At 38.7% G+C, this 144,179-nt stretch overlaps 1 protein-coding gene and 2 long non-coding RNA genes across 4 annotated transcripts in view; 1 reads left to right on the forward strand and 2 right to left on the reverse strand.

Moving 5' to 3' along the window:
- Positions 1-31,150: 31,150 nt before the first annotated feature.
- LOC118561804 lies at positions 31,151-113,765 on the reverse strand. 2 transcript variants are annotated; one of them, XR_004930276.1, is made up of 5 exons: positions 113,670-113,763; positions 60,523-60,587; positions 35,055-35,118; positions 31,384-31,482; positions 31,151-31,268 (listed from the first exon to the last, which is right to left on the reverse strand). It is a non-coding gene; the product is annotated as an uncharacterized LOC118561804 (long non-coding RNA). The 2 variants fall into 2 exon arrangements; XR_004930277.1 differs by lacking the exon at positions 60,523-60,587 and having other exon boundaries at positions 113,670-113,765.
- Positions 79,684-79,903, forward strand: LOC110368837. Its single transcript, XR_004930278.1, has 2 exons — positions 79,684-79,751; positions 79,823-79,903. It is a non-coding gene; the product is annotated as an uncharacterized LOC110368837 (long non-coding RNA).
- Positions 113,766-143,365: 29,600 nt separating the features above from the next.
- The window catches only part of LOC105939384 (keratinocyte-associated transmembrane protein 2), a gene marked incomplete at its 5' end in the record, with an annotated part of 2,737 nt that continues 1,923 nt past the window's right edge, over positions 143,366-144,179 (reverse strand). The window contains 1 exon segment of the mRNA XM_036134037.1: positions 143,366-143,572. Coding sequence (XP_035989930.1) covers positions 143,438-143,572 — 135 coding nt within the window.

Raw genomic sequence — 144,179 nt, forward strand, 5'->3', positions numbered from 1 at the left:
AGAGATATAAATCTAGAAGCTTATGCACCAATGTTCTAACAACCGCTTGAAGTCTAAGAATGGCTGAACTTCAGTGCTTTCAAGGTTTTCCAAGTGCTTTGGGAAATATGTTCCCAATTAGACAGGAGAAAAAGCAAGCTTAGTCTTAAATCTTCAAACTGGAAACAGGCCTAAGAAAAGAAACAAATTCAGCTCTACAGTGATCAAGCAAATCAAAAGGGGTGGAGACTTCCAGCACCCAAGGCCTAGACAGCCAGATAAAAATCAACCTTATCACAATGCAACGCCAAAAGGTAACATTTGTAAAAGGTGGAGCCATTCCCAAGGAATGATCGCAAAGAAAAACTTTGCAGAGATTTTCTCACTGAGGTTCTCGTACGTTTAACAAAATGAAACAGCGAGCCGATCTAATCCAAAAGCGATGCCGAAACGTATCATGCACCAGCGCATGCTAATGTGGATAATAATTTCTAACACAGCTTATTCTTGTTTTAACCCTTTATTGTTTTGGGACGTGAGAAATGATAATGGTTAAACAACAGCTTAATGATTGTGTTTAGAAATTTTGGATATTAAATTGTATGTGTATGTCCGTCCGTCCGTCTTCTTCCGCTTATCCGGGGTCGGGTCGCGGGGGTAGCAGCTTCAGTAGGGAGGCCCAGATGTCTCTCTCCCCAGCCACTTGGGCCAGCTCCTCAGGAGGAATCCCAAGGCATTCCCAGGCCAGCCGGGAGACATAGTCCCTCCAGCGTGTCCTGGGTCTTCCCCTGGGCCTCCTCCCGGTGGGACGTGCCCGGAACACCTCACCAGGGAGGCGTCCAGGAGGCATCCTGACCAGATGCCCGAGCCACCTCAACTGGCTCCTCTCGACATTTTATTTTGTCCTTTTGTGTCTTTTGTGCGTATATAGTTCCTCAGCTTCTTTTTATCTTAATTCTGCTTAGTTTTAGTTATGTTTCACTAGCCTAGTCGGGAGGATTTGGTGGTTGAAATATATGGTTAATTTAGGTAAACAACATTCTTTAGTGGTGTATAGTGGTATTTCTTTTAATAAATTCTTATACTTGAAGAAAAGTTGTCACTCATTTATTTGATGTGTGCAGAGTTCGCTGTTAAAAGAATGCCAGTGCTCAAATTACACTATCAACTATTGTCCTAATATCAGCTGTTGGACTTATTAAAGGCAGACAATACCTTTAATAAACATTAAATAACTTAAAAACATGTGTAATGGCACAACAGGGGTCACTGCCTGAGCTACTGCTGCCATCAACTTCATCTTGCCCTTCTATAGATTAAACACTTGGCCCTGTCTTTCAGTATCTTATACAGTTTCTCTTCTAGAAATAGATACTTTGTGTTTTTACTGAAACTAACAGTATGTCCTCTCTTTTATCTTCTAGACTTGAAAACTGCCTCAGCGCTCATCTCCTTAGCTGTGTTTCTCTCCTAGATGAAGCCTGTAAAGGAGCTACTGCTGCCATTGCCCTTTTCCTTTTCCCTCACAAAGAAAGTACTCCTAGATAAGTGCTTCTGTGTTCTTTTTGTCTTCATGCTCCGTCTTCTCAGACCCCCAGTCAGTCATGGCAGATGGTTGTTCACATATTTATTAATTTTCTAACCTCCAGTAGTTCTGTTTAGGGTTGCGACGGGGCTGGTGCCAATCTCCATCAGTCAACATTGTGACAGGTGGAATAAAACAAGAGCTGGTTGCCAGGACATCACTGGCAATCAAAGAGAACATTGTTTAGACTCCCACCATCCTAAGTGATTGTTCTGTTGGGACACAAGTCACTGCAGCTGATTTTGGTTTCTTCCTTTTCCGACACTGAATCTTACTCTCCGACTAGTTGTTGTTCATGTCCAGAAGGTTTCTGTGTGTATGTATGTATAAACATACTCCTCTTAAACATACTCCTATTTCATCTAGGCATTTTTTTTTATTTTTTACCAGCTCTCGCCTATGCTTTTCTCTGTTTCATTCTTAGGGATTTTAAAATTGTGGATAATGTTTAAACAGCAGTTTTTTCACACTGGATTTTAATGCAATATGTATGAAAATGTCACTTTGTAATAAACCACAGGATTCGAATAGCCATGTGTTTGGGACATTGAACAAGATGGAGAACAAACAAGGCTGTTGATATTGTATGAATAAATGCAAGACATGTATGTAAAATCATCTTAATGGTTTAATTTGACACACTTGAGCCTAGAGTGGGTTTGGATTCTTTCCCCTACGCTGTTCAGCCGACAGCTTCCTCTCATCCCCATTGATTAACTTGTCAGAGTGGCCAGCTGTGTTTCGCTGGAGATAATGTTTTAATTAACAGACTTCAATATCTAATTAAGATTAGATGTAGATGGTTTATAGAGGTTATTCAAATGAAGGCAGACAGGCCTGTAGGGGAAGGTCTGGACTGATGACAGGATCAATATGTTGCTGTTGGAGTACCAACTTGTGGTCCTGAGGTACTTTTGGAGGGAGAGGTTCTGTGCCACATTTAACCAAGGTCTCCATATTACAGGAGACACCACTTTCAAACCAGTGTTAAAAGCTACCGCACCCTGTCGGCGGTGAAACACCCTCCGTGGACCCAGCTCTTTTGTACCCTTCAGGCGACCCCCACTTACATATTACTTTGGATGCAAGACGCATGAAACAGAAAAGTATACTTTAAGTTACTTTATCTACTTAAAGACAGAGAAATGGTTACAGACACATCAGCGCTAATGGGCTCTTGATCGGCAAGAAGCCCCGATTGCTCATCACACAAATATTATATAGGGATCTATGAATCTATGAACGTTAACGCCAGGTTCATAGATTCTGGAAGCATTATCAGATGTACAACCTGAAAGGCTTTCATGTGTGGTTTTCAGCAAATTGAAAACTTCTTTAAACTTTACCCGGCACATAATATTCTTATTCTTGATAAATTCACAATAATAAGCCAGGGAATGAGATTTGCTTTTTTAAATACACAAGGATTTTTCAATGTTGAAAAGCTGGAAACATGGGGTCAGAACATTTTCAAGTGAAAACTTGAATTAATACCTGAAACACAAACTTTGTGCCAAGTCAGTGATCCTCAATAAGCCGGTTGCAGATTTTGGGTTGTTAACATCCTCTAAAACCCATTTACCCTGAATAGTGTTGTCTTAGCTACATTAACGTGGGTGAAGTGATATGACGGAATATGGTACCGCTGATATAGACACGGAGCGTTCATTTACTATATTTATCAACTTTTCTCCATTATTCCTGGATGTATTTGAATTATTTAAAAAGTGAGAGTGGGCAAAATAACATTTCTTTCAAGCTGATTCCATGTTCTGTCTCTGTACTTTCTTCATCAGTCGACTAGGGCCTACAGGGCAGCTGCCCTGAGCCTGACAGCCGCCTCGGTTTAAAGAGTAGATAGCCTACATAAAGATGAAGATTAGACATAATAAATATGTGCAAAAAAAGTTGCCATATTTGTCCATCTTTTACATCTGTCTGGATCTTTCTTTTCTGTTGGGAAATTGTAAAGAGTGAACAGAGGTTTACAACTGCTTTTCTTCTCTGTCTGTCTTTGGGTGAACTCATGTTTTGTCCACCACTGTTAAAGCCTATGAAGTCAATATTAGAGCAACTGAATATGGCAAAAAATGCACCGGTCATTGTACAGCACACATATTAAGGCTTTTAAAGACTTAAAGCCAACCTCCACTACCTTAATGCCACAGAAAAAACAATGACAGCGGGGTTGGTTTGGTAGCCAAAATATTCGAACTCTGATTGTGCAAATGCAATGCGCATTCTCTTGTTGAAACACCGAGGTTTTGAAACACAGGCGTTCTGTATTTTAATAAGGTTCTTTGTAATCATGTTTAGGGTATTCATATTTAAAATTGCATATTTACAGTATTAAAATATAAACCAAACCAACCCATCGTAGACTTGATTCAGCATAGCAGTTCACACTGGCTGGGTCCGCTGTAGTCGTTTACTGGAAAAATGTACGTGACACCAACTGTCAATCAATCCTGGACGCTCATCGCCAACTGACCAATTACCAATTGCAATTTCTCCCAAAGTGAAATGCCCTAACCTGAGGGAGCTGCAGACCCTTTAATTCCAACAACATCAGATTTTGCATTATGAACCCATTGTGGTCAGAGATTCCATTAAAAAACATTGGTAAAAATAGTTAAACAACGTCCGTGGGGAAGGTGCAATTCATAGATGCATCATCCCAAATGTTTAGAGGGTGCAATACAGTGCATTCCTTTGCCAAAACCTAAAAGTAGTCTAGAAAAATGTAAAACGGTGGATAAAGGCATGCAGCCGACCTCATGAGCAGCTGAACACAACACTTATCGGCGGAACTACCACATATTCCTCTGTATAAATGTAAGTGCAAGCAAAGGTTTAATTTTGTTCATAATTACTTTGTATGGTCAGTGGTTAAATTTAAGGGTAATGGTTGATGCTTTGGCTGTGTTTCATGTGTTTTTGGATACGTGTTTGTTGCAACTTCTGGATGCATAAGTTTAGTCTTTGTCAGCTATGATCAGCCAACAGGTCTCCAATTTTTGCACAAAGCAACTTGGGTTTTAAAAGTTGTCCGTGGTTACCTTGAAATAACTTCACTGACTTGATTTACGACTCAAGCATTTTTTCCCCTGTCTTCTTTGCTTTAATGTTTGGTGGACAAAGCAGTGAGCTTCACCATCACCATCATTACAACATCTTTGTTTGTCTGAGGTTAGATCAACCTGGGGTACACTTCCACATGGGCGGAGCGATCTTACAGATGGCATCACATCAGTTGAGTCAACAAGAATTTCAAAGAAGACTTAATTTTAGCAATACAGTTCAGAAACTAAGAATTTGATATCAACTCTTGATTATGGCTAACAGCTATTAAAATGCAAAAATGTTGTTTCTCTGAATTTATTAATTTTGGATTGCAAAGAATCAATAATTTTAAAAAAGCGATTATGTTAGGGTCTGTATAATCATGAAGAAAACTGCTGACAGTAGTTATAGATGTCATCCTCCACAAGGAGAGCAAGCCCAAAAGGTCATTGCTACAGAAACTGGCCATTCAGAGTGCTGTACAGAACAATGCTGGTGGAAAGTTGACTAGAAAAAGTGCGGTAGAAAAAGCACACATATTACAGTGATAATCACAGCCTTGAGAGCATTATAAAGTCCAGTCAACAGTTTGGGTAAAATTAATAAGGCGTGGATTCTGGCTGGAGTCAGCGCTTTAAGTGCCACCACACACTGGCTACATCCGCTGCATTGTGTTCTTACAAAATGGATTTGACTGTTTCAAAGTCCTCTTTTCAGCCGATCCCTACTTCTACTGAGGTGAAAATTCAGTTTTCCAGCAGGAAAACTTTGTTGCCTGCAACAATGGCATCACCGTTGTGACACAAACCCCACAGAGAGAATCTGGGGAAGACTGTCGAGAAAAAGATTAGAGACACCAATGTCAACAAGGCAGATCAGCTTAAGGGTCCAGTTAAAGTTACATGGGCTTTTTTAACACCTCAATAGAACCACAGACTGTTCTCCTCCATGCAACTCTGCGTTGATGCAATAATTCATGCAAAGGGAGCCCCAACCATGTATTAAGTGTATATATTACATAGTACATGGACATACGTTTCATCTTACTTCCACTTCACAAATAAATTGCAAGTGTTTTAGTCTGTCAAACAAAATAAAACTGATGAACACTGAAATGTGTAGTTGTAACATGACAAAGTGTAAAAAAGTCTACTGTTTGAACATATTTGTATCCTGTATCTTACCAGACTGTCCTTAAGAGATTCATATAAATTTTGTGAATGCTTAAAAAAAAAAATTAAACTACACATTAGCAGGGTGTTAAAATCTTCTACCTTACAGCACTAAATAGAAAACAATGTCTGTGATTCTGTTAAGATGTTCAAGTTTGACTCATTACTTACAAGAACTCAAGGTTAAGAAAACAGGTTGTTTAAAACGGTTTAATTAACTATGCCACAGTTCTTCTCTTTATTACAGTTTCATTCTTTTAATTGTATACTTTTGTTGCCATAATGTTAAAACCTGAAACCCGATAAGCCGGTTCATTACTTGAGGCACTTGGACAAATATGCATTAGAGACGAAAGGGTAATGGCAAACGTATTATGTTCTTTCAGTCCAATGAGTGGTCAGACCTCCCCAAGGTCACTTTGATCCATCACCGTCAGACTTCCTTCCACTTTTTCCCCTCTTAAATCTCTCCATCATGTCCTCTGTGCCTTTCATAGACCAGATAGCTGCAGTCGTACCAACACACAAATCATTAAAGGCAGTGCTCTAATTAAAGCCAACGTTTAAATACCTTTGCTAATCCATGCACTATTGTAGTGTATTTAGTATCCCATCATTGATTTGGACTGGGTGATTTAAAGGAAAGGCAAGCTCATTAGAGCAGATTTGAAAGATGCCCTTTGTTGATGGTTCCAGATGGATCTTTACCCTGTTTACTTGACTGCAAGTACAATTTTCTAAATGGCTGATAAATGTAGAAGCTGTTACAGATGGCGGACCATCGGACAGAGAGGCCAGCAGGATTCCCAGAGCATGTTCTGATCAGTGACTGAAATTCTGAAAAACAACATCTTTCAAATGAAGGAGACAAATGATATTTGTGCGAGAACAATAAGAATGAGCATGAATATTGATGAACAGGCAGAACAGAAAAAGTAGAAAAGTTGCTAACATGCCATCTGACTGAAAGATTATCGCTTGAAGAAAGCAGTCTTGCTTATCATCTTAATTCATGCAAACAGATGTAAATATATATTTTTTAAGTAAACATGTTTGGGTGCCTTTGGATGTACTAGTGTTCTTGGCTTTTATTTTTGCTTGACCTTTGTCAGATCAGCAACAGGTCCAGCATATATTTCAATTTTACATCCTCTAAGCAGAACTTGCATTTAATGATTAACAACAAGGTTTTGAACAGCTAATCTTTTTTGGTAAGGACATGAATGTCGTGCTTATTTTTTTAAACCACCGAATAAGATATTGGGAAACAGAAATAACCTTGCCTAAGGTTACCAACAGGGTGCAGTGTATTTGGAGGAAGAGAGCAATGGCTTTCTGCTAAAAAGACAGCAATGATGAGGACTACAGTCAGAATACTATAGGATTTACTTTGCAGAAAGATCATAAGGGGTAAAGATTATAAAATATTAACATGCTTTGTCGTACATCATAGGAACACTGAATGAAGTGATTATAAACAAATCTATTAAACAACATGGCATGTAGCCAGCCAGTTAAAGAGTACTGTACTACCTTTTCTTTTCACCAACTGAACTCGTACCTTCCTATTTAAGGTGTAACCAACCCCACTGTAAAGGTAGAACCCTGCCCCCAGATACATGTTGAAAAGTGCCACTAAAGTCAGTGGTTCCAAGAGACACTCCAAGTGTGGGGATGCGGTGTGGGTTAAACAGGGTTGCGTTTAGGACAAGGGAAAGTAAAGTGTTGAAACATGGAGAGACCAGGGCAACATCTGGTGGTTTTGCCACGGATCTATCTTCGGAAGTGGTGGATTTTAAACCCCCCTCATCACCAGAGGTGGAGGAAGGCTTTGTGGAGCTGACTGTTATCAGTTCAAGCCGCTCGCTCAAGTCAGTGATGCCAAGGCAGTGGAGGACACAACGGGTACAGCTTCTGAGTGGTACAGTGACGTTAGCAACATCATTGCTAACATGGGCTCATGTTCAAAATAGTAACACTAAACACCGTTTATCAATACTCCAACTGCTCACACTCCTGAGTGTCCTGCTGCAGAGGCGACAGGGTATATGTCTTTGACTGAGATGCTTTATAGCCGAACATGGGGCTATAATGTTGAACCAATAGGAAAATGCAACTGCATTAGTCACCGTTCAACCCTAAGAGGGCAGCACTAAGATGGTTTTAAGAAAAATATTGCATTACTAAATAAGTAAAACAATAAATTAATTAAAAACTGCACAGTAAAAGTAGTAAAGATTTTGGGGTGTTACGTTTTAATGTGCATGCCGATAACAGAACAGATTGTTTACATTTCCAAGTCAGGTCACAGCACGTTTATTGGCTTAACATGGATTTAACAGATAATTATCGATGTATATTAACTCACACTATTATTTATTGTTCCCACAAAAATCAGCAGCACAATATTGACAAATTTTCCAACACAATGAACAACAACAAAACAAGCTAAAGAAAAGTTCACCAACCCCCTTGAATTAAAAAAAAACATGCATTTGATATACTCATCTTTGTCGAAACTCACGAAAGGTTCAGATATCTGTTCATTTATTTTTTTCCTGTTCATTCATATTGCTGTTGTCACAAAAATTATTCATTCAAAGGAGAAATTAAGAATAAAAACCTTGAACTACTCCACTTTGATTCGAAAAATTAAAAAATTCACATTTGTTTAACCCAGAGGTCAGCAAGTGGCTCTTTGGACCATTTGCCATGTCTCTTCATAACTTTGGCTAAAAAGAGTGATGTTTTGTGGCCAAAGCAAAAAACAATTCGCTCTACACACCTGATATAGCCAGAAGGTGAACGCTTCCTGGGGCTGGCTTTAAGCCCCACCTCCAGTCATCAGTGCACTCTGCTGCTGTTAAGCATTTTTATGTGACATTAACGCTTTAATGAAATCTACGAAAAATGGTGAAGAATAAAAAGCTAAATAAATCACAAATAAAAACAAGACAAAAAATACAAATAATGTCTATTAATTGTATATGCAAGAAAGTCTTGTATATTTTTTAAGGATGAAATAGTCCACCGGGATAAATATCTGGATCACAGATCAGCCTTAACCAACAATAACTATATTGCTTGAATCCGTGTGTCTTGCAGGATTTTATCGGAGGGTGCGGACAAACCATCACCGCACCTAACCCATACAGACACCACTCCAACGAGCACCACTCGTGTGACACGTAAAAACAGCAACATCGCACCACAAACTTGCCGGTCAGGTCCTCCACCAAATATATATGCTGCAAGAGAGCGATGTGCATGGTGCACGGAAACCGTGCATCTGACCCACACAATGGCCTAATAGCGATGTGATTCATGCTCACACGTGTGCCTATTTCCTATTTCTACATGGCCTATTTCTCACTAATAAGGACAATAAAGACTTTAAATTGCAAAACAGTGGATTTTTGACTACAGTGAAATTACTTTTATAGGTTGGATATTTGCACTGCACTGATTCAGTGCCATGTTCTTTGGGTTAGATCCAGAGAGCAGCTGCCGCTGTAGACAGTCTGCTACAGTCTGCCTTCCCCCACATGCACACGGTGGTTCAATCAGCGACTAATAATTTAACCAAATAGTCTTTAGAGACAAAATTTAATAGCTTTCAGTGTGTTTAAAGTGAGACAAAGCCTGCTCTATCCACAGATCTGATTTAGGTCATTGGTAAAATTCTGAGGACCCCAAAGCGCTTTGGACTACATTCAATCATTCACTCACATTCACACGCTGATAGTGGTTCCCACCATCAGCGTCACCATCAGAATGTCGCTCGATAAAATCATAAGTAAGAAATTGTGTAACCAGTAGAGTTACAACCAGTAAAGACGGAAATAGCCGTTTTGGTCTCCATTTATTTTATGGGGTTGATCTTGAGACTTAGATTCAAACTCAGTATTATATAAAACTAAGTTCTGGTGACAACTTGTTCTCCTTGCTCCTTTGTTCAGACCCAGACCAATGATAATAAAAACCTTTTTTCACCAGGGGCGCCATGGGGCCCCAATCTTGCCTTTTACTTTTATACTGCTTTTCCTCTCACTTTTTCTCTTACCCTTTCTTGACCTTTCTTTCTCTTTGGCTTTTTCTCCCTTAAATCTTGATCTTCTTCCCTCGGTGCATTGTAAACGGATCTTTTGTGTAGCACTGATGGAAGGACCACTTTCAAACAAAGACAGCTCACATTGTGGAACAGGGACAACAAATAGGATGTTTTGTGGGCAGGCTGAAGCTGCTCTTTCACCACCAACAGGCAGAGTAATAGAAAATGGAAAGGGAAGTGAAAAAATGCGAGTGTTTTATCCATCTGGAAATCCATTGCTTTGGAAGGACAGTTGGTCATGTGTTTAAAAAGTCTGTTCTACAACATTAAAATTCATATGCTGGCTCAGGATATAGACCATGAGCACAGTGACTGTTCTTATGATTAATCTTATCTGCTCTTTAAGATCATGTCATTCAGTTAGACGGGCATTGTGTTCAAGTTTTTCAGCGGCTGGAAGGAAGAGACATCTTGACTCTCATGAAGTACCTGTCAGTCCCACTGAGGCTTAGAGATTTGCCACCGCATTTAGAACTTCTTCGGGACATAATACAATGAATTAGTTTATATTAATTCTTAATAATTGTTTTTGAAACTGTTTAACAGTAGACATTTTCTCGTTATTATAGGCATCCATATAGTATAAACAAATTTACAAAGCTACACTTTTAGCTCATCTTTTGGACACACCAATAGCTCCATCTTACTGGAAACAATCTATTCTTTGTAATCAGAGGCTGGATTCTTTTCTAGGTTTCCAGTTGGAAATGCCACCAGGACCTCAAGAATGAATTGCAACAGGGAAAGTATGAGGTTGTCAGTGGTGTTCAGCATTCAATATGGCTGTCGCACATAAAAGGAAATGGAAGTAGCATTTATAAACCATTAGCACTTCTGAAAAATTGTATCTCATTAACATAGGGATGCACATAGTACTGTAAAATGCCAGTTTGTCAACATTTTCCTTTAAAGATCTGAAAACACAAAGTTGAGATTAATTTGCTTTTATTACTCATTGTAGTTAGCACCACAATAACAAAAAACAGTTCTGACTTCTGGGACAAATCAAATCCACCATTCAAGTAGATTGCTCTAGCTACATGTTGACACATGTAGTTTTGAGGTCATACTTGTCCTCCCTTCATTAGCAGGTGCTAAAGTGATAAAAGACACAGGAAAACAGTTCTTGATTAAAAAAGCATCTAGGCCTGACAAGATTTAGCTGCAGCTCAAATCTGAAAGAAATATCTCACTGTATTGGGAAGGAATCAACTGTGGGATAGAATTTTTAAATCAGTAAGGTCATGTAGCTGTTAAGTAACGCATCACTGCAGATGGAATGTCTTAACCATTTATTTGATTAACTAGAAGACACAGAGCACTGGCTGGTTAAAAATTCAGGTAACTATATATATATATATATATATATATATATATATAAATATATATATATATATATATATATATATATATATATATATATATATATATATATATATTTATTATTATATATATTATATATATTATTGTTATTATTATTATTATTATTATTATTATTATTATTCACTATATATTAATACTAATTTATGTCATTGCCAGAATACAAAACATATGTATATTTTAAATTGGGAATTACATTCAATCATTTTCATTTGACAAATGAAAAGACGAGGTTCAATCAAGGGGTTGCTGCCAATGCTCAAACACAGCCGGTACAAGTCTGGTCTCAGTGTAACAGCAGAACTGGACAGTCTGTCCTCAGTGGAAACAACAGTGTTTGATTTAAGCATTTGTCTTGTTTAGGGAGTCATTTATTGAAGTTATGTTAGCAATTTTTTAAATTAAAACTTTGGATTTCAAGTAAATCTTAAACATAAATGTTCCACATATTTTTTGACAATTTGTATGTGATAAATTGTTTGCAATAATATCCCTCACACTGGGCTAATACATAATTTCTTTGTCAGCAGTGCAAGAGGTAATTTCTTTTATGTTTCCTCTGTGTCTCTAGTAATTATTTAACACAATAATGGTATTTGAGAGTTAAACACTTTTGCTCCGGCTGTAACTGAATTTCTTTACTGAAATATGCAAACATTAAGGCAGGGTTTCCTCTAAAATGAATGGCTCATATATATATATATAGTGTTCAGACTGTGCCAGAGACCAACTACTGAGCAGCAAAGGTTTAAGTGTAGATCATTCTTTGTATGTTGTTTTATAGCCTAATGAACATTAAGAAAAACTGTGACACAAGCCTTTAGCTTTACATAAAAAGGTTTTAATTAATTACTTCTCAAAGCATCTAGATTTACAAAAGCTATGTTTTTGTGTTTGTACATCTTTAACTTGAGGTAAAACTGCTCTCTTGCCTTCATTAATAACCTCATATAACAACAAATAAGAAATAAAAATAAGTCAGAAAACATTGGGGTGAGCCACTGGATCAAAGTTGGCTTCAAGAAATTAGAAGAGTTTTCAAAAAGTTTCAGTTTTACTGTTGCCTGGAAAACCCCTCAGCAGGAAACCCTGATGTACGTACAAGTCTGGCAAAATGCAGAATGAGATGCACAATTATTTCAAATTACAAAACCTTTACACTTAGTAAAAACACTGTGTGTTTTTAGATACTCCCAGTCTCTAAAATTGATGTGGTTAAAAGTTCAACATCTGGGGCAGATACTCTTAACAATATTAGAAAGTGTTAAACCAAATTAGCTCCTTAAGTTAAAAACCTGCTAATAGGGCGATATGAAAATTATTCTTCCATTGTACTGGATAAAGAGAAATCCACTTATCAGGTTTTAACTTATTTTGACCTCTACGAGCCAGTTAGCGAGATCAACAATTAAAGAGGAGTTGAAGACATTTGAAAAAGACTAACTCCAGGGTCACATAAAGTTATAGCTCCAGTTTAAATGTAATGCCTGAAATATCGCTTCTCAGCTAGAGAACAAAGTTTTTTCAATGTCAAACTGATATTTCTATGTGGCTTTGTGGGTCTCTGTTTGGCTATTTGTGGTCAAGGTTCACACACATCTCAGTGCAAAATTTAAACCTCAACTCCTAACAGCAGAGCGTCATAAATCATGTCGACAAGTTTGTTGGTGATAATTGCAGCTTTTCCTTACTGTGCCCCTTGGTTTGTGAACCTTTAGCTGACCAGGCGCTTCCCGTATCTCCAGGTTGTGTTCCACTTGGGAAATTTTTTCTCAAAATATACGTTAGTTCAAGTTCTGCTACTAACCAGGTACAACAGGATCCTGTTAGACTGAATGTCCTTTTCTTAAAGACTGAGGTAAAATACACCCAGGAGAGTGCTTTTCTGTGAAGGACTGGGTAAGAATCAAAATCTTACTTTATCCTCCAGCTCAAGTCATTCCAAAAATATATTTGTTAAAGTAAGCTTGTTGTATTTCAATAATCTGCGTTGCTTCCTGCAATTCTTGTCGCAAACAGATTTGTTGACTTTCAATCTTGGTCCAGCATCAGCGTTGCGTAGCTACTTTGAAAAGGTCAAGGCAGGTAAAAGTTCTTTAGTGCAAACATGCATACAGTTCAAAGCAGACAGTACTGGACATCTTCTTGTCCTGTAGGGCGTTTCAACCATATCCAAACAATTTTAAAGTGGCTGGTTTGGCAAAACCAAATTTTTACCTATAGTATGGGAATTTCTTTACAGTTAAACATGTATTATTTAAACAGAAATACAACCATTCAAAATGAGATTTCTTCATGGAGGGCAAAGTCAGCCTCAGAAACAAGCACAGTGGTTCAAGACTCACTGCATACAGGCAGCTTTCTGATTCCTTGTGTTAATTTACCACCTAACCAGAAAAAACAAAAGTGCCTTACCTAGGCCCTGGTGAAAAATGAAAGAACTGCTGCTTTTTTCACATGGCATGTTTTGCATTTCATTTGGATATCAAGGTCCCAGAATCAAGAGAGAAAGTAAAAGTCACAGAATCCACGTTGCTTAAAGTCCAGTGTGATGTTTCCTCACTGAGTGGTGATTTGGGGGTTCCATGTAATCTGCTGGTGTTGGTATATTTTGTCTCATTGAGTCTAGAGTAATTTCAGCCATCTACCAGGATATCTTTATGTTTCCCTCTGCTGATAGGTTTTATGGAGATGCTGATATTGTTTTCATCAGGTCTCGGCCCCTGGCCACAGTGTCAAAGGCACCAATGCCTGCTTAAATGACTATGGTATCACTGTGCTTAACAGGCCACCAAAATGCCCTGAATTTAATCCCCCAGAAGACCAAGTATTGAGTGCATACACTGTATAGGGCATAAACAAATCATGCTGACATTTCCATAATAATTTTTTTTTTTAAATTAACGTATTTAATATAATTTGCAGCCAACCTGAATGTGGGTTCTTTTCATCTGTAACCGATGATCTTTATTAAAAGAAATAGAAATAAATCAGTGTCATCAGCGCAATGCGACTTTCACTTTCTGAACTGAAGAAATGCAGCAATTTACCTTTTGGATGATAAACTAATATATGATGCACCTGAAATTTCTCTCTCGCAGTTACTTCTGCGCAGATTTTTAACAAGATGCACTTTTATTTATAGATCTATAATTTCCCCCTTCACAAGCATCGCTGCATTTCTGTGTGGTTATGAAAACACAGATCGAATAACAAAATAAGACTGACAGAAACAACTGTCTCAGTAGCCCAGGGGTTTCATGTTTTTGTCTGTGACTGATGGCCTTTGTTTCAGTAAAAGAGACAATCGAGCAGATCATAGTTTGTATATTGAAGCATACACTTTTATAGCCAGCAAGAACACGGTACGGCATACCGAAAAACACATTTAGATGTTTAAAACATTTGAAATTTCTCGGCAATAGCATTGTTGAACAAACCTGAATCTGTATTCAAAAAGGACTAATAATTACCGCAAATCCTTGTAAGAATACCCTGAATAACGATCGATAATCAGCACTTTTACTCGTTTAGTACATGAAGTACTAACTTGATGGGAAGCTATACAAGTGACTGTTCCCAGTGAGGGACCAAATATTAAAACATCTTAGTTTAAAACTCTCCTGACTGAAGCATAAAAGGTTGAAGTGCTTTTGTCGCAGCTTGGCCCCCCAATCCCCGCCTACATTAAGTGATAGTCACATCAACTTTTGACAGACCACCAAAGCAATAATAATGTCCTGAAAGTGAAAAAAGCAGCAGGAGTGAGGAAGACAATGAAAGAAAGAATACTGGAAGTAAGGTTTTATTTTTGAGCAAAAGGATAACACAAAAAAGGACCAAAGAGTCTAAAAGTTTTAGGCACAAAATAAAATTTAACAATTAATGAGAGAACAGGTAAACGTTATGGAGGGAGGCTAAACAACACAGATGGGAGAGAAAGAAAAAGGTCAGTGTGTGGACCATGTCATCTGAAAAAATTCTGAGTACCGTTCAAACCGATCTCAAGCAACTGAGCTGCAGAAACATGGTTCCTGACCCAAAAAAAACAAAAAAACTTTTAAAACAATTGTCATGCAAATTTTGAGCGAACTCAAATATGTTTTGTCAAAAGTTGATGTTAGGAATGGCTAATAAAAAGAAAGTAGAGGTAGCAAACTAGCATGGACCACAGATAAAAAAAAGACTGTCAAGTCAACTAGCACTGGCGATGTTACATGCTATCCTCAGAAGTTAAGAAAGAAATGCAATTGTATATGCGTTATGGGAATATCCAGGAAGATGCCAATAGAAGGAACAGCTGATCAGTCATGTGAGTTAATGTTAGCTATGTCAGAGCTTACTCAGCAAATGTGTTTCTGGCTCCCATTTTGCACATTAACTTTATTTTGCGAAATCCACCTCAAGCGAGCATAAAAACTTTTCAAGAAAGTGACAGCCATTGTTCACAAATAAGAAGAATATGGAACAGTGGAGAACCTTCCCAGGAAGATTACTCCGAGAGCGCAATGATGAACCCTAAAGATTTTCTTAAACACTGCAGATGTCTTTTTTACTGTTTGTGTGTGTTCATAAAGCAATAAGAAATAAACCTGAACAAAAAATAGAATCTATTAGAGCGTAGTAAATAGACCAAATTTCTATAGCATTTGTCTGCTAGTTACACTGACAACTCAAACCACTTTACAACACAGCTATAAAAACAGGGCTCTCAACTCTCACGCATTGGCCGTGTGACACACGCACTTCACTGACTTCACATGCTCACACGCAGCACATGGCATTTCTCACACATAAAAATAACAAAGCCCATATGGGCTGCGGATGATCCGTTCACAGCTCTGTCCATCCAGAGCCAGATAAAGCCTTCATTCAGAACCAGTCATGGCTGCACGCTGGATCAGAAAACAGATATGCTAACCAGATGTAGTCTAAAATGGTGCTTAGTCTGTTTATAAATTTGTTTTTATTAATTCTGCATTTTTTAACTACATGCGCCATGTTTCTGTGCCCCAACGCTCTTACTGCGCCTCTCCCCTCCCTTCCTTCGGACCCAGGTGCTTTTATCAGTGGTCACCATTCAAAACGTGAATCACTACGTTTAATGTCCTCACACCCGTAGTAAAATGTCCCAAATAAAGTCAAGAGGGGAGTCAGTAGCTGTGTTTCATGCTCTTTTGTTTTTAACAACACAGAACCAGTGGTGCTTCGGTGGGCGTGCTGCCTTTTGCTTTAGTTAAGGTGCGCATAATTATGTTACATATAATTTAGGTGCGCACTTTTAAGTGTCATTTTAAGGGACTTGTAACATCAGCGGTTTAAGCTCAGACCCATCGTTCCTACTCTTCCCTACAAAGGAGCCCTTTACAGTTTTTATTTATGCATTTTTCCCACTGTTTATCCCTCGCGTGCAGCGCACCAATGGGGGTAAAATCCGTCTACCTCAGAGACTAAAACCGATATTAAGAATAAATTATGCTGATATCAGACGTTACCAAAAACGTTTTTTTTCTACCGTCACTTAGGAACTAGTGAGACGCAGAGCTTGAAAAGCTGCGCCTATACTCATCAATTCTGGGGTTGCATATGTGGGAAGGTGGATTTTTTTATGTGCATGTCTTTTTGTTTCATCTTTGTTTGGTTGCATGGTTGTATGTATGTTTCTTTGCATGCTTTTTGGAGACACCAAATCCTACCCCTTTCCTCTGGCCACTGACTGATTACACAGGTGTATCTCATCCAGAGTGATGAAGCAGGAAGAAAAGGGGCGGCCACACCCAGCCAGAAAAGCAGGAGAGAGGGCAGAGACTGACAGAGCAGGCTGTGGAGGGCTGCCAGCGCCCGGCCAGCGCCCGGCCAGCGGTTGACCTACGAGCTGTGATAGGAAGGAACCGGGAGAGGCATCTTGAGAGAAGCGCTGTCCAGCAATACTGCGACACGAAAGATGTGCGGCAGATCCAGATCGAGTCCAAGCAGAAGTGAACCCCAGGACCGAGAGCAGCGAGACCGCAGTGGGGCAATGGTGAGGCGTACCTGGGCCGAGAACTGCCGCTCAAGTTGCTATGCACAATGGCCGGACGGGGAGGAACCCATCCGAGCCAGGGACGAGGGCAGGATGGAGGAGAGGCTCAGGGGAGACGCTGGCCCCCTCGGCTCAACCGCTGGGTCAATAACTTGGGGGGTGGACTGCAGAAGGACGCTGAGCATAAGTAGCTGACCCACTCTACTTACAGGATTGCAGGATTGTTTGGTGCTGGACTTTTTATTTTTTAGGGTGTTTGCATTTTTAAGTAAAGCTTTTAGGGTTATTTCCTGTACAGTTTTTAGGCTTTACTTTTATTGTAATAAAGTGTTTAGAATTTTAATCTTGTTGGTTTTAAATGCACTGCTCACCCCTGCGATATCAAACCCGTTTTATTCTTAGTTTAATTTGTTTGGACTCATTAGTTTTTTTATTGATAATAATCTTAAGTTTACCACTCGGGTCCCACACATATAGGATTCCCCATTTAAGACTATTAGTGGGCTAAAAGCGAAACAGAAGTCATCATTCCGTCCTCTCCATCCACAAACAAAACGCGCTCAGAGAACAACTTCAAACTCAGCCTTCGGCTTGCGTAATTACGCACCAGAGCGCCCTGCGCCATAGGGGAGATTTGTCTGGTCAGCGCAGAGACTGAGATGAGAAACCTGTCACTGTGAAAGGTGATGATAGTTATAAACTGTAACAGTCTAGAAGTGCATGGAGCTGAAAAGAGGGACACATCAGCAGCTGGATCGTGCTTAAAGACGCAGCGCAAACCTCTGTGTGCTTCAGTGGTGCTGCTGAGGGGTAAATGTTAACCATAAAGGCTTGATGAAACTCAGCCTGAATCACCAATCAGGTTATAGATTTACAATGATAAACAACCCATACATGAATGTGTAACAGTGTAATATTTCGGTCAATAACTTAAAACTACTTAATTTTATTCAGTATTATTTGAACAATTGTGTATTTTTTATGTTTTAATCCATTAACTGAACAATCAAGTATTAATACTTCTCTTTCTCTTTTTAACAAAAGTAATACATGTCTACTTCATTGTCTGGTGGGATGAAAGATGGAGTTGATTCCACCGGCTCTTCCAGGGTCTGGTTAGCCCCGCCCCCAAACAAGCCCCGCTCCCCAAATTAGCATAATCTCACTCTTAACTTTTGATAAAAGTTGAGAGGTCTGGATAATAATGAGACTGAGTAGACTGGACCGCTCTTCCAGGGTCCAGTCAGCTCCGCCCACCCCCCGAAAATGAGCATAATCTCAATAACCAATCAATGCCCCTCGCTCTGAAGGGCATGGATTTGACAGTTTTGTTCCTGCTTTCATCCTCCTCTGTCCCTCAAATGCCAGGGTTATCGCCTTATCTATTGGTTGTCCCACATGCCAATCAATCTGACGCGCTCATGTAACACCGGTGTTTGCTCGTTCCTTCATAGTTTCTGCTTGCTGGCTATACATGCACACTTGTAGTGTTTATGTATCCAGTTAGGTTTGAGACTAGGTTAGCTTAGCAGTTAGCCGTTCATCCTAGCGCTAGCTGCTCTCACCGTAGAATTTGAACATGGATGATAGTCGCATTAAGCGAACTGTGTTCCTTCTAATGAGAAGCAGAGGAAGGCTTCAGTAGAAAGAAATAAGACCAGAGTGCATTTAGGAGATTTTTAAGACCCGAGCCCCCTGAAGAGTGGAAGAGCTAGTTAAACTGGGGAAACTTCTGGTAAAAAAAAAAAAAAAATGCCGACCCTAGCTTTAAGTTGAGGTGCCATTGGTGTATGTGGCGGGACAAGGATCCAGTGCACACAACTTAAGCCAACTCAGAATGGATAAAAAAAAAAAGGTTTTGGAGGGGCCCATTTAAAGTCCAGACGTAAGTTTGATTATTATGCTATGATTTCAAACAGATCATTCATGCTCAAAAACCCTGTGCCTAAATTAAAACAGCTCTGAAAAGTAAAGCGGGCCAAAATACTTCTGCAGTGATATTATACAACACATTGTCAAGTAAGAAACACGCCATGGCAGGTGCCACCAAAAGGGGACAGACACAGTAATAACATTTAGTTACTTTATCCCAACTTTTGTGGCATAATTATGACAGTTACAGCAAAGAAAAGAAATATGTAGCAGGACAAGGGGGCAACACTAGTTCAGCACATCCCAAAATTTCTCTTTACACTTGCCAAAAGTGATCAATAGTTCAAACCAACAATTTGTTAAAATTTTTCAAAATGAGAAAGTCTGTAATGAGGTAAACTTTCACATCCAAGACACATCCAAGACATCCAAGACATCTAAGCTTTCACCTTATTAGCAAGAAGAAAGTTAACCAAGAAACATGTTGGAACGGAGTAGTTTTTAAATATAAATTAGATTTTGTTCCAATGGGAGTCTCAGTTGACTTTCACCTGAGAACAAGGAATGAGCAGAGCTCCTCTATGCAGGCAGTATTAAACCGCCTTTCCATTAACTTCATTGATGTTTTGTATCTTTTAGGATGACTGCGTCCATTGACTCACAGCTGGCACCAGGTTAAAATTTTTTTTCATGGTTAGTAAAATGTATGTCCCCTTAGATCAAAATGAGATAAAAGCTAAACCAGACAGCACTGTGACAGTAGACCTACAACAAAGACCATTTATAGAGAAAGATCATTAATGTAAATAATTATATTTATAGGCACCTTTTAAAGACTCAAGATCACTGTACAGTATAAACACACCATTCATACACAGACACCGTAAAAGGCACGTTACCGTCAAGGTGCCTAAACTCATTCATACCATGCATTATACAACCGTTTGATTTTTTTTTTTTTTTTTTTTTTTTAGTTGAACAAGAGGTGTGAACAGATTGGACAGATGAAGCAAACCCCTGAGCAGGTGTACGCCATTTAATCTTTCCAGAGAACAGGCTGTGAAAGCTTCAAGACAGTCGAATAAAAAGCTGGTAACTAAAAGCGTGTTGCGCCTAAAGAAGCTGGAGTCTCCTAAACCAATTAACACATTGCTGCTTTCACTGGAGCTGTGACAACCTCCTGATGGCCTCAAGACAGAAACAGAAACAACATGAACAGGTATTACAACTTTCAAAGAGGCTGAATTATTCTTCTATATGAAAAGTTTTTTCCCCTTTTCTAATTTGAGGGACATGCATGCTTCTGATGTCATATCCTGTGAAAGAGATAATGATTTATCACTTTGTTTCTCGACAAAAGTGGGATTTAACGTAAAAATGAGGCGCATAACTTGCAAGTTTCACACATGCTATGATCCTGAAATAATTACTCCTGAGAGAAAATGCAAAGATTGATTAGTTTAGCAACTTTAAATTACTCATGGTTAGAGTGTTGCACTTGTGTCTTGGAGGTTCTGGGTTCATCTCCCACGGACTGCCACTCTGGGTCCTGAAGCAAGACCCTTAGCCCCAGAATACTCCCCCGAAGCCGCACAGTGTCAGCCCACTGCTCCCCAAGGGGACGGGTTAAATGCAGAGAACAACTTTCATTGGAATGTAGGTTGCAATGACAAAGATGATTACTATAATTAAACAATAAATAAAAATTACATAGAAAACCTAATTATAAGCTATACTTCTTTCCCTTAGTGGTCTGGGGAGAAACGGGGGACATACCGGGCCTTGTACTAGTTATTCCCCCACTTGACATTTTCATGGAAATTTTTTCATTAAAATATATTGAGAGGCTGCACTATTTACTTGACAGAATGTGTCTACAATCTTAAAGATGTATTATTATTATTTATTGCGAAGAAAACCACAAATAGGACAAAATAAAACTTCAATGTGCATAATTGGTCATTCCTCCTAAAGTCAGTACTTTGTAGGGTCACCATTTGAAGCACATCACCACGTTGGATCAGTCCATAAGCTCACCACATCTCTCCACAGAGATTTGTGCCCCTAAGGAAAAACTGCTCCAGCTACTCCATGTTGGTTGATTTTGCTAGTGAGCAGCAGTCTTTAAGTCTAACCGCAGATTCTCAATTGGATTGATTTCTGGACATTGACTAGGCCATTCCAACACATTTAAAAGGTTTCCTCTTAAACCACTCAACTGTTGCTTTAGCAGTATGCTTCAGGTTATTGTCCTGTTGGAAAGTGTACCTCTGTTCCAGTCTTAAATCACAAGTTTATTATTATAGCACATTTCACCAGCAAGGCAGTTCAAAGTGCTTTACATCAGGAAAACACATCATAAAGACATTGAAACAGTCACTGGTGTGAGAACAGTAACAAACTTGAAATTGTATCAAGTGAAAACATCAATACACATAAAATATGTTGGTCAATGCCCCACTTATGGGCCAAAAGCAACTCCAAACTCCAAAAAGGTGGGTTTTCAGTCTTGATTTAAAGGAACTCAGTGTTTCGGCTGTTTTGCAGATCCAGATTTCTGGAGTATAGGAACTAAATGCTGCTCTCTCTTCCTGGTTTTAGTGAAAACACGAGCAGCGGCGTTCTGTATCAGCTGCAGTTGTCTGATTTTATTTGGCATACCTGCGAAGTTACTGTTGCAGTAATCAATGCGACTAAATATAAACGCATGGATGAGTTTTTCAAGATCTCGTTGGGACATCAGTCCTTTAATCCTGGAAATGTTCTTCAGGTGGTAGAAGGCTGACTTTGTAACTGTCTTTATGTCCCTATAAAAGGTTCAGGTATGAGTCACAACACCCAGATTTTGGGCCTGATCACTAGTTTGTAGTTGTAATAACTGATAATGACTCGTTAGTTCTTTAGGTACAAAGGTAATAACTTCAGCTTTGTTTCTGTTCAGCTGGAGAAAGTGTTGGCACTTCCATGCACTTATTTGTTATAAGCATCCGTTTAGTGTATGAATGGGTTCAGAGTCACCTGGTAACATCGTAATGTAGAGCTGTGCATCATCTGCGTAGTTATGGTAACTAATCTTGTTTCTTGCTATAACCTCAGCTAATGGGATCATATATTGAATAGAAGGGGTCCCAAGATTGAACCTTGGGGTACCCCACATATGACCTTTGTCCACTCTGATGAGAAGTTACCCATTTACACAATGAAGTCCCTGTTCTTTAGGTAGGATTTGAACAAATTGAATGCTGTACCAGAGAGTCCGACCCAGCTCTCCAGTCGCTTTAATAATATATCATGGTCAGCAAGTCCAACAGAACTAGCACTGTGGTTCTTCCACAGTCTGTACTTATGTGTAAGTCATTGAAGACTTTGATGAGGGCGGTCTCAGTACTGTGGTGCGCAGAAACCTGACTGAAAATCATCAAAGCGGTTGGTCATTGTAAGGTAGCTATTTAACTGTTGAAACACAGCCTTTTCAATAATTTTACTGAAATGGCAGGTTGAAGATTGGACAGTAATTGTGCAGATGTGCCTTGTCCAGATTGCTCTTTTTTTATCAGTGGTTTAATAACTGCTATTTTTGAAACCTGGGGGAAAACCTCATGAGAAGGATGAATTTATCATTTATATCAGGTCAGATGCAATGACAGGCTGGACTTTAAGGAAGGTTGTAGATAGGATATCAAGACAGCAGGAGGAGGAGGAAATTAACTGATTTATAATTTCTTCTAAGCTTTTACAGTTGAGTAGTTGATATGTAGTCATTTCCTGAGAATTTATGTTTGAGCAAATATTGGTACGAGATTTGGCGTGGGTGTGCAGATTAACCCTCTTTTTTTTCTCTGCAAAGAATTTGGCAAATTCATTGTTGGCCCTGACTGAGTGGAGCTCCGGTGGTACAATAACAGGAGGGTTTATGAGTTGTTCAACTGTGGTGAATAAAGCGCAAGCATTGTTGATGTTTTTGTTTATGATTTCCGCAAAGAATGTTTCTCTTACATATTTTAGTGATAATAGCTTTGCAGCCTCTTTGTAGATTTCATAATAAACATGAAGTCGAGTTTTACGGCATTTACGTTCAGCCCTACGACAAAGTTTACTTTCACATCTTACTAATGGGGCATTTCTCCCTGGAGATTTCTTCCTCCCAGAGACAACCTTCTCTTTAATGGGAGCCATGGAATCGATGTCGGAAATCTTAGAATGGAAATTGTCTACTAACTCCTCTATTGTGTTGTGCAGAGATTTAAAAGTAAACAGATTTAAAATACACTATAAAAACAACTGAAATGTAAACAATGCAGGAGAAGATCACAGTATACAAACCATTGAATGTGCAGAATTGGGTTGTGCAAGGGCATTTGTGCAAGGATGCTTTTAAGGACTAAGAGTTCGGTAGCATTTATAACACTAGATGGAGATGCAATGATGCAAAGTGTGCAAATATGCAAATGTTGTGCAGAGTTTATGGGTTGTAGTTCAGCCGTTCAACAGCAATTCAACAGTCTGATGGCAGCAGGGAAAAAGCTTCTGCAGAACTTAGTGGACCTGCAGCGGATGCTGCGGAACCTCTTCCCAAAAGGCAGCAGGGAGAACAGTCCATGGTGGGGGTGTAAGGGGTCCCTGATGATGTTACGGGCTCGGGACACGCAGCGCTGAGATGAAATGTCTTTTATGGAGGGAAGAGGAGCTCTGATGATCCCTTCTGCTGTCCTCACCACTCTCCTCACGTTCTTCCAGTCAGAGGCACTGCAGCCTCCACACCACACAGAGAGACAGCTGGACAGAATGCTCTCTATGGTGCTTCTGTAGAATGTCATGAGGATGGGCGGGGGCAGGTGGGCTCTCCTCATCCTCAGCAGGAAGTACAAGCGTTTCTGTGCCCTCTTCACCAGTGATGTGGTGTTCTCAGACCAGCTGAGGTTGTCCGTGATGTGCACCCTAAGGAACTTGGTGCTGCTGACCACCTCCACAGCTGAGCTGTTGATGAGCAGTGGAGCGTGGTGAGGCCGGTTCTTTCTGAAGTCGACGATAATCTCCTATGTCTTCTCCACGTTCAGGATCAGGCTGTTGTCTCTGCACCGGTCCACCAGGTGCTCCACCTCCTCTCTGTAGTCCTGGTCGTTGTCGTCTCTGATCAGGCCCACCACCGTTGTGTCGTCTGCAAACTTCACGATGTGATTTGTGGTGAACCTGGGGACACAGTCGTGTGTCATCAGGGTGAACAGCAGGGGGCTCAGGACGCAGCCCTGAGGGGAGCCCGTGCTGAGGATGATGACATCAGAGGTGTTCTGTCCGACCCGGATTGACTGACTTAGCAAAGAATATAACACTGGTGGTGATACAAGATATAACCAAGTTCCCAAAAGCATCTTGTTGGTTCCCTGAAAGCAAGTAAAGCCTGGAAAAGTACCTTACAAGTTTGAGAAAATATCTAGAAGTTTCAGAGAAACTAGGCTGTAAAATCCTGGAAAGAAACATATAAGTTTCAGAAAGTTACTGACAGTAGACCTGTATCTTCCAGGTTCCAATAAAGTAACCACCAAATTTCAAAAAGTACCAAGTTCCAGGAAATGACCTCAGAGTAAGTTTGGGTGAACCACCAATGAAATTAAAGAAAATGTCCTGCATGTTCCAAAGGTTCCAGGAACACAAGTTTCACAAAACTACCCAGCAAGTTCTAAAACAGTATGTCATTAACCCCTGAAATTAGCTTGTAAGCTTCAGGAAAAGTACTCTTGCAAGTTATGCATCTGACATAGTTCTTAGTAAACAGCCCAAATGTACACACTTTTCTGAAACTTGTGGAGTACTTTCTAGGACATTATTGAAAGTACGCTATAAGTGATGTGTGGAAATCAGGTTTATTGCTACAATAAAATTTGAACAATATTCAAACATTTCACATTTATATAATGTGGTTGATGCATTATCACATGATTAGAATTTTTTTTGTTAGAAAAAATTATTATACTGATGTCACATCTTACACCTAATTCAGATTATTCACAGACAAAGGAGATTGAATAAAAGTTTAAAAGCTTTATGATTTTACTCCTGTTCCAAATATCGGGAAAGGATACAAACAGTAATTGGCCTGAAAATCCCCATCCAAAAAAAAAAAAAAAGTCACGTAATTATTTTGTTGTGGCAGCTTCATTAATTACTCTAGTGACCTTTAGGACATTTTAAAGTCAAATTAAAGACATTAAAGATTGATATTGCACTTCACCGTTCAGAGATTTGCACAAAACTCAGTTGTCAAAAGATTACTTTCATTTAAACAAGAGTAAATCATAAGTATGAAAATTAACGATCAGAAATGTTCCATAGTGTTAAGAAACATTGTTCAGTATTAAACCTTGCATATAAACCTATCCTTGATTCAATACAATTATATGTTTCAGAAAAATATTAAAATCAGGTAAACTGTCCCATTCACTCAGTTCTAAAGAATAATAAATAAACACTGTTATTGGATGTCTCTTGCTTTATCCAAAGTCTGCCTCTGATTGGTTAAGAAGTCCCACATGACTTCTGGTCGCCTCAGACTGAACTTTAGGATTCATCAAGAGTGCTTTGTGTTTGGACTGTGCCCTCGACTAATCTATTTTTATTAGATTTTGTTCTGTTTTTCTTAACAGCTTTAATTCTGCTCAGTGTCATTTAGTGACTTTGTTTAAATGCTTCTCCTTTCCTATTCACCAAGTTCCTTAAGTGATCCAAAGCATGGAAACTTCCAGACATCCAAAGCCAGAATAGACAGTGTGCCAAGCTCTGAGTGACCTTTGGCAGAAAGAAACCCTTGCCAGAGGAGCCGACTATCCCTCCAGCTGAGAGAACCGTGTGAGTCGACATGTAAGAGGTGACATTAGAGAGGGGACAGAACAGCATATCTGACTCAGAAAGGCTCTCCTTTTCTAGTTCTGCTGTAAAAGGTTCTGGAGCTGAAAGCTGGCATAGATGTGAATCTTGGTTTTACTTTTTCTTCCCCCTTTTCCATTAGATTAACATGGGTGCTAGAGCTCCAAAATAGAGCATAAAACCTCTTTTCTTTGGCTTTTGGGATAACCTAATACGCTACATAATCACAATTCCTTTGAATTTCCCCCTTTTGATTGAGTTTATCAACTAGCAGTCTACCATTGTTAGACATTTGTATGTTTCTTTTGCTTACTCAGTGAGTGTATTAATAAAACTGATTCTTGATTTTAGTTACTGGCTGTAGAGTTTGTGTTGATTCTTAAGTCATAAAAATTTCCAGAAACCTCCAGCTTTGTTTTATGTGCTAGAGATCGCTCAAAGAAAAGGATAAACACATGATGTAGCTTAATATCACTAGTATTAAAAAGAAAAGAAAAAACACTGATAAATAGTAAGAGAGTTTATTAATTTTAATGTATACCAGGGAGTATTGCTTAGCTGCATTTGGCATAGCATACCCATGAGTATGTGGGTCAGGTTTAGGAGTAAAACTAAAATGCTGGGTTTTGGCAGAAACTAACTTGTCTCTGTTGACAGGCAAAAGATGAACAAAGGCATTCAGGGGAAAACCAATTTTACCTCCTCATGATTCAGAGAGTGGTGCAAACAACAAAAAGGATTCAGATGGGTAAGATTTCTTTATTTTTACCAAAAGTAAAATCAGAAACTTCCCTAAACTATGTTATGTAGTTTCAAAGGCACCTCACTAAAGACAGAAAACCAAGCACGCAGAACAGGAAGCAAAATATTTTATGCAGACGTACAAAACAATGCGCCTGTTTTGTCTCCGTGTCCCTGAGTCAAACAGGTATGTATACACAGACTTGCTACCTCTGTGACACGAGGACACACAAAAACACATACCAGGCTATTCCAGGATGCCAGAGAAGTGTGTGAGAAACGCAGAACCACTCTCAGATCCGTCTCTGCCAAAGAAAAGCTGTTGGCTGCTGCCAAGGTGGGGCATGCACATTGCCTCGCAACGGAAAAGGAATAAAGATGCGGACACTTCACATTGTCTGAAAGTCTATCACATTAATGCATTGTTTTCCCTGCATGGCGGGTCTGACGGTGTCTGACAACAGCATGTCCTTTTCTCTGCTCTTGTAGCAGAACGCCAGATAGAGGCTGGAACAGCTGTCGATTACTGATAAAGTGATGGCTTATTTAGCAAAAACAGAAACTGCATGAGAACATTCTATCCCTCTAATAGAATAATCTGAACACACAACTCTTTGTTTAACACGTATCTGCTGAGAGATAAAGTTACTAATTTCATACCAGCTCCTTTTTTTCATATCCTGGATGGTTTTTATCTTCGTTACAAAAAGATTCCTGACAAGTTTGAGATGTCATGACTGACAGAGTTAATGGTACGTTGAGGTATTATCAGTCTATATTCACTGATCTATTCATTGTGAAACTGTTTAATGAAGCGTTTTATCAGTTTGCCTTGCAGAGACGTTCACATGAAACACTGCCGCCGGACTGCAATTACTGAGCGAGGCTATGTGAATGCTTCACAGGCATTAGGGCTGGTCTGGCTGGAAAATAGAGCTTTTAAAGAAGAAGATTTTAGAGTGTTTGCACCTCTTAAAAATTTTAAAATTTTCCATTTCTAGCTGGTAGAATTTGCTGTACGCAAAGACAAAGTAGCATATTAAAACAAACTTAGTTAGAAAAGTATTTTTCAAGGAGTAATACTGATACAGTTTATCATCCCTAATCCATAATATTAAGCATCCAGCAGCTACACTGCTGGCGTCTTCCCCAAAACATTGGTGTTGGGGGAAAAAAAAAAAAAAAAAAAAAAAAAGCTAAATCAGCATTCCTTAGCCCTGGTCCAAAAGACCCACTGCCCTGCATGCTGTAGATGTTCTGCTGCGTAACTCACAAGATTTAAATTGATGAGTCATTAATCAGCTTCTGCTGAACTTAATGACTCACTAAGGAGGATATTCAATCATCTGATGGAAGCGTGTGGAGAAGTTAAGCATCTAAAACATGCAACGTAATCAATGTGTCTTAAAGACCAGGACTGATAAACAAGAATGAATCGGGGTTACATTTGGTACAGTTTACAGTGTGTTTCCTAGTTTGCTTTGAGTTGCCTGAGGTGGACATGAAGTTCCATAAGATGGCAAACTGGAGAATCTGAAAAAAGTGCAGTCATGTTGACTAGATTTCAACAAGGGCTGGATTTCCATTTATTTTTACTATAATACACACACAAACACACACAGAAATTAAAGCGTTGGTACTTTTTCTTTTAGAGAGACAACCATTGTCCCATGAGTCAGCAAACGCTTCTGCATTGCTACAGAGGTTGAAGACGCCATTTACGACAGCCTATTTTATTAATACTTCAGCCGCTATGAAATTGGCGAGAATCTTATGCAGCTAAAACATCTAATTCACATTCTCCAATGACATATGTGCCATGGTCAGAGCCACCGCACACACAGCGGTAGGCAATGTCCTGGTGTGGACCAAGACTCCCAATAGGCGAAAATCAAATCCACCTCCAAACTGCATGTACTGGGCTGGTTGTAAAGACAATAGGATGATGCATGTTTTTTTTTGTTTTTTTTCGGGCAACTGTATAATTTTGAATTAATCATGATGCCATAGAGAAGCTTTTGCATAATTTTTAGTGATGAGAACTGATGGGGAAGAGGAAAAAGTACAAGCTCTTTAAATAAAGGCTTAAAATTATTTCACAGCGTTTACAGCAGTGCATCATCAAGGGAAAGCTGGGTGACCAATTCATGCAACGTCTCAGTAATTCATAACGTTCACAAAGGGACTGCTATCAGTCCTTCTGGACTTGGACAGGGTCTTATCAGACCCTAAAAAATATTTGCACATTTTGCACACAAAAAAAAAAAAAAACTGAAAATATGTCTTTTGTCTGCATGTTACAATCTATATGCATCCTGAGCCTGTTTCTGTTCCAAAGGGATTTCACTATGGTAACGCATGGCGGCAATAAAGATTCTTGACATTGTTTTTAACCAGCTGTGCTTCCATCACTGATCTTTAGCATCATAGGAAAACAACTACAGATAAACTCTTAACATGACACTTAAAATATAGAAGCCAACAAATCTCGCATTTCAAAAATGTTCATAATATAAGTGTTGCATTTCAAATAATTTGTCAATTAAATATAAGGCAGGCACAGCCATTGTAAGGCCAATTTATTTTCAACACATGCTGTTCTAGTGTCACAGTGCCATGGTGAAATCTTGGTAAGCATTGTGACTGGATGGACAAAGCAGCCAGGGAAAAAAATTATCTGAATAAAAATTATTGCACACTGAGCGCACAACGTGCCTGCTTTGATAATTTGCAAACATTTAGGGGAAACCTTTTGATGATCCTGATATATAAATCTCTACTTGGACTAACTTGGACTAAGTGTTTTTGCAGATTTCTGCCCAGGTCCCCCTTGAAAATGAGATCCAGATCTCAACGGGGTTTACCTGGTTAAATAAAGAAAATAATAAAAAACTAGTCTAATACAAAGAGACAGCATCTATCGGACCTCGGCTGGAGCAGTTCTTCTTAAGAAACTGGGCAAATCTATTAGCTCTTCAGAACCCAGGGTCCAGACCAGGAAGTGGAGTCTTAACACCTATGTGTCATCTGTACTGTAACCCACACATTACCCCTTGAGACATGTGTCTTGCCTGCAGCAAAATAGATTCAAATAGGTTAAATAAAAAAAGAAATTTCAAAAAGGAGCAAATCATGAAAATCTCATTAAAATTGATTCAATTCTGACTAAACAGAAAAAGAAAAAACAATTAAATGTGGTTGATTAAACAGAAGATCAAAGACTGTTAGTTAATAACTTGATTTGAGATCAAATTGTAGTTTTTTGTCTCAGAATCCTGGCTGCAGCAGGAGGATTATGTTAGCATTAAAGAGAAAACTTTAACCAGTCTGTCATCTCAAGGCACTCTAAAAAGCAAATTCATGCAATGTGTTGCAAACTGCCAGCAAATAAATGAAATTAATTGAGTACTCGAAGCACAAGAATATCTGGGTTGCCTTTATTTAAACAGTTTTAAAAATGTTTCCACAATTTAGCAGCATACTTTACTAATTTAGACCCCAAGTGCTCCAGGATTTTCATTTTGCTGACCGCAGCCGTTCTGTCCTAATATTGTGTCCGTTTCAGGAGAGGTGAGCGAGGCGGAAGCGCTCGCTTTCCACACTGCTGACAACCCTGGGTTCTTGCTTCGGTTATGATTTTGCTTTAATCCGGGTCTGGTTTAGGTTTTATGTTACAGCTTGTTGGTGTGTTTTACACCATACAGTCCTGCATATTCACTCATTCATGAACACATTAAACTACTTATCTACTGATGCCATTCTTTTATAATCATCTTTTCTAAAGGTTTTAACTTAATGAAAATAATATAATCTGCTGCTGTAATCAGTGCGTCTCCCTTTTTGTCATGACCTCACCAGCTGACTTGTTACAATACCAGCTCAGGTAATGAAACATTATATCTGATGGTCTGATCTGGAACCTAAGCAAACAGATATCAGATAAATCTGATGTTAGGTTATGAAGGTCTATTTATTACTGGAGTAACCTCAAACTAAATCCAAGGCAACCGGACTTTGGCTAAATTTTTCTGAAACCATTTCAACACCTATCTGGGAGTCTAAATGCCAGTTGCCTCCGATTTAAGCCGGTTTGCTGTTGCGATGATCAGGATAACTATACTCAGGTACTAGTCCAAAACTGTCTTTCATCTTTAACTTAAGAGATACGGATCAAACTCATCATACTCCGCTGTTAAACTGGGAAATAAGGTAAAATGAGCTCAAGGTTAAGTCAAACAACAAATACCATATGAATTTATGGGGCTCCTATCTGTTTTTACAGTGACTTGACAGCGACACTTGGTCCTCCGTTAAGTTATTTTATCAGCCGCTGACGGATGCTATACTCTCGTCTCGTTTTTTTCCTTCCGCTCTGTATGCGTATGAGCACGTGCAAACTCTGGGATGTGGGTGTCAGAGACACAGGTGGTGTGAGTGTGTCTGCGTTTGCCAACCGCCTCAGTGTTGTGAGTAGGTGTGCACCTGACAGGGAAAACACATTAAGCCGATGCTGTCATCTCTCTTCTCAACTTAACTTTATTCCTCTGCCAAAAAAGAAAAAAAAAAAAAAAAAACAGAAGAAGGAAACAGTACCCACCTGCGCCAGATGCCATCACTCAGGTCTGTCCCTTCGTCTCAGCACAGAGAGAGGATGTGAGGAACAATAATAAAAGGGGAAAAGACGGCTCTCACTGCCCTGCAACAAATACACAAGCATCACGAGAGATTTCACTAAGATAGCCAATTCAGGTTTCTACTCTGCTGCACTTGTTAGATGTTTCTGTATTATTCTGTCAAATTGGTATTGTTATTGTAATGCATACCTTCCAGGATTATGTCCAAGCAGAGCTGTTTCTGCAGATGGATAACTAATTAAATCTTGAAAAAAAAAAAAAAAAAAAAAAAAGATTGCTCCTCACTAGCATGCCAACATAATGCAAATTTTATTTTTTCTGGTAAAAAGAAACTCTACATTGCAGGTCTGACTTTGAAATGATTGGCCTTTAAAAACAGCACAAGCATGTACCACAGAGACAATAAAGCAAAGAGTTATCCTTTCAGCCACTTGCATTAATTGAATCATGAATAAACATTACTTGAGAAAAGTCCTCACTCCATGTGAGCACAAACTGCTCATTTTATTCAAAAATACCTGCAGTTGATAAAGTCCTCAGTGGGAGCTTTTGTGCACGCCTGCAACATGTCTCACATTCTGAGCTGGATGCGTTTCTTTACATGAAGGTTTCATGAAATACATGCAGTTATATTACTTTACTTCTCTTTAAGACCATGTAGTCATTTCATCCTTTGCCCTTAACATTGTCATCGTACAACCACAATCTTAAGAGTACATAATTGTAAAGTTGATGTAAAAGTATACTTTGCTCAGATATCCATAGATAACACATTGCAGACATGTGCTCTCTAAACTTGCCTTATTAACAACTGTCCTACAAAGGCCTCAGAGGTTTGTTAGATAACGTAAGTGAACAAAAAGAATCATTTACATAAAGTACTGTGTTTTTGAACTCAAAGTAACTACATTTTCCTAATGTTTTTAGTCAGGAATTTGTGATAGTTTGGTGCTCTTATAGAGCCAGCTGTGGGGGAAACGGTCATATTAAAAATCCTGTCATTTTTGGGGGGTTTCCAGACAACATTAATTGGAATTTATTGTACCAATAAGTCAAAATTCTCAACAGAAATGTTTCAGGACGACAAGAGATACGATCAAGCCTATCCCTACTTCCAGCAATATCTAAATATATACTAGAGGTACAATGAAATGACTTATGCCAAAGCAGAGCAATCTGTTTGAATGGTCCAGTTCAAGTCCAAACCTTATTCAAGCTCTGAATCTGTGGCAAGACTTCGAAATTAGTCTGAATGGGCAAAAATATTCCCCTCTGAAACTGAAGCAGTCTCTTTCAGCAAAGATTTCCTAGCTCGTAAGGATGAGATTTTGGTTTTATTTGCACTTCCTGCACTGTGCAAACAAACCCGTGTGTCATACGTGACAAAGCCCCTAATTGACTTTCTATGGGTATTGTTTCCATGGTGCCAGCACACAATGTCAACACGCAACGCTAACAAGAGCACAACTCAAACCGACTGTGGCTGCTTCACATATTCACAAGAAAAATCAGACGCGTTGAGATGAAAATCATAAAAGTCTATCTTGAGGAAAAGAAAAATACCCAAAGTTATTAAGATTCATCACCTTGCAGATATGAAGGCTCAAAGACAGAAAATAGATGCCTGACTGAATAAATAAAATGTTTGAACAGATGGCAATTGGGTTTAATCCCGTCGGCAGTGAGGATGTGGCGGTTGTAGAGTTATTTCCATCTGTTCCAAAGTTTCCACCTTTATTACATAAATTACAATTGTTGTAAAGAAAACCCCAAAGACCCATCTGCTGTAGTGCCTTCCAAAAGTCCTCAGCACCCTGAGACCTTAACCCATTCCAGATTTTTGGAGTGCATATCTAATAGCTTTCCTGCCAATTGATTCTTCCATCTGAGCTGTGGAGCTCTGCAGCTCCTCTAAAGTTGGGCCTCTTGGCTGCTTTTGTGATAATGTGCTCCTTCTCTGCCCTGTCGGTTTAGATTGGCCCAGCAGTTCTTGGTACATTTACAGTTTAGGAAATACCCTTCCCATTTTCAGATGAGGGAAATAAGCTGTTGAACAAGGATATCAATGGCGCTTGCCACATTGCACGTGTCGAATAAACGTGGTCTCTGGTGAGCTTGGGTCGGCTGCAATAGGGCACAGTGGCAAATGATAGATTGTGATCTAATTGCATTTAGCAACATTCCTGTTATAATAAACCTCTATTGTGAAATTAATGTCAGAAGTGAGTGGTTTCTGTAAGATAAAGCTGTATTCTTTAAGTATTCCTGGAAAAATTGACTCATCTGATTAGAATGAAATAGTTTCCCAGACAGAGCACAAACAATATATGTTCTTGTTTACATCAAAATCTTGGGTAAACGTTCCAAATGTAAAATAAAATTAGAGGTCTAATGTCTGTAATTGTATAAAATCCTCTGACCCAAACAATGCATCTGATTTTTCTTTCCCCCACTCAGACGCTGTTGGCTTGTAAAATTGTATTTTAGAATAAATCCTTGCAAGGCTGAACGAAGCCACAGCTCTGCATTCTTTTCTAACGGCAGTAATTCAAATATCAGAACATTGCTCAGTGAGATGTTTTATAACCTTACCCAAATCACCCCCCCCCCCAACTGCAGTACTGTGAAGCTAGGATACATCATTTAAAAGTTTTTTTTGTTCCCATTTAGTCACACCTAAATACTTCAGAGCAAGCAATATTTAATATCATCCAAAGCTGGCCTGAAAAAAAAACTGTTTTCAAATGATGAGTTTATGTATTCTAGGGAATGAAAAATCGGTCCCAAGTTTACAGGGCATGTATAAGTTTTTTCTAGTGACTGTATTTGTACTGAGTTATCATCAGTAGGCTATCGATACTATAAATAAAACAGTGTATTGACTGAGGAGAACAGAACGTTGGGGTAAAAATTATGCCTCAGTTTAAAGTCCCAATATGTTCTCTGCTGAAGACGATAAATTATGATGAATACTTGTGCATTCCTTTTATACCATGATCATCTCTAAATGCTTGACTTTTTGCATTGTCAGCAATCTCATTCTATGTTCTTAACATAAAATAATTTTCTTATAAAACGAACAAACAAAAAAGTAAAAAAAGAAAACACTTCAGCAATGGACACAAAAACAATTGTGCATCTCTCTAAATAACCATAAGCATATCTCAAGTCTTTCTGAGAGCAACACAAATTTATTATTTTTGCAACTGCAAAAATGCACATTGGAAAAGAAAACTGCTTTCATGTCGTGTTTTATCCTTTATTGTTCATTTGGCTTATTTATAAAATCTCAGCCAGATATTCTGTCACTGCAGATATCTTCGTTTTTTTATAGCTTGCCTACATACTACATTAAATATTACAACAGAGTATTACGGCAAATATGTTTTGGTGCTGCCATGGACATTTACGGAGGGAATTAACTGTTTCTCCATACTCAGTTTGTGTTATGCTTAAAAACACGAAAGCAAATCTTTAACAATTTTAACTCACTGCTCTTACACTGAATGCAATAACAAAAAAAATTGCTGCATTTTGTTCTTGTTTATGGCTGGTTGGCTCCACCTCGTTCAAGGATTCGACTACTTCTAAAGGACACCGTGCAACTTGTCTCACCTCTGTAATTCAAGCTCACCTTCCAGTTGTGTGTTCTTGATGAAAAGATCCGGACGGACCAACTTCTTCCCCAATGGGCGGACCTGAAAGGCGAAGAGAACAGGGGTGCAGATGAGAGACTGAGGAGGAAGAAAAAAGGTTAATTGGTTTTGTTGACCATCTGTCGATGAAAGAGAACGCGGTTAACAATGACACACTTAAGGCTTAACAGAAAGGACTTGGATCTAAAGGCACTGATTGGCAGTGACCAGTGTAGCCGCCTGTCCTATTATTAGAACAAGTTCATAAAGGGAGAAAATGAACTACTGAGTTTCGCTTTCTGCACTTTTTTGAAGTTAGTTTTTGGTTCTTAGAAAATGAAGGACAGCAAAACTCATTTTTCCCCCACCCCCGGATGGTCCATATCTGCAATACTGGGAAAATTAGAATGAGTTTTCAATTTTTGACAAGTTTTCAGAGAATGAAGGTAACAAAAAATTCTCTTTCACTTTTGGCTATTGGTTGGGTGAAGTCAGTTCTTTATTAAAACTGTTTGCGCTTAAAAAAAAAAAAAAAAAAGGGGTTAGGCCCAGACAAGTTTTTGCTGCAACTTTTGAAATTAATTTAGCTGCTCAAGTAAAATATCTAAATCTCTGGTTTTCAGAAATCTAGTGCACAGAAGAAGAAAAAAGGAGAACAGAACATGAAATTAGAACCTTAAGCGATTTTATGAGTAAATATTTAAACCAGTTTGAAAATGAGACTGGGACAAGTTAACCTGACTCTCACCAGATGGATTTAGTTCTACAGAGCTACACAAATGATGTGGCTGTGTGGAGCCATGTGGAGCTCAGCGGCACGAAATCCATCTGGCGAGATTCAGGTTAGGAACAAGTGCAGCAAGACAGGAATTACAGGTGAATGATCCCCGAGCCAGGTAAGAAGCAATGCAGCTAGTGCAAATCAGTGCAGCTTAGCAGAAAGACTGGGGTGCATAAAGTGACAAGATATCTAAAAGGAAAAATGATTATTACTGAAAATGATTATTAAAAAGTATCAAATAATTAACAAGTTAAACACGAGGGATTATGTTTAAACTAAGCTGCATTCAGGTAGAACAAAAAAATAAATAAAAATCAGACACAGCCTAAAAAAAAAAAAGTCTCCACCTGAGGAAAAAAAAAAAAAAAAACACAAATAAGTTAAGCTGACAAATGGGTCATTGTTGTTTTGAGATAAGAGGGTAAATACAAATGGCTTACAGGGTTGAGTCACCAGAAGAAGAAAAAAAAAAAAAAAACAACATTACAGTAATGACACATACAGCTGGCTTACAGTACTCCAAACAGCAGAGAAACAAGCCCCCAAACTTCTGAATAAGGTTATTTGGTATAATGAGCCATAATTGAACTTTATGACCACAATCATACACACCACATTTGGAGAGGACTCAATGAGGCTCATGAAGTAACACCATTACTGCTGTGAAACATGAGGGAGGGTTGTTGATGTGTTGGGGATGCGTGACCTCCAAAGACACAGGAAACTTGCCCTAATTTGGGACAAGATGAATGCAGCAAGTAAGCAGAAAATAAGGCAGGAAAATGTCCACTCATCAGCTCAGAAGCCGTAAGCGGGACTTACTAGGACGCTTTAAGATGATACTGAGCCAGCAGACATAGCCAAGTCAATCATTCATTCATTGGCTGGAGAGGTAAAAATGAACGCCTGATCTCAATATCAGTAACCTCAGTTCCAGTTCTGCCTCGGTTTGGCCGTGCACCACTTGGCTCTGCCCACCTTTAGCGATTGGCCAAGGGGAGAGAAGAAATTAAAAGGTTTTGCTTCAAGTAAATCCAGAAAAAATTAAGGGCAACCACATTAATATTAAGGGTCACCATGAACGGAGTGGGTCAAACCAAAATCTAATTTTACCATTTACAAACCATGAACAAAAAAATAAAATAAAAGAACAACACTTCAGCTTTCTATATGCAGACGTTCTATATCAAATGTACAGAGACTGTCTCTTATTTTACACATTAAAAGCTGTTAAATCGTGTCTCTGAAGACTTTTGCCGGGGAGTGTCTGCTCCTTTGACCAAAGGTCTCTCGCAAATATATAAAATCCAACTGATAAAAATAATTTCACTGCGGCCAAAAATTATTTGCCCATTTATGTATTTTCGTCACTCCCGCTTTGGCTGAGCCAAAAATCTCATAAAGCTGCTTTTTTTTTTGTATAGCTCCATGAAGGCAAACTTTGGATCTCTCTCTCTCTATCTAATGCAGAGAGGACCTATGATTTATTTTGTTATTATTTTAAGCTGATGTGTGATCCTCCAAATTGTATCCTTGAAAAATATCTAAGAATCTTGCATATACAACTATACAAACATTTGTATTTTTCTTTTATTTATTTATTTATAGAGATTTATTTTATTTTATTTTTTAAAAATCTGCAAGAAATGGTAAAGTGTCAATGTTACAAACAAGATGTGTGGTCATGGGGCGTTGGGGACAGTGGCTAAAGCCACCCCCCAGGAAGCGTTCCTTCTTCCAGGCATTTCTAGGCCGGTCGAAACAAAAAAACGCTCTCGGATAAACCAAGTAGGGTCTGTGGAGATGGAGGATCTCAAAGGTGGAGTCAATGTTAGATGGCCCAAGAAATTTCCAGAAACAAGCATTTTTGCCAGGAAAAATAAAAAGTCTTCTATTAAAATGAAATGCCTATGCGCAAGAATGACAAAACAAGAGCAGCAGCAGACAAGTGTTTGTACGCTCATTCATATTCTCTGAAAATGGCCAATTCTGCCATGGTTTGTAAAAACAATATGAATCTCTGTCCACACAGCACAGTTAGGATTGGGTATTTAAAAACAGCCTTCACCACACCAAACAGGCTAAAATCAGAGGCAACCGGACTTTCCCTCAGTTCTTTCTGAACCTATCCATGAGTCTTTGTTTTACTGCACTGTACTTCCTTTACTTAGGTAAATATTCTGAAGATGTATTGCTACTCTTGAGTAAAATGTTTGGCTCCACTGTGAGTGACCTCACTGAATAAAGAACAAACTTGTTTCAACCAAGAAATGCACCAGAGAGACACATCTACAGTTTATATTAAAAAGGTGAGACTTGGAAGATTGCGACCACAACCCTGTATTACCCGCAAGTTTATTTAATTTCTAAATTGTGTCAAATGTAAGGAAGGTTTGTTTGTAACTAACAAATCAGGTTGACTAACTGAAGCTAAACCGCTGCTAGTAACATGATTTTGCTGTCGCTGCCTGGGAGAGCAAGCCACTTACTGTCAGGTTAGGGAGTTTGGTCAGCTTGGCCTCGCCTGTCCGACATCCTGCAACACAAACACTTTCACCAGCCATCATAATGGATTTGTGAACCGAGAAGGTGTCGATGAAGGGGGAAAGGGGTGTGGGGCATGTTTGACCATTTTTATTTTATTTTGAAGCCACACGCAGCCTTTTAATATTAAAAAAAGTTCTGTACGAGAGATATCTTAACTTTAAATTACCCTTTATTCATATTACTTTATCTAGTGTGCAATTCTGGTGTGTTCTCTCTATGCGTTTTTTGTCAATCAAGCTCAAATTTCCCCATTTGTGGGACAAAAAAAGGCATTTCTATGCTTGAATCTGTAGTGCATGAGTCAAGGCTAAAGTTTTGTTTTAGTGACTTAAATGCCACTCTAGCCAGTATCTGAGTTTCAAGTCACCATCTCTGGGCCACATGAAAGAACTGTCATTTGAAAAACGGCTTCAGAGGACAGCAGCAAAAACTAACAAACATTGTCATCTCATCAAGTCTGTTTCCGTCGTATAATTTAAGGCTTTTAGGCCAATGATTGTGGAGGGTGTTTTATATCAAATGTGTTTTGCCAATCCAAACATCACTAAAACTGCCTTTACTTCTGACTTGCAGATTGGAGCAATGGAACGGACACTTTCATTTGAAAATCTGGGTTATTTTGTCAAGTATGTTTATGCAGCTTCTGCTAACAGCAGAGAAAAGCGGTGCCAAAAAAACATGACATGCAGGACACACAAGGATCACTTTGCAGTCCTGATCAATGAAAAACATTCAAATGCAGTCTGAATACATTTGGTTATTTAGAGTTGCTCTTAAAGAGCTGAATGACTTAAGGCTATTATATAGAATCTGCTGTGCAGGCCAAGCATGGAGCTGACTTGTACTTTATCTTTAACATGACTATATAAGCACGCAGAAAAGGTTCATTATATTGGAACCTTCATGTAATTATAAATGTTGATACTGTGGTCATATTTTATTGTTCCAATTAACAGTTGGAGTATATATATTTTATAGTGGTTGGACGAGAGGGTAGATTTAGGAACTGTGGCACTAATTTTGGAGGATTTTCTCTTTATCTTCAGATATTCCCTGGTTGCTTTTTCAGCATGTTCCCTGAAAATTTCTTGGAATCAGACCGGACAGCATTTCCCTAAACACTTCAGAATTCATCCGGCTGCTTCTGTCATGTTGTCAATAAACACTAGTGACCCAAATCTATTGGCAGCCATGCATGTCCGTGCCATCACACTGCCTCCACCTGTTTTACAGATGATATTTCATGCTTCTCAGATTTCTTTTGTTTTTTTTATCTCACTTGTTTTTTTTCCCCCTTCCTGTCCTTCTGGTGCAGGTTGAGCTTCTGTTTCACAACACAAAAAAAGTTCACAACTGGGGTGACTTTGACACGTATTGATTGAGCCTAATCTAGCATTTTTATTCTTTAGGCTTCTTGTAACTTTGCACCTTGTTGTGAGCTCTGTTTTCTTTCCTACGTTCTGCTATTCTATATTTATACAATGACACCCTTACTCCCTGGGGAGCCGGCTGTGTATTATGATCGTTTTGTGTCCCCAGGCTTTGACTGCTGTCATCAGCAACATGCAAACAGCAACTCTTCACAGCATGCATTATACATCTGACCGGAGTTAAATCTCATTGGAACAATTAAGGTGATTTATAAGATAGAAGTAAGCTATTTTTTCTGTTTATCCAGTGAAAGAATCACAATATTGTTTCTCCCTATATTGGATATTTGTTTAGGTATTCTTAGTGAAAATGCTGTAGGGTAATCTTGAGATGAACATTCAAATCAATACGTTAACATTTAGTGTCACTCATACAAGGCATTTGTATACAAGGGGAAAAAAAAAACGTTGCCTTTTGTTGATGTAATTGAGAATGAAAGTAGCAAACTAGATGTCTTATAAATGCAACAAAATGAGTTTTTTTCTGAACTCTAAAAAGGAAAACCCATTATCCCCTTCAGCTTGTACTCCATCTGTACTCCTGTAATCAGCCAAAAGGTCAGACATAATTTACTGTGCATGATCGGTGTAAATTGATTAACCCACAGGCTGAGAGTTGTATTTCAAGTGTTTAACGTGTTTCTTTCAGTTTAGAACAGAAAGAAAATCCTAATAACTGAGTTTACCTCTAAAGAACGACAGGTTTAGAATTACAGAAATGGCAAGAACATGCATTTGTCATTGTAGAGACATTTGTTGATTAAATAAGCAAATGCTACTGAGTATTCAGCAAAAAAAAAAAAAAAAAAAAAAAATCAAGGTGTGCTATTCTGTAGTTATTTTTGACCAAGATCACATTGTTTTCCAGAAATAAGTCATTCAAAGCTGACTTATACCAAATATCAGCCCTCATCTTGACCAAGATAAGAACAAATATAAATACTACACATTTTGGTAAACTTATCATTTATTGCCTTGATTGTCTCAAACTTAAAAAGAAATTCACAATAGCATAATATTTAGCTCTCTTGTAGGTACTACAATCAAGCTGCTGCAGTGGTTTGGAAATTCTGATTTGCATAACCAGGAAAACTATTCACACAAATAAGAAGGTATTTTCTGTTCTATAAATACCTAATATATTAGTTTCCACTATGTCACTGCTGTGTAGTATGAAATTGGACTCATAAATGCATTTCTATTTATACATTCCTTACATTCACAAAGGCTGCCGATCTAGACATATTTAGCTGCAGATCATGCCCAATAAAGTTTTTCCAACTTCTTAGTGCCGTCTTTAGTTAAAATTACAGTTTCAAGTATTTTCGCCAGCGTTGCACATCAACATGCCAGTGGGTATAAGGCAGGATAGATGATGAAGGTCAGGTTTATGTTAACTTACAGATCAACGGCAACATGGGGAAATCCATCTGTGAAAGCATAACAAAAAAGGCACAAATCCTGGAAGAACAGACAAATCCAGAAGAATTGCTGGCCAGGTTGATTACTAGAATGAAAACAGGTGGGGATTGTCAGTTGCTCTTTCTTTTCAGGCACAGCAACTGACTGAAAGGAAAACTGGGGGTGAGAATAATAAAATAAATCCCTAACCAGTAAAACATGGAGTATCGAAAGATGGGGTGACTAGAAACATCAGAGAAAACAGACAAAAAAAAAAAAGATTAAACAAATGGGTCGTGAAGCAAAACAACAACAAGTAGCAAAATATAATGGGAGACACTCACAGGAAATTAACAAAATAAAATACTGTACTCAAAGAAACTCTCGGTCTGTTAAGTATTGTCTGGTGAATATCACCCCAAACAGCTGATATTAGGAGAATAGTTTATTTCAGATGTGGCATCCTTTCAACAGCGAGGCATTGCAGAGGGGCCAGGCGCAGTCCGGCATTATTTGGTGATTTTAATGGTGATTTTGTATTTGCAACTCTGAAAATTCACTGTCAACTAGGCCTGAGTAAAATGTGACTGAAAATAAAATATTTTCAAATAAATTTATCAAGTACCCTGTATCACCAAATACTCAAATGCAGATACATTTACTCAGCTTGAAAAAGGGTTACATCAGTGAATCCCTAATTTACACTAAATTAAATTACACACAGGCTATTTACTGTGACTATTTGTGACTTTTGAAGGCATTTGGCTAAAGCTGGAATTTATGAAGGTATATCAGAATAAAGGGAACAAAGACCTAGGTATCCCTTTTCTCCTGCTTAAGTACACTTTGTGTCTGTATTATAAAATAATGAAGTTTGTGGTTGTATTTATAGTTTTGCAAAGCACTGTATAACCATGAAGTAAAATATCTTTAAAAACAATGAGAAGTGCTTTTCATTCGTGCTTTTCATTCATTAAAAAAACAGAAATTAGTCAAGCTGTTGGGCTTGAGACCATTTTGGTTCCTTGGCAACCTCATGTTTCAGTGGATTCCTGTTTCGTGTGTGTTTTTGGTTACTATAGTTTAACTAATATCTGAATATGTGAATGGCAACATTATCTATGACATTATATAATAGAGTGAAAGGTAAAAAAGTTAAATGTTTTTTTTTTACTTGACTATTTCTTTTGTGTCAGATGAAAAACTCTTTGCAGCACTGATGATTAAACTTTAATAATTCTCACTAAATAGCCGATAAGGCCATAAGCATTTGATTTCCAACTCTAAAAAGCAACTCTGGGAAATGCAAAAACTCCTTATTGCGCATAAATAATGCTACTCAGCCATTAAACCACATGTATGATTTAGATGGATGTGCCTATCATAGCTTAATCAAGTGTCTTTCAATTCTCTAAAGGGTTAGCAATAAAATAAAATGAAGGTCTACTTCTTTTCATTTATTACAATACATTATTCATTTAATTTCTCCCTCCTTCAACTTCGAGAATCAAATGAGCTTTCAGAGGATCATTAAGGCAATGGGAATTTTTGCATCAAGTTATCGGCTAGACTGAAGAGCATTCACCGCATTTTATTTAGATATGTACTGTTTGCATCAGACTAATTCATTAGAGCAAGTGGCAATGGGTCTTTTAAACACATTTTGTTTTTAATTATTCTGACAGTCTAAGGCTGTTAGATCTCTGTTTGCATCTATAAAAATAATAACTCTGCTGTGACCTGAATTATCCTGACATTATAGAAGGAAATTGCTGATTACTAATCACCTTCTCTGTTGACAACTGGATGAAAAGGAAACAAATATACCTAAATTACTTTTTTATATTCACAATTCTTTTTGTCCTGTCCTAACAGCACATCTTCAGATGGTTTGGCACAATACGGAACAGTTTACAAGGGCTTTTAGTGCCAGTACACCAAATACTTGTCCATTTGTGTTCTAGCAAGGACTAAGCTCTTTTGATGAGGCGAATAATTTAATTTTTTGTCTGACTGAAAAATCTAATTAATTATTTAAAATGTTGACATTTTGTTGACTTATGGAAATCTGTCATTACCCGTCACTGGTGAAAAACTCAGACAATTAGTTGCATAGCAGCTAGAAAGAAGAACAAGGATCCATTTTCCCACGTTTTGTCCAAATAACTCAAGATCATGAATGCAGATTAATAATGCAACAGTACAGGAAGGGAGCAGGTAGATGAGAAACTCAACTACAAAAATGCATAACTGGAGAATATCTAGCAAATAAAGTTAATCTAAGCCAGGGAGCCGCAACCTGTGGCTCCAGTGCCACATGAGGTTCTTCGGACCCTCCACTGTGCTTTTACAAAACCAATTAAGAATTGTTTTTAATTGTAAATACAATAACGATGGTTGTAGCAGTTCTTCTGTATGATTTTATGTGGGCAATCTAACTTTTCATATTGAAAGGGTTTACTGACCTTATTCAACAAAATAAAGAGCCCCCTCTTTGTAAAAGGTTAGATTACTCATTTTGTTCCAAAAGCTGAAAATGGACACGTTGCGGTTGTATTTCCTTAGCTTAAAGAGAAGAGAAAAAAAAAAAAAAAAAAACATTTAACATACCTTCCCCACCCCTTTTTTTTTTTTTTTACTTTTGGCTCTAGAAAAAGAAAATATTCAGTGGCAGCGATGAGCAAATGTGGCACTTTGGATTGTAAAGGTTGCAGACCCCTGATCTCAGGGAGCAAAGTTAAGGGCAACTAATGATGGCAAAATTCTGGACAAAGTCCTGATGAATAAGAGACAAGGATCTGACAAAAGAACAAAGCACCTGGAATTAAATACAGTGTAATGGCAGTCATGCTCATGGCCACAGCTAGAGAAGATGTGTGAAAACCCTTAAAATAAATGTATCTTTAATAGCAACAGCTTAATCTCATACTGGACGATTTTGAAAAGTCTTTCATTTAATTTTATTACGTTATAATGTAAAAAATGCTGTTTATTTTAAGAAATAACCATTTTTTAACCAAATCATTGTTGGTAATTATTGGCACCGTATTTAAAAAAAAATAAATTAAAAAAAATAATTAAAAAACAAAATCGGACAGGGAACAGGAGACCCAGAGGAAGACCCAGGACACGCTGGAGGGACTATGTTTCTCTGCTGGCCTGGGAACATCTTGGGGTTCCCCCGGAGGAGCTGGCCCAAGTGGCTGGGGAGAGGGAAGTCTGGGCCTCCCTACTGAAGCTGCTACCCCCGCGACCCAACCCTGGATAAGTGGAGGATGACGGATGGATTTCAACATTTCTCACAACTGAACCATACAGAGACAGGGATACAATCTGTCTCAATCATCGAGAGTCTGGGGTCTCCCCTTAAGCTTGCTTCCCATTATTAGCTCAGGCCACAGGACCTTTATATGATTTAGGTTTGTGAGCTGAGATGAGCTTGGAAGAAATTCAATTCAATTTTATTTATATAGCACCAATTCATGAAACATGTCATCCCGAGGCACTTTACAAAGTCAGAATCAGTCAGATTATACAGATTGGTCAAAAATGTCCTATATAAGGGAACCAGTTGATTGCTTCAAAGTCCCGACAAGCAGCATTCACTACTGGAGAAGCGTGGAGCTACAGGGAGAGTCGTCTGTATTGTCCATCGCTTTGCAGCAATCCCTCATACTGAGCAAGCATGAAGCGACAGTGGAAAGAAAAAACACCCATTAGCAGGAAGGAAAAACCTCCAGCAGAACCAGGCTCAGTATGAACGGTCATCTGCTTCGACCGACTGGGGGTTACAGAAAACAGAGCAGAGACACAACAAGACAGACAAAAAAAGCACAGAAGCACACATTGATCCAGTAATCTGTTCTACATTAGATGATAATAGCAGGTGATCTGTCTTCTCTGGATGATGTCACAGCTAACAGAACGCCAGACCAGGTGTACCTTCTATGAAGAAAAAGAGAGAGAGAACAAAAAGTTAAGCTAAAATGACAACAAGCAATGCAAAAAAACAGTAGAAATCAGTAGAGTGAGAAAAATAGACCCTGATGTCCTCCAGCAGCCTAAACCTATAGCAGCATAACTATAGAGGTAGCTCAGGGTAACATGAGCCCCTCTAGTTACAAGCTTTGTCTGTGAACTGAGACGAGCTTGGAAGAAAGTTGATTTTGGGTCTGAAAAACCCATTTCTTTGTTGATCCAGCCATATGATTTGGATCATTATCCCGCTGAAAGACTCAATGAAGACCCATTTTCCGACAGACAGAAAACCTCCTGGTGTGTCAATGAGTTTGTGACGTCACGTTCTTAAACAAAGTTCACAGGAACACACAGAACCTCCACCATACTTAAAGGGCATGTTTGGATTTTTGAACGAGGTTCTGTGCAGTGATTATCAATGACATTTCCATTACCCACAGTAGAAAGATGTCATATGTGGTCAAGTGAGCTGGAAAGGCAAGTACATCCTCAGAGTGGTAAAAACTAATGAGCTGAGCAGACCTAAACTGCAACGAGGCCGCTGACTTGGCAAATCAGCGGATCCTGAATCTGTGATGATAATTTTCAAACAATAAAAATGGGAAAGCACAAGAACCACAAGACTGATGCAAAATATAAACGGTTATTGTGTTCAAGCAGCTAGAGAGGACTGAAGAATCCCACCTGCTCTAACAAACTGATACAAGCGGCAGGCTCAACCAGCATGACTTCAAAGGAAAACATGAACCTTGTTGGGCTAAAAGCAGCAGTAGCTCTGCGTGATTTTCCAAAAACCTTTAATATGCAATTGTGAGGATTGTTGCAATTGTGAGGATTGTTGCAATGACTAAAAACATACCTTTACAGTGTTGATGGCCTTCTACTTCAAGTTCATTTTGACAAATAAATCCCAGATAACAAGTAGTCTATCCATCCACTGAAATTGAAAATAATTTAACTATGTCCTTCTTCACAACAGTTTTTTATCGAAAAGGTTTCTGACAAATCTGTTTTGGCATTGTAACTACTCACCGCCCACACATTCACACTTGTGAAACGTTTTTATGCAGCATTTAAAAATCAAATATATTACTGGCATAAAGAGTCTTAATACATGAAATATTAACTAATATTTATGACAATCCCAGCAGTTCTTTGTGATATTGGTTACTTCATATGAAAATAATCTGGTGCTTTTCCACATAATCCCTATTTTCACAAAAAAAAAACAACTCAATTTTAGTCTCATCTGGTTCCGTTTGAAGTCCAACAAAGTTTATATTTTAGATGGCAAGTCATTTTTATACCCTGGAGCAAAGGTCTTCAACCCTGGTCCTCAGGATCCAGTGTCCTTTGTTACAAAGGACACTGGAAACATTTGTTTCAGGTGTAGTGGAGCAGAGACATATCATAAAAAGGCTACGTTCACACTGCAGAATTGCTCAATTTAATTTAAGTGTTCAATAAAGTTTTGATTTAAAAAAAAATAGAAATATTTAAAAACAAAGCCACGGATACCAGCTGGCATCTCTGGTCGGAAAATCGGAACTGGGCCGTTCACATTGCCATGAAAAAGAGATATGGGTCACATATAGGCACAAAGATCGGATTTGGATCGCATTTCCCTGCAGTGTGAACGTAGCCAAAGACGGGGGCTGTCTGTCCTGAAGACCCGGGTTGAAGACCCCTGCCCTAGAGAAACAAAAAGTAGTAGGTTACTTTTTAAGTGTTTCGAGAAACTCTGATAAAATTGATAAAATACAAAACTACCCCACAGGTGGTTATGAGTTCAGATATCTGGATTGGACTATGTTCAAGAAGGTTCACTCAAGCAAGACTCAACATGTACATAAAGCAGCTTTAGTCCATAAATGTTTGCCAGTCTGTTGTGGAGAACTAAAATTCTTCTGCCATCATCTGTTGGTGTAGCAGCATTAGAGCCAGAGACTTAAAAATGCCCAACTAGCCGGTAAAGACGACTGGCTTTGTTCTGGGGACTGCTCTGGAACCTCTGGAGTATATTGTGCAAAGCAGAATTATTCATAAAATGAATGTTATGGACAATCTTGAGTATCCTCCTTATCTTAAAACAACAGATTGTTTCCAGCCAGAGGCTTTTTTGGAGCCGCTGTAATAGTCACCTCCTTTCTGCCCACTGCAAACAGCATATACAAAGGTTCTGTGAAGAAACCTGCATAATATGAGTTACAACATTTAATTTCCCTTTGCAGGGTTTCCCCCACCATGATATAAGCCTAGTGGGCCACCAGGCTTTACACCCCCCCCCCCAAACCCCCCGACAGGTTAAGCGTTGTTTGTTTATTTTAAATGCCTCAATGTTTGAGAGCAACATAAAATGGTCAATAAAGTTCCTATCTGGGGGAAAACCTTCCAGTTAAAATAAGCTAACGCAAGCTATTACTAGCTTGAAGTACATTACGGTACTTCAAGCTGCATCACGCAATGCTCCGCATGCTTGCAATTCCCCATTTTGCATCTCTTTCTAATCAGAGTACAATAAATCATACATATAGTATCTAAAGATGTTTATTAAAGTTACTAAAGAGACAACAGAAAGTTTCTTTCCCTACAATTTAGTCATGATGGGTCCATGTTATGTGCAGACCTCTCAACTTTTATCAAAAGTTAAGAGTGAGGTTATGCTAATTTTTGGGGGCAGTGCTGGGGCGAGGCTTGGGGCGGAGCTGACTGGACCCTGGAAGAGCCTAATTTTCTCTCATTTTTATCCAACCAGACATGAAAGTAGACCTGTATTACTTTTGTTAAAAAGTGAAAGAGAAGTGTTAACACGTTGTTGCTCAGTTAGTGGGTTAAAACAGAAAAAACACAATTGTTCAAATAATACTGGTCAAATAATACTGAATAAAGTAAAAGTTTTCAGTTATTGACCGTGAGGTTCATCAAGTCTATATGGGGTTCACGCTGTGTCTTTATGCATAATCCAGCTGCTGATGTTCCCCTCTTTTCAGCTCCATGCACTTCTAGCCTGTTACATTTTATAACCATCATCATCACCTTTTACAGCAACAGGTTTCTCATCTCAGTCTCCGCGCTGACCAGACAAATCTCCTCTATGGCGCAGGGTGCTCTGGCGCGTAATTACGCAAGCTGAAGGCTGAGTTTGAAGTTGTTCTTTGAGCGCGTTTTGTTTGTGGTCGGAGAGGACGGAATGATGACTTTGTTTCACTTTTAGCCCACTAATAGTCTTAAATTGGGAATCTCCGAGGGAAGGGAGGCGAGAGGATCAGTGAGAGCGTTGAGGCACAGAAACACAGCGCATGTAGTTTAAAAATGCAGAATTAAAAAAAAAAAAACTTATAAACAGACTAAGGGGAGTTTTAGACTGCATCTGGTTAATGGATCTATCTTCTGATCCAGCGTGCAGCCATGACTGGTTCTGAATGAAGGCTTTATCTGGCAACCGCTCTCCCTCCTTGCCTCCTGCGTGCACAGTATCACATCATACCGGCTTACTTTCACCACTGGTTAAGACGAATATTATTTATAACTGATCGCTCTTCCTGCTCCTCTGTTAACATAAACTGCAGCAGGAATTAGTGATGGCCAGGCCACAGAAGGCGGGGTTTAGACTGAATTCTGGATGGACGGTGTTGTGAACGGATCATTTGAAGCCCAAATGGCCCATTGTTATTTTTATGGGTGAGAAATGCCGTGAGCGTGTGAAGTCAGTGAAATGCTTGTGTCACACGGTCAATGGGTGAGAGTTGAGAGCTCTGGTTATGTGCTCAAACCAGTTGTACATGCTAACCTTTGTCATGTAAATTCCCTTTTTCTTATAAAACACACAAAGACAAATTTGATACTGAAGTTCACCTACTTTATGGTGGAGAAGTCTTTTAAATTCATGGACTAATTACTATAAACAAATTACAACTTTGGCTATTATTAGAGATGCCAACTAACAGAAATAGTATGTGACATTAAGTTTCAATCAAGTTTTTAAACTTTCTGAAATTTAAATTTCTGATTATCTTTTGTTTGGTTTGAGCCAAATGAGAGTAAAATGGCATCCCATACAACAATAGATAAGCTTTGTTATGATCCTTTGGTTTCTTTTGTGTCTTTTCTCGTAATTTTCTGGTTTATGTTCTCTAGATGTTGCTTTATTAGTTGATTCCTTTAGTTTTAGTTTCTGATGTATTGTGTTGTTTCCTCTGAATTCTATTTTTTCCCCCTTTGGTTAGTACTTGTCTTTTCTCCTTGGTTAAGTGTTTCACTAGCTATGTTTACATGAACAAAATAACAGAATAAAGAGCCAATCGCAATAAAAATGCATCATGTCATCAAGCCAATCGGAATAATGCGATCGGATTAAGCTAAATTGGAATGAAATTGTAATCCGAATGAGAGGTGTGGTTTGTGTCGATTTATAATACCATAGGCAGGCATATAAACGCTGGTCAGGATGAACCTATTCTGAATGTGGCAAACAGACCTAAGAGCACGTGTGCCCAACATAAACATTACGTATTTCCATGTTGTTGAGTGGCGGAAATACTTCAGGAAGTAAAACTGACTGTGCCCCCAAATACCTTTTAGTTTGAAACAAATAAAGAGCTCAAAATTGTTATTTATTCAGAAATGTTTCAACCGTAATTAGAACCGGGTCAATTCCAGCCTGGAAGCGAACAAACTCATACAATGCTGCTTTGTTTACTATTTTTTGTTGTTCAGCACAGATGGAAGTACTTCTTCTGTGTTTTTTTAAGGGAAATTTGATAACTGCACACGTCAAAGAGGTTCTATTCTGGATAAATCCAGGTGCATATAAACACACATTATGATCAGATTAATTGATTGTGGGCCCATATAAACGGTACAAACAATTGTTTTTTGTTTTTATCCCATTTCTCTGTTGCTCCTTGATCATTGTCTTGTGTTGTTATTCTCACATTTTCCTTTTTGATCATTAAATCTTCCTACTCACTCCATGATCCTGTCTGTGTTTTGTTTCTCCACATAAAAGACGCTACATGATAAGCTTGTGTACACATATTAAAAATAAAACCGACTTGTTTGTTCAATTATTTTTTTTACGATGAACAGTTCTCAGGACAATATAAAATGTACAGTTTAGGGCTGCAATCCCAAAGGTATTCCTCCTATCTGAGCCTTATTGGACAGAAGTATCTTCCTATAATTGCACTTCTTTACCATGTCTGGGTTTCCCTGAAATAAATGCCCCAGAAAAGAAAAACCGGCCCTTTGCTTTTTTTAAGAGCACTGTAGTTAACTTCCTCTGTCAGAAACACAGGACTGAGGGTAAGTTCAGAGTTTAATGTTGGGCTAACGCAGCAGTGGAAAAAATATATTTCAGCTGATGAAAGAGAATGCTTTAATAACTGATGGAGCTAAGTCTCCGTAATTGACCCCTCATGGCAGACCTCTAAAGGAGAATGAGGCTCAGTAAATTGTAACCACTAACTTTTCTGGAGTGATGTGGCGAGCAGCAGAATTCATCTTCATTGAACATTGTGCTTGAGAGAAAAAGGTAAAGAACTTGTGTCTCTCTGTATAGCTACTTTTTCATGCAGCTGATGGAGAAGACCGATTGTTTATAGGGAATATTACTTCCATTGTTCCAAGATAGCGGCGCAGGTACCTGCTGCAGATACGGCGGTTAATTTTGTTTGTCTTTGTGTTCTTATTCGTGTTATCGCCATTCCAAGCTCTAATACAATACAGGAGAGAGGAATCCGTGGAATCCGAACTTTATTCACCCCGACCTGAAATGGACAACAGATGCTTCACTCTATGCGCTCTCGAGATCCAGGAAACAGGGTAAGCGAAGAAGGAGATGGCGAGGCTGTCGGGTTAGGCCTGCTGACTCAGCTAAAAGCTAATCCATACTGATCAACACTCTCGAGCCTAACTCTGGCCAAAGTAAGATCCGGTTAAGAATCTGCGCATAAAATGGACAGATTTTTAGCGATTTTCACAGAATGGGGGTTAGACGGAGCGACCCCGACGAAGCGGTGACACTGGAGCAGTGTAGTTTGTTCCGGGCCGATTGAATGGCGACCTCGAAGAAAAGCAGAACAGGAGGTCTGGCAATTTACATCTACAACTCCTGGTGTGCTTCTGCAAAAGTCATCAGAACCTTCTGCTCAGCTGACCTGGAATACCTTGCAGTTAAGTGCAGACCATTTAAACTATCTAGAGAGGTCAGCTCTGTGATAATCATTGCTGTTTATATTCAACCGAAAGCTATCGCTAAACTAGCTTTGTTTACTGCTTTGTTTCTCGCCAAATGAACAGTAATCCAGAAGTGGCTATGATAATTGCAGGGGACTTTAACCATGTTGATTTAAAGTCGGTGCTCCCAAAGTTCCATAAACTCATTAAGTTCCCGACCAGGCACAATAATACATTAGATCAAGTTTACTGCACCATTTCACCAAAGCCGCTGCAGCTCCTCACTTCGGCTCATCAGATCACATCTCAGTGGAGCTGATTTCTGCGTACAAGCCACTGATCTGCAGAACCAGACCAGTGTTAAAAAAAAAATCCAGGTTTGGACAGAAGAGTCCTGCTCAGCTCTACAGGACTGTTTTGGCAACACTGACTGGGATGTATTTAAAGAGGGCACTGACTTAGAAAGCTACACATCATCTGTGCTTTCCTATATCCACATCTGCACTGATGCCGTCCTACCTAAATATACAATCAGAGTGTTTCCTAACCAGAAACAGTTCGGTGTGGTCCCTAACTCTCCTCCGACCTCTCTTGGACTGCAAACACATCCCACCTGGTGAAGAAGGCCCAACAATGGCTCTTCTTCCTCAGGAAACTGAAAAGGTCTAGACTTCCCACTAAACTGCTAAAGATCTTCTATATTAGCTACCATGAAGAGTGTTTTATGTATCAGCATAACTGTATGGTATGGGTGCAGCACAGTCCAGGAGAGGAAGGACCTAGCACGGGTGGTGAGAACAGCGCAGGGGATTGTGGGATGCCGTCTACAGGATCTAGACTCATTTTATGCAGAACGAGTCCAAGGAAGGGCCAGACACATCTCCACTGATCCCACCCACCCAGGCAATGCGGCGTTGGCCCCTCTCCCATCAGGTAAACGCTTCAAAAGCCTCAAAGCCAAAACAAGCTTAGAAACAAGCTTGGAAACAGCTTCTCTTTTTTTTGTCCTTCTTACTGTAAATTTCTTACTTATTTTGCCTTAAAATATCCAAAGTTTAAAATCATAATTTGGATTAATGCTGATTTTTCACTGAAAAATGTGGTCCTGTATGTGTTCCTCAGTGTGGACACTTTAAACTGTACCAAATTTGTGGAATCTTAAGAATAAGGTAAATGAAAAAGACGCAAAATATGCTGAATTTGTCTAAAAACGTATGTTAATTTGTGGCTTTAAAATTGTGTTTTTGGATGGACGAACACTTGAAATTGATAAATGATTACTTACATGTGCCTCCCAAGCACCCAAGTTTCAAAGGAAAAATTATGGAATCATCTTAACAGAATATAATTGGAAGAACAATGAATTTATTTTGAGTCTTTTTTCTAAAAACACATTAAACCAAGTAAAGAAATGCCAATAATAAAAAAAGATAAATGTCATGTGTCATGATCCACAGCAGGATGAGCTTTCCTACTTGTGTTTGTATTTCAATTCTAGGTTGTTATTGTGATTTAGGTATTTCCATAGAGGATTATTCTTTTGAGTTGAGTTTCTGTTCTGTTCTCTGTGTATTTTGATTAGTAGAACCTTTCGTGTTTAGGTCCAGCTCCTCCTGTCTTCATTTTGAGTTTATTAATCATCACTCCTCAGGTCCTTAGCCTTTTCAGCTCAAATTAATTCTGTTGATTGTACTCGCCTGGTTTCCATTTCACTAATTACACCTTAACAGCATCTTAGCTCTCTGGTCTCTTTGTTCAATGTTGGATTCTTCCAGTGCTCTCGCCCTTGTTCCATGTGCTGATTTTCTTTGTCATTATGTAACTTGCTTAGTTTCTTGATGAATAAGTATTCGCACCACCATACACCCACCTGCATCTGTATTGGATCTGGGTCCACCTCAACACATTGCATTATGGTTGAAATCTGGTTGTGTTACTTATATTTGTATTTAAATTAGATTGATAAAGCTATTTCTTTATGTCCCTTAATATCACATAAGTTGTTGAAGAACTATGCCAAGATGAACCAATTGGAATATTTACAGAAAAAACTAATTCTTAAATCTTGGAATTCCCTTAATATTTCTATACTATACAACTGTTGCATAGATATATTCATAGCATTCATTTGCATTTCATACATTAGTCCTTTCTTTTTACTTGACAACTAATTTTATGCAACATAACCCTTATTGATTTGTTCTGTTAAAAAAGCTAAACTGTAACATCCCATCTCTTAAAAATCTAGTTTCTTGAACTGCAAAAACAGTTTTATCATGAATTTCATCTGATTTTCAATTCATTTGTGGTAATTTGATGATGTAAACAAATGTAGAGTCTGAAGTCAACTAAAAAATAGAGATGCAAGGGAAAAAAAGCTGAGAAAATCTTGTGATATCCTGCACATTATTAACATGGTATATGACTTGTCATTTTAATTACATTTTAAATAATTCATTACTGAAAAAAAAGTCAAGACTTTATGGACATGCACACGCTTGAAATGCCTGTTCAAAAAAAAAGATAAACACCACTATTTTGTTGTTGCTGCCTTTAGTTCTGATTACAGCGTAAATTCGCCGTGACATTGTTGAAAAGCCTCAGCCATGTTACAACCCAGAGTAGCATACATTTTTCATGAAGATCTTAATGGAATAATCTGGTGATTCAGTTTATTCAGGTAATCAGCTGATCTCGTTCTTTGTGCACATAACATCACTGAACACAGAAATGAAGAACGTCAGCACCTCCAGAGCTCCCATGACTCAAAAAAAGTCCCTTTATGTGCCTGATGCCAGCGTCACTCTGGAACAGGGTAAATCTGGATTCATCCGACCACGTGACCTTCCATTGCTCCAGAGTCCAATCTTAATCCTTACTAGCAAACAGAAGCCTTTTTCTCCAGATCAGTCTCACTAATTAGTGGTTTTCTTAAGGCTACACAGCTGTTTAGTCCCAGCCCCTTGAGCTTCCTTCGCATTATGGTGTGCAAACGCTCCAACTTACACTACTGAAGAGAGCGGTTAACAGTAATTTTAGTAGTTTTATCGCCCTAAATGTTTTATTTGTTTCATGAAGGCCAATAATTTGACCCTTCTGAAGTCAATTAACATCTTTTTTACAACTGCGCAATGTCTTCTTTCCTTGGTGTTTAAGAAATGTGAAACAACTCACTGCATCAGTGGCTAAATAACTTGTTGCCAGATGAAATATAATTATCCATGCAGCAATTGTCAAAAGCGTCTCCTGTAGAAACATTGTAATGTCAAACAATATATGGCAAACACAATATAAATACTCCACAAGATAGCAGGAATCATTAGACAACAAAGTTACATGTACAAAATAATAGTGCGGGGAGGAAAGCAGCCATGTTGCAATCAGATATAAACTATCTTTCAACCTCCCCGTATGGGCTGGGCTTGTTCAGAGTTGTGGTGAAAATGGAAGAAATAGATACACCAAATACACCAAAATAAGAGGTGTTTATACCCTAATCTGGCTTTCTGGACCATGACCTAGATTGCTATCACACTCGCTCTGACATAACAATAGCAATGTCTAGAAGAGAAACAGGGTTAAGCTTGAAGCAGAACCAGAGCAGGGAAACCCCCTGACAAAAACTGACCTTCCACTTGCAACAACAGTGTGACGTGTGCTCTGATACTGGGTGAATAAAATCAGCTTTTTAATAAAAAAAAAAAAAAAGAAAAAGATCTGTGGGGAAGAGAGTACTGCTCTCACACATGAATAACAGATACTCCCTGCCAGATGTTCAAATTATCAGTGGTCCCACATGCCATTAGCGTCTGCATCACTGTAGCAACATGTTGATACGTCTCCCAGCAAGAGCTTTTTTGGGAATCGGTTAATGATGAGGAGTAAAAGAGAGATTTTTGTAATGTGGCGCGCTTCAGAGATAAAACGCTCCACTTCTGCCGCCTTGTCTCTCATTGCTTCGGCAAATAATACTCCACCTGGGATGGCACTCGCGCAGACAGTGTACACCCAAACGATTGCGTTTCTTTCTTTTTTTTTTTTCAAAGAAATGTTTAACTTTGATATCCTAATTGACACTGATATTGATACACAGTTAAATGAATGCTGAATCAGCCCCTATGGACTGTACAAGCTGCGTGTGCAAATATTAACTCGCTCGCACCCTGCTGTTAATCAAACCTGTGTCGGAAACGAGACGAGAGCTCTCTCGACAGGTTAACAAAAGCTTATGATGATGAAAGTACTGTAAGCAAGTCACCTCATTAAAACAGCGGAAATAACTTCTCATCGCTTCAGCCTCGCCGAGCAACATGTTTGTTCTTAATCAACAAGGCTCTCTGTCGGTTCCAGATTGCAAAGGGAGTTCTGTGTTGGTTATGTGCAATTACTTATTTGCCATTCAATAAAGCAGCAAGGCAGTGAACCAGCTTCGTGTTAATCTAAAATTAATTCTCATGAATAGTAGATCAAGGAGGGAGATTTCATGCCGCGGAGATAAAATAATGATGCGCCCGCTCGAGATTCATTAACAGCAAGACTCATGAGAGCAGAATGGGTGGCTCACTTTGTGGTGTGGCACGGGCGCAAAGCATGTCAAATTTATTTCTTCCACCTGGCAGTATTGCAGAATAAATAGTTTTTTTTATATTTTAAAGCATATAAAGTCTTGCAATTAGACTTGACAAACTGCAACAGGTTAAAGACAAAAAAAAATGACGTTTTAGATGTTAGAGAGGGGGGGGGGGAAGAAAGAGGAAGATAAGGAATACAAAGGGAGATAAAATAGACTGCAGAATGTGTTCTCAGAGTCTGTTTGGTGATTTATTCTGCTCCCACTACTCTCCTAACCAACCACAGCCCATTCACCGCCTTCTGCACAAGATCATCATCACATAATTAGTTATAAATCAAGAGTAAGAGCCTGTTGCCCAGCGGGGACCACGATCAGTCAGGGGAATCGATGACAAAACACTGAGATAATGCTTCCCAAATCGCATTTCTCAGCCAGAAGGGGGGCCTGAGGAGCCAACCTCGACGAGCCTGGGACAGCGGAGGGTGCGTTGGCTGTCAAATGCCTTAATTGCTTGATGTGTGATTTACTGAAGTGGATATTTATTGCCACCTTAGCTGCAATGTATTTCTCTATATAAACAAAAGTAAAGCATGTTGAAGCAGATGAACATTTATTCCGTGATGTATGGGAGAAATGTTACAGGATTTAATAGAAGCAGGACTACAAGACAGAGAATACGAAGTAAAGGTCAGGACACAGAGGATCCTGTGCCACTGTAATAATATTGCTGCTGGAGCTGCACAATATATCTAATTTCAATCGCAATCACAATATTAATGTGTGTAATTTTGCAGACCTAAAGTACACCTTGAATGCACTATTTGGTTGGATATTGTCTTCCAATCACACACATGCAAATTCTGAATGGCAATAAAACACAATATTTGAGCTGTTGAATGCAATAACTCCCAAATAAATATCAAGCGTACAGGATTTAAATTGAGAATGGGGAGAAAAAAGCCAATCAGTCAAAAAAAAAAAAACACAACGAAGGCACAAAACATGACTCATAGCAACCTTTTTTTCTGTGCTATTGGCAACTTTAGCGACTTCAGGTGAAAGCACCAATGTCCTGCAGTTACTGCCTTGCGGCAGCAGCAGGTGCTGCCTCTGGGGAGAAGGATGCCCTTAGTTTCTCCTGCACATGTTGCCCCTGCGACCTGATCTCGGATAAGTAGAAGACAATAGATGGATGGAATATTGAGCAACCGAATGGCACATTACATGTTTTCCTGATATTGTGCAGCTTTAATTTCTTACTGTACTACCAACAAAACAACAGGCCTGCTATATGCCTTAAGTAAATGCATATTTTGCACCTTTCAAAACATCCGGGCAGGCCAAAGTACCGTACTGCACATATCATTTTACATGGTGTAAAACAGGATATGCTAATATATTCTATTTTACCATCACAAGATTTACTCATTTTAAACTGAGCTACAAGACTGGATTAAATTAGCAACAGCCAAGAACGTAAAGGAATTCTTTTCTTTAAAAAAAAATCTAAAAGCACTTTTAATTTGAAAACAAGCTTCATACAATATTTTTTTATCAGATGTTATACTGTTTATGCCTTAAAACTCTTTGACACTCAGAAAAAGTCTTGCTTCTTTACCAATATGGTCTGCTCCTCATGTAAAATCTGTTTCTGAGGTCAGATTTGACGGCTCTAGCATAAACATCCACTGCTCCTGGTTAAATCCTGCTGCCCACGTTAAAACCGCTTAACCTCGCAGATATAACCTGGGTTTGTAGCTTTGTTTTCCCAGCCCACTGATATCTGTAGAAGTAAAACAAGCACAGCCCAAAACAAGACAGTGGTGTCAAAGTCGAACTGTCCTTCTGTTTGCTCCAACTGTAACGAGACCACCAGTTCATTCTAAGAAAGACCAAAGAAAGTCTGTGAGCAGAGAAAACACAACTGAGAGCGCAGTTTTCATCCCATAAGAGGAACTTAAAGCATAAGATGCAGGACTTAAAAAAGGAGAATAAAATGTGAGCACAGGAACATACTTTTTAAGGTGGGCTTGTGTATATTTGTATATAGTAAAAAAAATGTAATACTGTTTGGCTCTCACACTTGTTTCCAGTGCTCATTAATTTGGGGAGACATTGTTTTATCTTGAAAATTGTTTTTGTCTCAGCAGTGAAAATAGTATTTTTATATTTTTCACATGTCAAAAACTGACAGGTTGTGCTGAGAAGAAAACTAACTGGTAGTTAGTAAAAGGTAATTTGATCCAACTGTTCATGCAGCTGTACTGTGATGGGCTCAGAGGTTTGTTGGAGAATATTGGTGAACAAAAGGCATCGAGAAGACCAAGGGCCACAGCATAAAGGTCAGGGCCGGCATTCTGGAGGATTTTAAAGCAGTTTGGTTTTACAACAACATCCCGAGCATTGAACATCTCATGGAGCACCGTTCAAGCCATCACAGCAAACCTATCAAGGCATGACCATCTAGTTAAACTAACAGACAAGGAAGCCGAGATGGACACTGTAACTCTGGAGGAGCTGCAGAGATCCACAGCTCAGGTGGGAAAAAGTCGACAGGACAGCTAATAATGGTGCATTCAATGAGAAAGCTATCGCTGAAAGCCATTATGGGTAGCAGTTTGTAACACGCCATGTAGGATACAAAGCAAACATGAGAATGTTTTTGGAACGTTTTGGCCTACATGCCTACATTGCATGCCATCCCGATAGTGAAACATGATGGTGGCAGCAGGATTTTGAAGGAAAGCATTCCTTCAAGAGGGACGGGGAAGCTGGTCAGAGTTGATAGGAAGAGGATGGAGTTAAATCCTGAAATAAAAACAATAGGATATTCAAGATACTAGAGGTTAATGCAGAGGCGTACCTTGCAAATGGACAACAACCCTAAACATACTGCCCGAGCTAAAATTCAATGTATTAGATCAAAGCATTTTCATCTGGTAAAATGCAACAGTGAAATACGTAACTCACACAACAGGCCTATGTTTAGCCGTCTTGATTTCACACACAAGTTGAGAAACTTGCAGCATCACAAACGGGTAGTTTTTCTATAGTGAACCATTTTGATGCTGAGCTACTTATGGCGCTCATTAAAAGGAGTGCTTTATCTCCACAAAGAAAATCTGAGAAAGTGCAGAAAACTCTCTGCGATGGTCAGCTGTGACACAAGGTGACATTAATTTATTCCTTTAAATGGGTCAAACAACAACTTTAGGTCTTAGGTCATCAACCAGCAGAGAGAGAAAAAAACCTATGAAGCATCCAGGTGTATAATTTCGTCTGTCCTTGTTCTGTCAGTGGTCCCAGCTGAAGGTGATACTGGTCAACATGTCCTGTCCTAATTACTAGTCTAGCAGGAAGGACCTGGGGCTCAGATGCAGTAGGACTCTCCATAAGCATAAAAGAAAAGGTCCCAAACCTCTACCCACCCAGGAACGCACTTCTCAAACACATGTACTCAGATACGCACGGTGGTCCAGCAGCTTGAGCAGGGGACGTGGACACGATCAGGCAAGAGGTGCGTTTGCAGGTTGACAGATACATATCTGCATAACGCAATCACACGGCTATTCTCAGAAACACAGACAGGCCCTTATGAACTGGGACTGTAAACTCTTCCAGGTCATTAGCCCCTGTCAATGTGAGCTCAGATAGCAGGGGTGACATGTTGCCTCCAGACGTGCCAGATGTCTTGTTGGCACTGTTGAAAGACATAACCAACAATTTTATGCTATCACCAAATTCAAATTTAACACACTTTCTAGTTTGCAAAGTGGATTTGCGGAAGTGGACTCTTGTCTTTTTATGGCTAGTATGACCGGAATATAAGAAGCAGAAGTAATGGGTGTACATGTTTTCTCTGACGCGTTCCTAAATAGCTCTAATAACGTTATTCCTTTACATGTAACTGCCTAAAATGGTTAGTTGTATACTAACATGTCCCCTAAAGGTTAGATCATTTTAAAGTTGCATTGCTTCTTATGTTTTTTTTCCCCTACAGCAGTGTTATGTGTTTTGCAAAGTCTTCACGTCTGCATGCCTACAAGTCAACACAGTTTCACTGTCTACGAGCGTTAACACCCTTTTGATAGTTCTCAGCAGGCGAACCCGGCGTCTGTTTCAGTTCCTTGGGAGAATAAACAACACCCCAAGACACACTTTTCATCTCCAAATTAGTGCCCCTGGAACAGTATGGTAAAAGGAATCTCAGCTTGGAACGGAAAATCTGGATATTTTTCACACTTTTCTCCCTGCAAACCCATAATTTTTTGACTGCTTGCAAACGTAAAATGACAAATGGAACAAGTTTAGACTCTCCAATTAACCAAACATGCATTGGTTTGGTCTGGGTCACAATTACCTAAACCAGTGGGTTTTTTTTTTTTTCATAGAATAGAAAAATTATTTTACTTTATAAAATGACATGTCACCTTATAGCTTACTAAACAAGCAAGGTCCAATTAGTATATAAGTGAGTTTGGATTTAATTCAGTCCCACATTTAGACACAATTACATTTAGTTGAGTCATAATACAATACAGTCAAATTCAGTCATTTAAGGCCAAATAATAAGAAGTTACCTCAGAAAGTCAAGCGGATTCCATAAGGCCACTGTCTTTGCATCAATCGCCCATACCGAGCAAGCCTGTGGCAACAGTGAAGAGAAACCATCCATTAATAGACTGAAACCTCCAGCAGGACCAAGCTCAGTATGCGCGCACATCTTCCGCAGCGGGACAGGGAAGAGACAGTTAATAAAAGAAGCAAAGAACAAACGCCGATCCTGAGGTTCTTTTTATGGGAAGGTTAAACAGAATACTCAAACTTCATGAAGCAATAGTTCTAGAAAAGAAACATCGCTGAACATCAAGCTGTGAGCCAGGAGTACAGTTAATGACTTCCTCTGGGAAAAAGACACAACTAAACGCAGAATGCACTTGGCTTTTAATCTGTCAGCTGTTCATTTGATAAATGATAAACGGACTGAACTTATATGGAGCCTTTCTGCTCCTACCAACCACTCAAAGCGCTTAACACTAGCGCCACGGTCACCTTGCCCCACTCAGAAACACACACATACATTAATACGCTAACCGATAAGCAGCTTAGGGTTAACTTTAGGTATATTTGAAATGCAGACAGAGGTAGATGGAATCAAAACCACAACTTTCAGATTGTAAATACTCTGCCCATTGAGCCACAGTGGTCCTCTACAAAACTCAGCTAAAACAATAAGGCATGATGATAAGGTTTTTTCAATGCAACATTTTTCAGTTTGTGAATCAAAGACAGGAATGCTAAAAATATGAAAAAAAAAACTTTATGTCATCTTCAGAGGGTAAATGTGACCTAATGTTTGCAGGTCATGATTTATAGCATATTACCTACAAAATGAGTGAAATCTATAAAACATTTAACAAATCAGTATTCGGATCCGTTGAAGAAGAACCCCAAATAAAACTGTGTCTGAAAGACTGGCATGGTCCTTCTACAGGACGGTGTAGGAAATACGAAGAGACTGCATTAGGGAGACGGAGCTGCTGGTGGAGGAAAGTTGGCAAAGTGGCAGTCTGGGCTTCACGCTGCCTCCTTTGCTCTGGAGCGAATTTGGCTGGTGTGAAAGGAAGGACAGCCAAATCCCCTAACCCACAACAAATATGTCTAGCTACAGTAACTGCACCATAGTACAGAAAGGAGGCGATTTTGTTTATTTTTTATTTTTTTTCCTTGGAGTACAAATTAAACAACATTGCCATTTCAAGTACACATCCTAAGATATCAATCAGTAACTTATTAATTCATATGCATTTGAAAACAAAACTGATAAAACTGAAATTTAAGAACTGCTCCTAAACTTCTTAACACTAACTTCTTGGCATAATTTGATGGTCATGACTGCTAAAGAAGAAGGCGCTGCTTCATTTCCGAATAAGGTACGCATTTGCTGATTAAATTAATTTAGAGGGAACAGATGGATCAGTGCTAAACGTTTTTGTTCCGTTTAAATCCCCAGGGTTTCCAGTTTGAGCAATGATTTCCACACGCTTTTGCTGGTTTCAACCCAGCTGAAAATCTGTCCCTACAGAAGTCAAAACTTTACGTCCTTTTAAACACGCCTGTCATTTCTGACTCACAAGTTCAAGTCGCTTGTTTCCTTGATATTCATTAAATCCCAGGATCACAAGTTGATGATTCTTTAAGAAAAAAAAAGACATTTTAGCATAAGCTGCAACTGCGGTGTAAAACAATAACACTTTCAAAAGAGAATAGGTGAGAAGACAAAGCTGTTTATTATGAGTAAGATCTATATCACAGTTTGTGTTTTTCAGCAGAAGCAGCTATAAACTGATGTTAGAACAGCATGTTGTGGGTTAATCTGCTGAATGATTGATGGACAGTATTTCCTCAGAATAGGACAAGGATATCCTATTTGTTTTAGAGAGAAATTCTAAAACAATTTGCTTTTAAAAAATTCTGGAATATATTTTATTTATTTATTTGTATAAATTTTATACATCTGACTCATTATTATTTCAGTATTTCATAGTCTTGATGCCAAAACAGCCAGAATCATTGTTTTTTTTTTTTTTTTACTTTTTACTCAGGTGGACTGGAACAGAACGTGTTAGGTTAGGTTTTTCTGTCACTTATTTTTCTTTATTTCCTCCTTTTACATAGAAATAAAGCTACAACCTGAGAAAATACGAACAGTAAATCCCCGTTTTAAATGGCTGGAAGGGATAAGAAAGTAAGGTTGGCTGATAAAGCTGCTGGAGATGCTGTAGCTGCTGTGCAAATCTATAAATTATTTTTCTAAACTAAATAATGTATGTTAAACACATCCAGTGGTCCGTCTGCTGCAGCTGAGTGTTTTGTACTGTTCAGCAACAGGTAAATCTCATGCCCATCTGTCCTGGGCAGATGCACTGAGGAAATGGGACTATGAATGCCTATTTTTACTGTGCCGATAAAATGGCTGAACCTTCAAACCTTTCTAAACCTCCATAGAGACAGAAAAAAAGTGTGAGCTGTCGCTTCCAAACGGATTCAAATGTTCTACTTAATATCGTTCTTACATATTTGACCAATTAGAAAACCAATTGTCTCTATTATTAAAAACCATCATACAAGCTTCTATTGTTATGCTAAAGATTGTGACATAAAATAAATTGGATAGTATATATAGTTTACACACACAGAGTGTGACCAACAATAGTTTTTACCATAGCATATTATAGCTAGGGGGGCACCAAAATATAGTTCTTGGCCAGGTCACCCCTGTGAAAGAAAACTTCAGTCGGTCTTACATTTGTTTGAATAACGGCTTTAAAAATATATATAAATTAAAAATAATAAATAATCTTGCCAAGGGCACCAAATTCACTAGGGCTGGCTCTGGTGTCATACTCTGTTTTGTAATCAAAAGATGTGAATTTATTATGAAATAGAAAATGTTAAAAAGCATGATTATTAAAAGATAAATACGTTTGTGTTGTGTTCTCTATGAGAAAATCTCAATTTGTCAGTAAAAATGTGGCTCTAATTGAAAAAACCATCATCATCAACCACCCATCCTGGCGAGCCAAATAAGAACCTTTCTTGATTTGTGATCGGAGGTCACACAAAATCAGTTGGAGGGTTCTGGATTTTGGACACCCCTGCTTCACAAGTATCAGTGTAATAGGGGTCGAATACATACCCCCACAACCGTTCTTTTAATATATTTTTATTTATCAAACTAGAATCTGTTATGAGCCTGTTTGTATTGAGCAACAACAAACATTGGCCTGTCAATCTAAATCATCTTAAACCGTGCTGCAGTTTTAGGTTACATTAGAAATGTGAAAAAGTTAAAAAAGATTACATGCATTTGCAATTTATGTAACGTATAAATTGGTATCAGTACCATATAGTTTAATCTCTGAAATCAATACCGTATTTAGGTGTAAGAACTTTGCCAAATGCTGTATCTCCAAAAGGAATCAGCGGCGGACTCTTAAAAAAAAAAAAAAAAAAAAAAAAACACACACAAACAAAAATTCCCAAACGAAAGAAGACAGACTTTATCCCCGGCTAAATCCCCCATCTCAGGCACACCTGTGCTGTTGTATGCAGACCAGTGAGAAGTGTGTCTTTCTCCCTGGCGTTTGTCAGGTCTAATTAAAGAGCAAGCTGCTCACTAGAGGGGTTGATGACACAGAAGGGTGTTTAATTAATATTCGAAAGCAGCTACGCGTGGCGGAGTCGTGAGATGGACCAAGCTGCTGAAGCAACAGGGGACAAAGCAAAGAAAGAAGAACTGTGGTTTTAACATGTAACAAATCTGCTTGCTCCAATGGAAAGCTTTAGGTTCAATCTAAAAATGCAGGAAAAGGCAACAGGGAGCCAAAAGAGACAAAAGAATCACACTCTGGAACAAATGTCATGTTACGACCACAAATTCAATTGTTTGCTTTGGGATTTTTACCTGATTTTATGAAGACATAATCTGTTGACAGGGTAGTTATACATCCTACACTCCACAAAGCTGACCTATGAGAAAGAGTGGCCAGGAAAAAGCCGTTGTTTAAGAACGTTTTAAAAAGCAACACTTATACTTTGCCACTAATTGTAGACGACACTGCAAACATGTGGAAGAAGCTGCTCTGGTCAGATGAAACTAAAATGTATATTTCTTAGACAACATGCAAAACTGGATTATTCTAACACTGCATATTTTCTTCAATGGGAAAATAGAAGCTGGTTAGGCTTGATGAAAAACAAAGGGGAATCCAGGAAGAAAAACCTTTTTGGAAATAGTGAAATATTTGAGGGGCAAAATTTCCCCTTCCATCAGGACAGCGATGCCAAGCTTACATCCAGAGCCACAGCAGAAAGGTTGAGACTAACCCAATTAAAGTTCAGACCTAAATCTAATTGAGATATGTGTCGAAATGTGAAAAATTGTAATTCATAAACTCCATCCATTCTCTTTAATTTACCTAGAGCTATTTTGCAAAGATGAGTAGGAGACAATTTCACTTCCTACACGTGCAACGCTGTTAGAGACATAACCCCGAAGACAAGCAGCTGGACCAGCAGATAAAGGAGTTTCTATAATGTTTTGACAGCGGACAATTGTGAGTGAAATTGTGCCACATGTTTAAATAGGTGTACTTTAAACGTTTTAAATTTGAACTTTATGGATCGGAAAAGTGCCCTCAAAATAGCTACATCCTAAAGTTTCCAACATTCATACTTTACAATGTTATAGTTTTATATAATGCTAGCAAATACATACTACATCATACACCAAATGACAATTAATATATTAAAAATATATATTTCCTAAAGAGTAAAAGCATCCTTAAAAGCATAGAAATCAGGGTAGCATTTGGTGTAGTGGCTATTTGCTGCCTACGGTTTGATTCCTGACCTTGAGACCTTTGCTAAAAGTCTTCCCTCTCTGCCTGTTTTCTGTCTAATTAGTCGATCAAGGCCAATAGCAGCAGAAGCAATAATAAAAAATAAAAAAACAAAAATTTTATAGTAGCAGACTTTTGTTTTTCATCATGTTTTAGTTCAGATCTGAAATTCATGTATTCTAGCTTTACACAGTGTCTAAGAGAGCAGCATTATTCAAACATTTTTAATGTTGTAAATCGCTGTAGTTTTACTTTCACAGCCCAATGAACAGTTGAGATATGTATACTTCCACATGTATCTCCAATTCACTTTGAAGTCCAGTGTATGAAATGTCTCCAGAAACATTATGATGGTTCTAAGCTGATCTGTAATTGACATAACTGCTGAATCATAAATTGTGAATAATCACATTTTTGCAGAAATAAAATAGAAACCCCTCTGACATGAAGTAGGCTAAAAGAGTTAAAAAAATTATATTTATTATAGGTGTAATTTAGAAAAAATAAAATAAAAATACATATTTAATATAATATTTTTTACACCACTGTATGTGTACTAATGTACATTTTGCTTAAGATTCTATGGTTTAGTTCGTCATATTGACATGCTTAAATCTACATTATTGGGTCTTTTTGAAGAAAGTATAACACCATTTATTAATGACTTATTGGGCATTCAATGGCTGCACAGTGGAGCAGTGAATAGTACTCTTGTCTTGCAGCAAGAATGGACTGGAGTCTTTGTCTGTGGCATTTGCAGGTTTTCCCTTTGCAAAGGTGGGTTCTCACTGGGTACTCTGGCTTCCTCTCACAGTCCAAAAACATGTTGTGAGGTTAACTGGTCTTTTTAAATTGCCCTTGACTGGGGTCTGTCCAAGGTCTACCCCCACCCTGCACGCATAAGCAGTTACAGACAATGGATGGATGGTTGTGCATTCCTTTTGAAGTTAAAATTTCAAAACTGTACGTCATAAAATAAAATGAAAACCCTTGAAGTTGCAAGTTCTGCCTTGAAAACGTCTCTTAAGGTTCCTCTGCCCAGCATGCGAAGCCAAAAGGAGTGTTCAAAACACAATGTACCTTTGAGCACATTTATGATTAAACTGAATAAAAGTGACAACAAACGTCTATCCCATATGGATAACCGACCACATGGAGAGCTGTGAACTGTGCGCTACACACTTCAAAGTTTTTCATGCATTAACGGTCTTGGACACAGAGACACAGTTGGCAACTCCGCCAGGATGCCTCCAGTCACTCTATTCTCCTTTATAGCTTTATTTGTTTTGTCATAAAAGCAAATTTTTGAAAATTGACACTTGCCGTAACGAGCATCTGTTTCTGCCATCTGTGGGCTATGCAAATTAAGCCGATGAATATTCAGACAGGACTCAGTTTAGAAGCGAATTTCCTCAAGCTTGCTCTCAGTTGGTGGAGAGAATCAGGTGGGCCAGCGGGACAGGTGGGGACGGGGGAGGATATAAATCTCTGTTTCACTTTACTCCACCTACCCATCTTCTTTTTCAGTTTAAGTGGGCATATGCTGAATGAAAGCTCTGCTAATTTGGAACAATTTATGGATTGACAGAGATGACTGTTTTATTTGTCCGTTGCTGGAGACATCTGATCCTGCTGTGTTAGCAGGAGTGAAATGTTTGACATTTCCTCTCTGCTGCAGGTCTGTTGCCTCATTTAAACTAATCCCTTCTTTTTTATGTCTGTGTTATCCAGCCATAATTTACCTAGATGCCTTTTTAAGTTCAACGTTTGTCTCCACTGTCTTTTCACTGCTTTATTTTTCTCAAAAAAAGTTCAACAAGTCTTTATTTCTGCTGTTTATCACCTTTAATTCACTCTGCGTTTTTCTTCCTCTTACACTTTCACTTAATTTCCATTTTTTCACCTATCCCCATCTATTCACTTTCTCCCTACAGCAAGGCCATCCCATGAATAATTCAAAGACACTGTGGGATGATAATGGGAAATTAGAGGTGAGACTGTGTGGATCTTGTGTGTGTACGTGTGTAAAATTACGAGATTTATTCTAGCCAGGAGGCAACTGTAAGGGCCTCTTTATCCATATAAATTACGTCAATAAAGTGACAGTTATGTTTGAAGTTGTGAAGTAAGGATGAGCGACAGCCGATTTAGCAATACTCAAATGATGAGGTAATGATTAACGTTCAGTTGTTACATCAACATTATCTTGAACACCATTAAGAGTATCAGTCAAAATACATTTCTTAAATGTTTCAGAAAAGCGAAAGAGAGAGCCAATATTACTTTGTGCCTAATTAATAGCAGTTCTTCCCAAGAAGCCATCTTATAGATCCACTTCACAAATTCTAAGATAAGACAATATTTACGTGAAAAATAATTTATCACTAGTAGATTAAGAAGCGCTAATATTAGGAATAGCTTTGTTACTTTGGAATATTGCCCATTGCAATTTTTTTTTTTTTTTTTTTTATAAAATGGTTGTGTGGTTATGGTCAGACTGAAGAGTTGACTGCATGAGCCTCAACTGCACTGGTTTTCAAACTACCAAATTAGCCGAACACAATGTGTCTATAGCTAACTACCACTGTGCAGTTTTAGAGGTGAACACTAGTGTTCCTAAAGGGTTAACCCTGAGACCAATTCTGTTTTCTGTCAATATAAGTAATCTTGGGGAGTTCAACATTCAGCTATAGTTCACTTTTATGCGGATGATGCAGTTATTTTAATACAGTGTCATTAACATTTAAAGTAGCTGTAAACCCCTTAGCCTTAACCTTCAGAAAGTGCGTTGGTCAAATTGAAAGTGATACTAAATCATATTAAACTAAATATATCTATATGTGTTGGTACTTGATGTACCGGCTGCATCCTTGGAGGATCTGGTGGACGCAGGGATGCTGGCGCCGTTGTTCAACTTTAAACATTATATACAACATTGTGACTCGCTGAGTAAAATTGAGGTGCGCCATGGTGAGCTGAACAGACAAGAGGAACCAGCAAGAAGATAGACGTTCCTCCTATTTGATGACGGTGAAGCGAGTTGGGCAGAATGTTGCCCCGTTGTCCGTGCGAATTGTTTGAGAGGTGAAATGTAAAGTGACCAATGGCAGGCAATCAACGCAATGTTGATGTTACATCTAAATATAAAGATTGCTCCCTGAACCAGAAGAACAGACCCAGAATGTTTGTTCTGCTCTTACAGTGGTTTTGTCACTGGCGCTTAGTGGAGGCGCACCTTAGCTTTCTAGAAACAAAACACCTCAAACCTTTGATGGCTTTTAGCCCTAAAGTAAAAACCCTTGGCTGAAATCAACAGCCTCAAACAGTCCTTGGTTTTAACACTTAATGTCTAGTTTTGTTCTGAATTTACTTGTACTTGCCTTTCTGGCATCAGTAAACTCAAAATACTGAGAATATATTATGCCTTTCATAAGAGAAGCAGGATTTTTGAATGGATAGATGTGGATGCCAAAAATCATTACAGAAAAGTTTTATCAAAACATGATGACTAAATTTGTCAATTAAAACAACAATATTTCATTACCCCGTAAATGCTGTACACTGACAGACCTTTAAGATTCTTGAGTTATTGATTTTCCATCAGACACTCTGGCATTTATTCTAACTTTTATTCTATTATTCAAGCGCTTTTCATTTGGAAACAATGTCGGGCATCTCCAGATTCAATTTTCTGCCTGACAGCATTTAAATCTTTATTAACCTGATTTTGCCGTCAGAGATATCATCACGGAAAATAATCACTGGGACCACGTAGCTCGGTAGGGTAGCTCAGAAAGACGCATGAGTCAGCTTCAAATTTTAAGGGAAACAGAAGGTAAAAGAGATGTCTCACAGGAGACACCCGGAGATTTGGAGCTCCACTCACAGCTGCTTTGTTTACCGTCGCTGCAGAAATTTTTGTAAAAGACAAGCAGAAAGGGTTCTGCTTCTCATTCCTTACTATTTTTTCCATGAGTGTTTAACCAGCTTGGTGGAAACTCAGCTGCTTATTACAGCTGGTCAGTAAGTTTCACCTTAAAATTCTTTCTTGATCTATAATTATGAGCAATTGGACACGGTTTCAACTAATTAACTTCAGTATGTTTTCTATTAAAACATTCTCGTACTAACTCTAACTATAAAAAAAGCTGTCTCTTTTTTTCATTGATTTCCTGCAGCGCTGTTTAAAAAGTTTAATTCCATAGTGCTCAAAGGTCTCTATTGCAATATCACCATCTCCAAAGGTGACAGCAGAAATTGGGTTTCACTCTCTGAATGAAAGGCAAGTTTGCTTTGTTTGCTTTGTTTTGAGTGCTGTGGAGAATCTCATTCACTCTCCTTCAAGGCTTCATTTAACTAACTTAGAGTCTAAGCTGCACAAATCCATCCAGCTGGAGTTGTCTGCAGTGCAAGCAACTGTCAGCTGCAAACTGGCCTCAGTTGAGCTAAATCCCAGAGAAGCTGCACTGACAGAGAGGCACCCCGATGCAGAACTAACCAGAGGGGCCCGTTGACAATCCAAGGAACTATACTCTTTATTTTGACTGAACTGGACATCTAAGAAAAGGAACACTTGAGACAAGAATAAAAAAAAAATTGCAAACATGCAATAGTTTTTATAGCTGAGGGCAAGAAAGCACATGTCAGTTTCAAAAATCTGACCTGAAGAAACTGAGTCACGTGGGGTAGAGAATGAAAATGACTGAGAAACAGCAAAATACTTCAATTTCAATCATGGTAAAGAAACTAAGACAATATAAAATAAGATAAGAAATTCCTTTATTGTCCCACGATGGGGAAATCCAGCTGTGACAGTGGCAAAGACACAGGCAGAGTTACACATAATAATGAAAATACAAGCTAATCTAATCTAAAATTAGCTCTAAAGCAGCAGAGGACGAACTTTATGGGAAACGTCAGAAATTAGAGCAAAACAATAAATGCCAGAGTAAATATTGCACAACCACTGACAATATAGCATACCCTGATAAAATAGAGTAGGCATTCAAGTAACCTGTGGTTAAAACAATGGAAAATATAGAACACTCACCTATTTGCAGACCAATGTGACATAATATGCAATACACATGATAGTAAAGCAGCATTTTGAAGTAGCAGATCATGATCAGATCAGAACCTGTGCAACCATTAGTACGTTGTAAAGTTATTGAGTCTGTTGTGAGCATTATAAAGTCTAAGTATACAATTTTGACTTCAGAAAACATACTGAAAATTACAAGTACTTCCTAACACTACATCACAGCAGGTTTGGCAAGTGGTCAATTTGTTACTCTATTACAAGGGATTAAAAGTGCAGTTTTGCGGGACTGGATCTAAATGCATCAGTTTTTACATCCTAGCATCAACAAAACTGATGCGGAGCAGCTGTGGGGCCAAAAATTAAAGAGGACAGTCAGAAGGAGAGACCCGGGCTGCGGGTGAAGGAGACGGCTCGTAGGCTAGCAGCAGAGGTTTGGTTTTGCCGCGTGGGGCACGGATCTGCGCAGTGCTGCGGGGACGCCTGCCCCAGCATGCGCGGGCCGGCATGTAAATAAAGATGGCGGCGCCCATTCTGCACAGCCCCAGCCAGACGGACCCTTCCGTATGCTGGCCAATGACATTGAGACACTGACAAGGAGATCTTATGTGCAAATGCCAGTGCCAATGAAGAGTGGCCTCGTTGTGGCCCGCTGGTGTGTTGGACGTGTTGGCAACACATCAGTACGCACTGTCTTAGCAACGTCCAGTCCAAAGGAAACACACCAGAGTATACGTAAATAGGACAACGCAGGTTGGTATTAGCTGATGGCTCTGGTATATTTCTTTAGGATAATCTGCCAGAAAACTGGAAAAGGAATAGTTTGAAATTGACCTAAAAATTCCTCAGATCTCAATACATTCAAAGACCTATAAGCTGGACCAACACATCCAATCTACGGAGGCTACACCTTGCAAATTGCAGAATTTAAAAAGATCCGCTGCTAATATCTTGGTACCGGATATCACAGAATACCTTCAGGGGTCTAGTTAAGTCCAGTCTTTGACAGCCAATAGTTATTTGGCAGAAAAAGGGGGCGATAGTGTACTTTTAAGCATATATTTACAACGTAATCAATGTAAGATCAGCTAACTTGGCACTGAATTTCTAAAAATTGACGTATGGAAGTTTAAATACCAGATGTCAATTTCCTGTAATCTTTAAAAGCTCATCATGATGAAAAGATCTTAAAAACCTATTGTTTCAACATTTTTCCTTATGTTCTAAACTTCGTTTTTGTTTTGATGTATTATCCATCCCCAGAGAGGTCGAACAAAGGTTGTCTCTAGAAGATTAAGTCAAATGGAAACATGTTAGACAAAGACATCTGTCAAAAAACAAAATGCTGGCTTCAGGGTAGGTACCAGAAAAAAATATGCACAATTGTGATCCGAGGTAGAGCCTTGAGGTAATGAAAATATAATTTATTTCTTCTTTAAAGTCAGAATCTCTTTTTTTTCCACTCACAAACACCTTTTAATTTTTCCGTTGTACTGCAGTATCTCTCCCTCATCCTTTATGTCTCTGGGGGAGAGGAGGCTCCTATATAATACTCAGTTTCCTTAAAGCTGTGCACAACTGTGATAGAGAGCTGAAATCCCTCTAGGGCTGCTTCCTAAAGGAATCTGGCAGCAGTTTAACCAAAGTCACAAAGCTTTACACAAGGCTATCATTTGAAGACATTTGACTGAAACCACTGCAGTCATAAGCAAGACTTAGCTAACATCAGAGGCATACATCACAAGGCAAACTGTTCACATACACACATTATGATTGGGTTAATCCAAGCAGCCAGAAATTCTGAGGCAGTTAAATTTTTGAAAATGACTGAATTGCAAAAAAGATTTTCTTTCTCAACCCTAGACTATGACAACAGTTCAATATATCCAGGTTTTACAAGAGCTCTGTTTAAACTAAACCTAACATTGAAGATTTGTATCAAGCGGTACTACAAAGATGGTTACACCCCCGACAAGTCAACTCAGGATTTGTGATTCTATGTGTGTGTTCATATAAAACAGAGGGAGTTAAAATAAAAGAATCAACAACAGAGAGGCAAAAAGAAAGCTGACTACAAAAAAACAGCAGAACTAATATGCCTATCAATATCTCGGCCAAATTACTAAAGCTTGAATGCATTTCATATTGTGTTATTGCCAGTGTTTCCCATAGGCCTTGTTTTATATAGGTTTGATAACCTTAAATAACTTTTGTTGTGATTTGTGTTTATTTAGATAATACAATTTTTGCAATTAAACATTTGGGGGGGGGTCAGAGGTTTTTATTTTTTGAAAAGGTGGGGCACCCTATCAATATAACGACAGGGGAAAGCTGTGCCAGGTTTAAGGTAGTAAACACTGCAGGTAAGACCTGTAGGATTTGAAAGATAGCTTCAGTTTTAACTTTTGTGCACCATCCCCAACTTTTTAAAATCCTTAAACGTGATAATAAATGTAAAGACACAGTTAAAAGCTTGCTACCAGAATAAACCTAACGGTCTTTGAGTACACATCATACACCAATCCCATTGAATCACACACTGTACACTCACAGGATTTTAATCTATGACAAAACATTTTTTTCTTTAGACATTTTGATTAAGAATTTCCAATTCTCAGATGCAAATAGAAATCAAGCTGTTTATTTGCATAAGTATTTAGAAGTGCTTATGCACTTAAGTGGATGAGCATGAATTAATCTCCCAGAGATTTCCATGTCATTCGTTAGATTTTTTCATTTCTTCTGAGCATTATTTCTGTTTAAAGGCAATGCAGGTCGGGTGAACCATCTCTGAAAATGAAAATCTCAAATTGAACATGAAGTTACCTTGGTAAGTAACTAATCCACTCTTGTATTATTGTGGTATGATTGTAAAACATGAGGGGCCCTTTGTGTATAAAGGAGGATTAATGTGGCATGTACATAGGAGAGGACAATACAACAATTTGAGATTGTGATGAATTATTAGTATTGACAGTTGAATTGGTTGTACTCTCAATCTGCCAAGGCAAAAAGATAGAGTTGTGTGAACCAAAGAGTAAAAATACCGGGGTGGGTGTTAAAAGAGCATACAGAGCATGTGGGTACAATCAGGTGAAAATGAGGAACAGTTGAGACGAAGAAGGAGAGGGAGGAGAGGAAAGGAAAGGAAAGAAAAGGAAAGGGGCCTTAGAGGTAGACGATGGGGAGGTGGCATAGAAAGTCTGGAGGTTGACCAGGGTACTGAGAGACCACAAACAAAGCAATGTATGGTGGTCGACAGGGGAGAACCTTGACAGGAGGACCGCCGAAAGAATGGAAGCACCAGTCACCAGAGCTGTGTATCAGCTCTGTAGGCTGATACACTGGAGCTGGATCTAAAATGAGTGGTCCAGAGATCGACAAGATCCACTAATTTTTGTTTTGGCAAAACAAATCGTCGGAGAAGCACCCAAGGAACGTGGTGTTTCTTGCTGCCAAGCCTACCCCAGGGCTCTGTTTGGGATCAACGAATGTTGGGTCGAGCAGCATCTCCTCGGCTGGAGCAACACCAAAAGATTTACCCTTTTTTTCCTCTTTTTCCATAAATAAGGTGGTATTTTGTGCCTGGGCAGGACCTATTAGGAATAGTTTTAATGTTTAAGTCGGAGGTCATATGTCGTAGTAGTTACCATCTTGGATGGGACACCGAGTAGCCCGATGTGCTTGTGAATGAAGGATCCCTAACCTTACAGAGTTCGGGTACGGAGGGGCAGAGCCTACTGAGCCGATGACAGAACGACAGGCAGGCTGACGGGGCTTGGGGTTTTCTCTAGGCTCGTGTTCCAGAAACAGTCTGTGGTCAGGGTATAGGAGTTCTGAGAGTAATCCAAAGGGCGATCCACAAGCGGGGGCAGGGTCCGGTCCGGGTCTGACAACAGGCAGGGCTCAGAGGTTACAGGGTTTAGTCAGGCTCGGTACTCACAGGCTGAGCAAGGTCCGGTACAATGGCAGGTAGTCCAAAGAGGTAAATCCAGAAAGGGGTCATGCTGGCTCGGAGACAGGAGGCAGATCGGGTCTGGTTTCCAGGTAGACAGGCAGAGACAGGACGAGGTCAGACAGGCTCGAAAACTGAGGGCAGAACAGGTCGGGTAACAGGCAGGCAAACAAGGTGAAACTCTGTAATATTCTTACCGCATGGCTCGAGATACTCTGGCACTGATGACAGGTCCAAAGGCTGTTAATAAAGTGGTGGGAACAGGTGGAACCGGTGAACACTGATTGCAGACGGGGTGGAACTTAGCGGGTGTGCGGCGTGGCTGATCGGACCAGCATCAGTGCCGAGATCATTACAGGTGCATCTTCTCCTGCCACATTTTGCCATTCCACTTGACTTTCCATTAATTTGCTTGGACACAGCACTCTGAACAGCCAGCATGCTCAGCTATGAACCTTTGTGGCTTACCTATCCTATGGAGGGTATCAAAGATTGTCTTCTGGCCAGTTGTCATGCCTGCAGTCTTCCCCATATTGAACAGAACTGAGGTAATTGAACCAAACTGAAGCAATCCAATGACACCCAGGGAAAACTCTGCAGTTGCTTTAAGTTTAAGATGATCAGTGTGTGTGACAATTTAAAACATAATTTAAATTGTGGGCCCTGAAATTGTAATCTATTAAAGTTTGACTTTTTAAATGGAATTATGGAAAGTTCATGATATTAGCATTTTTGGAAAGGGTCTGTATATAGAATTTTAATATACAGGTTTAAATTAAAGAATAACTCACACAGCGACTCTGTATTGGGGCAAAGAACTTCTGACTAAAGCATCCCCAATGATAGCCTACCTATCACTTATGTTTCACAAGCTAGCTACAACATGCACTCAGTTCTGGAGTGAGAGAGAGGAAAGAAACTGATTCCCTACCAAGACAACATTCACTATCTGTTACTACAATCATTGCAGTTCAGATTTACAGTCACCCTCCTTGGTACTATCCATCTTTCAATGTTCGAGTACCAAAGCTTTCAAAGAACATCAAAACTGACCTCGCTGCTTACTACAGGAACAAGCGACGGAGACCTCTAAAAGCAAAATTCACTCATATTTTTTTCCCTTCCTTGCTCATGATTTAAACATGTAACCACCATGAGGATATTTTTGTACCAGGAAAAAAAAAACTGAATATTCATGCATCCTCGGTCTGTCGAGGGGAGCTCATCATAAATGTGTCAGTAATTAATCTAATAAGCTAAAACATGATTTTACTGGACAGTACATTAAGTATTTCCTCATCTTTTTTTAAACTGAGTGAAGCAGCATGGAGGGGGCTTAGTTATTATTATTCAAAGGAATATTATTCATCATCGTTTTTAAATCATTAAAGCTTTTAGATGAATATGGATGATGAGATCCCTGAGAAACTGCAGTCAACTGCTGCCACTCCACAGGAAGGAACTGTACTTAAAAAATTGAGGCTTGTACTTTAAAGCAGATTGAAACAGTGAAGCGCACATGCTTTGAAGAATTATGTTGATTATCTAGAACTATCTTGTGATACTTTTAACTCAAATCCTTAACTTAAATGTTCCTCTAAAGATGAAACAGCTAAAGTTTTGCCTGGTTTTGGGGTTTTAGGGGCCACTGCTGTTAAAATATTATTGCAGCACAGGACTTAATGTGTTTGCTAATAAAGGCATATGCATGTGTCATACATCTCATTTCATATTTTTTCTAATGCATTAAACATCACTTGCACTCAGAGGTGTTTAAGTAAAAAGCTTTGCTCCTGGCATACAATGAAATCAGACAAATATCCACAGGCATCTCCTGAGGGTTTTACCTCATTTCATATACTATTCCCCACTTCTTTTGGTTCTCCTGACATTTTTTGTTTGAATGGAAAGAAATTAATTACATTTTTCATTAGAAGAGCTATGGTAACAGTTTCCTAAAGTTTACTTACACTTTACAAAAATATCAATCAAATCAAATAAGCTTTTTATTTTCAATCTCTGACATTACATCCAGCTGAACTTGTCCTTTTTTTAGGTCAGTTCAAATTATCAAAATTATTTCTATAAAATTAGTATCAAAATGAAAGTATTTGGTAGACTCCCAATTATGTTTTGTCCATCTAATTGTCTCTCTCTTTCTCTCTCCATTTATTCGACTCTGGTTCGGTCAACCATTGCAATTCCCTTCTATCGTCAACCCTTCAGAATAGAATAACGTAGAATAAGCCTTTATTGTCCCTCTGTGGGGAAATTCATGTGTCCCAGCAGCAAAGTGAAAAATGGAAGAATATAGATACACACAAAAGGTAAAAATAAAAAAAAATAAAACACAAAACAAGAAAAGGAGACTTTGCAGTAAGGCGAAATTTGCAACAAAGGAAATTATGACACTGTTCACTGAGATATCTCTGTTGCCACCATATTGGAGTATAATCTTTGTGGGCTCTAAACTAAACTATTTATTTTTTTTGTATCTACACCTTTGTGTCTCTGAATTTAGATCACTGTAAATATGTAAGGCTTTCACCATAATGACAATTGCAACATTTAGAGAGAAAAAAAAGCAAGGAGGCCTAAGAACACCATCCCAGCCAATACGTACGGGGGAGGAAGCATTATGTTCTGTTGGTATTTTTGCTGCAGGAAGTACTTGTGCACTTCATAAAACAGCTGGCCTCTAGAGAAAAGAAAATTATGTGGAAATTTTGATTTAACATGTCAAGACATCAGCCAGGAAGTTACAATTTAGCCAAAGTCACAAAGCATTACAAAAATGGGTCTCATACACACACACACACACAGACACACACACATAAATACATACATACATACATACACATAAAAAAACAGCTCTCTCACCCCTCATGCTCCTGAGCAGGGTCGGTGGCTCTCCATTTCTCAAACTCGGGTCCTCTACCAGAGGCCTGGGAGCTTGAGGGTTCTTCTTAGTATCTTAGCTGTCCCCAAGTACCATCATCCTGCAATCCAGTTGCAACAAAGCTGACCAAAGGTGTACTGGAATAGGGGCAGCATCTAAAGTTTGCAGGAGAGATGCTCTCAAGGACCAGAGTTGGAGATCTCTGGTGTATAACTTATTTGTGCACTCTATGGTGCCAAATGCAGACCACCACTAATCAAACATGAGCAACCCCTGAGAGATACAGAGACTCATACAGCTGCATAGGGTCCTTGGTCTCAAAGAAGAGGTAAGGTGGATCATGGAAGCGGTCCCGATGCCTGCCTACGGTTTTGGCCACGTCATGAGCAGAAATAAAATAATCAGCCCCCAGACGAGCTTTAAGTTTGCTGATGCTGTTTGTTACAAAGTAGTTACTTGCTTGGAAGCAAAAAAGGTCTTTGTTCATATTTTATCATCTAGTAAGGTATTATTTTTCCTGCCTGTGTTTTCTCTAAATAAAAAGCATCTATAAACTACACAAAATAGCTCAAATGTTTTACATTGTACATATTTTTTCACCTCTGTCTCTGAGGCTCAGTTTTCCGCCTTCCTCCTATTTATATTTACCGTGAAACTGTGGCAGCTCCATTACTCGAGGTCAGGGCACTGTGCTGGGAAATGGAGATTAACTCAGAGCAATTAGAGAAGAGAAATTCCCTGGCAATGTTTCTTATCCTGCCCCTCAGTCTTGTACTGGGGATCAGCCAGTGAAATATGGATGTACATTCAATATTTAACATAAGGACATCAAAGTGGGCCATAGCCTCAGAGCACGAGGAAAGTAAGAGAATCAGGCAACTTCATCTACTAGTATGAGTCAACATTACTCATGTGGGGACCGCCAAAAATAAACAGTGTTAAGCACATTAACAGTAGAATACTAGAGGTTTTTATGATACACTATGGTCAGAAAACGTAAAACAAAATAATTTTCCTAATTCAAAATGACTCGGAACACGAAACTAGCAAGTCACAGAATACAGTTCCTCAGACTTTTTAAATTTGTATCCTGTTGGAGGACAGTAGAAAAAAAAAAAACATGAACGTTCGCAGGGCGCGAAGCCATTGTCACATTACAGATGGGGTGGGGACTTGTAGTGTGGGCCCTTATAGCTTTTTGGCACACTTGTTAACAATTCATATTCGGATCTGGGGTCTCATTTATAAAGCTTGCGTACGCACAAGATGGGGCCTGAAACGTGAGTATGTCACTTTGCACGGAAAAGTTGGGATCTATAAAAAAAAAAAAATGCAGACATGAATCGCAGCCAGACTGCATCATGATTCTTTTCAAACATCAATTTCACTCCATATCAGACTTTAATCATGAATCGACTTCATAATAATCATTCAAATGTGCTGCGTTATTTATGCTGGAGCTAGTCACACATAACTCTACAAAAAAAAACCTTTCAAATAAATAAAAGTCCGCGCAACACTTTATCAGGGTTTCAACATCCACGTCTCCTGATGACCACCAGGGTGACGTGTTCCACAGATTAACAGATTATTGTGACAAGGTGTCAGGCAGTTAGCCTAATACACTCTAATACACTCAAATACACTCGTGCGTAACGCTGCTCGGTGGTGGATGAATCGGCATGGTTGGAAGACCTTGCAGATAGGAGAATTGGCAGGAAACTCAGTTTCAGGGATCAAATATTTCCTGGCCAATGATGGCGAGCGTGCTGCTTTATTCTGAGCATTGCATTCTGCTATAACCTGCAGAGGAGACTGGCTACACCTCCCTCTCAGGTGCCGAGAGGCCGCTCCCCAACCCCCAGAGCGCAGGTGCGCCAACGCTAACACCCATGAAGCTCTCAGCGACCATCAGCTTCTTTATTTATTTATTTTCATGGTTGTGGGGGGGGGGGGGGGGGGTCGTAGATAAAACAGGTTTGTTTGTACAGCATGTGGTGTAACGTTTCTGGCACTGGAGCTGCTAATTGCAATCAGCGCACCTGCGCTGCCTTCACCTCTACCGGCTTATAAGCCCTGCGCCTCGCAGCCTCCAGTGCCAGAACGTCTCGAGCCTCACGGTGAGAACTTCCAGCCATTTTTCTGAGAATCTGTCTGCCTGTCGACCCGTTTGCCCCTGTTTTTGAGCCAGCCTGAACCCCGTTGGATTTGTCTGCCCGCCTGAGATCTGTTCTTCAGCCTCAGTGATTTGGACTGCCTCCCTGTGTTTCGGACCCTGCCAGCCTGTAAGTTTCTGAGATTGCCTGCTCTTTGATTATTGTGATTCTGGATTTGGATTTGGACCTGGACCTGGACCCGTCTCTGGATTCTCCCTCGGAAACCTCTGCTGGATTAAACGGATATCCCTCCCGTCAAAGAACCGGACCTGGACAAAGAACTGGATAACCCCTTCACGGACCCTGCTGCTTCCTGGAAACCAGACGCTGCTAAAACAAGCCGTCCTCGTGCCCCAGGTTAGTGACTCAGCTCCGTGTAATATTCCCTCTGTGCCCCGCTGGTCACTAACCCACCACTCTGCCCTCAGGAACCGCCAGAGGCTGTGTGCTGCCGCACAAACCAGGGGGGTCCGCGCCGCCACCATCTTTAATAAACTGTTAAAGTTTTACTCACTCGTTTTCGGGTATTTCTTGGGTCCATCCATATTCATTACAACGTGGTGTCCAGTCAGACGGCAGAACAATACACCACACAAACAGATTTCACTCAGGATCATTCAGATGTTAGACGGAAAATTTTGAGAAACCTCTCAAGATCAAACATGAGTTTAGATTAAATAAACATGGATAACAAGGGAAAATAACGGCGATAGTTAGTAGACTGATTTTAATGGGGAAAAGACAATTGCTACACAATGTATCCATTGTGTAGCACCTGTGAATGACGTGTATCCTCGATATCTGTCGGATTTGTTCCATCTGCTCTCTGAACTCCTTAGACAAATGAAACATCATTTTTCATCTCTAACATGCTACTAACATGTGGCTGCACACTATCTGTTCATAGCTGTATAAGCTTATATAGTCATATATGGCAGCTGCCCCCACATTGCTCCCCCCCAAAAATAGAAATGGTATTACCCACAAAGCCACGGTGTGTTTCAAATGGGGTAAGAGCCAACTTGTAATGCTGTTTACAACAAAACCATGCTGTCACCACTGGAGCAGTCTCACTGTGACACAGATTAACTTAATCTCATGTCGGAGTTTCAGTGGAAATGTCACTTGCAGAAAACCAATTCTAGGATTTTCTTTTTGGAAAATGGGAGGAGACAAATAAGCAAACATATGTGATTTCTTTAAGCATGAAAAAGGATAGGAAAGCAATGTTTTTGCCCCCCCCCCCCCAGCTTGCGTGATATGTAGTGCTCTAGCTTGACATTTCTTTACTTGTACCTCGCTCTCCTGCTTACTTGTATGATGAATCTGTGCTCCACACTGTATTATTTTGTCTTAAATATTCTTTTAAATTGGCTTATATTTACTCAGGTGTCCAACAACCTGCTGCATTGAAATTGCTCCCTTTTAAAAGTTCTATTCTTCCTCTTATCTTTTCCACATTCAAACATATCTCTTTATGTAACTGCCATGGTGACCGTCATCAAAAATAAATAATTTATTTTTTCCACTGCTTTTCTTTCCTCTTGTCTTCACCTTGCTGCAAAGCGCTCCCCTCTGAAATAAATGAAAACTTCTCTCCCAAGTGTCCTTTCCCACCCATGATTTCTTCTTGCCTTTTACCAAACTCCAGGACACAGAAAGCCAGCCATTTATCACAGCTGCAGGGCTACACCACGTGACCTGAAAGTATTGAAGCGGTCATAAATCTGAAACGCATGGGGGGCATGTTTCACTCTCCGAAGGAAAGGGTCAGGAAATATTGAGTACTTTGTCAAGACAGAACTGCAGTGGCTTCATTTCAGGGCTAATTAGGAGGGTTGGATTTTAATGGACGCATGGCTACATATCTAAGGATTGCATAAATGCATAGTGTTTATTGTTGTCTGCTTGTTATGACAGTGTGAGACTGTACTGTACTGGATTCTGAAACATTTTAATGACTTGAAGGTGGCACCCCTCTGATCTTGCCAAAAAAGAAGAAAACCATTAGTGTCTGAACTAAGTATGAATACATTTCAATGCAGTCTCTGCTGTGTGACCAAATATAACACTGACAATCAAGAAAAGCTGGTGAAGACTCCACTAATAAACCATTTTATTTGCTGACCAATGCATTTTGGCTTGTAGCAATTACAAATCACAAAACATCCATCCGTTATTTATAACTGCTTATCCTTGCAGGGTTGCGGGAGGGGCTGATGCCCATCTCTAGCGGTCAGTGGGTGAAAGGCGAGGTAGACCCTGGACAAGTCGGCAGTCCATCACCGGGCAACATAGAGACACACATGACAAACAACCATACACACACACTCATATCTAAGGACAAGTTGAAGTGACAAGTTAACCTAACAATCAGGTTTTTGGACTGTCTTTACAGGGGCAAAGGAGGGGCATGTAGGGCAACAATAACGAGGAATTCAGACCAAAGCATTGCAGTTCTACTTCATATAGACCACTACTGGATGATTTAAATGTGAAAAGGAAGGATTTAAAAGCACCCTTTAAGGTTGGTGTGCGAGCCGAGTTTGGTCCATTTGCGTTGAAGTCTGTAAATAACTGCAATCTATGTGTTTTAAGGTAAAGTTTTATTTTATTAAAAACTAAAAAGTTAATTTAATTTTAATAGTATTTATGTTTATTTAAACTTTCTGTAAAAAGTAATCTCGTTTTGGTAATTTTATGGTAGACCAGTAAATAAGTTACTGTCACTTTAAAAGAAGCACAAGACATGTTGTAAAGTTTGTGGAAGAAGTCACGGGCAGTTTAGGCCTTTGAAGCACCGTAGCATAGTTATTTAAAGGATAACTTGTTAGTGATTACGCATGTAAGAACACAAGCCGTGGAATAACTATTTTTTTATTCTTTTGTCGGATTCCAGTGGAAGTGTTGGTTTTCATCAATTAACATGAAGAGTAAAACCAAGGCCAAGGAAGCCACAGCTGTACTGTTGGAGTGTTTTAAATGAGGCTATATGGTTGAGCTGTTAAGTGTCGGCTGACAGCATGACATAGCTGCTGGAACTGAAAAATCAATGTGTAAAAATTATGAAGAGAATAAAAATGTGGAAAAACTAGTATTACACATTGAAGGTAATTCACAGCCAAAATGTGCCATGTACATTAGTAGTAGTAATGGTACTTACAGTGTGCAGACCAAACACACAATATCTATGTTTACATGGACAAAAGTAATCAGAAAAAAGGGCCAATCGGAATAAAAAGGTATCTTAAGGTAATCTTATAATTTATTTATTTATTTATTTATGTTGTGTCACTTTCTTTTTTCAAATATCACATTACACATGTCAGCTTACATAATAATATATATGATTTAGCAATGGCATCTAGGTGTTATTAGAGTGTATCTGTTGCTTTATGTCTGTTGGTTGTGCTGTTCTTTTTGTGTCTCTTTCCAGGTGATGGAGCAGACAGAGGACATTTTATCATTCTCTTCCTTTTATCTCCTCTTTCTTTCACCTCTACTCTTTTTTTTTTTCTTTTCTTTCACTTTTTGTTCTTCCTTTACTCTCCCATTGTCATGTCCATATAATTTGAAATTCTCCTTGCAGGAATCATAATAAAGCTATTTACAAGCATAAATCAAGTGGAGCACTATGGCGAAAGCTGTTTGCTCCAATTGTAAAAGCAAAATCTGTCGAGCTCCATCTGGCATTGAGATATCAATTCCTATTGCCATAGTGCTAGACAGGACACTGGGAAAAAAAAAAAAAAAAAAAAAAAAAAAAAAAAAAAAAAAGGTATCATATAAACACGGCAATTGGAATATTGTGATCAGATTAAGCTCCTGGGTGCTCAGAAGACAAACTAAGTCGTACACTACTGCTTTGTTTGCCATTTTTGGTTGTTCAGCAAAGACGGAAGTCCTTCTTCTTCTTCTTTTGTGGTTTTGTTTAGAGACATTTGAAAACTGCTCATGTCAGAGTGGTTCTATTCTGAATAAAGCCAGGTATGTATAAATGCAAATCATGATTGGATTAATTGATTGTGTGCCCATATAGACGTTACAATCCGATTTTGTCATTTTATCCAATTATATTTCCATCCGATTGTGAAATTTTGTGCATGTAAACACAGTTATTGTGTCTAGCATTCAGACCAGTGATTTTTTTTAAATGCAAAACACAAACCATTCTGCATTTTTCCAAACATCCAGTTGAAGTTGCCTTCCTCCCCGGCATAGGATTACTCACGATGTATCCATTGACATTCAATGAAGACAAAAACATATTGAAAAAGCCTTCCTTGTGCAGCTTTAAAAGTTCCAGTTATATAACTGATTCATAAATAATGGCTACATATAACACTGAGCATTTCCATAGTTTAGATATTCCTGTTTAACTGAGCACCTGAGATGCTGCATTAAAAATGTGTTGTATTTATTATGACCGTTATCACATGCTGTTTAATGCTGATACCATAGGACATTTTATCACGACAATCATTAAAACCAATATTTGTTTCATCCATAGGACACCCCCATCAATGCATCTTGATTTCAGCCAAAACAATTACAAAGAATTATGCCAAGACACCTCAGTTCCTGCTGAATATTCATTTCATGTTTTTCTGTAGGAGCAAGCTGCTGCAGAGCACTTACAGGCACATTTCTGAATGCAGATTTATTTTATATGATACCCCTGTGTACACTTCATTATGTGTCTGTGTTGAAGGCTCCTTCATGGGAACTTCAACAGAAGTGAGAGCTTAAACATAATTCTCAAAAAAGACGCAGCAGATGAAAAAAAAACTACTGGCTTAAATTGATAATAGAGGTGGAGATGGTTTTAGTTTTTCAAGTGAGAGTTGGTTTAGTTATAAACCTCAGCCAACATCATAAAAAGCGTTATAGCTGCTTTTTTAACAATAAAACATGAATATCTCGATGCCTGAACGTTATTTATACTGTAACAGACTGGAGTCGCTTTGTGTTTAACTTGCATCTCGACTTTATTTATATTTCTGCATTTTTTTTTTTTTTTCAAAAATACCTGAACATATTGGCCAAAAAATCCGTGAGGGCTCTGAATGTTTGTTTGTGTAGGTCTACTCAAACATCTATCATTCCTGCTAAGCCGGCTCACGATTAACAGTTGGCACCTTGCTCAGTAAGCTTACACCTGTCAGCTATTGTTGGGGTTCTTGCTTACTTTGGCTGTGAACATAATTTAATGGTGAGGGGCTTTTGGACGATGAGTTTGCAGAGGAAATTAAACCAATGAGGAGGCAGATTCTGCTCAGTTTCACACAGAGTCTTCCTGACTGTTTGAGCTCTATGCAGATGCAGAGACTATGTGACCAGAATCAGAATGGGAGCTTTTATGAAAGAAAACTTTAGAGTCCCAGATAATAATTACTGCTTCTTAAAACTGTCTCTCACGTATCAAATTGCTTTTTTTCCTATTTAGACAGCTAATTTTGATGCTATTTGTGGTATGTATACACCATCTGCTAAACACTGAAGGAAATACCTTTTTTTGCCTGGGAGGATGGCAAGGATTTTAATGGCAGGCTCATCCCCAGGCATCAAATTAATTGCAGTATATTGGTGAGTAAAGCCCTCTGAGCTCAATTTATTTTTCTGGTATACATTATTTTGATAGTGACTGCAAAACACCCGGTTATAATTGGTCATCTAACCCTTTCTTGGTGTACAGTACTGCTCCCTCCACATTTATTAGCACTCCTGGTATCAGGGTCCCTACGTATAAAAATATCTCTCCACTTTCCAAAATTCTCAGCCCTTTATTTCCATTTTTATATATAAAATACCAAAGTTCCCTATGAATCTAAGGCCCATATTTCTACAAAAATCTGGATTTTGATATGGAGTTTATGAAGAAAGCAAGAAGGTCAAGACAGAAAACAGAGTGGAAAGAAGGGAAGAAAGAAGAACAGAAGGGCAGAAAAAGGAAGGACAAAAAAGAGATACAATGATGGATGTTTTTTTTTTTAAGTTAAAGTAAGAGGAGAAGTAAAAACTTTTGCGTCAGAGCAAAAGCATAGAACTGCAATGCACAGAATATGTCTTACAGACGATCTGATAACCTCTGCTTCGGCAGTTCGTCAACATTTACTGACCCTTCACGATAAAAAAAAAAATTATTTATAATGCATTTCACATCAGCTTAGCAATCTCAAAGTGCTACAATTAAAATACTGTTAAAAAAAAGCAAAATGAAATAAGAGGAAAATCAGATGGTGTTGTCTCACTAACCCAGGCTGCTAGTTATCAACCAGTTAACCATTCAACAAAAGGGGAATCTTATTCATGGCATTTACTTCAGGAATCTGTAAAATTGAAACATGGCAAAATCAAGTGTCAAGCAAATAATTAAAGCAAATATTAGAAACATAAAGCTTGGACATGCTGATACAACTTCAATTCAATTCAAAAAGACTTTTTTAATCCCAATGGGAAATTAAAGGCTGTTGTAACTCCTTATGGGGTTTCTTTACAGAGTTGTTGTAGATACAGATGGCATATGCCTAACCTGTATATGGCGAGCTTCACAAAGAAGTTAACACATAATGTTTAGCTTATGCAATTGACATTTTAAAGTCTGCAGCATGATCTTGCGAGAATGATACTTACAGGCCATGCTTTTGCCAAGAATGGACCGACTGACAGCCTTCACACAGAAGCCACCACCTCTGGGATACAAGAAGGGAATGTACTTCCTGCCACCTGAGTAAATAACCTACCTCACACAGGAAGTGAAAGAAAGACCTGGTACAAAACAACTACCAACATTATGAAAAGTATTTCATAATTCTATCTGGGGCAGCACATCACAAAAGGATTAAAATAAATGTAGTTTAGTGAAAATTAGTGCTGTCAGTTAAACGCGTTATTAACGGCGTTAACGTTAACCCATTTTGACGTGCGATTAACGCCGACAAAAAAATTGTCGGCGTTAATCGCACGTCAAAACATACACCGTTCCCTAATGTTTTTCCCCCCGCCGCGCTCTCCGGACTGTGTTTCTTTTACCCTCGGCGCTTTCCGTAGTTTCAAGAGTGCTAGAAAACTGTAGCAAAACAGACCCGTGCTGCGCTCACTGTTGCCAACAGTGAGCTCGAAGTTTCTTTTACCCTCGGACACATGCGACTTTGGGCTTCTTTTTTCTAAAAGCGCTTCAAAATTTCATGAGTCACGGGTTGCGGTTTTTCTTGGACACATTTCTGAAAGTGAAATCGCTTATTTGGGCTCTAAAATAAGTGACGAAACAGCGGTTATTAAGAGACCTGCCTGCACTAGACACTTTGTATCCAGCTGAACTATCCCTCCGCCATAGGAGCAGACGGTAGTAAAGGCAGACAGAGCAACTCTGCCCGTATTTTCTGCAGTTTACGGTGCAATAACCGGTGATAACTGCTGAAAGTAGATTACATGGTGCAGATCACCATTTTATCAGACATTGGTTCTGAAGATGAGCTTTTACACGTTGATAAAATTGCAGAAACCCAACCCATAAACTGTACTTTAATGCTTATTAATTTGTTTTCTCTGTATTTGACAAACTAAGGCTGAATCACGTTGCCAAACGAAGGACCTGGAGTTACTAAACAGTTGCTAAACAGTCTCATTCAGGGTACTAAGCTCCTGCCCAGTTGCAAGCAAAGTGTAAGACTGGAATGACCTGGAGATTTAAAACCTTTTTCCAGGCTTAAACTCTATGAATATGGATATAAACAGCAAGCAAAAATATTCAAAGAAATTATTGTTGGTGTGAAAGCTCAGAATTAGATGTGTGTGAGAGAGTGAAGAAATGAACAAAACTTATGACTTTATTGAAATGTACAATTTTTATTAATTTATATGTTTATGCAGAATACCATGTCTAGCTTTGTTTAAGAGGCAAAAAAAATATATATCGGCATGAAAACAGGTATTTATTTACACATTTGTTTACACATGGTGTAAACATCAGGGCGTCATGATTAGTCATTTAGCCAATCTAGTCCAGAGTTTAACATTTGGCACCAGGATGTTTTCATTCCAATTCTGAAAAGTGCTTAAAAAATAAAAAATATGTTTTGTACAAGCATGTATTTTATTAGTGTCATTTATTGCAAAATTGCACATTAAAATGCCCAAACAGGCTATTACACTTTCAGAAATAAAAGGATAAAATATGCGATTAATTTGCGATTAATCTCGAGTTAACTATCGACATTATGCGATTAATCGCGATTAAAATTTTTAATCGTTTGACAGCGCTAGTGAAAATATTTTGCTCAACAGTCTTTAGTCCTTTTTCGAAGGACTCCACTGTTTTGGGCGCCCTGAGGTGTTCTTGGGCTCCATCCAAAAACATCCAACTATAGCTCCTAGCTCCTGTTCCTCAACCTTTCATGGGGGCAACAGTAAGAACACTATTGTGGGGAGGAAGAGAGCTTTTCGACATGCTGTACCAATTTCAGACAGCTTTTAAACTCCGACGTCAGTACATGACATGGATGATGCGAGTCAAATCCAAAAATTAAATACAAATTGCACGCTCTCTTCTCTCAGAAAATTTTTGTTAATTTCCGTGAGGTGGGCAAAGGATTGTGGAATTTCTTATAGCTGCTTAGCGCCTGAAAGGGACAGTGCGAGGTTCCTATGCTAAATTAGCTGTGAGAGGAAGCACAAAGGCTCCTTTTCCTACCTCCTTCCTGACTGTGCTTTTCAGACAGCATAGCATCGGAATAGCTCTATGGTGATCGCTGACACACTTCCGCTTTAGCTGGAGTCCTTACTCAGAAGATGTATTCGGATGGAGCCTGGGAGAGCATTCCACAGGTGCAGCGGTACAGGAGGCCCGGTCTCCCATAAAAATTAATTTGGGGGGTGTGCTTCAGTGGCGCAGTGCTTAGCGCGCACCACCCATGTACGGAGGCCTTAGTCCTTGACGCGGCCAACCCGGGCTCGACACTGACCTGTGGTCCTTTGCCGCATGTCTCTTCCCCTCTCTCGTACCCGCTTTCCTGTCAGCCCACTGTACGAAAAACGAGCCAATAGTGCCGTTAAAAAAAACTCCAAAAAAAATGTATTAATTTGGTCCTTAGGATTTGGAGTTGTGATGAAGTTTTTGAACGGGGAGAACATAATATGTTGTGTGGAGTGACGAGTTCTATAAAAGGTAACTGGGGCCATTTTCATGGACACATCGAAAGGTAAGGAGGCAGATATTGTATGGGAAGCAGGCAGAGACAGGGTGCCAGTGGAGGATATGACGGACTGAAGTAATGTGGTCATTATTTTTAGTTTTTGTAAAAATTCTGGCTGTATTGTTCTGAACAGACTGAAGCTTTTAGAGATTTTTGTTGGGGATAGCAAAAAGGAGGGCAATAAGGAGTCCTGTCTGGAGGAGATGAGCGTATGGACAAGTTTTAAAAGATCATCATATACTTCTGATTCAGAAGGATATCTGTACATTTAGGTTTTGTCCAAACAACGTCATATATAGCAGAAACACGTAAACCACAATCAGCTGTGCAATATATACATTTTGGTATTTTTTAATACATTAGTTCTGAAAGAAACAGGGCTCTGTTCCTTAACAACCAATGGGAGCTTCTGTTTAATCCAGGAGAAAAACAATCCATGTTAGTATTAGAATGGATTGAAAAAAATAAGATGGCTGTTTTCACATTTTTCTAGTAGTGTTAATTTAAAATTTTCTGTAATAACTTTTTTTTTTGCTTCAAATTAGAATCCGTCAAAATGAATATGGACATAAACTATTATTACAGACATGGAGAGACCAAAAGCCTGTTTGCTTTTTTAATAACGGCGCTGAGTTACTTAATAACAGTGGAAATATACAGAATTAATTAACAGCCTGTCTGTTAAATGATCTTTTAGCATGAATACCTTAACCTCAATAACTCTTCTACTAACACAGAGAAAAGAAAGAGAGATGTCCTGAGTCACCTATCTCTCCTTGCCCTTTTCCTTTTTTGTAGAAGATGAAAGGAAGGAGTCAGAAGGAGGTTCAAATTATGTAGTGCCCTGAAGGATCTGGAAATTGGAGAAAGGTGAATGGATGAAAAAAGAAGAGGCAGGAATCAATGTAAGACATCAGGTGGAAGTAATAATGGAGACAACCAAAAAGGATGGAGGAAGGATGATAAAAGACATCATAAGATGTACAGTCATGTGAAAAAAATAAAAGCAATTTTTGGAAATTGAGTTTTTATACAAGCAAAGGTTGATCCTGTTTCAGAATGTGCCATTATTGAAGGTATCAATAATCCCTAAAAACAATATGTGCATATGATCATGTCATGGTTGGTAAAGGTTGCTATGTAGCTGAAATGGTTGGGTCCCTTTAAACAAGTAGGTGGTGCATAAAAACCCAACACAGGACATATTGCTGGTAATAAGTGCAATAAGCTTCTTAACGATTGTGCAAACCTTTAATAAGAACTACTTCCTCCTTAATGTGACTCCATGATGAGTCAATAAATGTGCTGATATCCACCTAAAAACATGACATTTGTCAGTAAACATGGATAAATAAAAAATGCGACATTTTATTGCTGGAGTGTTGAGATATGTCATCTTTAGTTGTCAGCAATGTTTCATGAAATTAAAAGTTCAAATATGTAAGCGAGAAAGTTTTCTCAAAAAACTAAACCAAAAAGGAAAGGAAAATGTAAACAAAAGAAAATTGCTACTAAATTAACATTAGTAGCAATAATATCAAGGTTGAGCAAAAACGGAAGTTTGTGCAATTCAACCATTTCTGTTTTGCTGTAGTGAAGATAAAGGTAAAAGATGGAAAGAGCAGATACAAAGTGTACAAGTGTAGTGATGACATTGTTCTATTGAAAATGTTACATATCGGTTGTCTAAAGAAATGTCCGACTAATTTAAAATATGTATTAAGTGGCACTAGCTAATAATGCTTATAACACACATCAGTTTAATTAGTCATTTAAAGAATGATAGAGGTTTATAAAAATGAAGAGAATCAACCAGGAATACAAATAAAACGGCCAGGAACAGAAACAACATTTCATCACCCAGGCTTGTCCAATCTTTTTTTTTTTTTTTCTTTTACAGTGAAAGGGACATAAATCCCAATTCTCTCTTTCTGTTTATCGTTTGTGTGATATGTTTGTGTTTTTGACACAGAGGGATTACAAAAATCCCTAAGACACCAGGAGACATTCAAACGTATCAGGAACACATGTAGACGATTGTTCCTAAAGGAAACAGTTTGCCAGATGTTGCACAATAGGGACAAATATTTATTTATTAATTCATAGATTTGTGGTGAATAACAGAACAAATGTATAATTTGCATTCATATTTACCTTCTCACTGAAGATGTGGATTTGCACCACCATACAATATTTGGTTACATTATAAATGAGGCAAATAATAAACTGTGTTTTCATAGTTTTTAATGAGTAGTAGGTGATGAAAAAAGAAATGTATTACATGTGTGCATTTCAAATGAACATTTACTAGTGGTGTTCACTTTTGTTTTTTGTTTTTGACAAACAGCATACTTGGACTTCTCTTAAGTGGAGCCTCCCATTCTAAAAGTAGAATGGGAGGCAGACCCTTTAGTTATCAGGCTCCTCTCCTGTGGAATCAACTCTCAGTTTTGGTCCGTGGGGCAGACACCCTGTCTACTTTTAAGACTAGGCTTAAAACTTTCCTTTTTGATAAAGCTTATAGTTAGAGTGGCTTAGCTAACGCTGACCTATCTCTATAGTTATGCTGCTATAGGCTTAGGCTGCTGGGGAACATCAGGGTCTATTTTTCTCACTCATCTGAGTTATCCTACCGTTCTCCAATTTGCATTGTTTGTTATTTCATATTTTACCTTTTTGCTCTCTGTCATTTTTTCTCTTCATAGTATGTACACCTGGTCTGGCGTTGTATTAGCTGTGACATCATCCAGGGAAGACAGATCATCTGCTATTATCATATAACCTAGAAAAGATTGCTAGATTAATGTGTGCTTCTTTTGTGTCTCTGCTCTGTCTTCTCTAACCCCCAGTCAGTCGAGGCAGATGACCGTTCACACTGAGCCTGGTTCTGCTGGAGGTTTTTCCTTCCAGTTAAAGGGGAGATTTCCTCTCCACTGCTGCATCATGCTTACTGCTGGAAAGTCATGGACAATGCAGACGACTTTCCCTGTGGCTCTTTCATAAGGAGTTAATGCCGCTTGTCAAGACTTAATGCAATCTACTGGGTTTTCTTAGATAGGAAACCTTTTTTTGACCAATCTGTATAATCTGATTGAATTTGACTTTTGAAAGTGCCTTGAGATGATATGTTTCATGAACTGGCACTATATACATGAAACTGATTCGAATTGAAAAAACACACATGGAACATGTTTCAACATCCATGTAAAGGTAAAGTTCAGACAGAATCTTTACAATGATACCATAATATGTATAATATTCCAGGGGATGTTCATGCATGTCTAAAATACTTTTTCCAATCACAATTATTACAAGAAAGACAATCTAGCCCAAACATGCAGAAAGAGCAACTGATGGAACCAGATATTTACAGATATTTACAGACACTTTATATGGGAAGTCTCCCATAAAATTAGAGCCAAGTAATATTCTACTGAATATCAAGATAGATATTTTTAGAAATTTTATTAGTACTTTCAGAGGTTCACTCATGAGAAGATTACTATACATTTAACCAATTTGAGGAAGCTCAAAAGATTATTTCATTAACTTGTAAGCTTCTGATAGCTTAGTTTACAACATGGGCTGAAAGGTCACTCAACAATGAAGAAGACATTTCTCCCCCCAAAAAAAACATAAAAAGCAGATTGTGGTTTATAAATAGTCTCCTTTAAATAAAATTGTATTTATTGAGTATTACTGAAAGGTTTGTTCATTTCAGTTACTCAGTTCACTAAGGGAAACATTTTGTATTGATTAATACAGACTGATGATGTCTTAAAGCCTTTATTTCTGTTAATTCTATGGATATTTTTCACCTCCAACTAATAAAAACACAGCATTAAAGATTAGAATATTGCATCAGACCAATAAAAACAATTCAAACTTGTTAATACAGAAATGGGAGCATTAAACTTTAAATCTAACCAACAAGCCTCTTAGAGATACAGTACATACATTCTAATTAATTGAATATAACTGTAAAACGCAAGTGCTCAGTCATAATAACCTCCATTACATTTGGAACAAAGGTCATTATGTCCTTCCTTTTTAATACATATGGACTGGCTTATATAACATCATGAGGGAAGAATGCTGGGAGGAATTGCTGAAGCAACATCACAAGACATTAGCCTGGCAGCTTCATTTTAGGCAGAAATGTGTCTTCCAAATGGCCAATGACCTTAACCATACAGATTAGTTACAAATGGGCAAAAGGCCAGCAAGGTTTATGTTCACAAAACACTGAAAATATGTGCACAGGGAAGAAAAGGTGTGTGTGAGCAAGGTGGCCTACAAACCTAAATCAGTTACAGTTCTGAAAGGAAGAATGGGCCAAAATCCAGGCAAACTATTGTAAGAAGCTTGAAAAACACCCAAAGCATTTGTCACAGGTCATATAGTATAAAGGAAAACCCTACCAAATACTATGTTTGTACTTAAGTTGTCGTCATTAAGACCAAGTGGAATCAAAGTCAAATTCCTTGTTTGTGTGCATAAACTTGGGATCGTGAAATATATGTAAAGTTCTGAATTTAAAAAACAAAGTTCAACAAAAGTTATCTAAGTGTATGCAGAGATATGGGTAGAAAAAGAGAAGGCATTCACACAAACTACCCACTCACTCACACACACACACACAATAACACACACAATACCCTATAGTCACAGCTACAGCTGCTATCTCCTGTTTCTCTCTCCAGCCGACTGGAACACGGAAACATGCAGTTGCTGGTGTTTCATACACCACAGAGAGTTCGCACAGGTGGAGGTGCGCACACACACACACACACACACACACACACACACACCAAACACACATTTCAACTTCATGCAATTGCGTGTTACTTTTTTCTTTCCTCCCGAGTATCTTTCCACCCGTATCTCTCCCTCCCTCATTGTTCCTCACGGTTACATCTTTATAGGTGCTTTACAATCAGCCCCTCTTCTTTTTCTCCTTTCTTGTACCTCTCTCCCTTGTTGCACGTTTTTTTTATTGTTAAAGAGCTCATTTACGCTCTACTTTAAGATGACCTTTGTTTTACTCATCTGTGTTGGGGACTTAGCAGAGAGAAAACCTGCTCGACACTGAGCTGTGGTGAAGAACATGATTTTATTTTTACATTAACGCCACATACTGTGCTGAAGTCAGCATATATTTTCAATCATCAAGTTAGTGTGGCTACATACTGAGTCTTGCAATATGATGAGTACCTATTGTGGACACAGTGTGTCATGTAAGGTGGAATGAACATTATTCATTGTTTTGAGGTTTTATGGTATTGAAACATCTAAAAAGCGTGGCTTATTTCAGCTCCCTTTACTCCAATAAACCCTAAATAAATCACTCAAAGTTTGCTGTGGACGCTTTAGGAAGTAAAATTTGTTTATTTCACAACATTCACATATAAAAATCAGAAATAGTTTTACAAATAGAGCGTAAACATTAAAATGATTTTAAAATAAAATTTAAGATAAGAGCAATTTAAATCATTTACATATTTCAAAACAAGTACCATAACATTTAGAAAGATAATTTCAAAAAAAGCATGTGTGAATGAGAATCTCTTCAGATGCTTTTTTAAAGGAGTTTATTCTGTAAAGAAAATGGAAAAACAATGTAGTACCAAGGTGTAACAAGGTGCGATCCCCTTGGGTATTATACCGGAAACTTAGGATTATGAGTACATTTTGGTTTGAGGACCCAAGGAGTTGGAAAGTGTAATTTTACCAGTTTGTAAAGAGATATTCGGTTAAAGAGTATTAGTGAGCAAATAGCGTCATGAAGGCCAAGGACAACAGCAGTCAGTGAAGGATAAAGATTTGGAGAAGCTTTGTACATCTTGAAGAGCTCTGTTCAAAGCATCATACAAACGTTCATTTATAAAGAGGGACGCCTGCTGTTCATTCAGGGCTGTTATAACGAGGGAAAAAATTAATATCTTGCAGCAAAGTGGCTTTTGTTGTAGTGTTGCCAAGTGCTTTGACAATCTGAGAGTTAAGGTCTAAAGAGCTACATTCTCTGTTTACAGTGAGGAGCGCTAACCGGTATTATGAGACGCTAAGCCCTTCAATCATGGAGGCAGAGGAGACGTACGTTTCATCTCAGATTTAAAATGTTCCTCCCATTTACAAAAATATTTGGCTGCATGAGCATCTGCGGCACAAACCCATGGCAACACTAATAAGCATTAACACGCTAATGCCACGGTTTTTAACCTGCTGTCTGAATACATTTACAGGCTGCCATTTTTACTGGCTGCTCCTACTATACCTGTCTTTATGAAGCTAATGCCTGACTTTATTCCTTCCTGCAACCTGCCTAAGCTGACTGCCTCCAAAAATGTCAACCCCTCCCGCCTGTCGTTTATTTTTCTTATGAACATCTGTTGATAACCAGTCATAACCAATACTTCAGCCACACATGGTGCCGCAGCAACAGCTGCCGTGTTAAAGGGGACAGCAGAACCAGAGAGACTCTCAGAGGGCCCAGTGTGCCCTCCATTTGACACAAACTTCTCTGGTGCGACTTTTCAAAGGTCTTCCAGCAAGCACAGCTGGTGCCATGGCAAAGATCATCTGCAGAGATGCGGTTTACTGATGGCTCGATAGCTCGAAATACATAACAGGATATCAAGATTGAGAAGGTGGATTTTCTTAGGGCTTATGCATTTAACAAAAAGTAATTGCATATTTTTTAATGGACTGAATTAATAGTTTAAAACTGTTCATGGTATAAAAAAAAGGTTTATTTTGTTTAAGTGTTGCAATGCTTTGTAAAACAACCTTTTGCCACCACAAGTACAGTCTTCTGGGGTATGTTTCTGTCAGCTTTGAACATCAAGAGACAGAAAGTTTTACCCATTCTTGTAAACTCGCTCAAGATCAGTTAATTTAATGGAAAATGTCTGAGAAAATAAATTTTCAAGAGTGACACAGATTCTCAATTGGATTTATAGTTCTTGACTTTGAATAGGCCGTTCAAACATATGAACAAGCTTTGATCTAAACCACTCCATTATGCCTTTGGCTGTAGGTTGTTTGTAACCCATAACAGGTTTTCTTCCAGGATAATCCTGATTTTAATGTCATGCATCTTGCCGTCCCCTAACCAGAGACCCTGCTGAAGAAATTCCACCCCACAACATGTTGCTGCCACCTTCAGTGCAGGGATGGTGTGTTCAGGGTGATATGCATTGTTAGTTTTACACCACTAAAAACGTTCAATGACCAATCGTCCACATGCTTACCATGTCTCTTACATTGTTTGTGGCAAATTGCCTAAAGGACTTCTCATGGCTTTATGTAAGTGGCTTTCTTTACCCGTCTCTTTGATAAAAGTCCTGCCAAAAGATTCTCTCACCTGCAGCTCCCTTAAGGTGCTTAGCTAATGCTCTCCTTGCTCAGCCCAGTCAGTTTAGGTGAACAGCCGTCTTGACAGATTTGCCGTTTAGCCAAATTCTTTCCACTTTCATTGAACAGAGCTCTCTGATATTATCAAACCTTAGGATATTGTTTGTCCACCTAACTCTACTTTAGACTTTTCGAAAACTTTCTTTCTGACCTGTCTGCAGTGCTCCTTAGTCTTCATTATGCTGTTTGTTTACTATAATGTTCTCTAGCAAACATCTGAGACCTTCACAGAAGAGCTGGATTTATACTGAGATTAAAGTACAAACAGACTAGAATTACTAATGAGGTGATCACTAAAGGCAATTGGTTGCACTAGAGTTTATTAGGCAGCATCAGAGTAAAAGACAATTTTGTCCAAAAAAAAAATATTCAGCTAACATTTTTATTTCACTTTGTAATTATGCAAAACATTGTGTTGGTCTTTAGTGTAAAATCTCAATAAAATGGCTGATCATTTGTGACTGAAATCAGTCTAAATGTGTAAAAGCAGTGTCTGCTTATCAAAACTGAATGCAATAGCTTAAATAGACTGTTGTGAAACCAGACAAGAGAAAAATAACAGCTAAGACTCTTAGGCTGAAGCCACAAGAAATGTAGTGGACTGCTGCAGCCACCCCTCCCCAAGTAACTGTTCTCACAACGGGGTGCCTGCTGAAAGTATAAAGCTCAAGACCCTGGACTCATGGCTCTCTTTCGCTGCTGTTCATCAGCTGCACTGGAGAGGAACACTCTCTTTTCCAGTGGGCCATGAAGGTGTCTACACTGGGGAGACACCGAATGGCATTCGAAGATTCACGAACATGGGTGCAAGCTATAACCCAGCTAAGTACCACCTGCTTTATTCAACACCGGAGTCTAAGCAGCCGACTGCCATGGAAGCAGTGTGTTTGTAACCTTTCCTCAGCTTTTGCAGGAGAAAAGCTAATCTGACAGCCGCCCTCTGACAGCTGTGCATTAATAATGAACATTTATGTCGATTTAATGGTGTTTCGTGTAATTTAGGGTTAACTCATCAAGGTAATGTAAACAATGGCCAGAGGATGTGCCCGTCGCGTGTTTTTTCTCAAAGACACCTAAAATCAAAAGGTGTTTCATACCAGTGGAATACCAATCAAGACAATTTTTGAAATTGAATAAAATATATTTTTTACATTGTATTCAGAACAGTGCAAGATTAAAATTATAATAGGAGTACTAAAACTGTGCACTCATTTAACTCATTTAACGTGAACTACGCACTTGACATTCTGAGAAATATCTCTTCCTGTAAACGGTAATTTGCAACACCACTGGTACAAAATAAACTAAACTCATTTAGAACAACAACTTGTGGTGCATGTAGAGGTGATGGGAACTGCTAATTGAATTTAAATATTCACTTCTTGTGGATCATCGTATTTATTTATCTAATTTGTTACACTGGTTTGATAGATGCAACACAAAATCATTTGTTAATTTAAATTAATTAGGCTATTTTTTCACTGTGTATGTAGCTATGAGAAATACACATCTAATCAAAATCTTTATAATGGTGAGGAAATTACAAGTATTTGCATTTCATGCTGCTACGTTGTAACCAGGTCTTAATTAGAATACAAAAATTGCAAAAAAACTCTATGTAGAAAAGTTGTAGCAGACCTAAGGTCCTCATCAGTGTGTTGATCACTGGGTCATTTAGCAATGCAACACTGCAGCTCACAATACCCACCTGATTAAAAAAAATAGAAAAATAAGGTTTGTCTTTTGCACAATCCTCTATGCTCCCCTGAATTAAATCCCATGAAAAACATCCGGCAAGTGGGGTTTCCAAAATTAGACATCAGTTCCATACTGCGATTGCTCTTCACCATATGGAACAACACTCCCACTGGCTTACTGGAAATACACCCAGCATATCTAAACAGATTTTCAAATAAACAACAAACTACTACTGAGAACTTTTGACACTTTTAGTTCTGTTTTGTGTGAGTTTTTATGACTAATGGTCCAAGGTTTCGGAACAGTTGATCAGTCTCAGTTTAAATGCAATTTTTAATGATCTGCCCACTATTTGTTTTAAAGTTCTATACTTAAGACCTGGTTAGAATCCACCAGCATAAATATTTGCAAATACTTGCAACTTTTTGCCCATCCTAAAGATTTAAATCAGGAGGGTATTAGTTGTCAGCTGATTTAACTATCCTTTTTCCAATTCCCGTTTCCTTGTGATCTCAAACATTTTCCTTACATAATCTTTTTTAAATAATTCCCCTCACTTTAGTCTTGATTTGTTCAGATATGGCTTTAACAGTTTTCATTAAATGTGATTTTCTTACTGTAACTAGTTGTTTTTATGCTTAATTTTTTTGAATTTCTCCCTCAGTGCCTGAAACTATTCTAATTGCTTTTTCTTATCTGTATAGAGTTGATGAAAGCACTAAAACTGCCCTTGAATATAGTTATTTATGCACTGATGCTGAACTATTTGAATTAAATCACCATATATGTCAAAGACAGTGCTCTTGGAATTATAAAATGAAGTTAATGGTCAACTTCTGATCCCACTAATATCCTCTATTCATAATATGAATTTCTACCTTCTGGCAAATGGCATAGAGTGACCATTTGCAAAATTAATAGATTTAAATATACATTCATCCCTACCTCCATCAGATTAATAAACAATGTATGGATATTGTGTGTGGACGCATGAACACTGCTTTGATGATTTGGTTTGCTGTGCTGGTTGTTGGTATGAGTATCAGTCTGGTGTATTTTTATGTTTTTATTGTGCAGTACATGTTTTTGTTTCTGCACTTACTGTGGTGCAATAAACAATGTGTGTATTGGATTTAATTTATTGTATTTTATGGTGGCAGTTTTTATTTGATTTGATTTTGTCTTTTTAGCACAAGACAAATTTCCCCTATGGCGACAATAAAGTATAATCGATCCATCCATCGATCTATCCATCCATCCATCGCAGTTAAAAAGTCACTATATAAAGCATTTATGAAGTTAGGGGGGGTGGGGGTTTCTGCACATAACAGATATCAAATGTGAAAATCTTGGCTGGATGTTTTCAGTTCATTATAAACCGTTTCACCACTGTGTGTGTGTGTGTGGAGAGAAAGAGGGTGAGACCTGTTCAGCGCGTATAGCCTTTAACGTATATAAATAATAATTTTGACAGAGGAAAAATTTTACTCATGAAGCTCTAAAGATTAGTCCCAGCTACCGTCCATTTCTTTAACCACCACACACACACACACACACACACACACACACACACACACACACACACACACACACACACACACACACACACACACACACACACACACACACACCTGCGGTCCCAGCACTGCACAGGCAGAAGGAAGCTGTTCTTTATTTTTATTTATTTATACCAACAGGAGTAGAATAGAGTGAAGCCCTGCGGTGAGAAATAGGGCTGGGCGGTGTAAAAGAGGTTAAGGAGATGTAATGCCATTAGCTGTGCGTCGTCCTCACGTTTCTCCGGAGTCAGGATAAGTGGCAGGCAGCTTGAGTGGCAGGATATGGATAACTTCTCTGTCTTTGTCCATGTGACCGCTGTCTTCTTGCCGCCAACCGCTGGACCAGAGTGGTACTGCAGTTTTTCATCACGACGTCCCATATTTCATTGGGTTGTTTTACATAAATGGACCCTAACTAATGGAAAGACGAAAACCCAAAAGCCCAAGACTGTCAGGAACAGAATCAGAGGGCCCGGAATTCAGCCAGACGAGTAAGTGACGTTTAAAGGCAGTTTATTATCAAGACAGGCAATGGGACGGAACCGGGATGATAGGCAGAATGGCAAAAAGGATAATCAGAGTCCGTAGTCAAAAAATAGTCCAAAGTCAAGCCACGTGATCAGAAGTGCAGGGATTGTCCAGGGCAGAATCTGGGAGCAGAATTGGAACTCAGAACCAGCTCCGTTTAACCGGCAGGCAATCAGATCCGACAGAAACAAAGCAAGCTCAGAAAATCAGGAGACGGAAATGGATTGGATTACAGGCAGACAGGCAAACAGAAAACGCTAGATAAGACTCACTGGAGGTTTGTAATGATCTGGCGAAGAAGGGTAGACTGAGGCGGGTATAGGTAAGAGGATGAACAGGTGACCGGCGCTGAATACTAATTACAGGTAACAGGTGGAAATCTGAGGAAGGGTGGGCTGAACTGACTGGTTAATGACTGGTGACAGAGGAGTGACAAATTTAATGAAGAAATGTCTAAACTAAAACTAAACAAAACCCAAATGACAAAGACTTTTGTTTACCTGGGTACAACAAAGCCTGGGGCTTTAAATCCTGGGTCTTTCAATGGAAAAGGGGCTAATTATTAAATGCTCTATTACATGGCAAGTAATTCATGGCATGCCAGTCAATAGCCTTTTTCTGCTCTACCATCCCATGTAGAGTTTGCTAAACACTACTGGAACTTTACCTGGTTTGGTAAGGTAAGGATAACTATAGCGGTGAAGCCACGTTCTGTTGGAAAGTGTCATGTAAGTGAATGCCATCTTTAACAATGTGAAGCATCAGGTCATTTCAATTACAAATCTGGTGGACTCTGCCAAAAATAATACCTGATAATTGGTTATTGTTGGGTCTTACAGAAGAAAAACCATCTAAAAACATACTGTAAAATTAATTCAGGAATGATAACCTTCTTCCATGGTAATCTCCACCCCCTGACCTAAATCCTATAGGAAAGCTGTGGAGCTACAGTGGAATGGACCCAGGGCAATATAGAGCGACAGTACAAAGTTAAATAGTTTAAGACCTCTTTCTGTAAGCTTAAATCTTGTGAAATGTTATAGAAGAGTGTTATAAAAGTGATGTTCTATTGGCGAAATTGAAATGTAAAAAGAGTTAGCAACAGGAATGGAATGAATGTGGCAATGCTGACTTTGTTAACACCAATTACTTTTTAAAATCAGGTTGTTGTTTTCCCCTCAACTGAGTACATGCATTGAAATTACACAACTTTCCCAGGGCTGCTAATAAATGTGGAGGCCACAGTATGTAACAGCCATATTCTGATGCTTATTAAACAGTTTATTGCCTGGGTGGCTGTGTCTGCAGCTTTTTTTAATCAATAATTTATAATTGAAGTTTTTATTTTACTTTTGATTATATAAACCCCAACATGAAATGTTCCCAACAGTCATAATCTGTTAATTTGTTCTAAAAAATGTAATTGAAGTCCAATAAACTACATTCACTTCTTCCACAGATAAAAAGAGTATAATTCAAATTTAAAAAAATTCCTATGAGGTATTATAATGAATAGCCAACTTAAAGTATTCAGTTCTAGACAAGAGGCATAAGTACAACATTACAGCCAAGCTGAAAAACAAGGAAGAAACTGAAAAAAATAACAGTAAATATGGGCTTTATTGTTGAAAAAATAAACACTAAGGAGAAAACTATATAAAAACTTAGCAAATCTATTAAACCTTTGAAAAAAGCAAAACACCATTATGTAGATATCCACGGATAAACAAACAGGTTCATCAGACCCAGAAGATTTAAATGAATGTAAATACAACCCAGAAAGCTGACAGTTAAAGTTTTCAAACCCACTTATATTGAGAAAAATCTTTATGAGGGGAAAAAATAGGCAAAACAATGGCACAAAAACAGCAGACAAGACAAAACAAATACTTAACTCATCTGTCAATAATGTAAAAAGACTGATGGCTTTGTAAAAATCAGGGATAGATCTGATTATTTATGCCAGTGATTTAAATTCAAAAGAAAATTAGAGTTTAGTTTGCCAAGAAGCCCATTTTCTGCTAACAAGACCCATTCTGGTCACAGCTGCACAAGAAATTCTGCAGGCTGATAATGTTATTTGTTTACACCAAAGTATTATTAACAACGCTTCTTTAGGAATTCTCAACTGCTATTAGGCAAAGTGACAGCAGAAGAGGGAAAATAGAAATCAAGCATTTCCTCTGTGGGCAATACAGATGACATGATCGGACATCAAAATAACAAAGATGTTAGAGCAATGCTGTGCGTAGGTCAGGGTGTAAGTAAGTTATAAAATATGTCAGTCAACAAAAATCCTCTCTAAGTTTTCTTTAAAGAAAAATAAATTACTGATATTGTGTCTAGCTACCAGAGAAAAAGAACTGAACTGCACAAAAAGGACAAAGGAGACTGGTAAAACATCTCCCAGAATGCACTAGGGTACCTTCACACCAGGGCTGATCTCCAAGAAAGGAGGGATTTCCACACAGCTGGAGATCCCGTCGACTTTAAAATCATACACAGAACAGCGCTCTTCTTCTGCGGCGGCAGCTGTAATGAAGAGACCTCCGCATCTGACTGTCTTGAGTTTGATGGTCAACTGAAAGGACAAGCGCTTTTTCCCCACTGCCTCAAAGAAGACGGGACCAGAACCAAACCTACGTCCACTGAATGTGAGCATACCGGCATTTAACAATCGCTAACCAAGACAGTGACTGCTATGTTTCTCTGGCCCACTGGACCCACATGTTTCATAGTTAACCAGAATGGTGCAAGTTAGCAGAGATAATTAGTTTAGCAGTTAAAGATGATTTATTTAATTGTGTTTTGCTTTTCTTTTCTAGTATTTTAAATTGTTCGAACCGGAGAAGTCCCCAGAACAACCCATAAGGTAACAAGATTTCTCTAATGAAAACCAGGGACGTCTCTCTTGCGCTAAACTTTCTTACTCCATCATGATCCACTGAAATAAAAAGGGACATTTCCCTTTTGCTGGGGACAGGTCATCCAAAACGGGGACTGTCCCCAGAAATCTGGGACGTCTGGTCACTCTAAGGCTATCAGTGCTACAGACACAATTTAAATGAGTAGTTTGAACACTAGTTTTCTGGCATTATAAGCTTTATCTGTGGTTTCTCTTCCTCTCCTCTCACTAACCAACAGGAATATATGTCAGCATAGTCCTTAGAGATGCCAAGACAATAGTTTATTTATCCCAGCTACTAATGCTAATGCTAGCGGTAGCCAACACTGGCTGTGTTAACTTAACAGATAAGTCCGGATGTTACGTCACATCATTGTCTGTCTTGCCCCCAGACAAGACAACACAAAATTATGTGTTTATATTGAAGGTTTTTATTAAGGGAGAAAATAATCCAAATCTACATCACCCTGTGTGATGTTGCCCCCTAAACCTAACAACTGGCTGGCCCACCCTTAACAGCAACAACTGCAAACAAGCGTCTATGATAACTTGAAATCTTTTCCAGCGCTACGGAGGAATTTTGGCCCATTTATCGTTGCAGAATTGTTGTATTTCAGCCACATTGGAGGATTTTGCGCATCAACGGTCTTTTTAAGGTCATGCAGCAGCATCTCAATAGAATTCAAGTCAGGACTTTGACTAGGCCACTCCAAAAAGTATTAATTTTATTTTTGTCATTCAGAGGTGGACTTGCTGGTGTGTTTTGGATCATTGCTGCAGAGCCCAAGTTGAGACCATGAACAGATGGCCGGACCTTCTCCTTCTGGATTTTTTGGTAGATGGCAGAGTTCATGGTTCCGTTTATCACAGCAGGTCTTCCTGGTCCTGTAGCAGCAAAACAGCCTCAGACCATCACATGACCACCACCGTATTTTACTGTTGCTATGATGTTCCGTTTCTAAAATGCCTAAATGTTAGTCTAAAGGTGCGTTCATATTCAGCATGAATGTGTAAACCTATGCACTGGTGTCGCAAAGCGATGCTTAGCAAAGCCACAGAGGCAATTTTAGCAACGCAAAACACACAATTTTGGCGATTAAAGCAAAGACAGAGCGACACGACACCTGGGATTGATGCGAAGCGACAGATTTGAAAAAGCTGAACTTTGTGTCCTGTTTCACCGCAACAACCAACGGGGAACTGAATGTGGCTGTGACGTGGGGTGAAGGACTGCGGCGGAGACAAAGCTGTTTACTACATTAAACATGAAAGAAAAACTGATAGTGGCAGTCTCAAAAAGGTAAACTTTTGTCTCATCACTCCAGAGAATATTTTCCTAAAATTATTGGGGATCATCAAGATGTGTTCTGAAAAAAAAAAAATAGACAAGTCTTAAAGTTCTTTTTGCTCAGCAGTGGTTTTAATCTTGCAGGCCATTTTTACCCAGTCTCTTCGTTATGGTGGAGTAATGAACTCTGACCACTGCCAGCAGGTGGTCAGAGGGCTCTATTGTCACCCTATTTGATGTTCTGAAACACTTAAGTGTAACAAACATGCACAAAAAAAAAAAAAATATCAAAGTGGGCAAACATTTTTTCACACCACTGTAAGTACAAATCATGTTTTTCTCCATGTAATAATAAAGATAAAAAGCAACAGTCTCACAGACAATTATTTAACACAAATGTGGATACGTCAGTCTAGTTTTCTTTGTCACCCTATTTTTCCCCGTTCTTGTCCTTTGTTTGAATTTCTAATCAGTGTAATTACTAATTACATATTACCAAGCTTTCATCTGCCTGGCAGGTCTTTAAGGTCTTCAATTCCGTTTTAATGAGATATAACTATGTGGATTACTAATCTATCTGGATCTACCCTCCATCACTGCTCTTAGTCTTTTTAAATAGAATCTCAAAAGTCACTTATTCGGGCGGATAGAGACTCAACGGGCCGCTGGTTCCACTCCGTGCAGCATTGCCAGTACAGCATGGAGAGGTATGACACACCTGTACAACACATTAGTTGTGTTATGATATGTTAAAACACTTTATAAATTTACTATTATTGTTCTTCAATGTGATGGTTATTAATTCTGAATATTCTTTATCTTTTTACTTTGTAGTTTAGTTGACTGATACTAGCCTCATTAAAGAGTTTACAGACTGAAGAACTGAAAAGTGAATTATTGTGTTAATAAATTCTGTTGTGTTTCAAAGAAAGGTGGTTTGTGTTTACTGAGTGTGTGTGTGTGTGTGTGTGTGTGTGTGTGTGTGTGTGTGTGTGTGTGTGTGTGTGTGTGTGTGTGTGTGTGTGTGTGTGTGTGTGTGTGTGTGTGTGTGTGTGTGTTGCTTCTGATTGAGAAGGTCAGCGTGCCAATTCACTCCATGTATAGTTCTATAATACCACACCTCACCAGACAGGTAATCAAAAAATAATAAAATTACAGAGACTAAGGGTTGTTTGGTTATTAATTCCTGATTATCAGGTTGTGAATTTTGCCAGTTTGTTAATTTGGATTAAAAATTACTAACTTTATTAATAGTTGCCCTTAACATTTATTAAGTTAGTCATTGCCAAATCACATTTTGGTGCACAATTCTGATGAAACATCCACTGATTAAAAATGAGAAATGGGGGGTTAGTGACAGTAATATAACAACACCAATGATTATGAGACAGTGTTTTAAATGCATGCAAGTGCAATCTGAGACCAGGAGCAAATTAGAGAAACATTAACTTCTTCCTGGAGGCAATTTATCATGAGGCACAATTTAAGAACACATCAAGTCAGTTATGCAATCAGAGCATTCTGCAATTAAGCTAAGATTAATACTGCTTAATTCAATCCTGAAGTATTTGCTTTCTTATGGACTAATTTATAACGCAAATATGATTGTGGTGTTAATAATCAGAAAACAATTGTTTCTGCTCCATATTATAAAATGTTTCTTCAGAGCATTCCTGCAATGAACGCAAGTAAAAAAAAACAAAAAGCAGTTTTTAAATGTTGATTTAATTTCTTAAAAAAGGGGCCATGACATCTCTGTGTAAACCATGCCATGTAGTTGATATTGCTGCATATGTAAATTCTCCAGAGAATGTGAGAAATGTCAACTTGTTTTTTCAGGCCAAATGTCCCTCCTCAGTAAAAGGCTTGGTTGCAGTAATGATATGCAGCTCTACCAATTTGACTTCACTCTGATTGGCTACAACCATATTTGGAAAACCGGTCAAACACATCCCCCCCCACTCCCCTTTCTCCTCCCTTCACACATCCCTTCTCAGCGCTAAGTTGAAGTGTTTGTGTTGTAGGATGTCTGACAGGGCAAGCTGACCAAAGGCTTCAACCTGGCGGTGCGATTCAACACAGTGGGACCGAAATACAAAGCCAAAAGACTGCGCCGTGGCGGGGAAATCGCTGCGGCAGCACTTACTGGGAGCCAGCACCACCGCGGTACCGTAGCAAAGAGCTCCCTGCCAGCATACCTGCAACACAGATGCAACTGGCTCCACCGCAGCGACAGGAAAACCATGCTACTGACAGCGGTTTAGCTTCGGTTAGTCAACCTGATTTTTCAGTTACAAACACACCTTCCTTACATTTGACAGCATTTAGAAATTAAATAAACTTGCAGGTAATTACAGCGTTGTGGTTGGCACCATGGCTGCAACAATCAATAAAATTGAAAAAAATCCATTGTTAAAAGTGTTGGCAATGAATTCAATCATCGAGTCATTCTGTCGCGCGATTAATGCATCATGTGCTATGTCACAGAGCAGTTACGTCATCTGCAGAGCTTCGTTTTTTACTGCCAGCCAGCCAGCTGACTGAAAAAGGAAAAGAAAAAAAAAAAAAAAACGGCAGAGCAAGTTGTACAGAGCAAGATGGAATCAGAGCAGAGGACGCGCAAAAGCTTCTTTTAAAAGAAAATAAAGTAAACAGTACAATGACCAATGCAGTGAACATTACATCGAGCGAAGTCCTGTAAAGTGTGCAAAAATAAATAAATAAATAAATAAATAAATAAATCGTAATATGCAACTTTTGCTGATGTGACTCAACATGGCACATGAGCACCACTGTTATGATCCAGCACCTGAAAAAGAAAGGCGTTGGAGCCTTCAACAAGGATGAAGAGACTTCAGGGTAAGTCACAACGTTTGTTTCGTTTCAAAGGGAGGAAACGTAACGTTTGTTTCCCTGCCAGCTCATCTGATTCCGTCGTTATGTTGTTAGAAGGTTAACGACGGTGATAAAGTACTTGTTACTTTTTATTTCGGTTCGATTAGCTTAAGCAGTGTTTAGACATGCTTTACAAATAAATTTAACTTGCACACCATGATGGTAACAATTTTCAAATTTTAAACTTGGGACAATGTTTGAGTGAAGATGACTCTACATTTCATGGGACTGAGGAAGAATGAAATGCACTCATAGGGATTTCATATGCTAGATTTCCATGTAAATATCTGTTTAAGGAAGTGTGTTTTTAGCACCTTTAGTTATCTAATTTTATTTTTTTATTTTTTTATTTTTAAGTATTTCACCTTGTTGGTACTTGAACATTTTTTTTCTAGCAACTTTAACCGCTATTACATTTTATGTTAATAGACAGAGCTCTTCAAATCTTAAAAATTATATTTCATTTGTAGGGCAGGTATTGGAAGAGTTATTATCTGAGAGTAGGTTAAAATATTTGCATTTAACAGTAATAGAAAATGAATAAGCAATTAACTGAATATTGAAAAGTTATGGGTGCATCAAAAATTATACAAAAGAGATACATACAAAAAATGTATGTATCTAGGCGGATAAAAGGATACATTTTTAAAATGCATTGACCCAAAAGAGTCAAAAACCATTTTAAAAATTACAAAATTTTTAATTATTTACAGAAAATATTAGATAACATTCAAAACTCAAATTATATAGCATGTGATTACCAATTCAACTCTGACTTGACTAGTTTTGTTTTCTGATGACATGCTGCAGACAGAGGTATAATTCAAAGCCGTGCTGTCTTCCTCGTTCCAGAAAGAAGCAGCAAATGATGACAAGCTTCATGGTGGGAAAGATATCACGCACACCACGGCAAGCAGCTGTCTTGACTGAGAGCATCCTTCACATGATCGTCAGCGACATGAGGCCTCTGTCGATGGTTGAAGATGAAGGATTCACTACAATGATCCGCACTTTAAACCCAGGATACTTTACAAAACTAATGGAGAGAAAAAATATGAGGACAAGGAAGGAAGTGAAGACTGCAATTAACACAAACTGCAGCAAGCTTGCTCTCACTGCTGATGTATGGACAAGTGTCACCAATGAAGGCTGCCTACAGTGCAGACATGCCACTACATCAAAAGGTATCTTGATTTGAAACCAGAACTGTGGAGCTTGCTGGAGGAACTTTAATCAGCTCTCAAGCCTCAAGTCTTTAGAATGTGCCACTGTGTTTATGAATGGACAGTCGTGAAGGGGCTACTTAGGTCCACCCAAGTTGCTGTCTTTGAGTCAGTGCCGCTCTGGACTTTCCAACTTACTGCTGCAGAGCGACTACAGGAGCGATGGAAGGGGGAGACTGCTTTCTCAGATACAACAGCTACCAGTGATTCTTGCAGAGGCCCTTGATCCAAGGTTTAGTCCAAACAAAACTGTAAACGTTGCCACTTGCAGAGACAATGGAGATTGATGTCCAGCAGCATGACGGCTGCAGTAGCACTTCTACAAGGAGAAAAGCTGCAGAACCAACGCCTCCTGCCAGCCTGCTGGATTCCCTCCTTGGTTCTGATGATGAAGATGATGGCAGGGCAAACAAAGTGGACAATGTTCAAAACAGAGTAAGAAAAGAGGTCCTCACATATTTTGAAGAAAATAATCTTGCCAAGGAAGAAATACGTTGCAGTGTATCGCCAACAGCGCAGAAAATTAGATGTGTTGTCCAAACCAACCATGTGCACTTTGGATCAAAAGTTGACTTCATAACCTGAGTTTGCTTAAACATAAGTTCGGAAAGCGATGGCTGAAAGCAGATAGCAGCAACCAGAACTGATAGTTTCATTAATTACAGCAGGCAGTCCAGGTCCTAAAGCCTCAAAGCATCCCCAGATCATCCCACTGTAGGTCTAATGTTCTTTTTCTGAATGATAGATGATCAGTCAACTTGCCTTGAGGGTAAACTTTACAGGTCTTTTCTGCCCAAATTATCCAAAGTTTTTTCCCTGTGAAATGCAGCGTACATGTGTTGTTCACCCCCGCTTACACCGTCATTAGATCATGACAGGATTAGCTGCCCTCACTTCCAAGTTTGTGATGTAAAAACCAGCGTTCTTGGGTCCAAAATTCTCAAGAAAGGAAGCTCCACTCATTCACAACACTGTTGATAAGACACAGGTCTGTAACATGAAATAAATTTGTCTCATTAGTTTACAATACACCTACTTCATGTAATATACTGTAAAGCAGTACAATGATCAATTGGCTTAAATCACTCTACCTAAAGAGCGAAGAAAGTGAAAAGAAAAACAGAAGATGTGAAACTTCACGTAATTCTTTAAATGAGAATTGAATAATAGCTTCAATGTTTATTATCATAAAGAACACACTGGAATTTTAGGCATTGGCTTTTCTACCGCAAGCTATGAGCTCATCTTAGGTACTGTCAAGTAATTAAAAAGGTTAGTTCATACACCTTTATATAAAAAGTGCAAGAAAAGATGCACAAAACAAGTTATATGCTATTTGGAAAAGAGATGTGTATGATTATGGTGTTTTATTCTTACTTAATAAAAGGGAACCGCTCTGAAAGTATGTTTTTTTTTTAAATCAAGATCTTTAATTTAAAAGTGGGCATAAGTTTGATATATTGTTGTCCTATTGAGGAAGGGTGCTCATAATCAAATTCTATATGAAACCCTTTCACTATAAAACTTTATTGGGAATATAATAAACCAGACCCTTGAACATTGGCACTACAGAGAATTGTGTAACAGCATTATCTATCAATAGGGTTGCAGTTTTCTTTTGGGTTTAAGGAGATGATTACAGAACTTAATTTCACAAAACTTTAAAGAATTTCATCACTTCATACGTTGGCTGCCAGCACAAACATCCTAGAAGAAAAGTTTTTGATTTATAGCCTAGATTTCTTTATTTTATGACACTTGCTCTGTTTTTCCCCCCTTTCAGGGACTCACATCAGCAACAGCAACCCAATATGAGGGATGTTTAAGCTCTGAAAACACATCTGGGGGAGCTCCAGGGACATGGCTCAACAGGTGACCATTTTGCTATTCTTTGTGGACTTTCTTCTCACACCCGATTAAATATAGAGTAAATACATAATGTGATTTTCAATGTGTCTAACAAAAAGGGAGTTTTGTCAGGTAATTTATTCTTAACTTTTAAGAGAAAGGTCTGAAACACTAAGGAAGAATTCATACTTTATACCAATTAATCCAAAACAACAAAAGAAAAATGTAAACCTATAATCTAAGCTGAATGAGTTAGGTTAAAGAGGCCCAGACGATAAATTTGTTTCTGATGGCCTTTTTAAATATAATTGGAAGGAGAGTCTTCATATGTCTCCATATTTATCTAGTAATGGTTTAGTGAGACAGCTCTGAAGCAAGAACTTTTTGATCTGTCCCTGTTTTTGTATCCATCTTATGTCAGCTGCCTACACACCTGGTGGGAAAGACACTGGTGCAAACAAAAGGGGAAAAAAAGGGGGAATGTTCAAATTTAGAAATGGGAGCATGCAGAGAAATGTCATTTTGGTTTTATGACCCCATTTTTGGTAAAATGGGATGAGGTGAGTCCCTTCTTTCCCTCTATGTGGGGCTACAGTGGTACAGGAGCTAGGAATTTGCCTGTAACCAGTGGTTCATGGTTCAAACCTCCACTTCGTCTGTATCAGTTGTTGAGCCTGCTCGCATTGGTCCGAGGGTCGGGTGGCACCGATTGTATGGCAGCCGCACTTCAATCAGTTTGCCCCAAGGCAGCTGTGACAACAAAGTAGCTCACCACCGTCAGCGTGTGAATGACTGACTGTAAGTGTAAAGAACTTTGGGAACCAGCATGGGAGAAAAGGAAAAGCATCTACCCCTGCGACTGCACAGATATTTTAGAGGTTTAATGTCTTCTGAGGTAAGAAAGCTATAAATATTGAAGTTAGCTTGGGTTCTCTCGCTAAAGCATCAATTACAGCGGAGACACAACAAACTAGTCAGGTGAATGAGAGCGTGCAAGGCATCACATCCACGCACATGCCCAGAGGATTTGGCCCAAATCACTCTCTCATGAACTGCGGTAAATAAAGGATAACTCATTTTACATGCCGGGCAAATGTAAGTGCATGTATGAGAAAGAAAATAAATAATATCTAACTTCATAACTCGTTCAATGCACCTTTAAAACAGAGAACTTGTTCAGCAATGATTTTTTTTTTTTGGTCCTACTACCCTGGGCTATGGCCCATATCATGTCAAAGCGTCATTATAAATATACCACTTACATGGTTGCTTTGTGAGCACAAGCTCTTACCAGCTGGCAGTCTGTAGAGAAAGCAAAACTATCCTAAGCTCATCATAGGTACTAAAACAGAGCATGCATGAGATTCTCAAACTGGGAATAGTAAATGTCATTTGGTAGTTGTACTACTTTGGTGCAGACTGAAATAACAACTACAGGATGGATTGTCATGAAAAGCGATACAGACATCTGTGGTCCACAGAGCATGAATCTTAATGATGCTTTCCATCCTGTTAATTTATGCTTCCTGCCTTCCTCGCCCCTCCATCTTCTGGCTGTGTCAGGAAAACCAATCTCCCTCCACCATCGTGAAGGATGTTCCAATCTTTTAAATGTGTCTTGTAGAGAGAGAGAGAGAGAGAGAAGTAGCTCAGGATAAAGGATTCACAGGTGTCTAGTGTGGGGAATTTGTTTTTCCTTTTTAATTTTTCTTTAATATTTTTCCCTTAATGGAAAACCTTGCCAATAATTTTACCATCATTAGAGTTTCAATTTCTTCATTATAAATAGTGCTTTTTAAAGTTCGAAACGAGATTATTGAACTTAATGGTCTGTTATGTGACGGTGTTGCAATCGGAGCATTCATTTTGTACACAACAGAAGAGTGTGTGAAGCAGAGCTCAGACCTTTTAGGGTTTCTTTTTTGTGTATTGTTTTCCTTCTCTTCCATTATTTTACTTTCCTCTCTAAAGTCTATATGTTTACTCTACTTTCTGCTAGCAGTATATTTTGTTATGCATTTAAATTCTCTAATATCGATTATGTCCACCCTGACCCAAATTAGATAAAATCTTAACTGTTTTAAACAATAACCTTGATATGCCGGGGGTTCAGCACGTGCAGCTTTATACCCCAGTAGTAGCCAATACAACAGATAGGGAAGCTGCAGTTTAATGTACCCGACTGATCCTGTGTGCTGTTACAAGGGAAGCACTTAAAGAGCAGGTCAACATGACATTTCTTATTAATTTTAGCATGCTTGATGGCAGTCCATTTTGTGTATTATTTGGTTTTTACAGTTTAAAAGAGAAGCACCTTTCTCCAGGCCTCTCTAAAACAGGCTTCCCTGTCAGAAATGTGTCCAACATAATCCTTAAGACTGTCTAAGCTTTTTACAAGACAAATAATAGGAGTGTGTCCTTAGAGCACACACACACTTCTGTTGTGCTTAAGGCATAATTCCACTTATAAACTACATTAAAACAACACAATGTCAACTAGTTATTTGAAGAAGGGCATGTCAGATTTCCAACAGCCCTATTATTGTCAAACTCTAAAATAAATGCTAGACCGCACGGTACAGTCTTTTGAAACTTACAGGTACATCTGAAAAGAAATTACAATGCTGTAAAAGTGCAATATTTTATAATCATTTTTATGGAGATTAATTTCATATGAAGTAGAATATTTCAAGCTTTTATTCCTTAGAACTTTTAAGGTTATGGCTTACAGGTAAAGAAAACATAAAATTCAGTGTCTCAGAAAATTAGAGTATCAAATTAGACCAATCAAAAAAGAATGTTTTGAGCATAAATGCCAATTTCTATGCACTCAATACTTGGTTGGGCCTACTGCGTGAATTACTGCATCAATTGGCCGTGGCATAGAGGTGATCAGCCTGAGGCACTGCGTAGGTGTAATGGCAGCTCAGATTGCTTTGATAGCTGCCTTCAGGTCATTTGCCTTGTTGGGTCTGGTGTCTCTCTTCCCTTAACAACAGCCCACAGATTTTCTATGGGGTTCAGGCCAGGGGAGTTTGCTGGCTAATCATGAACAGGAACACCATGGTCACTCAACCAGCTTTTGGTACGTTTGGCAGTATCAGCATCGCCATACAGCGTGTCTGCAGAGGGAAGCATGAACTGCTCTAGAATTTCCTGCTAGATGGCTGCATTGATTGTGGACCTCAGAAAACACAGCAGACCAACAACCAGCAGATGACATGGCACCCCAAACCATCGCTGACTGTGGAAATGTCACATTGGACTTCAAGCAACATAGATTCTGTGTCTCTCCACACTTCCTCCAAACTCTGGGATCTTGATTTCCAAATGAAATTCAGAATTTACTTTCAATTGAAAACCAAACTTTCATCTCAAAACGAGACTTTGGACCACTAAGCAACAGTGCACTTCCTTTTGTCCTTAGCCCAGACATTTCTGACATTGTTTCTAGTTCAGGAGTGGATTGACACGAGAAATGCGACATTTGTACATCATATCTAGTACTACAAACTAGACTTCTGCCTCACCCTACTCCTTGTAAAGTACCCAAAATTCTTAAATGGATTTCAATTGATAATCTTCTCAAAGCTGTGGTTCTCCCTGTTGCTGATGCACCCTTTACTATCACATTTCTTCCTTCCACTCAATGTTCTGTTTTTATGTTCGGATAAAGAACTCTGTGAACAACCAGTTTCTTTATCAGTGACCTTTTGTTGCTTACCCTCCTTGTGAAGGATGTTAATGACTTTCTTCTGGTCATCTGTCATGTCAGGCGTCTTCTCCATGACTGAAGAAGAATCCAGCAGAGAACAATGAGAACCGGCGATCATAGATACTAAGGGACAAGTGGAGGATTGGCACTGAATGCAAGTGAGTAAATCAGAAGATGATGTGAATCAGCTGGGGCAGAAGGATCGCTGGGAGAGTGAGGAAGGGATACTAATTAACATAAATGGACCTGAACAGAGAACAAAAAGAAGCTATAAAATATACTGCAAATGAAATCTAACAGAGATCTAACAGAAAATCTAAAATACCTAGGGAACAGTATACAGGAAATAGTTAAATAAATCTATATCTAAAGGAATGAACTAATAAAGCAACACCTTGAAAACATAAACAGAAAAATTATGAAAACAGAAATAGAATAAAAATGTAAAACCTAACACCCAAGGATCATGACACGATTTTAATGAAGTTCCACAGTACAACCTATTTTGAACATTTTGTAATAATATATTGGAGCTTTGTGCAGAACTACTGTCACAATATCCTATCTTGTCATATATGTTGACATATTGAATAAATATGTTAGACGGGTCTAAAAGTAAGGAAATTAAATTGATTTTGTGGCTCACTAAGCTCTGTCATATTTTTGAAGCATGTGTATCTCTGATGTGGTCCCAGTTTGATTACATGTATACTGGGATCGAGGCTGTGAAATTCTGGCACATTCCTCAGAATAATGGTCATGCAGTCAGTTTCCCTATCAATTCCAAGCATCCGACATAAAAAGGTGAGAGAATCTTGAATTAGGACAGAACAGCAATATGCATGGCGTGTGACAGTTGTGGGGCTCATGCTATTGCATCTTATGTCACAAAATATTCTGTGGCAGCTTGTCTTAGCTGGTAATCTAATTAAATAAGCAAAAGTAGGGGTGGCCACTTTTTGCTCAAAAGGATCAGACTTGCTCTCTCAGATACCTTTGCCAGCAAGGGGGTTAGCGAGAGTTCCACCTTTTCCACATTTCATGCAGTGTCATGGATGGAGGGAAGCACTGTCCCAATTATTCTCTCCACTGTCCTCAGTACTCTACACATTTCCAGTCCGAGGCACTGCAGGGCCCAAACCAGACAGCAATGCAGCTGGTCAGTATGAACTCTATTGTTCTTCTGTAGAAAGTGGTGAGGATGGGAGGAGGGAGGTTTGCTCTTCTCATCCAATGCAGGAAGTGCAGACACTGCTGTGTTCTCTTCAAAAGAGCAGAGGTGTGGAGGGACCACGTAAGAAGGTCTGTGATCTGCCCTCGCAGGAATTTGATGCTGCTGAGTGGCTTAAGGAGCCTTGTTGTTAACAAGGAGCAGTCTGTGACTTGGCAGATTTTCCCTGAAGTCAACGACGATTTATTTTGTTCTGCTGATATTTAAGATCAGATTGTTTCTGCCAGACAAGTTGACTCCATGTAGGCCAGTTGGTTGTTGTCCCTGATGAAACCCACCACTGTTGTGTCTTCAGACTTAATGATGTGGTTCATACTGAACTTGGCACAGCAGTCCTGGGTACTCAGGGTGAAGAGCAGAGGGCTCAGTACAGAGCCCTGTGGGGAGCCAGTTTGCTCACCAGGTGCTGGGGGATGATTGTGTTAAATGCTGAGCTGAAGTCCAGAAACAGCATACACATGTGGGCGTTGTTCTTCTCAAGGTGTTCCAGGCTCAGATGTTGTGTAGAGACGATGGTGTCCTCTGTGGACCGGTTGGAGCAGTAAGCAAACTGGAGCAGATCAAAAGAGTGGAGGAGTTTGGAGATGATCTAGTCCTTCACCAGCCTCTCAAAAGCACCCATGATGAGAGTGTGACAGGGCTGTAATCGTACTGTGATAAAACAGAAGATTTATGTTGGGCACTGGTACGATGCTTTAATCATGATCCAGCGCTGGTTGTAGGTTTTCCAGTGGTGTCTTCTAATCCTATCTCCCCCGCCTTTTCTATGTTGCTAATTCCAATCGAAGCCAGGACTGTTCCTACTGTGCTGCATACTCATAAATTCCCAATGAACCCATCTAAGCCACAGCTTAAGAGGACGAGCTGTATTCTCCTGCAGTGCCAGACTGTCCGATGTGGTTGCCTTACCTTGTGTGTCCTTGTGCCCTAAATACCGTCCTAAAACCTAGTGTGAACCTCCAAAGGACCAAAAGGATGATGTTCTTGGTTTTATACTCCAACTATATTATTCACTTGGAAAACTCAATACCTTAACACCACCATTGGTCCTATTCCTCCATCAGACTTACTATAATTCACCTCGTGATCAGCCCTCATTAACAACAACCCGGAGCCACAGTACTTGCCCTGCACAATTAACTAGAGGTGGATAAATCCGGCTTCAGGAATTAAAAACCCTGCCTGGTTTTCCTTCATCCGGTTCACTTAACCAGGTGATTTTAGTTCCTGTCTGTGCTGTGGAGCTGGAAATGCAAAGCTTTATACTTTATACTGGAGCTTTATACTTTCTGAACCTAGATTCCCCACCTCTGCTAATAACCATTACAGTGCAAGGGTGGAAAAATCCAAATATTCACCATCCACATATTATTCCTTGCCTCTTCTTTAGAAGTATCTTAAAAACACTGGCTTCTCATAGACCTTAAAACATTATTTGTTCAGTTCAGTAATCCTAACCTTTGCCCTCTTTCACGCCTCTTGTGTGTTCATGCTAAACCTCTTACAATGGCAGTTTCCATACAGAAGAAAACAACAGTAAAATCTATCCACGCATACTCTGAGGGTATCAAAGTGAAAAAGGCTAACAGAGCCAGTTCATTAAGGCCCTGAGATCCAATTGGCCACACTCTCCTTTTCCAATAGACTTGGCTAACCACCTCTTTAGATTATTATAGATTTGTCTGTCTCGGCTTCCTCTTCACACATCAAAGACTCTTACTAAATGCTTCCCTTTGGGAATGAATCATGGGAAACTGATACATTGTATTGTATTCATGTAAGGAAGGGTACAGCCTATGTAAGCGCCCAATGTGTGTGTTCCTGGATTATGTCCAATAGTTTTGTGCTTTCATACTGCATGTAAAAACTTGATATCCACCATAAAATATTATCTGTACTCTTTCGGGGCATGTTCGTGTTGTAATTCTAGTTTAAATTGTTCGAGAAGGGGTAAACACAACTCATCTCAGTTTTTCCCCATGATCCCCTATCCGCTTCTGGCTTCTCTCATTATTCCAAGTGGTATATGGCTGCTGTCAAGTATCTAAAGGTTTTCTTAAACACTGTGGTGCCCGGCAGTTTTTGTGTTTAAGATTTAGCACAGCAATAAAACATCAATGGCTAACCTTGCTAGTACTCTTGTGTCCCATGCTTGCTGCGTTTTAATAGTGCAAGATTTAACAGCTGCATCTTTGTGAGCACTAAGATATACATGGATACAGATGACCGTGTTGTTTGCTTTTAAAAACGCATAAGAATAACGTGCCCAAATTTTAGAAATGCTGGCCTTACCTATTTCCACATATAAAGAATATCTAATTTATATCAGTTTGTGTAGGTCAGACTCACTTATAGTTACAGTTATAGACATTAACCCCGAAAAGGTCAGAGAAGATGGAGCATGCAGTCATTGACTGCATAGGCCGAGCATTGTTAGCGTCAATATTTGTTAGACAAAATATCCGCTTTACATTCAGTAAAAACGTTTCAATTTATACAACAGCAATCTTTCCCCCCTGTGTACCAAATGCAACTCTAGTAGGGAAGATGAGTAGGTTGTATTGGATGAATCCTATAGTTCTGATTAACACCAAGAACTGTGATGACTTTGTGATCACGTTTACTTCTTCCATTTTACTGCATAGAGAAATAATTTGCAGCTAGTCACATAAGTAATTCTAAACTTGGCAATACCATTTCTACAGCTTAGATTTATACTTCCTATCCTACATTTTTATGGACCTTACTGTATTCAAATACCTTGCCTTGACTGCGAAGCACTTTAATCAACATTTGTTTTTAAATGTGCCACAGAAATAAAACTGACATATAATAATTATAATTGTTATCGGATTGGTACTTAAACGGTGTACTGTACTCATTACATGTACAAAAGTAGCTAAATTGTGATCCATTCGTATTTTTTTTTATGTTTGGCCATGTTTGGTTATTTAGTACACCAAGATGTTTTCAAATTTCTCAAAACAAAATTGCTAAAATAAACTACAAGTACTGCAAGAGTATTTTTTTTTTCTCTCCCTGCTGGAGCTGAGAACATCATAAAAGAATATTCTTTTGTCAAATTTAAGGGGCGCTGCTTCTCTGTTCAAGAAGGCAATTCATAACCATCGGTTAACCACCAAGATTTTTACTCAGTGTATGACACATCGTTTTGATCTTGATAAAATATCTCTACAGCGAACTTAACTTTTTTTACCTCAACACTTACTTTTTATCCGAATATGCCTTATTAATAATTGAACAGTATTTCTCTTTCTCTTCTGCTGTATATCTTAACTTTGTGTGTAGGTCTACGTCTACCGGTTTTTGCCACATTCACACCCGAATTTCCCCATTGTGGGACAGTAAAGGTATTTAAATTCTAATGAAATAGTAAAATAAAAAAGTTTGAAAAAAGGCCATATTTATTATGCTTGAATTTAAATGAGCTGTTTACCTTTTTGATGAATTTTTAATTATTTTATTGTCTATTTGTGGACCAAAAACTAAAAGAGTTTTAACTTAGACCTGAAGTACACTTATAAATACTTTTATATAAATATAATTATGTTTTTTAATCTAAAAAAAAATCCAGAAAGTAATATGCAAGTGAAACTTTATGCATTTCTTTTGTTTGTGACTATTTTCACTACAGAGGCAGCTGATGTATTGAGATTCTGGTTGAACTCAACCAAAAAGGGCTGAACTTTTAACATTTTAATCCTAGATCTTTTTTTGCTGCAGATTTATCCTTGTTATTCAAGAAATAATTGAATTATTTGCTAATTAGCATTTTTCCTTTATTTCTATTACTCATCAAATAAGCTTAGTTAATTATGTGAAAAATCTGCAGAATGTGTCAATGTTTATCAATTACTTGATTAATCGTCAGGATAATCGATAGAATAATCAATTACTAAAATAATAATTTATGGCAGCTCTGCTAGTGACTTTTCTCTGTGTTTTTGCCGATTTAGCAACTTCAAGTGAAAGCAGCAATCTGTCTTCCATATTACTGTCTCACGACAGCTGTTCGAGCTGCGTTAGGTTTTCCTTCTTCACCCAGCGCTGTCTCACAGGCAGCTGCCTTGTCCTGAAAGCCCAGCATGCAGTCAGAGCAAAGAGAGCAGAGAGGAGACCTGCTTTGTTTTCACATTATACATTTCAAATGTATAACGCAAAGCTGCTGATGATTCCGCTATGGGTCATAAAGCTGGATATAAATATAGTTTTTAATCTAGTCTCTTTTTTTCTCTCTGAAGCTGTTGCACTAATTACCTGATTACCACACACCTTGAATCGCTGATTCACCTTGTTTAATGTGTGTACCTCTGATGATTACTATGTTTTTGGTAAAGTTAGAGGTACATAGTGAGGATTCAGCCAATGTATTCAAATTCAAATGAAAAAAGAGGTAGGAGGTGAAGAGGCAAGGCTAGAAGGACACAAGAAAGGAAGGATGTCACTAGGAAGGAAGCAATGAAGGACACAAGAAACGAATAAAGACAAGACGGAGACAGGGAGGGAAGAAAGAATACATACAAAGAGCTAAAAACTTAATCACGGATACAACAACATTATTTAAAGAATTAAGGAGGGAGGGAAACAACGATTGGGACAAGGAAAATAGCAAGAACACAAAAAAGGATTGACAACTTTTAGACAAAGGGAGAGAACTCTGGGAATACAATTATTTTTCCATACTCCAATTATTTTTCCATACTCTTGTTTGCTTTCTCCATAGTTTTCCAGACTGCCCAGGAACCCTGCTAGTATTATCTGACCACAACTGTTAAAAAAAAATAAAAATAAATTGGAATTTGTTAAATTATCTTTTGATTTCCTTTCAGTAAGCAAGATGAGCAATTCATGGTCAGTTTCAATCTGTCGTTACTATCTATCGTTTCCTCTTCTCTTTTCTTCCTCTTAACTTTGGCTTCTTTATCTCGCTTCCCCTGCTCTGAAAACCTCCTTTGTGCCTTCAGATCCATTGTGCTGCAGCAATGCCTTCATCAAAGTGAAGGAAAAGGTTGAGGAGAGGGTTCATCATGCACAACTCTGAGTGTGCGTGCGTGCATGTGCGTGTGTGTGTGTGTGTGCTTGTGTGTGTTTTTCACCGTGGCACCAATGAGGAAGGCTTATTAAGATCTTTGTTTTCCTTCATGCAGTCGGCCTCATTTATAATCCTAATCAGCTTTATGCAAACAGCGCCATTCTTATAGAAGTTGCTGAAAGCGTCCCAGTGAGGGCAAAATTATTACAAGACAATCACTAAAGAGCCAAAGCAAAACAAATAAATGTGATAAAAAGAAATATAAACAGCAGCAAGGAGGGAAAAGAAAGAAAAGAACATGTTTAACCTTCATCCTTCTTGCTTATAAAATAATATTCTGAGATTGTTACGATACCAAAAGAATTGTGTCGCCTGTCTCAGTGAACAGTTTCTTCAATGAGTTGTGGGGGGGAAAAAAGAGCTGCTGGTTAGAAGTAAGACCCTGAATGCAGCTCCAACAGACAGGTAAAGGTTGTTTTGCCACAGTGAAAAGTTGCACCTGAAAAGCTGATCTGATTTAGTAAGTTTATGCCAATCTATAACACTTATATTTCAAATAGTAATAAGTACTGCCAGTGGAGGGGCCCTGAGAGAAATCCCTTTCTAGAATAAGTTAAACTTCCTGCCTTATGATGGAGTGGACCTGTTTAGTGTATACATTGCCTCTAAAGCACCAACTGCTAAAGGTTTTGCAAGGCAAGTTTATTTATATACTGTCGTTCAAACACAAGGCAATCCCAAAGAGCTTGACAGGTGACCAAAGGAAAGAAAGAAATAGTATAACAATGAACATAAACATTAAAGAAACACATGTACAAATTCAGATACAATAAAACAAAGAATTTCAAACACTTCATAAGTCAGCTTGTACAAAAACTACAGTATACAAAATTATTTCCGGTCCAAATCTAAAGGAATCAACAGTTTCTCAACACCTCAGGTCTCAGGGGGTTTGTCCCAGAGCTGAGGAGCATAGAGAACCAAATGCTGCCTCACTTTGTTCACTTCCGTTCCTGGAAACTCTGATTATCCATGTCTCTGAAGACCTGAGGGGTCTGCATGGTTCATACTTAAGAAGCAACCCATAAATGTATATTGCCCCCTTTTAGTGCTTTACAGACCAGTAGCAGAATTTTAAAGTATATTCTTTGATGAGCAGGGAGCCAGTGCAGTGATAACTGTTGTGATATGATCCATTTTCTTGCTGTTGGTCTGGACTCTGGCACCAGCATTTTGGATGAGCTGTAGCTGTCTGACTGATGTTTTACAGAGACTTATAAAGAAACTGTTGCAGTAATCCAACCTACTGGAAATAAAGGCCCAAACCAATTTTATTTGCCCTGTTTTGACAGAAAACCCTTTATTCCGGCAAGGTTTTCCACATGATATCTAAGATGATATCTAAGCTGATTTAGTACCAGATTTTATGTGGTTGTAAAAATATAGATCCTTATTACACCAAGGTTCCTCGCAGCCTCTGTTGCCTTTCTGAAGATACCATCTCTCCACAGCCATGGACAGCAATAAACACATAACACATGCATCAATGGATGGATGCTAACCTTCCTATTTGAAACCTAAGCTCAACTGAAACGTTGTTGAAAATGACAATTTATGCCCTTTTAAGTCAAAAACAGTGCCATGATCCTTGGGTGTCTGTGTTTTGATTTTGTTATGTTCCTGGATCGTGCTTTCTCTAGTTACTTTTCCTTCAGTTTCTGTTTAGTTCTTACTTTTGTGGACTGGTTAGTATTAGTCATGTATTAGTTTCTTCTTTCTTGTGTATTAGGTTAGATCTTCTTCCCTGTCTGCCACTGCTTTCATTCTCCCTCCCTCCTCGTTCACACAGACTCCGTCTTCCATGTATTTTATGATCCGTTGCAAATAGAAGCCCTTCTAGTTGATGCAGGGTTTCTACGCATCGCTTGTTTATTTTAAATGCGTCGATGTTTAAGAGCGACATAAAACGGTAATTGAAGTTCCCGTGCGGGAAAAAAAACCATCCCAGTCTAAATAGCTAACACGCTACCTGCTGTTAGCTCGACGCACACTACGTCCACGGCACACTGCGCTCGTCCTTCGAGCCGTATGATGCAACGCTGCCTGCGCTTCACTACCACTCCACGGTAGCTTCCCAGAGCCTACAACGACACCTACCGCCAGGATTAGTCCATTTTCTAGGGGAAACCATGTGATGCTGAGATTCCCACCAGCTCTGTGGCGCTGCAGCATGACAGACAGCCCTCCTCTGTTGACCACAGGAATACAGATCAAGTCTATTTTTGATGGATGATGAAGCAAAAGGCAGCAAGTCAGATATGGAAAGAGTAAAGTGGAACATTTCGAAATAAGAGAGGAGACTGTCTGGATGTATGAGGGGATCCTGCACGCATCCATTGTGGTTTGACGCACAGCACATTTTGCGCTGGACGACGGAGGGGACACAGAACATGCAACTTGACGGACAAAGGGGGGTGAAAGCAGGCCGAGATAAGAAGGATTCTGATTGGTTCTTTCCATTCAAACCGAATGACAATGATTGGTCAGAGTTTTTACAGGCCTGCAGCTCTAACAGAGATCAAATTTCTTAACCTCCATTTTCTGAATACATATTGAATTGACTACTGTCAAGATGGAAGGACAATTTCACCCACTATAATAAAAAGTGTTTCTGAACAGGATTATCAACTATGGCTTTAATTGTTTTTAACTGTATCCCATACTAATTATCTGATTGCCATCACCTTCTCTTGATGCTTTTCTCTCATGTCTTCTCCGCTTATAAGCTCCCTGGTCACATTCCCCATTTGTCGGAGCCTCCGTTGTGCTACCTTCGATATGGTCCCCAGTTCATTGTCTGTTCTCTGCGTTTTCTCCTCCTGTGATTCTTGTAAGTTTACCTTAAATATTCATTAAATATTTAAACTCGCCACGAGGCTTCCAAGTTCCTGTCTGAACTTTGGTCCAGCTTTCACCTCACCATGTATGGCAAACAGTAAATTCCACTTGCCCTGCCATAAATGCAGTGCAAGTACAATTTGGGTAAAAGGATCAGGATCAGATAAAAGGTTGAGAAAATTATGGAAGATAAGTAGTGAGAGGGTAAACGCTGAACGAGAAGAGGTGTTTTGAATCTATATGCACAGGTCTAAGGAGCTGTAAACTTATGGAAATGGCTGGGAGCTGCAGGGCAAAAGGAGCAAAAACACAACAACTCGAGAGAGGAAATTATTTAAAATCCAAAAACTAACACACAATCCTGGACTTTGTGACACCAGGAAACTGTTTAAAGCAACGATCCTGAAATAAATTTCAAAGCTCTTTTAACACTGGAACCATTTGCCATTTGTTGTCCCTCATAGACTTGTTGGTTTATTTAGACTTCCAGCTATTGTTGTATTTTCATTCTGTTAATGATGTGAACTGGTGTCAGTTGACAACTAGCTAAGTATGTGCAAGTGAGGATTGTGTACTAATGCAGATTTCTGGAGTCAGTCATTTGAATTGGCTCAAACTGATGAAACCATACATTTCAATGTAGAATATTTTCAATATTGTGTTGTTGTTGTTTTTTTTTTTTTGCCTCAGACTACTAATTAATCTCAGTCACTGTCAGTGAAAGGTGTAAATAAACAGCACATCCAGCTTAATGACTGTAAACCACACGGTGGAAACCTAGCACCTAATTGACAACATAATTTACCCTTTTTAGGGATCAATTAGCTCCAGGTGTAGTAAACACAGTAAGATTAAAAGTCCCACTGTGATCAGGCACCGTGGCTATGAATATTTTAGTCGGTTTCCAGTGTTTTTGCTTCACTAAAGGCTTACAAGTCCTCTTGGGCAACGGATTTTTGGGGGAAAGAAGGAAACTAGATGTGTATGAGCACTTTCTTGCATTTAAGTTGTACTGTCTACATTGATCCTGGTACACCTCAACACATCTATCAGGTTACAACCATGTTACAAGTTGAAAAACTACTTGGTGTAATGTGCATACTTTATATAAAACTAATGGCTGAAAATTTGAATTGCTTTCAGAGAATTCACCCATAAATTCACCCATAAAAGGTCCTGTTTCATTGTGTGTCAAATAACCGGCATTGGTGTTAAGAAAGCCTCCAGGGAAAGAATATTTATCCATCCTCGAGAAATCCCGTGGAGGAGCAAACCACATGCAGGAAGGCTAATTAATGCAAAGAAGACATACCTAAAAATACACATGGACTTTACACACACCACCCAGACAGCTTATGAGAAGCTGGGCGAGAAAGATCAAAGTAGCAACAGAAAAGCGTCTTGAGATCGAGACAGAGCCAAGAAGTAAGACGCATGATGCAAAGAAGCGAGACAAAAGAGGACAAAGTAATAAGACAGATAGGAAAAACAGAAAAGCAAAATAAGACAGATGAAATTGTCAAATCCAAGTTACCTGAGAGGAAGACACACACTGTCAGATATTTAAAAGCAGGATTTTTTTTTTTCAGATCTCGGATTAATAGGTAGAAAAACTCCCCTGAGTGGAGAAGAGATGAGGCTTTAAAAAAAAGACAGTGACAAGGGCTGTTAAATGTTCAAAGTGCAGAGGGAAAGAAAATGAGAACGGGAAAAATGTAAGGTAGACTGTGACAAGAACTTTAAGGGAAGAATTAAAGCAGCTGGCATAATGAGAAATCACATGTGAAGGGGGGGAAAAAAATAGATGTCAACGCATTCCACTCAAGATTTGTGTTTATCGCCCAAGGAGACAGCTGCGCTTCAAATGTCTACTTTGAAAATTGAGATATCCCAAATAATTTTTTTCCTCACAGCGACGAACCGAAGCTGTTGAATAGAATAGAAATAACCTTTATTGTCCCTCAGTGGGGAAATTCATGTGTCCCGGCAGCAAAGTGAAACGCAATTGAAAGCATGCAGATACATGGGTAAAAAAAATTTTTTAAAAAATAACTGTAGGTGGCTGTGCAGGAGAGGCAACTTTGCAATATGTCATTGAAGTGAAAACTAAAAAGCTTAAAAAAAAAGCCTGTCCTGTGCAAAACATGTGAAGAGCTAGTGCCCTAGTGTGATATTTATAAATGTAACATCAGGTCCCTGACCAGATTACTGATCCTTAATTGGCTGCCTGATTAGAGTCCTAGACTGTGTAGATAATTTAACATTTAGTCATATATGAGATTAACTGAGTTAACTCTTACGGCCCTAGACTCTGTATGTCAGTAAACGGTCAGCAACATTGCCTCCCAGTCAAAATAAGCTAGCGGTAGCTGTTATTAGCTTGACTTCTTTTTTTTTTATTAACACTGTATTCACATATAAAGTTACATGCGCTGACATCACTGAAGGGCCTGAGCCAAAAGCAGAAGATAAGCGCGATGAGACGGAAACAAAACGCACAAACATGTGAATGAGGATATCAGTTCTAGATAAAAGTACCACCATTCAGTGTCACAAGCTACTCACTGATGGCAGGGTAAACGGAGATATGATTCTATTAGCTGACAGTTTCCCTAATATAACAGCACATTTCATTTGTATCATGTTTAAACTCACCTTTTACCCCTAAACAGTTAGATATGTCTTTCCAAACAATCTTTTTTTTTTTTTGTTTAGGTCAAAATATGTCTAACCTTACACTACTTTGCCAAAATTGTTGTCTTCTTTTACACACATCAACTTGAGTTACATCCCGTTCTTAATCCACGGGGTTTAATAAGAGTCTGGCCCACCCTTTGCAGCTATAACAGCTTTGGCCTTCTGGGGTTTAGGAGTGTTTATGGAAAAATTATGACCATTCTTCTAGACGTGCAGTTGTGAGGTCAGACACCGATGTTGGATAAGAAGGCTTGGCTTACAGTCTGCTATTCATCCAAGTGGATGCTTTATGGGATTGAGGTCAGGACTCTGTGCTACCCAGTCAAGTCCCTTCAGACTAAACTTACTCAACAATGCCTGTCTTTTTGGACAATGCTGTCTGCACAGGGGCGAAGTCCGGCTGTAAAAGGGACCATTCCCAAATGTTAGAGTTCTTTTAACTTTAAGAGGTCGAGGACAACTATGGACAAATGGCTTAACCCCATAATCCACTCTGCACAACACTACACAGCTACACTCAGACAAGTTGTGTTTGCCTGGTAAGTACCAATAACAGAATCATTGATAAGATTATCAGACAGAGAGGCATGATTCATTGCTACAGAGAACGTGTCTCCACTGCTCTAGAGTCCATTGGGTCTGTCTCTACATTTCTGCATCTGACCTTTGGCGTTGCACTTTATGATGTGAGGCTTGGATGCAGTGGCTCAGTCATGGAATAATGAGTTGTGCATCTCTGGTCTGTGGCTGATCTTCTGAGTATCTCCATACAATGCCAAGATGGAAAAGAACAATACGACACGATTCACTACTCTATCATGATGCAGAGTGATTCACAGATTTTAGGATAAACATTGTGTGCTTCAGCGTGATTTGGTTTAATATGACAAGACAGCCATTCATTAGCAAAGATATGATCCTATGCAGCTAAATATAACTAATGAATTACCTTAATGAAACAACAACCTTTCACAAACCGGTCCTATATGCCAATTTTTGCACTTTTCTAAATCCTGACTTACAAAAAATCTAAACACTGAGGTGCAAATTCAGTAAAAACCGTCCAACTGCAGACATGATTAACACCCATTTAATCATATTCAGTAGCCCATCAGTGACTCGGCAATGAGCAGAAAACAAACTTTATATATAATAATGCATAAAATTAGCTTTCAAAGAGTGCTCAGCTTCTTGTTTGAAATTTAATAAACATTCAATGTTGCTTCAAACTAGCGCATGCATGTCACTTAAGAAGAAAAGGTATTAAATGGGCGGTATATTGGAGCATTCTAGGTTTAATCTGCAACACTGCATCTTTTCAAAGCTGCTCTACTACCGCTGCATTTGCATCTTCCATGTGCGTGTCCAGGTATGGATGCTAATCGGTTAATATTAACAGCCTCGGTTTGTACAACTACGGCTATGGTCACACTGCAGGTCTTGGTGCTCAGTCCCGATTTTTTACTGAAATCAGATTTTTTTGAAAGTGGCCGTTCATACTACCATTTAATGCGACAGCCATCACACTTCTCTGTCCGAACGGTTCAAGACCGCAAAACAAGGGAGGGGTAAAAATGTATATGGGTCATATATGGGCAGAGATCGGATTTGGGGCGCATTTCCCCTGCAGTGTGAGCGTAAACTATGGCCGTGGAAGTGACTGGAACATCTCGATTCAAGTATTTGGACGGAAGAGCGAATACTTCTGACAACTTAGCGTATGTCAAAAAGTACAGACACTACGAGACCAACAGCTTCTCCTCTGCCTTGGTCTCTGTAGACATGTACCAGGTTGTTTCTGGTTTTAAGGCACCCAGATGGCACGCAGCACCTACCATATTTTTCGGACTATAAGTCGTACTTTTTTTCATAGTTTGGCTTACCCTGCAACTTATAGTCAGGTGCGACTTATATATCAAATTTAAATGGTGACCAACATGAACCAAGCAGTAAATACTACCATCTATAGCCACAAGAGGGCTCTGTAGACTTGTATATGCTGCTCCTGTACCTCAAAAAAATGTATTGAAACATTAACTTATAGACAACAAAGACTGAACACGTTTATTGTTTGAGCGTTGCATGGTGCAACTTGAAGGGCCCAGACCGCAACAGAACCCCGTTACTGGGCTCTCTGTGAAGCTAATATCAGCTAGCGCTAGCTTACAGGTTGCCTGGGGGGGGTTACAACTTGCTGATGAACCGTTTCGCTCACAGTCTAAATTTAATTTAATTTTTAATTTTGACAACTTTCAGCGTAATGGGCCGTTACATTGACATGCGCTGCAGAGGATCTTGCTGGTTGGAATTGCGGGCTTGTTGTACTAATTTTCTCCATTCAACCTCCCAGGTATGTTCCATGTTATTCAGCCTGTTGTAGATGCAATCATGAACAATTGAATAAATTGCCTTACCAGATTAAATATAACTTTTTACTCTTGGATTTTGTGAAATAAAAATCTAAACAAATTAGACTTATAGTCCAGTGTGACTTCTATATGTTTTTTTTTCCTCTTTATGACGCATTTTATGACCGATGCAACTTTATCATATTTAGTCCGACACATGTTTCCATAAAGACGGGGTCAGGTTGAAAGGAAGCTCGCTGACCTTCCGCGGCAGACCGACTTATAGTCCAAAAATATAATTATCTTTAAAATCTAAAGAGATTTCTTGAAACGTCACAAAAGATTCTTTGGGACAAACTATATAATAACAGATTAGAATACAAATATCTTTTATTGTCCCAAAGTGGGGAAATTCAGGTGTACCAGCAGTAAAATGCAAATGGAAGCATGTAGATACACACAAAGTAAAGAAATACACAAATAAGCATAAGAAACTGTTCAGTAAGGTAAGTAATGAGGTAAACTATAATTCTTGCAGCCTAAATGTTTTGTTGTTGTCATTATTCATACAAGAAAGTATTACATTATATACATATTTAATAAACAGGAAAAATAATAGATGTGAAAACAAATGCTGGGAATCCCAAGACAATTACTGATATTACATTACAATTACATGAAATTCACTGCTAGCGGCAATTAAAAAAATATGATAAAGTGATATTGACAGGTGCAAAAGATATTTTAAAAAAAGAGGACTGCCTAACAAAAATGATGGATGGGAAAGAAGGAAGTGAGCTTTCCAGAGGTGAACTATTATAGCCTGAAGGCTCAGGTGAACCACATCAGCTGATGACCCCCTCATGTCGTCCAATTACCCACTGAGATTGGCCAGGACAGTCTCCAACACAGCGAAGAGCATATTCCCATAACATTGTGTTGCCTCTCATTAAAATCTCTGCGAGATACGACCAAGACCTTTCTGTCTCTTGCTCCTCCATCTTCCTTTCATGCAGTTGAGCCTTACCCCACCGAAACCAAGAATGTGATCCCTCCTGTATTTTTAATCTTAGCCCAGAGAGAAAATAAAATGCTACCATGAGCACATTCCTTACCAGTCTGCAGGGCTTGCCTCACCGCTGTGTAAATGGTGCGGAGCCACTTTTAGTGCCATTGAAGCACTCAGTAAAGCCCAAGCATTGTCAACACACAAACACAACTCTGAGGAGAAAAGGCAAAGCCAGCCAGGACTGGAAATTTACCGGCATTCTTAAGAAGCTCTTCTATCACAGGCTGGGTGGGAAATTAAAAACAATCTAGCCAAGAAACTAACCATGGAAAACAAAAGTGGAGACAAAAGCTACTCTTCTTGTTTGTTTTTCTAGCTACAGTCAGTGCTTCCTATGTTCCTTCCAAAAATCCAACCATTCATTATGCAAAAAAGTCCTTTTTGATATGGAAATAAAATATGACAGAAACAATACACACTTAGAAACAAAAAAAAACACCCACAGACTTAAGGAATCACTTTATAACATAATTTAAACTCTGAAGTTGCTTTTCCAAAGTTATAATGTACTTTGCTGAAACTTTCTTGGAACAATCTGGTCACTTTCCCTAAACTTACCAGACAGAGGTTACTTTCTAGAAATGACCAGGTGCCATGAAGCAATGATAAGAATCAGAACCCCCAGTATGACTTTCTTTGGTTTATTTATTTTATTAAAATTTATAGGAGTATAAAAGGATCATAAATTATATGAAAAACTTCAAACCAACACAACATGATTTAGCAGACTAACAACAACACCTCATTCAAACTCTAAAGGCTTTCAATTGGGATCTGGACACATGTGAGCTGACCGTCTTAACTTATTTACAAAGCACTTTCCAAGGACTTTTAAATGTTACTTTTCGGAATTTCCCCTCATAATTTCTGGCCATGTTTCCCACGGCTGAGGTAAAAGATCTAAAATAACACTTTAATTTACAACTAGATGTGTCTGAAGTCCACCGGGCAAGGCAGCGGGTTGCTTCGCGGGTGGTGGTTGCTCCAATTGGGCGAGGTCTGACAACTCGCAGCGCAGAGAGAGCCGGTAAAGTAAGCCCGAGAATAATTCAATAATTCTGAACTGTCATTGAAAACAGCTTGGTTTGCCTCAAGAAACAAGGACGGAGAAGAAGGGGGGATGGAGGGGACGGGGCCAAAGTAATGCCTAGGAGGAGTGTCCCTCTTCCAGGCCTTTCTAGGCCGGTTGAATCACTATGGCAGGAGAAAGTAATCTGTGCAGGAAGGAGCCGAGTAGGACGCGAGAAAGGCCGGGCCAGTGGAACCGTACCTTAATAGCATTTAACCTGCATATGCCTCCATTATTGGAGCAATATTTTGGTGTCACAATGTGATTCAACAGTTTGATGCACACGCTAGAAAACTAATAAAAGTCCCTGTTCAGCTTGAGGCATCTGTGTCTTTTGTTTGGAGAAAATTTCAACTCGTGGCTGCATGAACACCCAATATAAACGTGAACACGGTAACACTTTGTCCTGAGTGTTATCAAACAAACTGCAGATAAAAAAAAGATCCATTATTTTGCCACAATAAGAGCAACTTCCTTATGAGACCAGACAAAAGTAGCTGGAACCGTCTGTATTTCTGCATCAAGCTGTTTCTCAGCTTCACACTCCCTGCAAGCAGATCAAATTATGTTTTGCTCCCACAAGTACAGTAGTAGAGTGGGCATATTGGATAAACACAAAGTTTGACCAACAATAAATCTTATTTGAGGTGTTTGATTATACATATGTTCTAAGAATCTGTGCCAGGAGTGCAGACTACATGACTGTTATGCAATATTTTAGGGTTTTTGGCTCAAATGGATTTTCAAAATAAGCACATGCAACACATTGTTTTCTTTTGTTCCATTCACATTAACTTATAGGTGATGACAGCACATAATGTCTGTATTGTTTTGACAGCATGAAAGGAGTTTTGTCTGTTTTAGTATTTTTTAAGGTGTATTTCCCTTTTTTCCGCATCTCAAAGTACACCACATTCCTGCTATAGCCACTCTTAATGTTCCTCCAGTCGCTGTGATGGAACTTTGTTGTTTTTTCGGGGTCTAAAAATGGCCTGTTTCTGTCTGAATTCATGTTTTTGTGTTTCCTCTCCCCTTCCCCTTTTTTCAGTGTTTTGTTTTATTTCTTTTTCTCTCTCTGTCTGGACTGTGATGTGGGGGGGGGGGGGGGGGGGGGGGTGAAACACTTACTCACTGCTCCAGAGCAAACACCTGCGTGTACACCTGGAGACCATCTCTCAATCACGCCTGAGAAGTATTTGTACTCCAGATATGCTTCCAGAACTTCACCATTTTGTTCTGCCAGCTTGTTTGGAAGGCAGATATGTCTTTTCAGTAAAGTTTATTTATAAATAACTCTTTAATGGTTGTTAACCAAATTCTGTCGTTGTTCTTGGTGTAACCCTGAAAAGCATGATTGCCAAAACTCTTTTTTGCTTTCTTGCCCAACCATCAACTCCCACATCGTCTAGCCCACAACAATCTTTGTCTTTGCTTTTTTTTCCTTTCTTTTCCAATATTTTCAGTATATTTTTAAGCAAACCCACTCAACATCATTTAAAGTCTCCTGGCTTGTTTTAAACCCCATATTTTAGTATACTGCCTTTTTAAGGGATGGTTCAATTTATTGTTGAACAGCAATAAAAAATAATACAAATTACATTTTTGTTGCAGGAAAAAATTATTCACATTACCCCTTATGATAAGAAGTTTGATCCAAAAAAAATCTTGATCCATTTATTCCCTTTGAATGCGTCTCTGCTAAATGTTCTGTCATGTGTGATTGTTCTTATCTGGTGTCCAATCAATGATCAGGGAGCTGAGAACAGCTTGAATGTAGCCCACACCACTCTTCCACTGTCTCCTCTGTCACTGGGTTTGGCTCATCGTCACAGGATCTTCAGATTTGAGGTATCTTAAAAAAAAAAAAAAAAAACAGTGCAGAACTACAAGTTATCACATTTATCAGGGAATCAAACGGGCAAACAGAACAGGATCCAAAAAAGGGGTAAGGGAGACATCCAGGCGACACTTGACAGGTAAACAGAACTGGGCAGAAAAATACAGAACAGGTTACAAAACAGGATCAAGATGCTGGGAGCTCTTACCAGGAGGGGACCACAAACAAGGGATGCATACATGGAATAATAGGTGACGACCCGACAGGTAGCAGAGGACTGAGGGAGGTTTAAATAGGCGGATAGACAGGTGAGCGGAGGGAAACTAATCAAGGACAGGTGGGAGTGATTAAGGGAGCAGACAGGACACTAGAAAATAAACCTAAGACAAAACCGAACAAACCAAGCACAGAACTAAAAACAGAGCAAAAACAGGGACCAGATAACACACAGTAAAGGGGCTAAACTAGAATCCAAAAACGGAAATAAACCCAAAGGCGGACAGAGCTACTTAACCAAATAATAAACATAGACCAGAACAGAATGTGACAGTCATACATTATAACTATTTTAACTCCAGAAGGGGACAATTTGTGATTTAGCAAACTAATTACCAAACTAAAAGGGCATTCCTCAAATGATGTCTAATTACTAAATTTAGACTTCAAACCAGCGACTGCAGCATCTGGGCAGCTAGGCCACGTTTATTTAGCTTTTTCTCAGAGGCTTTAAAACGTCCAACGATCCATGAGAGCTGTTCATGTGAGCTTCAGTGTTGCATAGTCTGCCTATTAAAAGCGACTTTGGGCTTGTTTTTCTCTAAAGTCACTGTAACATTCATGAGTCAGCGGTTGAGGTTTCTTGGGGTTGTTTCTGAACGTGCAGTCACTTTTTTTGGCTTCACTTTTTTCTGACAGAACGCCTTTTTCTGGTTATCGAGCCGTGCAGCGAAAGAGCGGGACTCAATCTCCCCCAATACAACTACTTTACGAGCAGTAAAAGTCCTGGTGTGTATAAATACCAGCTAAATATGTGCATCTGTGATGATTAGAAGCGGCGTGTGGTGGTTTCCTTGCTGGTTTTCCGCTTCTTTTTAAGGCCTCTACGTTTCAACCAACGTTTCAGCTTGCTATGCAGGGTTTCTCAATTGAAGCAGGTTGAAATGAAGCTCCAGGGACGTCGTTGTGTTCTAAAATTATCAGTATTACGGTTGTTGCCATTGTAATTTGCACTCTTCCTGTCCGACCAGCCGGTGTGACACCGTATTCTGTGACCACCATATTTTTTGACTCTGGGAGGTGCTGTTGCGTTTTCATAGCGTGACTTGGCCTAAAGTAAAATATCTTACACCAAAAGTTACGTCAGCAGTGCCAACATAAAAATGTTCATTAATGTCTGGGTTTTTGATAAAAAAAAAAAAGCTCCTGTGCCATTGTGATTATTTTAGAAATATAAACGTCACATAATATGACAGCTGCTACCATATATTGTGACCGCACTGTAATGTAATGTAAAAGCATAAATATTTTAACCAAACTGTTTCTGGTTGCTTTTTACTTCATAAACTACATGAAAAGTAATATTTAACCTGTGAGGTAATGATTATTAGTAGTAGTAGCAGGAGGTCAGGGAAGTTTTTGACAAAAACCTGCCATCGGATATTTATTGACATTTTTATGTTTGCATTGCTGCCGTAACTTTTGTCTAACAGCTTCTACTGTAGGCCGAGTCAAGCTATGAAAAAGCAATAGCGCCTCACAGAATAAGGCACAGAGTCACAAAATACGGTGGTCACAGAGTATGGTGTAATGTAATGTGACGTCACTTGAAAAAATTACACGTGAATTACCACTGCATTTTAAAATGTAGCTTCAACATCATGCCATCTATGAACAACATGGCACATACAATTTTACAAGTAATTAAATGAAACTACAAAAAAAGAATGAAAGTTAAAATTAACACAACATATCATATAAAAAACTTTTATGTGCTCAAATCCATATAAAAGTATTTCATGGCTTCATCATTTCTAAACATTAGCCATACTAGCGCTTAGTTTAACTAGCGTTTAGCTTAAGTACCGCTTAGCTTAACTAGCGCTTAGCTATTTGCTCCTTTAAATAAAAGCAGTGACACAGAGAGCACGGCAGAACATGGGAATGCGTCCTAATAACTCAAACTATGTTTATGGGTAGTGTCTTGAAAAAAAAAAGTAATACAAAATGTTATTCTTATGTCTCAAAAGAAGTTAACAACGCAAATATCATAAGTTCAACTTATTATATTTAACTTGACAAATGCACTTCTGGTCCCACTTGGGGTTTAACTAAAATGACCAAAAAGCTTATAGGAATTCATCAGAATACAAAATATAGGTTTAAAGAGATAACGACAGGGTCAGGTTGAAAGGACGCTGATCTTCTGCGGCAGATAGAAGCAGCAGTGTGCTCCCTGCTGGCGGCAATTGAAACTACCATTTGGGTCACATTTGTTTTTCCTTCTCCGTTACCTTTGACTGTGGATAAGTACAATCTTTAACTATGTAGTCTAAAAATTACTTCAATTGTTTATGAAATTATGTGTATATCAACAGAAATGTATTTTAATAATACTGATGTGAACAGGGCGCCATTCAGGAAAGAGCTCACGCTGCGCATGACCAACTATTTGATTTAATTTACTGTCTACATTTGTTCATGTACAGCACTTTGAATCGTCTCGTTGCTGAGAAGTGCTACTTGCCTTGCCTTATTCCAAAGGATTCAGAAAGGATAATCTGCTTGTTTTTACTGTTAGGCAAATACTACTTTAAGTAAAGCTTGTGTTTTTGAATGGCGGGTGGTGCTGTTGGTGGTTCTTTTGGTGTCAACTTGTTACTTGATTTCAAAGCAGATTGCTGAAGATTTTATTTTATTTTGGAAGAATTTACTCTTTGGCCTCACAGAACAACGTACGGCTAAAGAAGAACCCTGATCATCCATATATAATCAATCTGATCACTATTATTATGGCCAAATTCTATCTACGTAAGTGTAAATTCAGAGGTATTAAACCATGCAACCCTGCTTTCAAAAACTAATTCCAACAGTACCATACATTCAATCCATACAATTTTCAGAAAACAATAATTCCATTAAAATTGGAGATTTCATTTGTGGCATTTAAACAGACAATCTTGTTTTGAACTGTTCTTGCCAAGCACGAAATCAAAGAAAATATTCATATATGTATTTCATAAATGCTAATGTTTTATATTATACAATACTTGAGTATCATAATAATTTGGAATTTTGTAGGTTGTTTTTTATTAATGTATCATTATTCCTCTTTTGATATTACTCGTATGTATGAGATATTTTGTTCTGTGATGTTCTCTGCTCTCTGAGAAAAAAATCTAAACGCAACATTTGAGTCTGTCCTAAATTAAAGGCTCACGTCACAGTTTTTTTTTTAAAGACAGCAGTTCAAAGTGCATTGCTAAAAACAGATCCTTTGAAACATGTCTGTTTGTCAGCAGATAACCTCAGATTAAGACAAGCATGACCACAACAACATACTATGACCAGGTCGAAGATGGGTTATATAACTCTACACTCAACCCAGATTCTTCAAATGTGTCTGGGCTTGTGAAACAGTTTTCGAAACAAAATACAAGAGGACTAATTAAATCTCTTGTCACCTTCTTGATCGCAGATGAAGGGGCTTGCCTAGGGCACCGTTCATGCGAGAACTGCCACTGATAACAGCTTCATAAACATCGCATTTTAACAGAAATAAGCTCTTTTTGAATAAACAGATTATTTTTAGCTCAATCTACGGCTCCAAAGAGGGCCTTTACAACAGCCTTGGCCTGAATAATGAAGGGTGTACTTGTGTATACATCTGCATGGCCAAAAAAAAAAAAACATTTCAGTGTGCTGTAACAGCTGCAGCCGTCAGATCCAGGCAACAGAGCCCAGCGGCAAGTTCAAAACAGAAAATAATTTTCTACTTTTTCTTAGTTTTAGTTTAAAAAAGATGTATTTTATGCATCTACATTAAATGAAATTAAGATGCTAAGTTGAGAAAGTATTGCACAAACTTAAATGTCCAGATGTTCCTGAAAACACATCCAATGCTTGCAGCTGCATACTATAACTTCTTTATTACTGAGTTACTACCAGGAGACACCAAGATTACCCATTTAAAATGATCATGTTGCTGTATCACACACATTTAAGAGATCCACATGAAGAGCAGATACCGTCGATCCTTTCCAATTTCCACAGCTGGGCCTAACAGTATGTGAGGTGCAGGAGGCTGATGCAAACCTCAGCAGTGTTTGGGCTCCCTGTGACCTCTCCCTCTGATACGCCAGGCCACATCATCCGATCACAACTGCGTGTACTTTGATGAGCTTCGACCTCGACCCAACAGTTTTATCTGCTACATCCCCCAGGTCTCCTGCAGCTCAGTGTATCAACGTTCAAAAAGTCAGGATACCTGCTGAAACTGGTTGTGCTAGTGAGCCCATCTAATCCTGCAAACGCTGAAAAACACAGGACTCATTAAACAGAGAACTCATTGGTCAATATCACGGGACAGTCCTTGATGGGCAGTTACACAGAAGTAATTTGATTTGTAAAAAAATGTCTTCCAGTCTGGTGAGGTATTTTCATCAAGCTAGGAACACCAGGGATGTTCCTCCGCTTTTTCTGATTAAACCGAATACTTGTTAGACGGTAAATCTGCCTGCTTTAATAGATAACATACTGAGACGGTAGCTTGATTAGCAGGATTTCCATCCACATGTAATACTATCATAATAAAGCACACTCTCAAGATAGTTTTACTGTAATTAATTAAGCAGTTTTGGAGGATTTGACATGCCTGTTAGCGGAGGATAATCTGCAACATGGGGAGGTATTAGATATTTAATTATCCCCTTGAAAGGGGACAAAGACGAGCAGATAAAGCAAATAATCAGCCTCTTCAAGTTATTTTTTTTAAACACGTAATTTATGGGCAAAATTGAATGAACAGTTTCATCAAGTCATTTATTTGCCTAAACCAGTATATGTTTACAGTATATTTTTTTACCTTATATGTAAAGACTGCTGTAGGTTAACTTTGCTTTTGTGAGTGTGTCGGGGAATTTAACTGCAGAATTAGAGGCCCATTTATACAGATAGTTTGTTTGCAATAGAACTGAACAGTTATACTTTAAGAGTTATACTTTAATGTCCCTTAGGTGGGAAATTCATATTTATCAGCAGCAAAGGGACAGCCAAATGGAAGCATGCAGATGTGCATAAAGATGGCAATAATAGACAAAAGGAGAGAGTAAGAGACTGTACAATAAGGTAAAAGTTACTAAATGAGAAAAAAAAACTGTACAGTTATTAAAACTATCATATTCTGGTACTGAAAAAGTACCAGAGTATGATAGTACTGTGCTCTATGTATGCAATAGCAACAGACCATTTACCAGAAAATGAAAAACTGTGCAAATAACAGCAGGGGTGTAGTAAACAACTTAGTGAGTTTGTGTTTCAGCAGCATCAGCTCAAGCATGTTCTTAATATTTTTTCCTTTTTTTAATAAAAGCTGCAAAAGATGTTTCTGATGCCTTTGGATAATCAGATAAAAAGGTACTTGTGAGAGTTTCTGGCGGGTAGATTTCATTTGCCTTCATCTCCCAACATAACATGACAGTACAGATATCCTCTAAGGGGATTCCTTACCTGCAGAGAGTCTGCCTCTTTCTGCTTTTTCCTTTTGCAGGTGTGACATTTCATGCACCTTCATTATGGTTTTAATTGTGTTGGAGGAGTTCCAAGTTCAGCAGAAGAAAACGTGACCTTTCGCAAACCAGCACTATTTTCAAATAAAAAGTAGATTGGAAGTGAGCTATAACTTCACCTAACAAGTATGCTTGCCGATGAACCCTTTGGATTTCATGTTGGTGCATGAATGTGATCTGAAATGTCTTATTTTTTTATTATTCTTACAAAAGACAGCAAAGCAACACAGCCAAATACACCTAAATTGTAACTCCTAGTTAAACAACTATAGACTGTGTAACTAGGAGATGTAATTCAAGCCTATGTGTGTCTGTGAATGGGTGATTAACTAACAAACATTGTGGTAATACAGCAACCGTGTCACGCTTTTTTGTCAATTAAAGGTCAACGAGGGCTAAAGTTGTTTTAGAATTAAAAATAAGTCTCAAATAAAGTAAAATAACTTTTGTGGAAGGATCTAAAGTGAGCAATTTATGTGAGGAAATCCACAAGCTCTCAAGTGGCCTGAAAACGTATTCATGCACCTTGAACTGTGTAATATTTTGTCCCGCTACAACCTCAAACTTAATGTACTCTATCAGGATTTTAGTAACACAACAACAACATTTAGCGCATAACTGTGAGGTGGAAGAAAACTGATGTACAGTTTTCAATGTTTTATACAAATCAAAATCTAGAGATTTTTCTGCCGTCATGTTCTGACGCTCCGGTGCCACCAGTCGACTTAAAAAGTCATCTAACCCTTTCCACCTAAATGAAAAGGCCACGCAAGCAAAGCATTTATCAGAGAACCATTCAAAAAGACGACTGTAACTCTGGAGGAGCTGCTCAGATCCACCGCTCAGGTGGGAGAATCTGTTGACAGTTAAAAACTTAATTTTACCTTCATGGGAGGGTGACAAATAGGAAGTCATTGGTCAAAAAAAAAAAAAAAGTCCAATTGTTAGTTTGTCACAAGCCACTTAGACGACACGACAAACATGTGGAGAGAAGTTCCTCTGGTAAAACAACAGCAGAACACCATGTGATGTAAAACTAACATTATGTGTAAATATGGTAGAGGCAGCATCATGCTGTGAGAAGCAGGGCCAGTGAAGCTTAGTAAGAGTTGATGGGAAGGCGAATGGAGATAAATCCAAGGTAACTCAGGTGTGAAAACCTGTCAGAGGCCGAAAAAGGCTTCAGACCCACGTGGAGGGTCATTTTCAATCAGAACAATGACCCAAAAACACGCAGCCAGAGCTAGAGTGGAATTATTTAAGTCAAAACGCACTCATAAGTTAAAGTGGCCCAGTCAAAGTCCTCCTGTCCATACCTAAATTCAACTGAGAATCTGTGCCAAGACCTGGAAATGTATTTTCAGAGATCCATTTGGATTGAGCTTGATTTACATTTATAAATAATTTAGTCACTGGTCATCAATAAATTTGAATATTATTGAAAAGTTCAATTATATCAGTAACTTAATTCCCTTAGGGATCCAGATTATATAGATTAACACAGACAGAGGATGTTCACATATAGAAGTGTTCTGACATACTGTGGGAGGCCAGAGAGGTAGTCCAGTGTCCACTAGGATGGGCGTTGGTCACTGGATGGTGTTAGAAGGACTGGAGAAAGTACAGAAAATGATCCTCACAGTGCTTCCAGGCTTCTGCAGGCAGGTCAGAGCTCGGTGCAGGATGTAGATGATGGCATCATCCACCTCTATGTCAGGCTGGTAGTCAAACCGCAGCGGATCCACCAAAGAGCTCAGGGGCGAAGAATGTGGAGGACCAACCTCTCAAAGGTCTTCATCAGATGCGAGGTCACTGGCCTGCAGCTGCAGAGGTCCTTCAGATGTCCACACTGGTGCCACACAGGGGGTCTCACACAGCTGTGGTACATTTCCCAGCTCTATATTTGTTGGAAATGTTAAAACCTCTGTATAGCGTTTTCCTCCTACTTTAAAATCACATGCTACTTTTTTTGCTGGTCCATCATAAAAATAAAAAACTGAAACAGATCAGGTTTTTTTTTTTGTTGTTGTTGTAACAAGAGAAAAATGTGGAAGTTGAAGGGGTGAGAATATTTTTGCAAGGCTCTTGTCTTTCTCAGGTACTCTTAATCGATGGAAATCAAAAGAATTACTGAAAACAATGTTTCACTGCATAATTGTGACACTTGAAAATATCATTCGTCGGCCCATTTCCGTCACATCGTTTTGAATCCTCTCCATTTGTCTGCTGAACTTTTAAAGGCAGCAGACAAACAGACATGTTTTACAAATGGCTTCCTGCGCACGTTTAGGTTTCATTGATTGCTCTGAAATGGAAATATGCATGTTTTTTTGTGTTTTTCAAATTGAATTGCCAACACTTTAAGTACTTTTAAGTGAAATTGCACCTCTTTGAAAAAATTGTGCACTTAACTGTTGGGTGCAATTTCAACAATGCACAAGTGAGGTCTGTGTGCATATCCTCTGTTGTTTGCAGCAACAATTCACATCAAAGTTGGATGATTTAGGAGGGCTTTGTTAGAATCTGACCAGGCAATATGTTTCAGTGCAGGTCTGTGGTACATTAAAACTAATTCAGCTCCAGGAACAGTCTGTGGCAGCCATTCATCAAAGCTAGACATTTAGCACAAAAAGAAACAATACATCACATTTTGGATTTTTTTGTCTGTTGTTTGGATGCTTCAAAATATGCAACAGTAAACATCGACTTTTTTTTTACTGTCCAGAAATCCGACATTAGAGTTATTAAGTGTAATATGTGCCTTCAAACAGCAAAGGCACAAAAACCAGCTTGTCCTCCTTTTGGTGTTTGTCAAAACATACTGTTTGCGCCGAACTTCAACAGCAAAATTAGTAATTTTCTAAGATTTCCTTGGTAAAATTGTAAAAAAATAAAAACAATTACAAATATTTTTTTGGCCACCGATACAAATGTAGAGACGCAACCACTACAATTCCTCTTTCTTTTTCAATTGATAAAGAACATTACAAAAAAAAAAAGATAAGTGAAAACCATAGCTTTCATTGTAGAACCAACCACATGTGTGTGTGCATACTGCCTCCTTGTGGTTGGGTTTTAGACTGCAGCTGCTCATACACCTTTGCTACAGACTGGACACGTTGCTGACGATGATGCTCAATTTATGTTTTTAAGCAACTTTTATTAATCAAGGTGTATTTTCTTCAGTTTAATACCAGCAAGTTAAGGTTTACTCTGCCTCGTTTCTGTCAACATGCAATAAATCTCTTTTAGAATGGTGCAATAATTTAGAATGCCATAACAGGTAATTTTTCTAGTAGTTTAAAACAGAACAATGAGGAGAATTGTACATTAATCACACAGCGATGTATTTCGAGGGCTTCTTTCTGTAAATGTTTAAGATTGTGGATTACAGCTCAAATTAATTTAACAAAAAAAAAAAAAAAAGAATATTACATCAAACCGATAAAGGATTTCTAAAAACAGAAATGTTATGAGTTGTGACTACACAATCATGGAGAAAACTGCTGACTTGACACGTGTCCAGCAGACAAAGCTGCAAAATCATTTATGAAAAAACTGGATGTTTACAAAGTGCTGTATTTTAATTAAAAGTTTAGCAGAAGAAAAAGATACATAACACGTGACCACAGCATTGAGTAGATTGTGAAGCATGAGGTGCCCTGAAATCTCCTTAAACAGCTGACTTTGGACCAACACTGGGTGGCATGGGAGACACTTGACGTGACATTAAAAATTGGACTGTGCCTCTCTTCGCCGTTTCCAGATTTTAGGAACACAATCACCAAACCAAAGGAAAAACTTCTGCTTATCTGAAAGATTTTGAGTTACTGAGGAACAATCTAGCCCTTTTTCTCCTTACCTGACGGCTAAACACCTGTGACATCATATGTGATTCAGGAGTAAATTTCTGTAAAAATCCGTTAAAAAAAAAAAAAATATCTGTGATCTGAAGCAATATTCAATATTTGAGAAAAGTAAATGTGTTCATTAGCTGAAAGGCATATGCACCAAAGTACAGTACTTGAAACATATCAATGAATCTATAAAGGTTTCACTTTTTTAAATGATTAAAAATCAACTTTCCAGTGATATTCTAATTTATTGAGATGTACCGGTTTAATATAAAGCAAATATAATGGGACGTCTTTTTTTTTTTTTTTTTTTTTTATCTGAATTCAAGGAATAATTGAAATACTATAATAGAACAGATGTTTTCGATAAAAATAAATCCAGAGGGTAATTCCAGCATATCAATTGCTCTGCTGCACCAAAGAAAAAAGCAAAAGGGAAGATTTATATAATTTGTGCTTTATTGAGAAAAGGATTGGACAGTATGTATTGTTGATTGCAATAGCAGTGTTGATCATATTCTTACTAGCGTGTCTGGCCAGCAGTGCAATTCTACTAATTCACATTAGACCTTGCAAGTAAAACACAACAGAGGTAAAAACGTCCAACAAAGGCCATCAGCACACTGACACAGATTCACATGGAAATTTAACAGAAAAGGCATGTAATGGCAACAGCTGGTTGTGACGAAGAATAAGGAAGAAAAGCGAATGTAAAACAGAAAAGAAAAAAAATCTGTGTATTTTCATGTTTTCTTGCACATTTTCCAAAAACAGGTTGTAGAAAGGATAAAAGGGTGAAAGCCTTCAGACAAGTGACCAACACCCCAGTCACTGAATCCAACCGGAGCTCTGCTCAAGTAAAAGAGAACGGTGCGATCACATCTTGCATCAATGGCGATGTGCTGACGAAGGCTTCACCGAAGCCATAAAGCAGAAGGCCGGCCACAGAACATCTGCACAGCAAAATCTGGGCAGTAAACGTAGAGGAGGTACCCGCTAGCTTATACATAAAGCGATCAAGACAAACTGAGAGACCTGCCAATAAATGATTATTTCCCAATAAATTACATTCCTTTCTATGCACACCATTCGGCATTAAAATAAACAAAATAATCCTTCACCTGATCAGATTCCTTATGTGCATCTTTAAACGTCCTACAAATATTACATCCATAAACCTTAGATATATTATAAGGAGGCCACTGCGCATTTTCTGAAACCATTTGAAAAACCTGGTTAGTAAAGAAACAATTTCCAAGACAAAAGTTGCAATATTGTGCAAACTGTATTTTTCAGCTCAAAAAAAAAAAAAAAGCGTTTTAAAATCATCTGTCCAGCTTGAAAGAAAAACGTCAAGAGTTCAGTAGTTAATATTTTCCTTGTTTCACCTACAAGCCGCAATTAAGGTGGACGAGTGAAGAGTTTTACAAATAGGTGCTAGTTTCAGCTTATTTTACATGGCTGCTCTGCTAGGTTGACGTTTTCTACATAAATGTATTCATGACACAAAGTGCTTTGTGTGCCAATATTTAGCTCGGTTCAACTGCTGACATTTCTTTTTAGCTGAAAATAATATAGGAATAATAATCAGGAATGCAATTAGGAGCTAAAGGTTATGTCCTCTTATCGGTTCCATTCTAACTTTGAGGATTAATAAAATAAACTGCAAGAGCAGCAAACCTTAAATAGACAAAAAAATAAAATCAAACTTAAAAAAAAAAAAAAGAATTAGGTCATACAATTACAAAACCAAAAAACAATAAAATAAAAACACCCCCCCCCCCCCCAAAAAAAAGGCCTCAACATAATTCTACATCAAAATATGTAAATTATTCCCCCTGCAGTAAAGTAGAACGTGATTTAAAGAAGAAAAAAAAAAAAAGGAGAACCAAATCTCTGTGCCGGTCTGGACATGCAACAAGTTTATAGGAGCGTCAATCAGAAAATGTAGTCTTTGGTCATCTTGAGGGACGGCATGGCCTCGTTGACGTTCTGGTCCAGGCGGCGGTACTCCACGTTGTTGCGAGAACATAAACCGTCCTTCCAGCGTCGGCTCTGAACCAGCAGGAAGATCTTAAACAAACAAAAAACAATTATAAAGCAGGGAGCAGATGATGGGTAAAATGCTAATCTGTTTGGTGCACATTGTACTAATCAATACAATTATTTCCTGGTCCACAGAGAAGATGAAAGGACTTTACGACTGGAATCCTTAATTACGCATTAAAATCCAGATTTACTAAGAGAAGCACGACATGCAACACGAACCTCTCTTTAAAGATGCAACAGAGAAAGGAAAGTCATTGCTTGTACATATTTGTGACAACGGTATGAAGCAGGGCAATCTATTTTAAATCCACTTTTTTTCTTAAACGGTGGCTGCGTGATGTGGCGATCTTGGATAGAGACGGATTAGATCAGGGCTCTCCAACCTTTCTGAAACAGAGCTACTTCATGGGTATCGAGTTATATGAAGGGCTACCTGTACTGACCTTTGAAACGAAAGTGTCCAAGCTCACATTAACTTCACGTAATATAAATGTTTTAATGCTTTTGGCTTTTTAAAATCTATGTAAATACAAATATGATTAAAAAGAAGAGCAACTGAATAAAAAAGCATTTTAAATGCAGCTCGCTGGCGGGTTGTGGGCACCACATAAGGTCCTTGGGCGCCTCCTGG

The sequence above is a fragment of the Fundulus heteroclitus genome, unplaced genomic scaffold, assembly GCF_011125445.2.
Source record: "Fundulus heteroclitus isolate FHET01 unplaced genomic scaffold, MU-UCD_Fhet_4.1 scaffold_72, whole genome shotgun sequence".
In the NCBI taxonomy this organism is placed as follows: Eukaryota; Metazoa; Chordata; class Actinopteri; order Cyprinodontiformes; family Fundulidae; genus Fundulus; species Fundulus heteroclitus.